The sequence below is a fragment of the Apodemus sylvaticus genome, chromosome 1 (genome assembly GCF_947179515.1).
Source record: "Apodemus sylvaticus chromosome 1, mApoSyl1.1, whole genome shotgun sequence".
In the NCBI taxonomy this organism is placed as follows: domain Eukaryota; kingdom Metazoa; phylum Chordata; class Mammalia; order Rodentia; family Muridae; genus Apodemus; species Apodemus sylvaticus.
The window spans coordinates 66,355,774-66,498,411 of record NC_067472.1 but is presented as its reverse complement, the minus strand read 5'-3'; the positions used below and the strand labels follow the sequence as shown (position 1 = coordinate 66,498,411).

The following is a 142,638-nucleotide window of genomic DNA, read 5'->3' as shown; positions in this document are numbered from 1 at the left end:
TGTTGTTTTGGGACAAGAGTGTCACTGTGCAACCCGGGCTGCCTCGGGTTGAATTCACTATGCTGCCCAGCCTGGCGTATCTCCTGTCCTAACCTCCCATGTGTCAGGAGAAATGACATCAGGATTGTGTCGCTCCAGTGCTCACCTTTGATCGGAGGCTGGCAGGTGCTTGGTCTTTGCCATGTCCAGGGGGCATTGGTGAAGCCTGTGCCCTTAGCAGTTCAGGGTGACATGTTGAAGAGTCACTAGGAAGCCGGAGTTAGGGGAGCCTTCTCCGGTCACTGCTGCTGCCTCTGTCACCACCACCAGGAACAGCTGAAACTCCAGGGTGTGGGATCCTGTGGGCTCTAAGGCTAAAGAGCTTCTGTTCTTTGTTTTTATTTTGTTTTGATTTGTTTTCTGTAGCATTTGAATTAAAACCCTGAGAGGAGAAGAACAGGTTGGATGTAAGCCAGGAAGCAAACCCAAGTGGAAGTGAGATTCAAGATTCACCCTTCTGCACTCCTGCCTACCTTTATCCCAGTGTGAGCCCTACCTCTCTATCTGAGGGCAGGGACAAGGCAGGGCCAGTCCAGGGCAAGGTCAGTAAGGCCTTTCATGAGTCAGTGGAAGCTGCTATCTCCCACTCTCCCCAGGGATTCCATTGCATGACAGGTTTAAAGAGGGGTGGAGGTGACTTTGTAAACTGAGTGTATTTTAACTGTGGCAAAATATGCACATTATAAGATTCAACACCTGGGCCTCTTGAGCAGGGTACAGCTCTGTAGTATTAAGCACATTTACACTTTTAGAAAACCCTTCACAGTCTCATCACCCACCTCTAGGTCTATTTTTGTCTTGCAAGCATAAAGTTCAGGGGCTGAAGAGTCAGCTACGCAGTTAAGAGCCCTTTCTGCTCTTCCAAGCGTTAGAAACAAAGAATAATCCTGATGTCGCACAAAGGGATAAGGTGATTTCTTTTTGATAAAAGGGTGTGCCACCACCCAAAAGGGGCTAGCAAGCACACAGGGGAGGAGCAGGGATTGGTTTCTATTCCACAGCAGGTGGTGGTTGTATTCACAGGCCCTTTGTGTAAACAAACATTCTACCAGGTGGGGGAGGCTTGTAGAATATTGCCCATTGACAGGCTGGCAACCTCTGATAGAATAAAACCTCCTTTCTCACAAGGGGGCCGGAGTACAGTTCCCAGCACCTATGCTTGGGCTTCTTGTAGTGCCTGTAACTCCAGCTCCAGGAGATAGGACGCTGGCTTCTGGCTTCAGTAGAAACCTGCATGTGCAGGCACACAAACACATAAATTAAGAAGTAGCAGAAATCTTAAACAAACAAACAAACACTCTGAAACTTCATCCTCCTTAGATGCCAGCCCTCCACTGACCTCCCAGGCTCCCATCATTTCTAATCTGCTCATTCCGGGGACATCAGAAGTGAGGTCCTAATGTGGACCTTCTTGTGACCAGCTTATCTCACCAAGCATCATTTCTTCAAGACTCATCCACGCTGCACTGTGAGGTGCTGGCATCATTCTGTCGTCTTCTTCTTCTTCTTCTTCTTCTTCTTCTTCTTCTTCTTCTTCGTTTTTTTTCGATTTGGGTTTTTTCAAAACAGGATTTCTCTATTTAACCCTGGCTGTCCTGGAACTCACTCTGTAGACCAGGCTGGCCTCAAACTCGAACGAATTACATAAGTGCTGAGATTACAGGTGTATGCCGCCACCACCACCCGGCCTTCTTTTTAATAAAAAAAAAAATGTTTTTTTATTCATGTGCATGTCTCTGGTGTCAGAAGAGGGCATCAGCTTCCCCAGAGCGTGGGTTGCAGGCAGTTGTGAGCTGCCTGACATGGGTGCTGGGATTTGAACTTATATCCTCTGGAAGAACAAGTGCTCTTAACCAATAAGGCATCTCTCCAGCCTTTAAGGCTGAGAAGGACCATAATCTGTTTGCATTTACCTTCAGCTCATGTGTATGTCTCTCTACATTTTAGCTTGTGTACAGTGTCACTGTGGATGCTGCTATGGGAATAGCTAAGACTGTTTTGATACTGTCTATATTCAGAGTCTACTATAAACATAGTTGCATGACTATATGTATCTATATATCTATCTATGTGTCTATATATGTCTGTCTGTGTCTATCTATCTATCTATCTATCTATTCGTTTTGAAACAGAGTATCACTATGTAGCCCTGGTTAGCCTGGAACTGACTATGGCCTCAAACTCACAGAGAGCTGCCTGCCTCTGCTTCCCAAGTGCTGGGATTACAGGCATGCACCATCACACCCAGCCCTGAGACCTTCTTAAAAAACAAAAACTAAAACAAAATTAACCCCCAAACCAAAACCACTGCATCCTCCCAGAGTGTAGCTGGCCTTCTGTTTGATGTACTGCCATGCCATTCCCATGGTGACTGCCTCAGTTTCCATTCCCACCAGTGGTTGCAGTTTCCATGAAGACTTGCTTTCTGTTTATTCTGTGGGCACCTGGCATCCTGGGGTGTCTCACTGGTTTCGATTGGCTTGTTCCTAGTGGTCACTGACAGAAAGCACCCACTCCTATGCTTTCTGCCATCCCTACACTGGTGTTTCTCTTCTTGACATCTTTTGGGGACACACATCTATCTGCCTCTTCCGGTGGATTTTAAGCTCTTTGAGAAGATCGTACTTGACTGTCCCCTACCCACCCCAGGTGCAGGTAAGGAAGGCTGCAGTTGTCATCCAGGCCTTCTGCATCTTCCAGCAGTTAGAGGAGCTTGGAAGGCAGTGATCAAAGTCAGAGAGAAAGTTAATGCACTTACAGTGCTTTATTAAACCAAGCCTTATTTTTAGGTTTTTTTTGGGGGGAGGCAATAAAATTTACACAGTGGCATCTCTTGGTAGCAACCACCTTTCCTTTTGGGGTTGTGCAAACATGAGGATACAGACCCCAGCCCTGGCACATGCCAAAGAATCCCTATCCCCAAAGCCTTTCCCAGCTCTGTTGCCCGGACAGAAAGAGTCATCTCTCTTTTCTCGGCACATTAGCTCAACCTCTGCACTTCACAAGAACAGACCCACCAGGCTGTGCCTTTGTGTCTGGGCTTTCATGAGCGCCATGTTACTGGGCTGGCCCACTGTGATCTGTGGCAATAATTCTTTCCTCGTTGCTGAATAGCGTTTGTTCCATTGTAGTTATGTCCCCCTTTTAGCCATTCACCTGCCGAGGGACAAGGGCAGCTGCCAGGCTCTGACTCTCATTAAAAAAAAAGTTCTTTCTTGATGTTCTTCCTCCTTCTTCTCCTTCCTCTGTCTAACTGGGATTAAAAGCATATAGCACTCTGCATGGCTTGATATGCTTTTTATAAAAAATTTTGTTTCAGTTTGTTTTTAAACATTTATTTGTGTGCATGTGGGTATGCGTTTGTGCATGTGAGTTTGTGTGTGTGCTTGTGTGTGTGTTTGCGTGAGCACATGCGTATGTGTATGTGTGTGTGCATTTGTGTGTGTATGCATTTGTGTGTGCATGTGTACACATTCGTATGTGTGTGTGTGTGTACGTTTGTGCATTTGTGTGTGCATGTGTGTTTGGGTGTATGTATATGAGCATGTGCTTGTGTGCATGTGTTCGTGTATGTGTATGTGTGTGTGTGTATGTGTGTGTGTGTGCGTTTCTGTGTGTAAGCTGAAGGACAGTTTGCAGGAGTCAGTTATCTTCTCCCATCATGTAGGTTGTAGTAACTGAACTCAGGTCATTAGACTTGGTTGGCAGCAGGTGCCTTTCTTTACCCACTGAGTAATCTTGCTGATCCTAATTGTTTATTTTTCAATCAAATATTTTAGATTAGCATACAAAGAAATGAGTTATACCATGGCTTCTTCATATAGATGTTAAAAGTATACTTTAGTTTTGGTTAGCCTACAAAGAAATGGGTTTCACTGTGTCATTTCCAGACACAGAAACCATGTTTCATTCTTATTTGCCCCTCCCCCCTCCCCTGTCCCCTCCCTCTCAGGTCCACCCCTTCTGCTTCTGTGTCTGGCTTGCTCTCTTACTGGTCCCTCTCCCCACCTTCCTTCCCTTTAGACCTCCCCCTCTCCTCTCACAGTCCCTGTCTACATTCATGACTCAATTTTAGATTTACAGAAAACTACAAAACTTGTCTGAGTTCTGTTCCACTGACCCTCACCTGGTTCCCTGTGGACAGCATCTTGTGTGAACAATCCACACCTATCAGAAGCATGGCATTAAAACGGAACTACCAGCCTGGCCATGTCCTAGCACTCAGGAGGCAGAGGCAAGATTTCTGTGAGTTTGAAGCCAGCATGGCCTACTTACTGAGTTCCAATAGAATCATAGTGAGACTATTATTATTATTAAATTAACAAATAAATATGGACTATCAACCTATCCTTATTCTTTGACCCAGAGTCCCATCCCAGTCCCCTTGTTGTGCCAACAGTATGTCCCCTGACTTGACTCAGCCTTCCTGTTTTCCACGGTCTTGAGGTTTGGAAAGCCATTGACATTATTTGGAGATGTTGTTTGTCAGTGGTGTCATTATCTGAAGGAGGCTGTGAGGGAGGTAGCAGGCCCCATCAGGGACACTGGATCCAAGGTGTTGGTCATCCTGCAGTCCCCGGCAGCTATGCCCCTACCCTGTGTGAGGTGCTCTGTAAGGGGGCAGCTTTTCCTTGCTAATTGTCCAGTGTCACACTGAGCCAGTGCAATCATTGCAACTTCTGCTGACCGGAAAGGTCTACACTTGCATCTCGTGGGTTCTGGCGGGGCGCTCCCAAGGCCACAAGCTCCTTCTTCCCATTTGCAGCCACTAAGTGGAGTTTCGTGGTGAGGAGAGGTGGTTCCCACTCCTTGGAGATGGACCCAGGCAGTTACTTTATGCCAAGGCTAAATTCCAGAGACAACAGCCTTTATTTAGCTCTGCAAATGTCTCTAGCTTCAGCTTTCAGAGACAAGGAAGCCCCTGCAAGCTTTCCACGAGCCTGAGTGTGGTGGTTTGAATAGTATGACCCTCATATTCTCGTGTGTTTGAATGCTTGGCCCATAGGGAGTGGCACTATTCAGAGGTGTGGTCTTGTGGAGTAGGTGTGGCTTTGTTGGAGGAAATGTGTTGCTAGGGCGTGGACTTGGAGGTCACCAAGCGCAAAATTAGGCCTAGTGGCTCACAATTCCTTTTCTGATGCCTGCTGATCCAGGCGTGGAACTTTGTTTGAGTTACCTCTCCAGCACCATGTCTGCCTGCATGCCACCATGTATCCTACCATGACAATAATGAACTAAACCTCTGAACTATAAGCCAGTCCTAGTTGAATCTTTTCCTTTATAAGAGTTGCTGTGTTCTTTAATCCCAGCACTTGGGAGGCAGAGGCAGGTGGATTTCTGATTTCGAGGCCAGCCTGGTCTACAGAGTGAGTTTCAGGACAGGACAGCCAGGACTACACAGAGAAACCCTGTCTCGGAAAAAAAAAAACCAAATCAAAAAAACCAAAAAAAAAAAAGAAAAAAAGAAAAAAGAAAGAAAAAAAAGAAAGAAAAAAAGAAAGAAAGAAAGAAAGAAAGAAAGAAAGAAAAAAAGAAAGAAACAAAGAAACAAAGAAGAAAAAAACCCAAAAGTTGGGTCATGGTGTCTTTTTACAATAAAACCCTAACTAAGTCACTGGGTCAGAAGAGAGGGTCTCACTCAGTAGCCCAGGCTGGCCTTGAGCTAAGCCTTAGCCTCCCATAGTGCTGGGTGGCAGACAAGCACTCACTGTCTTAGCTCTGTGTTCGTGTTCCAAGCCTGATGCCTATCTGCTCTTACTTCTGGAACTTTACTGATCTTTTCTGCCTGAAAGCCTGTGGATTTTTTCTTTAGCTTTGATGTCTCATAGTTTTACTAGATATGTGTTGAAGTCAATAAACTGGATTTAGTTAGAGACCCGGTGAGTCCTTTGAAACTCAGGTGGTTGTTAAAAATCTACGTGGGAAGCTTTCTTGTTATAGCTTTACATTTTATTTATTTATTGTTTGGCTGGTTGGTGAGGTTTTTATTTGTTCAGGTATTTTTGCTGTATATGTGTCAGTGTAGCATGTGGCCAAGGAGGCCAGAAGAGGATGTTGGATCCCCTGGAACTGGAGTTAAAGAAAGTTATGACTCTCCATGTGGGTGCTGTAATAACCTGTGTCCTCTGGAAGAGCAACCAGTGCTCTAAACCTCTGAGACCATTGCCAGTCTTCCCAGTTATAGCTTTAAATATGATCTTTGTTTTACTATTCCGTTTTTATCTGCTCTTTGGCCCCTTTGTTTGTGCCTCTGTCTGGTCTCTGTTTCATCTCCTCTCCTCTTCTATTTTTTCTTTCTTGAGACACGGTCTCATTCTGTAGCCCCGGGTGGCTTGGAATTCACTGTGTGTCCCACCCTGACCTTGAACTCATCATGGATTCTGCACAGTCCACTCTGGTGGCTGAAGATTAAAGACATGAGCCATGTGCTACTTCCTTTTTTTTTTTTTTTTACAATTTCTTTACTGTCTTTTGTTGTTGTCTCTCTTTTCTCCTTTCCTTTCCTTTCCTCTCCTCTCCTCTCCTCTCCACTCCTCTCTACTCCTCTCCCCTCTTTTCTTTTCTCTTGTCTTCTCTTGTCTTCTCTTCTCTTGTCTTCTCTTGTCTTCTCTTCTCTTTTCTTCTCTTCTCTTCTTCTTTTCTTTCCTTTCCTTTCCTTTTCTTTCCTTTCCTTTCCTTTTCTTTTCTTTTCTTTTTTCTCTTCTTTTCTTTTCTCTTCTCTTCTCTTCTCTTCTCTTCTCTTCTCTTCTCTTCTCTTCTCTTTTCTTTTCTTTTCTTTTCTTTTGTCAAGGCCTCTATATGCAGCCCTGACTAGCCTGGAGCTTACTATATGGACCAGGCCTGCTCTGAAGTCAGAGAAATCCTCCTGCCTCTACTTTCCAGATGCTGAGATTAGAAACACATACTACTACACTTGGGCCTTTTACTGTTTTCTTTATGCCATTCTATGTTTTAAGATTCCCTGGCTTATTGATTCTTCAATTCTTCTTATTAAATTTTCATTCAAGTCTATTCTCCCATGAGCATTTCAATAATAATTTTAATTTTAAGATATTTTTTGATATTTCTTCTTCTTCCTCTTCCTCCTCTGTCTCCTCCTCCTCCCTGCCCATCCCCCTACCCCCCCAACCCCCTGTACATTTTGCTTTGTGGTATTTCTTGTTTTACTTTTTGTGGCAATAGCTCATTTAGTCCAAGTTGGCCTTGAATTAACTCATTGTGTAGCTGAGGCTGGCCTTGAACTACTGACCCTCCTGCCTCCACCTCTAGAGAGCTTGGATTATAGATGTGTACCCCCATTCTCAGTTTAACTTTTGAACCGTGGGATTGGGTTTTTGTTTGTTTTGTATGTTTTGTTTTGTTTTTGTTGTTGTCGGTTTTCTTGGCTTTCCTGTACAAGATTGCTGAGTGGCACATTCTGTCAGGTTGATGGAATCCAGGCACTTGAATGATAGCTTTCTACTTATTTTCTCTCTCCTTCTTCCCTAGATCATCCCTTTCCCCTTCCTCTTCCCCTTCCCCCTTCTCTCCCTGTGTAGCCCAAGCTGACCTTGAGCTTGCCTGTTCTCTGAGCTCAGCCTTCTCAGTGTCAGGACTACAACTGCAGATACTATGCCCAGCGACCCTTGCCTCTATAGGCAAATGCTACGGCACTGAGAGACCATCCCAGACCTTGGATTTTTATGGGTGGCTCTGAGGATTGAACCCAGGCTTCAAAAAGGCCACATAAGCTCTCTGCTGCTGAGCTACATCCCCACCCCCACCCTTACCTGTCTTTGAGCCATAAAGTCTGCTTGTCTGCTCTTTTCCCAGGAAGTGGCCTTCTGTGTTCTTTGAGATCCCCGCTCTGACCTCCTCAGCAGCTCACTAGATTCCACTAGCTGGTGGTTCTCACCTGCCTGGGCTGTGTGCTAACGCCTTCCTCTCCTGTCTGTTTCTGGACTGTGTTCTGGGCCTGCTTTTGCATGCCTGGACGGCCCAGGGCTGGAGTGGGCCAGCAGCAGGGATGATGGGGGCTGGGGGCTGCTCCCTTGCCTTTTCCCTCTCATTTGCTTGGCAGCGTTGCTATTTTCTGTCTTTAAGTGTTGATCTGGCTGGGGGTGGGATGGGGTGGCGCACGCCTGTAATCCCAGCACTCTGGAAGGCAGAGACAAGCGGATTTCTGAGTTCGAGGATAGCCTGGTCTACGGAGTGAGTTCCAGGATAGCCAGGGCTATACAGAGAAACCCTGTCTCGAAAAAACCAAATCCAAAAAATCAAAAAAAAAAAGTGTAGCTCTGAGAAGACTTTTTAAGGAGGTGAAGTTACTTGAGTGGTTTAGGGAGTTGGTTAGGGAAGTTAGATCTTTCATGATGAACATTCTCTGTTTGTTTTGTTTGTAACTTTTTATTGATTCTTTATGAATTTTACATCATGCATCTCAATCCCACCCATCTTCCCGTCCCTTGCAACCCTCTCTCCACAAAAGAAAAACTCTTATGGAAGTTGCAGTGCAGCATGGGCCAGGGCCTCACCATAGCCTTAGGTGGCATCGCTGGCCACTCACATCAGGCTGTTCCCCACTACCCTCGAGTCTCCAGTTCTGCCTCTCTTCATTGTGTACACATTCTTCTGCCTCTCTTTCTCCTTCATCTCTCCACCACTTGCTTGCTCATCTTAGTAGAATCCAAGAGTGGTCTCAGGAGTGCTGTGCTCAGTCCATGCCATGTGGCACTGAGGAGGGCTTCTCTCAGGCTTTCTCCCCATCCAGGCACCATGGTGTCGGACCAGGGGTGTCATCTCTCCACCTGGGCCCCTGGCACTAGCCGTGGAGGTTGCCTTCAGACTTGCTTCCTGCCTGGGCCTTGTGTGTGTATGTGGGAGTCTGTTTCAGAGATGATCTGACCATTCTTGTATAAGTCTATGTGCACTTAAGTATTTTTGGGGCAATTCCTCAGTGTAGAACTACTGGACCACAGGATAGGTGTGTGTTTGTGTGTGTGTTTGTGTGTGTGTGTGTGTGTGTGTTGGCTCACCCTTTTAATCCCAACACTCAGGCAGATGGAGGTGGATCTCTGAGTTTGAGGCCAGCCTGGTCTACCAAGTGAGTTCCAAGACAGGCAAGGCTACACAAAGAAACCCCATCTTGAGAAAAAAAAAATAAACTTTTTGTGGAAGGATCTCTGGATCTCACTGATTTTACTAAATTGGTTGACCAGCAAGCCTTGGGATCCTTGTTTTCCTACATCCCAGCCGACTGTTCTAGGGCTAGCCACTGGCACTCGGGCTGTTCCTTCTGCCTCCCCATATGCTCTTCAACAGCTGTGAATGCTGTGTTCTTACCCAGGAAATAGAGAGCAGGACTTTCACAAGAGTCCTTTGGTTTTTTGTTTTGATTTTGTTTTTTGAGACAGCGTTTCACTATGTAGTCTTGGCTATCCTGGAACTCTCTTTGTAGACCAGGCTGGCCTCAAACTCACAGAGATCCACCTGCCTCTGCCTCTCAAGTGCTGGGATTAAAGGCATGTGCCACCAGGTCCAGCTGAGTCTTTTGGTTCTTGGTTAGCAGAGAAACCAGCTCACCACCAAAGGACTCTCGACTCTTCTCAGCATCCTCACAGACAGCCCCCAAGAGGCTGGAACAGGAGTGAAGTGAGCTGTCCCAGTACCTATGATGAATGTCCTCCCCTGGTGACATGCGGAGCACACACGAGGTGGTGCCTTGTGTGGAAAGAGCATCAGCAGCATTTAGGAAGTGATGTGAGGAAATGCAACCTTCCTCCCCCAGTAGTAGAGGGTGCTGGATGCCAGTCATTTTTCCCAGAATGCCTGGCGACTGCAATGGAACCAAAAGGAGGAAGAGATGGTGACAAAGCACAGCCATGGTCCATGTGCCAGCAGAGGCAGCTGGCAGGGTCTGGGCATGGAAGCCGCCTCAAACCTCAGCTTTAATTAATGCCTGCCCGCATGTGTCCTGTCCCTGCCTTACCTTTCTGTTTCTTTCTGATTGACATATTTATTTTAAAGATTTATTTATTGACTGATTGATTGATTTAATGTATATGAGTACATTGTCTCTGTCTTCAGACACAGACAGAAGAGGGCATCAGGTTCTGTTACGGATGGTTGTGAGGCACCATGTGGCTGCTGGGAATTGAATTCAAGACTTAGGGAAGAGCAGTCCGTGCTCTTAACCACTGAGCTATCATCTCTCCAGCCCTCTGATTGACATCTTAAACCTTTTGTTGGAACTTGGGGACGTTGTCAGCAGGAGCCTGGCATTGGTTTTGACTCCTCTCCCACCAAAGGTTGTTTGGCTTCAGTCCAATAATCAGCCTTCCCTCCATGGGAACTATGGGTATCAAACCCCAATTTACTTATCTGGTTCAAAGCCTCAGGAGAAATTTTAGCCTCACCTATACATTGGTATTTGACAGGGAACAATGTCATTCCAAATGAATTTTCAAGGTATTGACGACTCTGGTCTACTTGGCTACTGGTGCAGCCCTTGTCTGTCTGTCTATCTGTCTGTCTGTCTGTTGGTCTGCTCTTACCAGCATTGGCTACAAACTTGCCATATGTTTGGGTGAGGTATCTGTTCCCATGCTATTCAGCTTACAAAGAAGAAAGGTTTATTTTGGTTCAGGGTTGTAGAGGCCATGACTAACTTGTGTGTGTATGTGGGAGGCTAGAGGGCTGTTTCAGATATGGTCTGACCATTCTTGTATAAGTCTGTGTGCACTTAAGTAATTTTGGGGCAATTCCTCAGTGTAGAACTACTGGACCATAGGATAGGTGTGTGTGTGTGTGGTCACTGAGTCAAAGATGGCATTGCATATTATAGCACAGGAGGCTGCTCATCTAGTGGTGGTCAGGAAGGCACTGCAGTCCCAGTGTCCCCTTGAAAGCACACCCTGTAACCGAGCACCCTCTGCTAGGACTTACCTCTTAAAGGTTCTACCACTTTCCAGACTTTCAAACTCATCTTTGGAGAATACTCATTCAAGACAGCAGTGGTGCACACAGCTCAAAGTCTGGCTCCACAGACTAAAATCTGGGCACAGCCTGGCCTTGTTCTCAGTGGGTAGTGGTTTTTGGGCACCTCCTCTTGTCTTGCCGAGTCCTGCCTCCTCAGACACCTTGACCTTCTCCCTGGCTCAGCCTGTGAGGCTTGGATAAGGAAGGTGCTCAGAGCCAGGTGCCCGGAAGTGGTAGATACTGCGTGTCTCTAATGTGCTTGCAGCTTACAGCTTACAAGTTGTCCATGAGCAGGATAAGAGCCTTTGAAATGCACCTCTCTAAAAACCTTGGCATTGAGGGAAGTCCCAGAGGGTGAGTCTGACTGTGGAGAAGGGGTATCTGGCTCTAGAAGGATGTGGGAGGTATGAATCTTCCTGCCCCTGCCATGGGCTTTCAGTGCTTGGAAACATCCTTTCTCCTGAGTGTAAAGGTACAGAAACTGCCTGCCTTGCCTGGCCTGTGTGCTCTGTTCTCACAGTAATGACTGGGCTGAAAAATCTTTGAAAAGAACAAAGCGGTTTTTCCTTAGACTCAACACATAAAACCTCAACTCAGTCTCTGTCTGCTGCTATCTGGGTTGCTAGGTGTCTTGGGTAAACGGCTCGTCAGAGTGGACTGCTGTGCTAAGCAGGACTCACAGGATAGTTTACCAACACAAAATGTGAGAGTAGACTTTTTTTTCCTTGTTGCCCCGAAGGCAAGCTGCCTCTTCAGGGCGTGCAGTGTCTCCTATAGTTCCTGTGACATGGACAAATGTTTCTCATGCCTGCATCATCCACACTGGATTTAGCACACAAGGAGGGTTAATGGAGGTTCAGGAACTTGGTCACAACACGCCTGTAGAGTCAATAGCAGATGAGTGTCCCCAGGTGGTGTGTAGCAGGTGGACATAGGTAGCAGACAGACCCTCTGAGTGTCCCTAGCTGGTGTGTAGCAGGTTGACATAGGTAGCAGACAGACCCTCTGAGTGTCCCCAGCTGGTGTGTAGCAGGTGGACATAGGTAGCAGACAGACCCTCTGAGTGTCCCCAGCTGGTGTGTAGCAGGTGGACATAGGTAGCAAATGGGGAGATCACAAAGCATGTGGAAGCAGAGGCTGAGAGAGCAGAGGGCCTTCTGTCCAGGGGCTGGGCGTGGACTAGGTTAGAGTTAGGTGGCTGGATCAGGGGTGGACCTTCCCACAGGACTGGTTTAAGGTTGGGGGATTAGTACAGGGCAGAGTTTCCCACAGGGTAGGCAGGGGCGAATGCCCTATTTCCATTGCAGTTTTGGAGTGTGCTTCCTACATTCCTAAGTATCTTTGTATAAAAGCAACCAAAGTTCAAGCATGCAGCATATATTCACAAGGTTTTTTCTTTTTCTTTTTCTTTTTTCTTTTTTGGTTTTTCGAGACAGGGTTTCTCTGGGTAGCCCTGGCTGTCATGGAACTCACTCTGTAGACCAGGCTGGCCTTGAACTCAGAAATCCACCTGCCTCTGCCTCCCAAGTGCTGGGATTAAAGGCGTGTGCCACTACTACCCGGCACTCACAAGGTTTCCTTAATGAGAGTTCATTGGTCCCATAGCTTACAGCAGGTTGAGGACACAGTCCCTGGCCTTGAGTCCTTAGGCTATTTTCCTGCAACACACGATTTTGTTTTCTTCTTAAACATTTAAAATTAGGGGCTGGAGAGATAGCCCGGTGATTAAAAGCACTGTCTGCTCTTTCAAAGGACCTGGGTTCAATTCCCAGCACCAACATGGCAGCTTACAACTATCTATAACTCCAGTTCGAGGGAATCGGTTACCTTCACACCAATGTACATGACGTTCAATAAATCATTGAAAATATTTAAAATTATATTTGTTTATTTTTGTGTGGAGTACAGCATATGTGCAGAGGTTAGAGGTCACGTGGGAGTCAGTTCTCTCTAATGTCTAATACTCTAATGTCCCAGGATTGGATTCAGATTTGTATGTTTGGTAGTAGGTACTGTTGCCCCCAGAACTTGTTTTTCTTCATCATTCTTTCAACTATGGTGCCTCTTACATGTATTCTCCTGTCAACTATGCCCTTGGTGGCCTCTAGTTCCACTATAAGTAGATGTTGGATACCAGAGACAGGTGCATCCCAGGCCCAGCATCAGCAGCGTACTCAAACAAGTAGTCTTTAAGAATTCTACTCAGAATGCCCAAATCTGCTCTAAGTCCAGACTCCCACCCTGGCTTCCAGCTCTTTGTTCTGGGTTCTAGGCTCCTTCTGTGGGTTCCAGAGTCCCACCAGGGGTTCCAGGGGTTCCAAACTACCCTCCCATGTTCCAATCATCCACCTTGAAATCCAGACTCTTTGTCCTGGGTTCCATATTCCCACTGTGGGTCCCAGATTCTCACCCAGGGTTCTAGACTCCTAAACTGTGGTTTCCAGCATCCCATTCTGGGTTCCAGACACTTTGTCCTGGGTTCCAGTTTCCCGTTGTGGATTCCAGATTCTCCTCCTTGGGTTCTAGATTCCCATCTAGACTCCCAACTCTTTCTTTCAGATTCCTTCTTTAGTTTCTAGAATCATATTTTTTGGAATTCTATCACCAGTCCCTGACCACAGGCAAAGGCTGTCAGCCTGTATTCCACCAGATTTCTTTCCTCCTCCTTACAAGGATTTGAGACCAGGCTTGTAGTATTTTTGGAAGGGATCCCAGGGATCAGGGATAAGGACTACCGCTTCAGGGAGGGAGGGTAGGCCACCCAAAGGGCATGTGGTGGGGGTACTGTTATTTGGCTCCTACTATTGGATGCATTTCGGATATAATCACCTAGCAACAAAAGCATGTAGAATAAAGCTCACAGTTAACAGCCCCAGAAAGGGGAGGGGAGTGGGGAATGCCCCCTCCTGACCTTACTAGCAGGACATTGCCTATGTATGCCCCATGAAGGAAGCTATTTCTAGAGTGCTGAGCAGGTCCTGGGCCACACCATGGTGGCAGCAAAGCTAGAACCTGGAGTGTGCAGGAATACAGGGCCAAGTGCTCTGCTGTCAGGCCAGGCTTGGACAGAGGATGCCCAGAACATACACAGTCTTTCAGCTGGTACCAGGACTGCTGGCTGAGACCCAGTGCAGAGCACACAGGTGAACTCAGCATTCAGCCAAAGCCAGGGGAGCAGCAGTTACAATATGGCAGCTACTGCTTGTGCATTTTTACTTTGCCTTTCTACAGCCCCACATAAGGTTTCCTCCTCCCTTCCAGTGTGGCAGGAATGTGGGGCCCTCAGTGCTGGGCACTCTGGCTGAAGGCAGCAGCTGTGCCCCATATTAACCCACGTGGAAGTGGCACCATCCTCTCCTCTGCTCCGCCAGCATGAATGCTGTGCATTCTCTGCTATGGTTTGCACGGCATACGCCAATTAGCAGCGAGCATAATGGTGTTGTGTTCACTTTGCATACTGAGTACAAGTCAGAGAGAGGACCTGCAACCAACCCTTCTCTGGGCCAGATCAGTGTTTTGTGGGATCCTTAGTTCTCTTTCCTATGAGTGTGTGCTAGCCCACATCTCTCCTGGGCACTGCTCAGGTCTAGAGGCTCCTGGAGATGAGTATGTGTGCTCTATTGGTATGACTCTGTGTGTGTGTGTGTGTGTGTGTGTGTATTTTAGGTTTCAGAGTCCCAATTGTGAGTCACTGGCCCCTGCTTCCAGACTTGCAGTATCCATTCCTCAGCACAGCACCCAAGGTTCAGAGGGCCTTCAGAGCTGGGCATGGCAGAGGACCAGTGCTGGGCTATCATATCCCAATGCTTTGGGTAGTCCTGATGGATGGTGGCTTTTGACTGGGCAATCAGTCACAGTGTTGACAAAGTAGTGTCAGCTACACACCCATACTGGAACCTTCTTTGGGGTTTGCATATGTGAAAAAAAAGCCTTTCTCCCTTTTAAACTTTGCTTCTTCTCTGGGAGGCCCTGTGCCAGCCCCTCTGTTGCCAGTGCCTGGCGGGCATGGTGGGGACATCACTATGGTGCAAATAGCAGCACTGGCTGTCATCACTTTGTTCTTTAGCTGAGGATAGTTTTGTTTGTATAGAAGCCAAGCTTTGCTGTGTTTCTGTGGATGTGGGAAGGGACTCTGACATGCCAGCCTATACCTATTTCTACATACAGTATTTAACACTGTGACCATGGCCACAGTGAGGGGGCAACCCGGATCATGTATGAAAGCAGAAGTCAGGACTGGAACTCCTACTCCTGCCTTCCAAATTCCACTTCCACAATAACAGGTGATATTGAGCCAGCTCGAGGATGCCCCAGCCTCAAGTCCCACGTTGAAGCCATTAGTTGCATTATGCAGGGCTCCCAAGTGCCCTCAGGAGAATCTAGCAACTGTTAGTTTACACGATTTATAGACTGTTGCAGAGGCCCTTTCCACTCACAGTGGAGGTGGGGGACAGAGTGGTGGCCCAAGCTACCCAGACTGCACGGCCACCCACCACTATCATGAGCTGCAGTGACTCTGGGTAGTCGGGCAGCCAGAGAAAGGGCTTATTTGAACCTTGAGGGATGCTGGGAGGTTACCCTTGTCTTAACCTTTTGGGGTCAGAGTACAGATGCTACTCTAAAAAGTCAATAGAACTGCTCAACCCCTGCTACCTGCTCCTTCACCAGCTCTTATGGTGCTGGGCTTAAATGCCACTGGAATTGGCTCCACCCCAGGGTTCCAGGAGGGAGGGGAGGAAATGGAGGGATAGACAAGGAAGAGAGAAAGGGAGGGGCCAGTTTAGACCTCAGAAATAGGAACCCTGGACTAAAAGCCCAAGAACCACAGGTGCAGCTGCTGGGACCAGTAGCACGTCTCCTTTTCCATCCCAAGTTATTTTCTTACCATTCATAGGCAGGAGTGAGAGGCAAACTCTACTGTAGGAAGCTGTAACTTAGACCAAGCTCAGTGCTCAACCATAGCTGCCCCCCACGCCCCACCAGCCACTTGATAGGAGATCGGATTAAAAACTTTCACTAAGCCCCAAGAGAAACTTACCTGTCACCACCAGCTCTGTGCAGAAGCATTTCAGGGAGATCATGAAGCGCCAGGCCTTTCCTTCCTCACCCTTGAGGTTTGGCTTGAAACTTTCCAATGTGGAGGCAATGGTGAGATGCATCTGGGTGGTACCTTGGTCAGGAGGGACAGTGAGCCACAGGCATGAGGTACCCCAGGTGGGGCATGCAGGAAACAGCATAAAGGTTCTAATAGATATGCAGATGGTAGCATCCATTCATGATGACAAAACACAAACTTTTAGCAAATTCAGAAAGCAGATGGGCTCTTGAACTCAAGGAAAGGAGCCCAGTGGCTCCTGCAGTCAACATGGGAGACCACTGGGAATTTCTCAAGTCAGAGCAGTAAGAGATTCCCTTACTGTTCTCAAGTATTATTGGTACTTCTCCAAGACGACAAAACCTTTACCAACACAGGTAGGAAAATCAAAAGTGGAACTGGGAAGGAAAAAAAAAACCCTGATATCATCTATATGTGATGTCATCTATGCAGAAGACAGGAGTATGGAACAAACTTTCAGAACTTCTTATTACTTTATCAACTTTCGAGTTCAAGGTCAATATCATAAGGATCATTGGCATTCTAGTGAGGGTTCTCTAGAATAGAGCTGATGGAATGTGTGCATGTGCATGTGTGTGTATGTGTGTGTGTATAAATGTATATATGTGTATATGTATATATGTATTTAATGTATATATTTAGAGTTTATTAATTCAGCTTTAAAATGATAATAACAGCTAAATCACACCTGTGTTGCTGCAGTTACTTACTCCTTGAAGCTGAATGCCTCAACAGTCACACAATAGCTGTCTCTCACTGGGGCAACAACTGTTAGACACTCAGTCTACAAGGCAGGTTCCTTGTTCCAGTCTGGTGCCAGGAGCCTGAAAGGTTCCTGAAGATCAACTGACTCCTAATCCATGACGGAAGCTTGGAAACACTGGCTTTGTCCTCAGGGAAGGGCCTGGTGGCAGCAGTAACAGGGAAAATCCACTCAGGAGCAAGAGGGGGGCCAAGGTAACAACAGGGAGGGTGACCCTTCTTTTGACACATTTTTCAACTGGGTTGCTACCAGAGGTGCCACCCACAATCAGGCTGGGTTTTCTCACCCCAATCCAGGCAATTGGGACGGTTCTTCAGGTCAGATTCCCTACTCAGGTGATTCTAATTCGCAGCAAGCTGACATTTAAACCAGCCACAATAGCTGACATTCTCTGCACCATCTTCTTGCTACTTGAAACAGTACATGCCTTCCATATGGTTCTCAAATGTTAGGCATCTGGTTACTTGCATCTGAAGTCAGGTACAACTTTTGGATAGAATTATACAACTTCACTAATATGCTGGTTAGTGTTAATTGTCAGTATGACAGAATCCCAGCATCACTCAGAGGTTGGGCCTCTGGGCATGCATGTGGATAGTTTACACCCATTGAAGTGGGAAGATCTGCCCAATGTGAGCATTGCTTGGGTGGAGATCCTGGACTGAATGAAGAGCAGAGAGGGAGCCATGCATTCATTTATTGATCTCTGTGCCAGATGGTGGATGTGATATGGCTAAGTCTGCCAAGCTCCTGCCACCCTGACCCTTCATGCTGACAAGCTACACCCTTGAACTGTGAGCCAGAATGGACCCTTTCTCCCTTAAGTTACTTTCGTCAGATTTTTAATCACAGCTACATGAAAAGAAACTAAGGCAACACAAGCAGTGTGTGTGTGTGTGTGGGGTGTGTGTGTGTGTGTGTGTGTGTGTGTGTGTTGCTAGGGATCAAACTCAGGGCCTTGTGCAATCTAGAGAGGCACTCTACCACCAAATCACATCCCAACACAACTTTACTGAAAGACATTTAAAAAACCTCCAAATGGAAGGTGAGTGATACTATGATGACGTACAGGAAGACAATGTCACTGAGACATCAGGTTCTTTCCAGTGACCCTTTAACCTCTGGACAGTCCCAAAGTCCAAACAGGATTTCACTGGATATGGCAAGTTGGCTCAGAGACATTAAGTCTGAATAAGAAGGTAGACGATATGAGCTTACCAGACTCCAGGCCTTTGTCCAGCATTAGAGAGGTAATTCTGGTGGCTGTGCAGGTGACAGAGGCCAGCACGCTGTGAGGTGGCTGTAGCCGAGTGAGAGTCACTGGGCTAGCAGACATGGGAAAACCACAGGTGGAATCAAAACTAAAAGTCCTTCCAACGAATTCCTAGAGCACAGGCCATGGAAGTACAGGCCTTTAATCTCAGAAGGCAGAGGCAGGCAGATCTCTGTGAGTTCAAGGCCAGCCTGGTCTACAGAGTGAGCAGAGTGAGGTCCATGACAGCCTCAGTCCATAACAGAGACACACAGAGAAACCTTGTCTCAGAAAACCAAGAAAACAAAACAAAACAAACAAGCAAAAAACCTGACCTCCTAAAGAAGACTTTTTACTTTACAAAGTAAAGATTTCTTAAGCAACAAATATAATAAACATAATGAAACATAGAAGAAAGGGTGAAAAAATGATTAAGGTCTTTGTAGAGAGACTGAGAGAAAAGTTAATGACAATTTCATCAGCAAGAGTTAATAGCCAAGAAAGCCTCATTCAAGGCATCGGAGGAGTGTAACTCCCACAGAGACAGAGGGTGCAGGAGGGACCCTGTGAGCCATGCACACTGAGGCCCGAGCAGCCAGCCAGCAGCTAATGTGGCTCTCACTGCTGGTTAGGGAAAGCAAATCATATTGAGTCAGTGCAGCCAGTGTGGAGCACAGCCAGGCGTGGCTAGGAGGCAGGTTACCACAACTGTACACCTCTTTGGAGACTCCCATGTTTAGCAAAGTCAAGATTCCTGTTCCCCTTTGATAGCCACCCCTCTCTCCAACCTGCACACCTGCTTCAAAGACATCTGAGCAGGTGGGTGTGCGGTCCCTACCAGAGTTTCATGGTAGCACCATTTATAAAAATATGAAAATGGAAACCTCCCAACTCATCGGTAGAGAGGAGGTGGAAAATTCAATGACACATTTTTTTTTTAATCTGTGGGAATACAGTGGAGACAAGGAATATCTACACACCCCAGTGTGGATACACATCACTAGCACAATGCTGGGTGAAAGGCTCTGTGGCGTATGAGATCGCTTCTGCTGCATTTCACAACTCACGAAGCAGTAGCAGGATGGTCATGAATACAGACTTGTGAAGGAAAGCAGAAAGTCACCCATGGGAGAATGGAAGTAGGTCACATGAGTGTAAGGTGTGACCAGGGATGGTACACCAGAGTGGCTGTGAGATGCCGGAGAGGCAGGGGCTAGGAGTCCACTCAGTGATTAGTGGATAGGGAATCAGGAGCTGAAACAGAAGGAAGAGTGGACTTGGGGAGAGGACACATCATGTGGACTGTATGGGTCTGAGATACACTGAGAGGCGGGGGTGGGTGGGAGGGTATAACTGGGCTGCCAGCAGCAGGTAGCAGGTGGCAGGTGGCAGGTGGCTGGTGTAGGAGTCATTGAGTAACTCAAGTTCTAAGGAAAATAGGTAACGGTGACCCCTATAGGGAAGGGAGGACAAGGGCTGCCTGGCAGAGGTCAGTCCAGGGCCACCGAGTGACCAGAGAGATGACACAAGATTCTCTAGGGGGTCACATTTGTCCAGGTGCTGTGACTTAAGTGGCCCTGTTATTTAAAGTTCCAGTCCTGTCTGTTGAGACCACCCTGGGGACTGGGCAACCCTAGGGGCTGAACCACCCTGGGGGCTGAGCCCTGGATCTGACAGCTGGAAAGGCTTCTACAGGAGGTCCAGAAAGGATTGCTAAGGCTGTTTGTTTATTTGTTTTTATTATTTACTGCTTTATTTTCCAAATTCTCTACAATGAGTAGATTTATTTCTTTTTAATTATGTGTGTGCGCATGCACATGAATGTAATTGTAAGCTGCCCAGCATGGGGTACTAGAAACAGAAAACAGGTTCTCTGCACAGTACATGCTTTTGAATGCTGAGCCATCTCCCTAGCCCACAAAGAATTATCTTTTTCAGTTAGGCTGTCACTGTTCAGCCCTGGCTGGCCTTACTTTGTAGTCTGGGCTGATCTCAAACTCTTGGCGATCCATCTGTCTCTGCCTCCTCTTTGAGCAATGAATACATTTTATTTTTATAGTTAGGAAACATATTCTTTAAATCAGCTAGTTGTTACTGACAGGTTATGCCTTAGTGTGGTAGACCCTATGCCTTCTACTCCCACTTAACCTGGGGATTCCAGAAGGATGCTGTCCATTTCTGAGGCCCAGGTAAGGACAGCCTTTGGGGAACATATTTGTCACAGTGACAAATGAATACATCTACTTAACACATTTGTATATGTTGGTTTTAAGATAAAAACAGACTTTTCTGACTAATAATACATATTCATTGTCTTTAAAATGCATGCAATTCAGAAATACAGAATTCAGAATGTCAATTCTTCTATCACTTAGAGGTAAAGCCTCTAAATATATGCGTGTTCAGACTTAAAAGATGTGGGTCCCAGGGATCAGACTCAGGTTTAGGGCTTATTCTGAGCTGTGTCCACAGGCTCTAATTTTTATTTGTCTGTGAATGTTATGTAACTGATGTGAGGAGCCTGTGCAAAGGTATTCATGTACTTATGCAAGCACACATGGGCAAACATGCACACACACACATACACACACATACACGCACACACACGTACACACACTGTGCTTGGTTTTTTTTTCTTTCTTTCTCATCATACTTGGACTCGAGCCTGGGGCACTTCATGTGGTGGATATGTGTATTTATCTAGAGCCCTTTAAAAAAACTTAGCAGCATTATAGGCTGTTTCTGTCTTACCCACTGGCAGACATAGGCACTTGTCAATGGTACCATTTACACATTAGTGTTCCTCACCTTTTGCTGTTGGGGTGGATTCTTTCTCTGCTGTTGGACCTTTAGGTTGCTTTCAGTTTCATGCTTTTGTATTATTGGAAACACTGCTATAATTTTCTTCAAATGAGTCATATGTAGTTCTTAGAGCACTGCATGGCTCAGGTTGTAACTGAGTAGATTGTAAAATTAAACAAAACCTGTGGCTATTCTAATAGTTGCCAGCCCCTGACAAGGAGGGAAGAAGCCATCTCCTGCATGGGTGCTGGGGCTCAGGATGGTCCCTCTCTGTTGGTACTCTGGCTTTATTGTCCATTTTGTGCTATAGCACAGGGGGTGGTTGATATCCTGACCTCAGTCTCCCCATCCTGGTAACACACTGGTTGGTTGTGACGTTGAGGGCAGGTGGCTCAACCTAAGTTCCCTCAGCTGTGGAAGGGCAATGACAGCAGTGATCAGCTGTGGGGCTGCGGTGCCTGGTGGGTGACATGGGACAAGAAGGAGCAGCATCTGCTCAGAGCATTACTGTTGTTGCCACAAACTGGTCATTTATTCCAATGGATCATAACCCCCAGATCCATGCAGACAGCAGATATTAGGCCTCCTGCCTTAGTATGCTACATTCTACTATTATCAGTCTTCTCTGTGGAGTGTGATGCCTGCTGTTTTAAGGACATGACGTTGGGGCCTGACTAGAAGAGGCTAGTGGGAAGAAAGAATGGAACAGGCTAGGGCCCCGAGGGTGGGCCAAGACTGGTGGGAGCAAAGTGGGGATGCAGGGTCTCCGGGTTAGCTCCAAAGAGCCAGGCCTGGATGCCCATATCTAAACTGGATCCAGACTCGGCTATAGACACAGTTTTTTTCCTGGTGGTTAAATCCTGGCAGGGCGGCCAGGGTTACTTTAATTGTTTCTTCCCCAGTTCAACCAAACCAGATGGAGCCAGAGTGCCCTCCTGCTGTTGGGGGATCTCAGGAGACCTCCCCACCCCCCACACTTTCTAAGGAGTGGAGAGTCACTCAGACCACGGTCCTGAGCTTGAGGACACCCGTCCACTTTCGTTATTCAGTGTTCTACCTGTGTGCCCTTCAGAATGAAAATACCCTTCTTAGTGGAAACACATTTGGCTAGTGATCTTACGGTGACATAAAATCCCTATGTGGATTTGGTGTCCCAGAGGAAAGGAGGACAGAATGTGTACAGAAGCAGCTTCTGACAGGAACTGCTGGCGTAGGAGCTGTCCAGCTCTGCCCTCCATGCCTTACCCTGCCGTTATGTGAGGACCTGTCTAGATCCTCTCACAGCGTTTTTCCCTTGGCTGTGTAGCTCAGAGCAGTCAGGATCCCCAGGGGCAGGACCGTGCCAGAGCCTCCCCAGTTGTAATCGTCCTGAACTCTGGGCCTCCACATCCAGCGAGTGAGGCCAGGACACCGAGAGAAGCCTCTGCATCCGGGGAGAGCTCCAGCCATGCTGGCTGCAGGGCTCCACTTAGAAACGGCTGAAGAAATGGTTCCTCCCCCTGGATGGAGTCAGAGCGTGGTAAATTCCATCTGAAAAATAAAAGCAGAGTTCTTTGCTGAGTCATAGAAGCTTCAGAGCTGATTTGCAGAAGCCGGGCAAACAGAGCGAGCCATAGCATCTAAATGAGAGCCGGGCACAGAGCGGAACCCAAGGCTTGAGAATGTAAGTATGTGTTCCGAGTACAGCAAAGGCTTTGTTATTTTCCCACCCGGGCTAGAGCTTGCCTCTCCAGGTTTATTCTGTTTGGATTCTCTGCTGTATTTAGCATGCACACATATGTGCTAAAAGTGAGCAGTGTGGTACCCTGAGTGTGCAGTGAACATGTAAAGGAGGATGCTCCAGTTCTGCTTTTCTATGTACACCCATGTATGTACGTTGGGGGGCGGGGGCTGGGCCTGCTTCTCACATAATGCTCCTTTAAAACATGGCTGTCCATTTGATTGACTGTGCAAATGGAGCCACGTCCCTGGCAGCTGGGATGGGATGGAGGATCTGGGTGATAACTTCGTTTGGTTCCATGGTGACAAAAATCTCATGAGCAGAGCCTCTGGAAACTCTGGGCACAGTGTGGGAGCCTCCACTGCCTTCCCTTTCCCCGGTGAATGGGGTGATGGATTGGGCTTGCCTCTTGTTTCTTTGAGTGGTTTTTGGTTCCAGTCATCACCTTCTGTCTGCCCTCTGATTGGAGGGTGTCTTCTCTTAAGGCTTAGTTAGAAATGTCCCTCAAAGGAGGAATGGATACAGAAAATGTGGTATATTTGCACAATGGAATACTACTCAGCAATTAGAAACAATGAATTCACAAAATTTTTAGGCAAATGGTTTGATCTGGAAAATATCATCCTAAGCAAGGTAACCCAATCACAAAAGAATACACATGGAATGCAATCTCTGATAAGTGGATATTAATTAGCCCAGAAGCCCTGAATACCCAAGGCACAAATCGCATAACAAATGACTCCATGAAGAAGTATGGAGAGGGTCCTGATCCTGGAAAGGATTGATCTAGCATTGAAAGGGAATATAAGGACAGAGGAAAAGGAGGGAGGTGATTGGAGAATGGATGGAGAGAAGAAGGTTTATGGGACATATGGGGAGGGGGGATCTGGGAAAGGGGAAATCATTTGGAATGTAAACAAAGAATATAGAAAATAAAAATATTTTTAAAAAAGACCTAAAAAAAACAAAAACAAAAACAAAACAACAACAACAACAACAACAAAAAGAAATTACTTCCAAGCAGGATACTAGAAGCAGCAGCAGCTTGTATCAAGAGATGTCCTTCTGTTATCCTAAAAAGGAGCCATCATCATTACAGGGTGCCTTAGTCTCTCCAGCTGCTCAGAGAAAACCCAGCATCGGCTGGGACTGTCAGGGCCACAGCGGAAAGATTTGCAAGTAACTGGCAATAACTAAGTTATCCTACTGATACCACGAGGGCATCTGAGCAGCTGTGGACCTACATGAACCGGCTACTTTTACAGGCCATCATGTGTCATTTTGATGTTGGTTTGCTAATGGAGAAGATGTTGCAAACAGGACAGTCTTCCTTATTTGAATCCTAGATCAGAGTTGGAGGTGCAAAACTTCCTGGATTGCAGCCTTTGGTAGAGGAGCACCAGTACACTGTCCTCATCCCCTAGATAGCAGAAAAAGGCTGAGCATCAGGTGATGTGAGGAGCACAGACTGAATCCTCCACCCACACCCCAGCATCCAGCGCTGCTTGCCCTGCCTTGGAAGGATACCTTATCAAACACTTGACCAGATCAAAGGTGGTGGTCTGCTTGCTCTGCACTGGGGTTCCCCTGGAAGACACCAGGAGCTATACCAGGACGGCTACACAGTGCGACAGCTTGAGAACTGTCCTCAAGGCTATCTGCGCTATCGTTCTGCTGGTGTCTTAGGATGTGGGAGCCACGGGGATCATGTCAGCAACACAGAGATCTGGGCAGGCTAGCCTCAGAGGGGCTCAATTCTGTGCCTGGTGGTTCAGGCCAGCTTTGTAAGAATGGGTTCATTGAAGAAGAGGCACTAATCTCTGTTGATATGGGGTAACTTCTGCTTCAGCTGGGCAGATGGGATATTTAACCCAATAAAGGAGAAATCCTGCCCAAGGTTATGTTTTTCCTAGGTTGTGAAATTATTAAAATTCTCTTGGGGCTCAGTGGTTAAGAGCACTGGTTGCTTTTGTAGAGATCCTGAGTTCAATTCACAGAATCCACATGACGTCTCATAACCATCTATGATGTCTGGTGCCCTCTTATGGCATGCAGGTGTACATGCAGATAGAGCACTCATATACATAAAATAAATAAAAATAAATCTTAAAAACAATTTCTCTGGGGCCCAGATATGATGGTGCATCCCTTTAATTTCAGCACTCAGGAGGTAGAGGCAGGTGGATCTCTGAGTTCGAGGCCAGTCTGGTACTTTGAAAGTTATATAGAAAGTTCTGAGCTACCCAGGGCTACACTGTGAGACCCTGTTTGGTATTTTTGTTTGTTTACAAGTTTAAATGCTTTCTGAGCCAAGAGTGGAGATGGGAATATCTTAGTTACTTTTTCTGTTGTTGTAACATTACCCCAACAAAAACATCTATGGGAAGAAAGGTTTACTTTGTCTCACAGTTCAAAGGTCCACTACAGTGGGGAAGTCCCAGCAGTGGGAGCTTCCGGCCCCTGGTCATAATGTGCCTGCAGTAAAGAGGCAGAGGATGGTGAAGGCTTGGGCTCAGCTTGCTGGCTCTGGTTTTTTGTTTTGTTTTTGCTTATTTGTTTGTATGTTTTTACTACAGTATGGGATCCCCTGTCTAGGGGACCATCCTGCTCCACTTAGGTTGGATCTTTCCATTTAAGTTGGCACAAGCAAAAATACTTCCCTTCAAGCAGGCTCAGAGGTTTGTCTCCCAGGTGATTTTCAAGTCTGTCAGGCTGACAATTAACATTAAACCAGCACAGCACACCTGTAACTCTAGCTCTCAGGCGACAAAGGCAAGAGGATGGTTGACAGTTTCCGGCCAGTCTACAAAATGAGAGTGTCTCAAAACAAACATCATCAACCACAAAACCAAATTTCTTATGAGTTTCAGTGAGAGAGTTAAAAATGTAATTTCTTATGCTTATATGTGTGCATGTGCATGTGCACACATGTGTGTGTGGGGGTGTGTGTCCACAGCATAAGTGTGCATTTGGAAGTCAGAGGACACCTTTGAGGAGTAGGTTGCTTCCATCTTTAGGTGGGATTCAGGGATCCAGGTTTGTACAGCAAGTATCTTTACCCACTGAACCATCCTACCAGCCCTGAATCTCTTCTCTTATCAACTTGCCTTCTGGTTGTATCTGGCTTTGACCCCTAGGAATTCTAGGGTTTGAAGTCTCCACTAGAAATCTGTGTGAACACACAACCATGGAACAGCCAAGCCAACAGGGTCTGTGCTGAGAAGGAGCCTGGTGCCCATGTGATGCTCACACTCAGGTCCACACCATCATCTACTCTGCATTAAGCTGAAATCTAGTGTCACCTTGGTTATGGGAGGAGAGTCAGAGGTGGACAGGCCTTCGTGTGCTTCCCTCCCCTCACAGAGCCCCCAATGACCTTCAAGGACCCTTGATGAATTCTCACTGAAAAGAGCTAAGACTGGGACAGTTCCTGAAGTTCAAGGGCGTGTTTAAAGTGGCTTCCCATGATTGCACAGTACTAACCCTGAGTGCTAACCTTAGGTTTCTGTGGTTGGCTTCCGGCAGTGCCAGCTGGCAAATCACACTACAGTTTATTAAAAAGTACTCTTGGCAGTGGCATGGATTTGGTTGCTTTCTCTATGTCTTTGACCTCAGAGCAGGAAGGAAATGACGCCAAGGACAGAGGCCCTATCTGAGATATTAAAGACAGGAGAGCTGGGTTGGAGAGCCAGTCACTGGAACGTTCCCAGGCCATCTCTCCTGTTCATACATCAGCAAGGGTCTTCTCCTGTCTTCCAACCCCCTCCTTCCCGCCTCTCTCCTCGTCTCCCTTCGCCTCCCTCTCTCCGCACACCATTCATAGAGCCTTGCTAAGCAGTCCAGGAGGTTTTGAAACTTGTCATCTCCCTGCCTCTGCTTCCTGAGTGCTGGGATTACAGCATTAATCCAATTTAGATTCCCACAGTATTTTTGTCCTAACTAATATTTTCCTGGTCCAGCATTCTGTAGATGTGACCTGTTTTCATCTTCACATTTACGTTCATCCAGGTAGTCTCTAATAGTCATGCAACGGTGTGTGCATTGTCCTGAAGATGTATACGGTCCCAGCATGATGAAAAGGCTCTGTTTTTGTTAAATCTATAGTAGTTACTCATTTTTATGACAAAGTACCTGGCTAAAGCAGTTAAGGAAAGAAAATGGGTTCGTTTTAGCTTGCGGTTTAAAGAGAGGGTCCGGTCCATCACGGCAGGGAAAGCATAGCAGCATGAGAGGGAGAACCTGGTCATGCTGCATTTGGCCAAGCAGAGAGACAATGGTGGCGAACAGCTGGCGTCTCCTCTTTCCCTTTTTGGATTTGTTTTTTTGGATTTGGTTTTTTCGAGACAGGGTTTCTCTGTATAGCCCTGGCTGTCCTGGAACTCACTCTGTAGACCAGGCTGGCCTCAAACTCAGAAATCCGCCTGCCTCTGCCTCCTAAGTGCTGGGATTACAGGCGTGCGCCACCACTGCCCGGCTTAGTCAGGGTTTCTATTCCTGCATAAACACCATGACCAAGAAGCAAGCTGGGGAGGAAAGGCTTTATTGAGCTTACACTTCTGCATTGCTGTTCACCACCAAAGGAGGTCAGGACTGGAACTCAAGCAGGTCAGGAAGCAGGACCTGATGCAGAGGCCATGGAGGGACGTTTCTTACTGCTTGCTTCTCCTGACTTGCTCAGCTTGTTTTCTTATAGAACCTATAACTACCAGCCCAGGGATGGCACCACCTACAAGGGGCCCTCGTTCCTTGATCACTAATTGAAAAAATGCCTTACAGCTGGTTCTCCTGGAGGTATTTCCTCACCTGAAAGCTTATTTCTCAGTGATAACTCCAGCCTGTGTCAAGTCTACACACAAAACCAGACAGTACACCAACCATCAGAGGTTTTTTTAAGCCTTTCATCATATATCAATGACAACATAGTATGAGGACATTTCTCCTTCCTTCCTTCCTTCCTTCCTTCCTTCCTTCCTTCCTTCCTTCCTTCCTTCCTCCCTCCCTCCCTCCCTCCCTCCCTCCCTCCCTCCCCCTCCCTTCCTTCCTTCCTTCCTTCCTTCCTTCCTTCCTTCTCTTCTCTCTCTTTCTCCCTCTTCCTCTCCCTCCCCCTTTCTCCATCTGTACACCAGTCCTTATGCAAAGCCATACTTCCATGGTTGCTATAGCTTTATTGTAAATTTGAAATCAGGTAGAAAATTTCTAAGCCTAAATTGGCCCTTTGTTTTCCAGAAGTGCTTGGGTAATTTACATGCCTCTTTTCCTACATTTTTATTTAGAAGCAGGTTGTTTCGGACTTTCACCAGGATTCTTCTCAAATCTATATTGTATTTTGGAAAACAATAGCTTAGCCTCATCAAGTTCCTCAGTCCATGAACATGGCTTGTTTCTCTGTGTACTTCAGGGTTCTTTAATTTCCTCTCATGAATGTCTTCCTAGCTCCAAGTACACAAACATTGTAACTGCTTAGTTATATTTATACCTAAGCATTTAATTTTATTTTGGTGCTAAAGTATATGGAATTGTCTTGAGGTAAAATTGTTACTGTAATATAGAAACATAATGGTAAACCAAGTTGATAAACATATTTTATTTTTCTCTTTGACCTTTTATCATTGAAACTTTCCAAACTCACATTTGTGCTCCTGGTAGACTCTTTAGTCTTATGTGTAGATGATCACACCCTGGGAATTACCCAGGAGTCTTTATGTCCATTTAGCATGGCCTTTAGCATTGCCTCCTCCCCCCATGCGACTGGGCAGAAGGAGTAAAAGGGAGCCTTTTGCACTGCTTTCTGTTCTAGAGAAGAGAAAATGGCTCTTCGAATGGGCTGTTAGCTGCAGTCTTTACTACACTTTATTTATTTACTCATTGAGGGGACATGCACACATGCCAAGGTGCACATGAGGAAGGAAGAAGGTAACTCGGCGCTGGGTCTCTCTTCCTGCCATGTGGGTCCCTGAGCTGGAAGTTGGGGAGTGAGGCTTGGGGGCAGGCGCCTTCACCCACCGAGCCACCTTGAAGCACAGCTACAGTTATTAAGTACCCGCCATTTTTCAAGCCGAGGATGGTCTCTTTCATTCTTCATTTGCTGGAATTTATTTTTTGTGGATGTATTTAGAATGTTTTCAGAGACTTCTGCATCTTTTGAGGTGCTTATCTTTTTCAGCATATTAATATAGTGATAAGTGGAATGGATTCATTAGAAAATATTTAGCCAATTCTCCTTATCTTTAGTATGTCTCCATATGATCAAATGATGAAGTTGAATAGCTGGTTTTGTTAAGAGGTTTTTCATCAGTCCTCACGAGGGATATTCTTTTTTCTGGAATATCTTAGCTCTGTGTGTCACGCATGTGCACGCGTGTGTCTTTGTGCATGGATACCTGCAATCACCCTCAGATGGCATTCTTTAGGAGTCACCCACTTTATCTTTTGAGACAAGGTCTTTTGCTGGCCTTGAGCTCACCAGTTAAGTTATATTGTCTGGACAACAAATCTGAGGGATCTGTTGGTCTCTCCCTCCTTCCCCGACACTGAGATTACAACTACACAGCACCATGCCTGGATATTTACATGGGTTCTAGGGATTGAACTCCACATGCCCATGACTGAACCATCCCCTCAGCCTATTGTGGTGTCTGGATATGCTGGTCTTCTGAGATGACTTGGGAAGTGCTCTCTCTCTCTCTCTCTCTCTCTCTCTCTTTTCTGAAGCTGCTAATACAGACTTGATACCACTGCCCTTTGAACCATGGACACATTTCGCCAGCAGATGCCTCTGTGTTGAGGGGTTTCTTTAACACACGAAAAGCTGCTCCAGTTGCCAGTGAGCAGCCTCTTCTGGGGGATTTTAAGGGATTGGTCCTGATGCCCTTGCAATGTCACAGGGCATGGGGAAACATCCCCCTTTCCTCCTAATATTGGTATTGTGTTTCCTTTTTTATTTTTTTAAAGATTTAGTTCTTATTTATATGAGTACACTGTAACTGTCTTCAGACACACACCAGAATAGTGCTTCAGAACCCATTACAGATGGTTGTGAGCCACCATGTGGTTGCTGGTAATTGAACTCAGGACCTCTGGACAAGCAGTCAGTGCTCTAACCACTGAGCAATCTCTCCAGCCCATGTTTCCTCTTTTTATGTCATCCGTTTTAGTAGATGTTTATCAATGTTATTGTATTCTTAAAAAATATTTTGGTTTTATTTTCCTGTTTCCAGATATACTGATTTCTGCCCATGTCTTCCTACATTATTTACTCTTCTTTTTTCTATATTCTTAACAGAGGATATGAGCATGATTAGAGATCTTTTTGTGTTTGTTTCAACATAAGCATTTTTAAAAAGGATTTCTTCTTATTTTATTTAAACTTTGTATGACATGGATTGACTGACTGACTGACCGACTGACTGATTTGTATGTTTGTGTGTGAGTGCAAACAGGCCACATGCCACATGTCACAGTATGCATGTGGAAGTCAGAGGACAACTTGCGGAGACAGTTGTTTCCTTCCACTCTTTGTGTCCCAAAAATTGAATTCAGGTCGCTAGGTTTGGTGGCAAGTTCTTTTACTAACTAAGCCATCTTATCAGCCTTCCAACATAAGAATTTATTTAACTAAAACTGTACAATTAATAAGTAATTTATTGTCACAATGTTTCCTCTTTATTTCTACCCTTTACCCCCCAAAAGACAGGGTTTCTCTGTGTAGCCCTGGCTGTCCTGGAACTCACTCTGTAGACTAGGATGGCCTCGAACTCAGAAATCGACCTGCCTCTGCCTCCCAAATGCTGGGATTAAAGGCGTGCGCCACTACTGCCCAGTTATTTCTACCTTTAATGTGTCCCATAAGACTTGGTAAATTGTGCTTATATTTTTTACTCCGTTCAAAAATATTTTCCAATTTCTTCATTGGTAATCTTTTCGTCTATGAGTTACTTAAAAGTTGTAGTTGTTGTTGTTTAAATTTTAAGCTGATTAACTGGTTGAGGTGGCACACATCTGTAATCCCAGAACATAGGAGGTAGAAGCAGGAAGATCAGGAGCTCAAGGACATCCTTGTCTCTAGAGTGACTTTGGGACCAGCTTGGGCTACATGAGAACTTGTCTCAAACATGTACGCAGCTGATATTTTATACCTTCCTAGTACATATCCCCAATTCAGTTTCTTTTTGGCAGATAATATGCATTGGATCATTTCATTAATTTAATTAATATTTATGTTTGCTTCTTACCCAGCACACTACAGTTTGTAGGTAACTAACAATGCCAGGCCGCGTTGGTTGATAACGTTGGGGTCGTCCACATCCTGACTCATGTTTGTGTACTTATTTCATCTCACTGAGGTTAACTGTGCCACTGTCAGTGTGGATGCAGCTGTTCCTACTGTTTCTGTTAGCCTTTGTCCTAGGTAGTTTTGAAGCTTTGTAGTCTGGAGAATACACAGAATGATTGTATCTCCTTGAAGTGGTTGCTTTATTGTCATAGAGTGCCCTTCCTGGTCTCTGGTCCCCTCCTTGCTCTCAAACCAACCCTTGTCTAACAGGAAAGGAGCTGCTTCAGGGTCTCGCTTGGCTGCATTACTAAGCCTGTTCTTTTCACCAGTCTGTGGCTTAGAGTTGAAATGGGTGTTTTGTTTTGTTTTGGAGTTTTGGGGTTTTTTTTTAAGGATTTATTTTATTTTTACTTGTGTTTGTGTGCCCACATGCACATGTGCTTTTGGGTGTCCTCAGAGTTCAGAGGAGGGTGTTAGATCCCCTGGAGCTGGAGTTACAGGTGATTGTGAGCTGCTCCGCATAGGTACTGGGAATTGAACCTGGGTCCTCTCTGCAAGAACTGTGTGCACTCTTTTTTTTTTTTTTCTTTTTGGTTTGGTTTTTCGAGACAGAGTTTCTCTGTGTAGACCTGGCTGTCCTGGAACGCACTCTGTAGACCAGGCTGGTCTTGAACTCAGAAATCCGCCTGCCTCTGCCTCTCGAGTGCTGGGATTAAAGGTGTGAGCCACCACTGCCCGGCCTGCAGTGTACACTCTTAACCATGGAGCCTTCTCTCAGCTTCTGGTTCTGGTGGCTTTGAGTCTGAGCTACAGCCAAGGAAACCCTTGAACTTTTGACCCTCCTCTTAATCTTTGTTTTGAAGTGAGTTTATTATATATGGCATGAAGCAGATTCTTGCCTTTAAAAAGGTATAGTCTGAAAGTATCTTATGTAGTTATCTTATTTTCTATAAGATTTGGTGATATGCATTGGATTTAACTGTTTCCCTCTTTCTATTTTCTGTCTTTTATTTTGGTTAATTTTTTTATTGGTTATTTTGTTTATTTACATTTTAAATGTTATCCCCCTTCTGGGTCTCTCCTCTAAGACCCCCTTTCCCACACCCTTTCCCCCTGCTTCTATGATGGCGCTCCTCCACCCACCCACCCACTCCTGCCTCACCACCCTAGCATACCCCTACACTGGGGTATCAAGCCTTCACAGGACCAAGGGCCTCTCCTCCTATTGATGCCCAACAAGGCCATCCTCTGCTACATATGTAGCTGGAGCCATGGATCCCTCCATGTGTACACTTTGATTGGTGGTTTAGTTCCTGGGAGCTCTGGGGGGGGGGGGTCTGGCTGGTTGATATTGTTGTTCTTCCTATGTGTCTCCCCCCTCCCCCTAGTATTTTTTAGGATATCGTTCTGACTTTCGGCAGCCATGTCAATCATACCTTTCTCGTTTAGTTTTTAGTGCTTGCCTTAGAGTTTTAAAATCACTGGCTCGCCACAGTCTTTCCTGAACGGCCCCCTTCCTTCGGCTGTTTCATCGTGTGTTTTATGTGTGTCATCATTTCTGCAGTGCCCTGTGGCTGGCTCTACTCTGAGTGACCTGTTCTTTCAAGGGTGAGAAGTTGGAGCAGAGCCTCCCGTGACACCCACCCTCATGCTTGCTATCCTGGGCCGTGTTGGAGATCTGGTCTCTGCTCACCCATTCCTGCCTTCATGGCTTCCTTCAGCATTGCTCGGGTGCAGCTGTGGTGGATGCAGAAAGCCCTTTCGATGTGTGCTTGCCTGGGGGAGTCTCAGTCTCTCCTTTTCACTTTTAGGAACCACTTTAATAATGTACAATGCATGCACCATGCAGTTTTTTAAAAAATGTAAATACAACTCATGAGACTTAACATCTATAAATTAAGAACATTTCCATCAACTCTGACCTCTGAACCCTTTGGCAGTCACACATCACCTCTGCCTGCCCAGTCACAGTGACCACCATTCCATGTCCTGCCCCCATGGCTTCACCCATTCTGGACCGTTCATGTAAATAGAAGCTTAACTGTTGTGCTTCGTGCCTGACTTCTGTCATTGAGAACAGTGTTCCCAAGGCATGCATTGGTTCCCTATTCTTATCTACAAAACCCCATCTGGCCCCCAGCTCCCTGAAGAGCTTAAAGGATCTCAGGGAGCTGAATCCCAGTGACAAATGGAGAGCCTGGACACAAGGCCTTCAGAGCACGGGAGAAAGATCTGAGTAAGAAGAATCCAGATGGAATGCCAGCAACCAGATACGGCTAGCACATGGAGGTCCAGGCCATTGTATGTTATCATTTGTGGAACAATAGCCCATTGTGTGGCTAGACACCATTTTGCTTCTTAGCTAATGATTTGGTGAAGTTCTGGAGTTCCCACCTTTGGACTAAAATGAACAACACTGCTGTGGATGCTCATGTGCAGGCTTTTGATGGACAAGTTTTTCACTCCTTTTAGGTAAATTGAGGCATGGCATTGCTGTTTCTGAAGCAGCTGCAATGCTTCTGTATCTCTACCTGCTGTGTATGAGTCTTTCTACACGCCCTGGCAGCGGCCAGCTCTACCTGCTTGACAAAGGACTCTGTTTTAGGATTTCCATTGCTGTGAAGAGACACCATGACCAAGTCAACCCTTATAAAGGACAACATTTAATTGGGACTGGCTTACAGGTTCTAAGGTTCAGTCCGTTATTATCATGGTGGGAAGCATGGCAGCGTCCAGGTAGGCATGGTGCTGGAAGAGCTGAGAGTTGTGTATCTTGTTCCAAAGGCTAACAGAAGACTGGCTTCCAGACATCTAGGAGAAGGGTCTCAAAGCCCACCTCCACAGAGATACACCTCCTCCAACAAGGTCACACGTATTCCAGCAAGGCCACACCTAATAGTGCCACTCCCTGGGCCAAGCATATTCAACCTACCACAGACTCTGTCTGAAGGATTTCCTTTGTCTAGCCAGTGTTTATTGTTGCCTTCTCCTCCACTGTCTGGTTCCCGGAGCAGTAAGGAACTGACTTTCATACCCTCAGTGGCCCAGGACCCTCCTTCCAGGAGCTTAGGGCTTTTGCAATGTAGGATGTCCAAGGGACAGGCCCTGGGAGGTGAGAAGGGCTTCCTGCTGTCCCCAGCGGCGGCTGGCCTTGCTGTGCATTCCAGCTCTTCTAGTGTCTGAGCTCTGCCTCTCTGGTGGGTGCGTGGATGAACCTCTTAAGAGGAACATGGTCTGGGCACCCAGTGTGCTACCCATATCATTGGCATTTCATCCGGATTCTTCTTACTCAGGTCTTTGTGCTCCGAAGGTCTTGTGTCCATGTTCTCTATTTCTCACTGGGAGTCACCTCCTCCCGCAGAGATCCTTTAAGCTCTTCAGTGGGCTAGAGGATGGATGGGATTTTGTAGATTATGTGCCCTTTCAGGAAGCTATTATTTCGTGATTTCCTAAATCTTAAGCAGAAGCCGTTATTCTCATGATTAATTCAATTCAATTCTCTGTTTCTGTCTCTCTGTCTCTTCTTCTTCTTCTTCTTCTTCTTCTTCTTCTTCTTCTTCTTCTTCTTCTTCTTCTTCTTCTTCTGTCTGTCTGTCTCTGTCTCTCTGTCTCTGTGTGTCTCTCTCCCCCCTCTCTCTGTCTCTCTGTCTCTCTGTCTTTCTCTGTCTCTGTCTCTGTCTCTGTCTCTGTCTCTCTCTCTCTCTCTCTCTCTCTCTCTCTCTCTCAGCTGGAATTGGAACCTATCACCTTATGCGTATTATGTGTATTAAACAAATGATCTACCACTGAACTATATACTCATTTCAATTAGATATTTTTGACACGGAGTTTTGCTATGTTGCTCAGGCTTGCTATGCTCTTGTCTCAGCTCCCCTCTTGAGTTCTGGGGGCGGAAGTGTGCACCATCACACCCAGCTCCCATATAGATGTATATATTTGAAGCAGCATTTCATGTTGACCAGGATGGCCTTGAACTTCTGATCCTTCTGACTCTGTCTTCCAAACATTGGAATTAAAGGTCCATATCAGACTTATGTGGTGCTTGTGTATGCTAAACAATCACTCTACCAACTGTCTTTCTTTTACTGTTTGTTTGGTTTTCTTTGTCTGTTTGTTTATATTTTTACTTATTTTTGTATTAGGGTCTTTCTATGTATCCCTGGCTATTCTAGAACTTGCTCTATAGACCAGGCAGATCACAGATCAAGGGTGTGCACCACCCCTGCCACCACCGCCTGGCTTGTTTATTTTATTTATGTGCAAGCAAGCGTCTGTGTGGGTGAATGTCATACATCTGCGGGTGCCTATAGGGGCCGAAAGAAGAGAGCGTGGAATCCCCTGGATCCTGGTGAACTTCCTCGAATGGGTGTTTGGAACCAAACTCCAGCCCTCTGAAAGCAGCAAATGCTCTTCCCACTGACCCATCTCTCTAGCTGCCTTATCACGATTTTTACATTCAATTTTACTTCTCTTTTCTGTAAACTGTCCCATCTGGAAGTGTGTCTAGTAAGGTGGGGTTCCCCTCCCCCCACTGCTTGTTAACATACTGCAGATACTTCCCAGTGCATTCCTGCAAGCCTGGTCCCCACTGTTAACTGCCTCCTAATTACACTGCTCATCTATAATAACGATACAGAGTGTGGAGACTATTGATCTTTCCTGTGTGAAGCCCTTTCATCTTGTTTCAGCCTGGGAAGGTTCTTCTCTCCAGAGCTTTGATGAATTCTCACTCTCACTCGGTCCTAATAGCGTTCCTGCTTTGATATCTTCCTCCACACTCAGTTCTCTTTAACTCACTTGGAGTTTTGCAATAGGAAAATAATATCAGTGGGGTTATTTTCCTCTCCCATCAGCCAGCCAGCCCTCTCCATTTTATGGACAATGTTCCTTATTTGCCAGTTGTCTAGTGTCTCAGTTAGATTACTTTTGCTGTGATGAAACACCATGACCAAAAGCAACTTAGGAGGAAAGGGTTTATTTCACTCACAGTTCCATAGAACAGTTCATCAGTGACAACAGGAACTCAAGCAGGGCAGGAACCTGGAGGCAGGAGCTGATGCCGAGGCCATGGGTGCTGCTTACTATGTTGCTTATCATGGCTTGCTCAGCCTGCCTTCTTATAGAACCCAGGACTGGCCCAGGGATTTTACCACTCCAGTGGACTGGGCCTTCCCACATCAATCACTAATTAAGAAGATGCCCTACAGCCAGATTTTAGAGAGGCATTTTCTCAGTCAAAGTTCCCTCCTTTCAGACAACTTTAGCTTATGTCAAGTTGACATAAAACTAGCCAACACGGCTAGCATATCTTATGCTTACATAGAAGGTAGGGACTGTTCCAGGACCCTGTGCTCTTTTTCAATTATCTGGGCATTGATGAGTTTCCCCTAACCCCTGAGGTAGCAAATTTGCATTAGTTAGAGTAAATTAATTACCTTTTCTCCTGTTAGAAACCATTGTTTCCTTTATAGGTCTATAGAACCTCCAAAGAGATTGTTTTCTGTTGCTAACCTACATGTTGTGGTTCACGAGCCCCTCCCTGAATCTGAGTATTAACTACAGCAAGCCAAGTTGCCCTTGGCACGATGGCATATGTTCAGCAGGCTGCAGAGTTGGGCAAGCACAGGGCCGGGATAGACCTGAAGGAGTAAGTGCAGGCTTGCATGCAGAAATGACCCAAATGCTGGTCCCAGCCTGCTCTGTTACCTTCCCACCAACCCCTGCATCTTTACACTGGTGGCCTGCTGCCAGAGGGACTGGAAATTGGGGGTGATTTGCAGATGGCTCTGTACAATGCATGATACCACCTACAAGGGACAGTTTGTAGCATCACACACCCCTGCTTCTGCCACTAATGCCTGCACTCATTTTCTATTGCTGTTGTGAACAGTTGCATGTGCTTACAGTTTAAAGCAAGGCAGTGTTAGAGCCCAAAGCTAGCAGATCAGGGTCATCCACGGTGCTAGAGAGCTGCTGTCCTGGAGGTACTGCATCTCTTTCCTCGCTCATTGAGTTAGTACCTGTGGTTTCCGGACTGTTGTTCACATATTTGTCCTGGAACAGTCCCTGCTTTCTGTGTAAGCATAGAATATGCTAACTGTGCTAGCTAGTTTTATATCAGTGTGACAACTGTGGTTTTAGGTCTGAAAGATGTTCATTTAAGCACACATGCCAATAGTTAACTGTGTGCTTCCCATGACAGAATCTGAACTGGCAGATTTGACTATTTATGTACAAATGAGAGTAAAGATGGTATTGTGGGACACTCATAAATGCCACTGATTAAGCTTTTAATTGTCAAGATGCATGTAAGATGGAATTTATCACCACAAATCATAATCATATGAGTCAGTGTATTTACTAGATCCATTTTTCTGTGTTGCTAATCTCCAGGGACTTTTCATCTTGAAAAACTGAAATGTCTCCTGGCCAGTTCTGCAATGCCTTCTCACTCTCTGTCCCTGTGAGGCTGATACTCCAGTACCTCCTGTGAGTGAATTCCCATGCACAATATCTTTTTATGGTGGCTTATTTCACTCAGCATATCTCCAAGCCCATCCATGTTGTGACACGTGCTATCATTTTCCCCTTCTAAGGTTGGGTAACTGTTGTAGTTCATATGAAAACTGTGCTTTATAGGTTCGTTCACATGTTTGAACACTGGGCCCCAGCTGGTAGCTATGATTTGGAAGACTGTGGAAGTAACATAAAGTAGAAGCTTGCTGGAGTCAGTGGGTCAATGGGTCAGTGGGTCAGCAGGAGCAGGCTTTGAGACTTTATTGTTCAGCCATACTCCCTGTCCTCTTTGTGACCATGTACCAGTCACTTCACATGTCTGTGAGGAGACCTTCGCTGCCCAGTATCTCTTCTTAAACATAAATCAGAAGAAACACATTTTTAAGTTGTTTTTGTCACAACACCAAGAAAAGTGACTAATACAGTGACATTCCTGCTCACCTGTTTACCACAATGGCTCATTTGTAGATGGGTTCTCTGATGGCATCCACCTTTGCACTGTTATGAGTAATGTCAATATACATTAGGGTGTGCAAATATCTCTTTGAGATCTTATCTTCAATCCTTCTGAGTGAGTGCCCAGAAGTGGAGTTTCCGGGGTCCATGGCAATTCTATTTTTAATTTTGTAGGAGCTGCCAGACTGCACTCTAAAGCAGTCAGACCATTTACATTGGCATCAGTAATGCACAAGGTGCCAATTCCCCATGTCCTTCCCTGCACTAATTTATTTTTGACAGCAGTCATCCTAATTAGTGGCATCAGGTGACATCTCTTGGTGGTTTTATTTCCAGAGATAATTAGTGACTCTGAGCATCTTCCATGTGCTTGATAACTGTTGACTATCGTCTTTAGAGGAGTATCTGTTCAAATTCTTTACCCACTTAAGTAAGATATGTGTCTTCTCATTGTGCTATGGAAACCACCCACACGCTGTGAATATCAACCTCATGAGGTCTATGACCTGCCAGTATTCTCTCTCCTCCTGTGGGCCTTTTCACTCTTTGATGCATGGAAGGTTTTGGTTCAGTTTAATTTGTCTCATTTTCTCTGCCTTAGTGTCAGAGAACTAATCACTAACTCTAAATGTCATGAAGCTTTCGCCCTGCATTGTCTTTTAAAACAGTGGATTCTCAACCTCCCTAATGCTGCAACCCTTTAATATCATTCCTCATGTTGTGGCAACCCCTCTCCCAACCATGAAATTATTTTGGTTGCTACTTTGTAAGTGTATTTTTGCTACTGTTATGAATCTTAATGTAAATACCTGTGTTTTCTGATGGTGACGCCATGAAAGGGTCATTTGACATCCAAACGGGATCATGACCCACAGTTTAAGAACCCACTGGTCTAGGAGTTTTGTGGGTTTACCTTGAAGACTCAATCTGCTTTAGTTAGTTGTATATGGTGGAGCTAGGGTCCAGACAAATGTACTGTGTTGCACCCGGGTCTGCAGGTACCTTAGTACTGTGAGTTGGGAAGGCTGTCCAGCCTTTGCTGAGTGACGAAGGCACCCTTGTCAAAATACTTTGCTTACGTGCTGCCTGCAGAGACACTAGTGCACAATCAGTGACTGTTTAAAAGCCCACATGCTGGGAGGGTTCCATTTTGTCACATGTATATTGAATCCTATACTACTTAGTTCTTCGTTTAAAGAGTGTATATGTGAGTGTGAGTGAATGTGTGTGTGTGTGTGTGTGTGAATACACATGCATTTATGGAAGCCAGAGGACAACTTTTGGGGTGTGTGTGTGCTCAGTTCTTCCCTTCCACTTTGCCTTGACGCAGAGTCTCTCCTGTTTCTGTTACCATACCATACATTTCAGATTAGCTGCCTGTGATTCTCCTGTATCTGTCCCCCCATGCCCCCCATCTCACCCTGGGATTAGAAACACAGGCAGCTAAATCTAGACTTTGTCATGGGTTCTAGGGATCAAACTGAGGTTTTCAGGCTTGGGTAGCTAGCATCTTTACCAGCTGAGCCATTTCCTGGGACCTGCCACCCAGTGTTTATTATAAGGCTTGGTCATAAGTTTGAAGGGCTTCCTCCTTTGCTCTATGTAACCTAGAGGCATGTGGCAGTACTTGGTTGGGGTCACCTTCTCAGGGACAGCAAGTTTCTGTTTATTTGGTTTTTGTTTTTGAGACAGGGTTTCTCTGGATAGCCCTGCCTGTCCTGGAACTTGCTCTGTAGTCCATGCTGGCCTCCACCTCACTGAGCTCTGCCTGCTTCTGCCTCATGAGAGCTAGGATTAAAGGTGTACCCTACCACTACCTGGCCAGCAAGTCCCATCTGCCTGACTCCTGTGTGGAAGATGCCCACTCTTTGGTATATATGTGGCTAGATGGGGCCACTTGATATCCGGGTCCTTAATCATCTGTGTGGTACTGCTGTGTGATGTAATGCAGTCACAGTCTTCTTCAGAACTGTGGGCAATATTGAGACATCATTATTCTACCCAGCATATATAACATCCCTGTATTTGGACACTATGGCTGAGTGTCCAAACCTAGCCATTTACTCTTTGCCTTAAACTAGTGGGGTTTCTTCTGCTGCAAGAACTGTGTGCCTATGAAATGTTATATTGAAGAAAAAAAAGCTTTATCCAAAATGAGACTATTCCTTGCCTTCCTTGCTGATAAAATACCTGGCTCATGTATTGTAAAGGAAGGATTTATTTTGGCTCAAGGTTTGAGGAAATGCAATTTCATGGTGGGAATGTGTGATGGAGGGAGTCACTCACGTGGCTGTCATTTAGCCTGCCCCCCTCTGACCTGCTGACCAGGAAGAGCAGGGACTTCAGGTCACACCAAGGCAGCTATAACCCTCTGGTCCTGCCCCTGTGATTGCCCCAAGTCCATCAGCTAGACCCACTATACAAAATGTTCCACACCCTAAACAGTACCCACAACTGGGAACTAAGTGTTTAAACACATGAGTTCATGTGGGATATTTCACACTCAGACCAACTCATTGGAGTGCAGATGCACGCCTGGAATCCCAGCACTCCGGAGACTGAAGCAGGCGGATGCCAAGTTCAAAGCCAACCTGGGCTACATAGTGAGTTCTGGGTCAGCCAAGGGTACATGGCAGAACCCCATCTCAAGGGAAACAGAACTAAACATATCTAAAACAAATTGTTCCTGTAGATAAAAAGGCAGGGAACTATGGGAAATGTTTCTATAGGTAAAAAGGCAGAGGTTTTGATTGATAATAACAATGATACTTTCATAGAAAAACTCACTGATACAGGTGTTCTATAACTCTAAGTAGGTTTTTATTGACAACTAAATGAAATGTACTAGTTAATGAAAATAGGCAAAATCAAACTTGAGTGATGAACTTTGCAAGCCCAAGCCCACACTAATAAAGGAAGTGCAGGGTCTTCTAGGGAACCACAGGTCATTTTATTCCTGCCAGAGGCCGGCAGCAGCACTCCCAAGCCAATGGACCCAACCCTGACGCAGTAAATCCTTTTAGATTTATCAGGAATTAGTCTTTGGTGGTTAGTTATTAGGGAATTGTCATCAGAACCAGTGGCAGCCTGCATGGTGTCTATACCCATACATCCTCAACCAAACAGACACGCCAAATACAGGTTCAAAGACTCCCTGTGTGAGGAAGTATCCTTGGCTGTGTGTTTAGAGGCACACTAAGCAAGTCTCCCCTTTTTTATCTGTTAGAAAGCAATTTCAAAGATAAAAGTTTGAGATTCAGGGGCTGGAGAGGTGACCCAGTGGTTAAGAGGCCTCAAGTTTGGTTTCCAGCATCCATGTGAGGTAGTTCTCAATCACCTGAAACTGGTGTTTCAGAGACTGCAGTACCCTCATCTCCCCTCTGTGGGCACCTGCGCACACACTGCACACACACACACACACACACACACACACACACACACACACACACGGCAGGCACACACACACTTAAGAGTATTTTGTTGTTGTTTTTTTTGTTTTTAACTTTGAGATCAGGGTCACACTGTGTCCTCAGCTCTCCTGTCCCAGTTGGGAGCAGCCCTGAGGCTGTTAGCTCCTGGCTTTTTTATCCCCAAGTTCCCATCCCAGTTGTGCTTTATAAATGAGCATTGTTCTTAAAGGATACACATATCCTTTCTAGCTACTTTTAACAAAAAAATAAATACAGAGAACCAACAATCACATTTTCTTCTACATTATATAGGCAAAATACCAATAACAAAAGGGTTTTGTAAAAAGAGGCCTTTCTGGGGTTGTCTTGTGGTTGTGATAAAACAACTGTTCTCAGCTTCATTCAAGACTTTCAAATTGGTCACCACAGGGACACTGCACCCACTTCCTCTGCCTCTAGTCCGGGATGGTGCAGAGCTCTGAAGCTGGGACAGGCAACCCAGGCTGTGAGCTCAGCTGGCACCCAGCCTCTGACTGCTGCTGGTTGCTGCAGCCCACACTGAGCCAGACTGCAGGGACTGAAGAAGATCTAGGGATGAGAATATTTGGGGTCAAAGGAGGCTTGCTGAGCCTGGCCAGGAGTTCACCAGGCCTCTCAGAGCTGTCCTGATGCACTGACAGTCTCTGGCCTCCATCCCTAATTTGGAAGGCACTCCGGCCCTTTCCTGCCCAGCATGAGGAACTCTTTCTGTTTTCTGATTATCTGACAGCCCCCAGACCCACCCTGTGCTCATGGCATGCACAGGCTCTCTGGGAAATGCCTGTCTTGTCCATGTCTTTTCCTATGTGTTGTCCGGCTTTTCCTTATTACTTGTAAGAAGTCTTACATGTATTTTGAACACAGTCATTTGCGTTCTGAGTGTTTTCTTTGACTCAGGCTTTTTCATGATTTGTCTCCAGTTCTTCATTTAGCCTCCCCATTAGGTACCACCTTTCCATGCAGCAGGGGGTACAGGACACAGGGCATCACATGCATCCTAAGAAAGATGGGACAGTGCAAGTCAATACACACGCCCAATGCTTATTTTTTGGTAAAACATAAACTCTCCCTTGAATGGGCAGATCCTCATCTAAACCCAGTAGAACTTCAGGAGAGGTAGGAAGAATTGTCATAACTTCAGATGGGGTCTTCATGAAGGAGGAGGTGTAGGCCTACCTTTATCCATCAGTCTGTCCATTCCTGTCTGTCTGCCAACCCAGCTGCTCACGTCATCGCCATGTTTCCCTATGCTCAGACAGGCTGCTGCTTGTTATGCACAGCCTGGGTGTGAGAAGAAAGGCCCTGAGCTCCCCAGTTTGCCCAGGCACTTTCCTAACTTAGGACCGGGGTGTTCAGGTTCATAATGGCTGTGGTACTCAGTCTTGATTGTGAACTCTGGGATTGGAGTCCCCTGCTTACCCAAGGCCTTCTGCGTCCGTGTGCCATGGCACATGAAGGGGGGGGGGTCACAGGAAGACTAGTGAGAGTTGATTATCTCCTTCTACCAACTGGGTCTCTAGGATCAAACCTGGGTCATAAGGCTTTGTGATAAAAATCTTTACTTACTAATACATGGTTTACATTTATTTACTTATTGTGATGTGTGTAGGCCCACATATGTGTAGCAATCAAAGGGCAACTTGTAGGAGCTGGTTCTCTCCTTCTGCCATGTAGGTCCCAAGGATTAAGTTCAACTTGTCAGGCTCAACAGCAAGCCTTTTCTTTTCTTCTCTTTTCTTCTCTTCTCTTTTCTTTTCTTTCCTTTCCTTTCCATTTCTTTCTTTTCTTCCTTCTTTCCTTTCTTTCTCTCTCTTTCTTTCTTTCTTTTTTCTTTCTTTCTTTCTTCTTTCTTTCTTTCTTTCTTTCTTTCTTTCTTTCTTTCTTTCTTTCTTTCTTTCTTTCTTTCTTTCTTTCTTTCTTTCTTCCTTTCTCTTCCTCCTCCTTCTTCTTCTTCACATTTATTATCCAGACTTCTACAGGATAGTAGTTATCACAGTTGTCTTGCATTTAATTTCTTTGTGTGCATGTGAAGGTCAGAGGATAGCTTGTAGAGTTGGGATTTTCTTCTACCAGGTGAGTTCTACTTGCTATAAAGCAAGTAACTTTATATGTCATCTTTCCAGCTCAGTCAATGCTCATTCTTATGTCTCAAATAAACTAGCCAGGCCAGTTGGATCCACACAGCTCAAGGCTTTGCAACACATCCTGAAGATATCTATTCCCTGGGGTCCAAGAGGTACTCTTTCTTCACACTGGGTGTTGGGCTCTGTGATCATTAATATAACATCTACCTTCCACCTTGAGAAAAACACTGGAGAATTTTAAATCACACTTATTGTGTGCATAAAGTAATGGTTAACTGCAAGCCCACGATTTCTTCTTTGAAAAAGAAGCTACAGCAAGACTGTGTGTCTAGGAAGATGTGGACAATGTGTGTGTTTTCCTTTCTGTTAGTGTGGTCTTTGTACTGTAAAACCAATATAAGAAACACTGGAGAGGAATAGAGGTAACTGACTAGGGGCTTGGTGTCCCAGGAACTCATAGGAGAGAACTCCAGATTCTCCTTTTGCCTCACATATCTCAGATGGTGAGTTGAAGTAACCATCAACTACCAATGGATAGGAAGTACAGCTGAGGGAACAGCCAGATCCCTCCCTCTACCAAGGGGCCAAGGCACAGAACGCTATAGCAGGTGCCTCATGGGTATGCTTGTGGCAACTAAGCTGTACAAACACACCTGGGTTGCTATGGAAGTACAACTTCAATGCAGCATATCCTTCTGAAATGCCGAAAGGAAAGAAAGGAAGGAAGGACGGAAGGAAGGAAGGACGGACGGAAGGAAAGAAGGAAGGAAGGAAGGAAGGAAGGAAGGAAGGAAGGAAGGAAGAACAATGACAATATCAATTTCTCAATTGAGGTTCCCTCTTCTCAGATGTCTCTTCCTTGTGTCAAGTTGACAAAAACTAGCCAGCACAAAAATGGGCTTAAACTAAAAACCTTCCCCAGCTCCTGTCAATCATAACCTTACAGTGGGCGTGACTTTTCTAGCAGGGCTGTGATTGACTCACGTAGACCTTAGATAGAAGCTAAAGCTTTTTCTTATTAGAAGGCTTCCTTTCCTTCTTTCCCTCACTTCCCACAGAATTCAGCCACTTTGTTTTCTGCAAACCTTATTTCTCCTAGGGGGTTATAAATGATCAATATAAGTGATTTTTTTTTGAAATGTGGTTGGAAATGAGGCCATAGCCCAGTCTGGATAATTCTATCTTTCAGCTAACACATGACAGCTGCTATACCTCTTTCCAAGGGCTGCTGTCAGCTCGTCATGCTAAGCACTTCTTCACACGTTCCATCGCACCTGCCGCAAGCTGTCTCATTGAATGTCATAACTGAAGGACAACATGTCAGAAGTCTATCAACCTGGTGACTTTGACAGTACCCAAATAGAATATTTTGTTTTTCTTGTCAAGTTGGCAATATGCTACTTCCTGAAATTTTCTGGAAAAGCAAGACAGTACAGTAAATATTCTTGAAGTTGAATGTGGGACAGAAGGGACAAGGATGTTCCTCGGAAGAATAGTGACTTGGTGCCCAAATCTTGAAGGCTAGAGGAAGGTTCCTTAATTATCCATGAGCCTACCTAATGGCAGCTACAGCAGGTACCTAGATGTGTTCACTCTGTTCTGGGATTCCCAGGGAAGTTAAAGCCATACCACTTAGAGTCAGTGACTTTGGAGATAAGCATCACTTTGGCGGCTGGTTTCCTTTCAGTGCCAAGAAGCCAATACTGAGTTCCTACGAGGAGAGGCCTTCTGCCCAGTTATGCAGAAATGTGCACCACTCTCATTCCAAACATAGGACAAAAGACAGGTATGAGCATTGAGAGGCTTGAGCTGAAGCCTTGTGCTAGGTCTGGCTGGGGCCAGGTGGGGTGGCCCGTTGGAAATGCAGTGGTTGGCATGCTGCCCCGGGGCCACTTCTGTACCTGGTCAGCCCAGGGAGCTGCCACCGTCATCACATGAATCTGCTTCCACTCAGGACCTCTGTTTCTAGCTCCTAGAAAACACAAATGCAGTCAGACTTTGCCTAGACATCCTTCCACGTAGTTCCTGCTCCATGTGTGATGGTGTAGCCCACACCATCACGACTTCTGTGAGGTTCTCTCTAGAGTTGGTGATGTTGCAGCTGCAGAGTTGGGGGTAACTCTGAACTCTGGGATTCAGCATATCTAGTCAGACCTCAGCCCTGCTCTGCTTTGCTCTGCTCTGCTCTGCTCTGCTCTGCTCTGCTCTGCTCTGCTCTGCTCTGCTCTGCTCTGCTCTAAGGTGCTGTGTACCCTCCATTGCCTTCCACCAGAATCCTCTTCCCACAGCATCCAGCTTCCCAGCAGCACCAAGTCCAGTGGTCCAGAGACCCACCTCTTGCATCCATCCATCATGCTGGCTGACTGGCCTCTACTCTGCAAACTCCCTGTTCCACCTGTGGAGGGTGCTTCTTCCTCTGGCTTCCAGGTTGTAGCCTGCTCTTTGGTCACCAGCAGTTGCAATCACACACCAATGGCCAATTGATTTGCTCTCACCCCTCCAAACCCTGAGTGGCAGTTCTGTTTACAGGAAACTAGCTGCAGTAGAGGTGCATCTATTTGACTACCATGGGGCCTTACCTGCTTTGCATTCCTGGAAAGAACTCAGGTGTGGAGTCTGCTGCCATGACCATGGCCCTCTATGGGCAGCAGGGCCGGCTGGATCCCTGCGTGGCTCCCGCTGAATGAAGGAATGCTGGGGGTTTCCTGGAGCTTTCTCTCTCCCCCTAGGTTATCCTCTCAGACCCTAGATTTGGGGGACATGTCACCTGCCTCTCCTCACTTTAGGCTTTCATAGAAATGAATTGTCAGAGTGATAACCTCTTTTCCATAAATAAGGTGACCAGAAAGAACCTGGGTCATTTAAAGACTGCAAGGCTGCCTGTGACAATCCAGATAGACCATGAATTATGAGGCAGGCCAAGGAAGGGACAGTGCTCCAAAGGTCATTGGATGTTGGGGACTTACTCTAACCTCTCCATGTCTTTTAGGTCACACGGTGACATCAGAACACACATCAGGGCTGGATATTAAACAAACCCAAGGGCCAACAGGGACAGAGTAGGGAAGGTAGCCTTCCCCAGATGGGCCTCCAGTGAGCACACTGAGGTTTATTGTGGTTATTAACCCTCATCAGGGGGCACATTTATCAACCATAAACCTCTGTCTGTCTGCTGTATCTCCTCATAGAGAGATTGGCAGAGGTCACCCTAACCCTTCTACCATGGTCCTGGGAAGAAAATTTATTACTTCCTTGGAGGCCCCAAAACAGACCATGGTGGATGGAACTATTAATTTAATGACTTCACCAAAGCAAGCATGAAAAATTCAGTTCTGCTGTGCACTGATGACAGCAAAGCCATGCTTGCCTGGGAGCTGAGGAGCCCTGGGGTAGATGTTAGGCTTTTCCTCAGAATGTCTGTAGCTCCTCTTTATTTACTAATGTTCGAACACACTTTAATGGCCATTTAAGATGCCTAGCATTTAAAAAAAAAGATTTGTTTTATTGTATATGAGTGGATATTTTGGCTGCAAGTATGTCTATGTACCATATCATGCATGATGCCTGCAGAGGTCAGAAGAGGGCGTTGGAGCCCCTGGAATGATTACAGACGATTGTGAGCTACCATATCAGTGTTGGGACTCGAACCTGGCTCCTCTTGAAAAGCTACCAGTGCTCTTAACCTCCAACGTCACCTCTCTAGCTCAATAACCGACACTTTTGTCCACTTTCTTATACATACAAAGCAACTTGCAGATGCTTAGCCAGAGTCACTTAAAGTGGCTGTCCCTTGGCTGTGCATATCTCAGGAGTGCCTAGCTCCCTTCTCTCCTCTTAATCCTCTTTGCTTTTGTGTCTGGGGCTGAACTGATGCAAAGCCAAGGACATCCTTAGTCTCCAGGGCTTTGCATCTCTGGGTTCCGCCTTACAGGAGCTCTGATCATATCGAGGCTGCTATTGCATCCTTGCCCTGCTGCAGCCTGCTGCTGCCTTCTGCCCCCAGTGGTACTTCAGGCAGGCTCTGCCCAATGGTGGCTCTGGATGGCCCTTTTCAGAGCACATGGGCCTACACTGTCTCATCCACATAGCAACTTGGGCTGTGAGCCCTGAGCTTCTGGAAACTTCCCTTGACACACACACCTTGACATTGGTTACCTCTGTGTGGGGCTGGTAACATGGTTTTATCAAGGCAAGACCTACAGGTTCTTTTTCTTTTGTTTTTGTTTGAGAAGGGGGTCACATTTCATAGTCTTGGCTGTCTAATGCTTTGATATCTCAAACTCATAGAAATCCATCTCCTGAATGCTGGGATTAAAGATGTGTGATAATGCACCCAGAAGAGTTTTATTTTAAAATAAATTAAAACAAAAACAACAAAACCTACTGAAGACACTGGGTAAATGTTGGTGTCTTGGAGTGGCCATGGGGGTCCCACAGGGGCCCTGAACCTTGATGTCGGCTGATGAAGCTATGGGAGGTGTGTGTGTGTGTGTGTGTGTGTGTGTGTGTGTGTGTGTATTAAAGCAGGAATCTTATGTAGATGGTTTTGGGCTGTGTCTGATACTATTGGCTGGAAACGGGTACAGAATTGCCATGGTGGGAGGTGGGCAGGAGGGCAGCAGGCTTAGTTGGGCAGGGTATGGAGACCAAGAAGCTGGAGAAAAGACTAGGCCTTGGTCACAGAGGTTGGTGAAGCTACACTAGGGCCTATGCTGTGTCCCCAGCATCCAGGGTAGCTCCCCGTCCCAAGGCCATCAGGGCACTTGAATGCAATCAACCATTTTGCTCAGTCATTTTTGTAAAGATACTGGTGTTTCTAGCCAATAGTATAAGCAGAGTAAAATAAACCCATTTAAGAGACCAGCCAAGGTGGCTCCCAAGCCCTAGATACAGGTGAAGGGCAGACACCTGGGAAGTGTCACAGCAAGTTGCATAGCAGCAGAGAACTCACATTTAAGGCTTCCATTCCCAGGAGGGAAGGGCAGCAGGTAGCTGCCCAGGGTTAAGCCGGGATCTAGCCCTCCAGGGAGTCCTGCCAGGGTTTGTGGGTTTTCCTTGGTGAGCTGGTACCCCACTTCTATGTGAGAGTACAAACAGCTCCTTGAGACCTGTGTGCTCACTTCCCCCCTTCCCTCTGTTCCCCTCCTTTCTCTTTCCCTTCCCCCCTCCTCCCCATCTCTTCACTCCTCCCCTCCCCTACCCCCTGAGGTTCCTGGATGAAGTTTGTGAATCCCTGGATTGACCCTGGGTTGTAGCCTCTATTCCACCAACTTTTCTTAGCTCATGGTCTACACTTACTGTTGCTGCCATGGGTCTCACACCCACATTTGAAACTCTAGGCTTAGAGTTGCACAGCACATTCTTTGTAAAGGAACAAAGGATTAGCATGTCCAGTGCACGGAGTCCCTGTCTGAGGATGGCTGCACAGTGGGAGATGCCTCTGTGACCAGACTTGGTTCTCAGCAAATATAGTCAGGACAGCATCTTGGATGAGAGTGGACAAGGAGTCAGCTATGCCCCTGTCCCAACACCAAGGCCCTGACCTCTAGGCTGAAGTCCCATGGCTGAGGGGCCACTGTGGCATCTGGCCATGTACAGTCTGTTCACCATGGGTGTGCTTTTTCTTCAGGTGACTGAGAAAATGTAGCGGAGGCCGCCTGTCAAGAGCTCGGTGTGGATACCCTGGCCCAGACGGAGCAGCTGCCCCTGGGTGTCTTCTTGGCCATCCAGCCTCACCATGTCAAAGAAGGGTGCAGGCAGCCGGGCCAAGGGGGACAAAGCAGAGACACTCGCTGCGTTACAGGCTGCCAACGAGGAGCTGCGAGCCAAGCTCACGGACATCCAGATCGAGCTGCAGCAGGAGAAGAGCAAGGTGGGCGCTTAAGCCTCTACCCCTGGTCCCTTGCCCTGAACTCCTGCCCCAGGACCCCTTCCCCAGGCTCCCTGCCCCAGGTCCCCCATCATAGACCCCCATCCCAGGTCTCCTGCCGTAAGATCCTTCTCCAAGCCTCTTGCCCAAAGCTCCTGCCCCTGGAGCCAAATGATCCTATCGAAAGGAGGATGTGACCAGGTCTCTGCAGAGGTCCTTTATCCCAGCAGGTATCTCTGGGGAAGAGAATGTCAGGTGGAGAGACTTGGGAGTTCGAAATCCACTGGGAGTGAACACAGGGACACCTGACCAATGGGGCATCCCTCCCACAGAGGGTGAATGACATGGGTCCTTGTCAAACAGCACAGTCCTGGGGCCAATGCTGAGTTTGCCTTGAGGTGTTCCTAGTGGACTTGAACTGAACAGAATAAGTTGGTGTGAGCACATATAAATTCAGGGTTCAACAACTGCTTTGTGAGGCCAGCACTGGCTGTGCATTGAAAACTAAACTACCCTCTGTAGGTGTGCTGAGAGCCCCTTACTGTGGCAGGACTGCATCTGTGACCACACTCATAGCCCTGGGAATTTTGCTTGTCCTCAAAGCATTTCAAAGATAGGGTGAGTGACTTGTTAGGGACCCAGCAGTAGCAATGCCTTCTGTTCTCCTGTAACAACATAAATCTCTTTCATATAAAGAATGCTATGCCGTGGAGATCAGCAAACAGAACATTTCTGTCACATCCTCAGACACTCCATCACCAAGCCCACTGCAGCCGTACCACGTGTGTTTTATGTGCAGTTTGTTAAAGCACAGTCATCTCACAACATCCTGAGGGTACCTTCACCTGCTTATAGAAAGCATTTCAGCTGCTGCCGAGCTCCAGCAGTTCGGTCACTCATCTGGAACCATGTGTACCAGGAATTTCAAAGATCATGTACTTACAAGATTGACAGCAATAAGAAGGTACCCCTGGTTGTGTGGACACAGAGTCCACTGCAGGGTCAGGTAGCTGCAGAAGGAGATCCCAGAAGCCAGATGTGCTCAGAGTCCTCAAATGCTGACTAGTGGGAACATGTGACATGGGGACTCGCATTCCTGGCATCTTGTCTGGCTCCTTTTCCAGGTCTCACTTGGGCTTTGCCTCTTCCCTTTACAACCCACTCACTAAATGAAGACACGCATCAGAGGTAACCTTCAAGTCTCCCTGAAATGTAGCTTCTCTCAGCAACTAGAAACTAGACTGTAGGCGGCTGTCAGGAATCCATGTGGTTCTCACGGCCCTCCTACTTACCACTCAGCTGAGGACGATTTGCCTAAATCACCATATTAGTTATTTTCCCTGTTGCTGTCACAAATACCTGACAAGAACAACTAGAGGAAGGAAGTGCTTTTGGCTCACAGTTTGAAGGCGCAGTCCATCATGGTGGGGAAGGCATGGCGGCAGGAGCTTGAGGCAGCTGCTCCCACTGCGTCCATGGTCAGAGAGCAGAGTGATGACTGCTGACTCGCAACTCACTTTTTTTCTTATTCATGCCAGGACCCCAACACAAAATAATGCCACCTGATTTTAGGATGGATCTTCTGACTTTAACTAACTCAGTCTAGAAACTCTTTCACAAGGTTTGTCTCTTATGGGAGTCTAGATCTTGCCAAGTTAACAATGTTAACACCACAGTCGTGGTCAACTAGGAAGTAAACTATGAAATTGAGGATTAAAGTCATTAACAGTTTCAGTTCTTAGTCTTTCTGGAGTCTGTCCTCTGGAGGTGTCAAAATAAGATCATAATTCCAACTACAAAACAGAACTAGTTATAGAATTGGTAGCCATGTCTAGTTTTCAAGAGATTCTAGATATTTCTGAAGCTTCTGGTGGATAAGGAACACTAATAGTTGGCCAGGGGACTCTTCCTGGATAGATAAACTTGTCATACACATCCAAGTGTGTCTGGAAGTAACACATAGCCCCTTGAGCCACCTCTAATCCCGCTGGGTCAGGTGGTCTCCATCCTTCACTGGTGATCAGGGCAGCTAGATCTGTGTTCTGTGTTGGGACTCACACTGGAAAAGGTACTGACTACTCCCTGGCAGAGCCTGGCCTTTACCACCCTAAGGGAAGACCCAGATTCAGGCCCACTGACAAAAGGGCACAGGTATTCGTTCCATTGAATAATGCAATCTCGATTTGGACCTAGCAACCAAATCTGCAGCTTCCGAGTATCTCAGCTATGGTCCTGGCCTAGTGCCTGGTGCAGGCTCCTTTCTCTGTCTGCAGAGTCTTAGTGCTCTGATGCTCTGCAACAGCAATTTCTAACTCTGCAATGCCCAGGGTCAAGTGTGGAAGGAAGCCAGCAACTGCAGCAGCTAGAAGCTAAGCACCTCAACTCCATGAGCAGCTGACTTCTTGAGGACTGAGTGTATTAAGGCTTGTCTGTGGAGGGCACCAATCAAACAGGAATCTTCTCCAGCTCCCACAGTGGGGCTGGGTAGTTCAATGATGGTCGTTTGCTGTCTGCACACTGGGGAAGTCGAGAACCTGAAGGGGTATTAAGCCAGGTCCCTCCCTCGGCAGTCCTAATGCTGCACGGAAAGCCCGAAGTTCCTTGGGATGCCACTGGCATTTAGACTATGTAGGAAGGTCCAAGTAGCTGGTTGCTGAGGTCACTAGAGATTGGCAGCCACAGGGATAAACACGCTCACTCAGAAGGGAAGGAAAGCAGGCAGACAGCACTGCTTTGCCTCAGCCCTCTCTGTATTTGGACTGTGTAGTGGTTTGAGCCCTCAGAGGTTCATAGATTTAAATGCTTGGTCGCATGGGAGTGGCACTATTTGAAAGGATTAAGAGGTGGGTCCTTGTTGGAGGAAGTGTGTCACTAGAGATGAGCTTTGAGGTTCCAAGGGCCCAAGATAGGCCCAGTGGCTCTGCTCATCCTGCTGCCTGCGGATGCAGATGTAGATCATGGAGATCAGCTCCTTCTCCAGCACCATGTCTGTCTGCACACCACTGTGCTCCCTGCCCTGTTGACAATGGGCTCTGAAAGTGTAAGCAAGCCCAAATTGAATGCTTTTCTTTTAGATATGAGTTGCTAAGGTCATGGTGTCTCTTTGCACCAATAGAACACTGGGTAAAACAGATTGCCTGATGAGATGTGCCACATTGTCTGTTTGTTTATTTGTTTGTTTGTTTTAAAGGCATAGTTTCATTATATAGACTAGGCTGGTGGCTGCCTATGCTTTCCAAATGCTGGGATTAAGGGGGTGAGCCACCACACCAGGCCACCACTGTTTTTTATTGTTTTTGTTTTTGTTTTTGAAACAGAGTATCTCTGTGTAACAGCCCTGGCTGTCCTGAAATTTGCTTTGAAGATCAGGCTAGCTTCAAACTCACAGAGATCTGCCTGCCTCTGCATCCCAAATGTTGCGCTTAAAGGAATGTACCACCTCTTCCAGGTTTGAATAGTAGTTTTTAAAATTAAATCTTCTAATGTACTACAGTCCAACAATATAGTCATTTGATACTTACATGCTGAGAGATGATGTAGGAACATATTATCTTAGTTAGGGCTTCCACTTCTGTGAACAGACACTGTGACCAAGACAACTTTTATAAAGGACAACATTTAATTGGGGCTGGCTTACAGGTACAGAGAGCTTCAGTCCATTATCATCAAGGTAGGAGGCATGGCAGCATCCAAGCAGACATGATGCTGGAGGAGCTGAGAGTTTTAAATCTTGTTCCAAAGACAAACAGGAGAAGGCTGGCTTCCAGGCAGCTAGAAGGAAGGTCTCTCAAAGCCAACTCCCACAGTGAGATACTTCCTCCAACAAGGTCGCACCTTCTAATAGTAGCATTCCCTGGGCCAAGCATATTCAAACCATCACACGTATTAAAAGTCTTTTCCCCCATAATGAAGTCATTATGTGTCTACATGAGCAGAAACTATGTACAATAAAAACTCTGTAACCTACAATATGTTTGCCTTCTAGCTAAGCCCCAGTGTTTTAGGCATTGTTGTCTGAAAATGGCTGGTGTACTATTATTCCTTAGGAAAAATCTGCTTCTATTCATGACAGATGCAACTTACATTTTTTAACATTTCCTATAATCTAAGATACAGAGGGCAGAATGCACACTGTCAGATAGTACAAAACACCAGGGGGATACTATGGAGGCTGGGGAAGCAGAGGGAGCAGTTGGGAGGGTAGAGAGGATGGCAGCCAGTTCTTTGTGCCCTGGCTGGACGGACCATCTTAGAGCTGTGTGTATCCTGGTGAGCATGCAGGCAGGGCAGTCCCCAGGTTTTGGCCTAAGTTGGTGAGAGAAATCTGGGTGAGGAGTTTGTAGGGGGATCCAGAGCTGTGGTTTGGCAGGTACCCGAGAGACTTGCCAAGATAGCCAAGTGGAGGCTCTTGGCTGGGCAGCTGAGCACCCTTCGGGGAGCACTGGCCTTGAGTGGGTGTGGGACTCACCAGATATTAGGGAATTTCAACTTGAGAATATATAGGAATAAAGAGACCCAGTGCCAAATGTGGAGCCTCCAGGCGGTTGGCAGTGAAGGAAGATAAACAGGAAGGAAGCCCTGTGGCACTGGCCTAGTGCTGGAACTTTCTCCTGGTCTTCGTTATTAAGTTATATGACTGATAAGCACATAAATCGAGCCTTTCCTCTGCTGATTGTGCACAGTCATGGGTGATCTGTGTTTTTGTCTGCACAGTCCCAGGTGGCTGTATTTTCCCAGCACTTGATGCCAATGTCTTGAACTTAAATAGAGGGAACGTGCTAGTGTTTCCCTGGGGGCACCATGACCATACTATTCTGGGTATTAATGGTTCTACGCTCATGGAATGGGAAAAATATTCCCATAAGGAGCTTTGGAGGTAGCTGCGGCTCAAAGAATAGGATTCTCCTTATTGCCCATAGCCACGGCTCTTTTCTGATGGAGCAAGCAGGGCAGCCTTGTTCTGCACATGTATTAGACAAGCCCACACCCTCACCTATCTGGGTCTAATCCCCTCTGTTCTTCATCACCTGACTCTCTCTACAGCCCTGACTGGTTTTCTCATCTCCCCCAGTCCGCATGATAAAACAGCCGAGAGAGAGAGAGAGAGAGAGAGAGAGAGAGAGAGAGAGAGAGAGAGAGAGAGAGAGAAAGAGAGAGAGAGAGAGAGAGAGAGAGAGAGAGAGAGAGAGAGAGAATTCTTTGGGTCTCTAAATTAGATGCTACATTGTAGCTAGGTTTTTTTTCTTGTAATAAAAAAAACTTATGTAAAATGGGTGTTTGGTCCATATGTATGTCTGTATCACATGCATAAGTAGTGCTCTTAGAAGTCATGGAGGAATCGATGGATGTGAGCTGCCATGTGGGTTCTGGGAACTGAACTCCAGTCCTCTGGAAGAGTGACCTGTGCTCTTAACCGCTGAGCCATTGCTCCAGCCACATGACTAGGTTTTGAGGCTGTGACATTCACACCTTTTTGTGTGTTGTCATTAGCATGACCTAAAGTAAGAAATGTGCCTAGCTTGTGATCTCAACGCCACATGCCACACACACCTAGTCTCAAAGCACTTGTCACCTAAATTCATTGTCCATCACTGGTCTTGACCTGATTCCAGAAAACCACTAATCCAGCCCAGAGGATGGTAGACAATGACCAGACGCTCCAGAGAGCTTTTTCCAAGGAACACAAATGAAAGCAAATGTTTATATGCCACATTGTTTTAATGTGTCACTAGTGCTCAGGTTCCCTGGGTGGGTGGTTGGGGTTGACACCCTTTGAAGCTGCTGAAGGCAGTGGAGCAGGTCCCCTGCTCTGCAAGTGACTCCCTAGCAGTACCAGAACGGGAAGGATGCGGCTGCGGTTTCCTTACAGTACTTCCTGGGAGTGTAGGAGAAGAGTCAGAGATGAACGTAAATGTGTAGGATACTTACTTAGCTCATGAGAGTGAAACAGTACACAGCCGCCTCATTATCCAGGCCTGGGGAACAGCTAAGGAGAGCAGGGTACGTGTACACGGTGTGCTGCTTTAGGGCTCGGGAACCTCACGGGGAAAGAATGGTTGCTGACGAGGAACCAGTTACTGTATGGTTGCCTAGGAAGCACAGACAGGATGGCTGTGCAGATTTCTCATGAACCTGTTTGTTGAGAAGAACCCTTACCTGTGCCAAGGTCATGGAGACACTTTCCCATGCCTCCTCCTACAAGTTCAGTTTTGATTGTGTGTATATGTGCTGTACATGCATGTGTGCGTGTGTAGGGGCACGTATGTGGGTGTATGTATGTATACCTGTTCACATGTATGTGCAGGACCAAGGTTGACACCACGTATCTTTCCCAATCACCCTCTGCCTTAGCTATTGAGACTCTCTCTTGAACCCAGAGTTCACCGATGAGGTTAATCTAGGTATCAAGCCTGATCCTTGCTTTGGGGAATCCCAAGCATCGAGGGTGGCTTGCCATGGCTGCCCTACATGTTTGTGGCTTCTGGGTATCCAGCCTCTGGTCCTCTGGTTTTTGTAGCAAGTTCTAAACTGACTGAGTGATCTCTCTGGCCTCTTTTCTAGAAATCCTCTATTTTGCCGCTGACATTTTCAAAGCTCTCCTAGAGTTGAGTTTTGTGCCTCACGCAAGTAGTGAGTCTTCCATTTGTGTGTGGATAAGACATACTACCATATTTTTGTTAGGGGTATTTCGAGACAAGGTTTCTCTGTATAATCATCTTGACTGTGCTGAAACTCACTTTGTACATTAGGCTGGCCTTGAACTCACAGAAATCTGCCTGCCTCTGACTCCTGAGGACTGGGATTAAAGGCATGCACAGCTTCATATTTACTTATTTTTTAAAAAAGTTATTTATTTTACTTTGAGTGTGTTATAACTACATAATCCTCCTTTCTTTTAATATAATATATACTATTTATTTATATAATAAAATACAATATATAATATATAACATTAAATTATAATTATAAAACTCACTACCCACATATTTAATTTTCAAAGGCTGTAACACAGAGCATGGAGGGCACCCATATATGATCTCAGCACTCGGGATGGGGAAGCAGGAAGATAGCAAGTCCTAGGCCAGCCTACAACACCTAGCAAGATCCTGATTATAAGGAAATGGCCTTCTACCCTGCACTGTAGCAATGTTTATAACCCGCAGACAGCACTGGTGTGTGAGTATTTACAGGGGCAACAGTGTGGACTGCATCTTTTGCCTTCCACGTCCCGTGACTCTGCAGTCCAACTTTGCTTTGACAACACAGTAGTGACCTAGGCTTGTGTCTGGGCCTCTGTTTTGTTTTTTCTGCTTATCCTCTTGCCTCTGACATCACTCCAGGGAAGATCATCTAGACTTAGCTACTACTCTCAGGAGAAGCTCCACTCAGCCATTAGCTGGACCAGCCCGTCATTGCAGCCAGGGGTCTGTTCACCCTGTGTCTGCCCGAGGCCAGTTCTGTTCCTAACTCCTCCAAGACTGGACTTGATTCTATAGTGGGTATGTTATTTTATTTTGTTCTTTCTTTTAAAAGCTGCTTTAAGTCTTCTTGGGTCTTTGTATTTCCATACAAATTGTAGAACCTACTTGTTAATTTCTGTTTTCATAAGAACCCCGTGGGTTGAGTTGCATTGAATTTATCAGTCAGTCTGGGGAAAGCTGGCTTGTTTATAATATCGAGTGTTTGGGTTTATGAACAGAACTGATTCTGGTTTTCCCCCTTTTAAATTTCTAACAGGCTGTAGTTTTCAATGCAGAGGTCCTAAGGGTCATTCTTAGCATGTGTTCGCAAACATTTGCCCTCCCGATAAATGGTACAGTCTAGCACTTTCTTCCCTAATGACATAGAAATCGAGCTGATTTGTTCACATTTGAACTTCTTGTCCCTCTTAGCATTCATTCAACTGATCTTTAAAAGCACACACTTTGTCAGGATGTGGGGGAGCCACAAGTGAGGGAGACGCTCCTAGTGGGAAGACATGCCCCTGCCAGGCAGATGTGTGACGTTAGCAGTGGTGCTCCAACCCAACAGGCAGTTCTTACATACACCACATGCCAATCTGTCCAAATAAGAGCCATCAACTAATCACAGAACCCTGCTCTGAATCATCCCAAAGCCTGGCTGGGGATGCTCTGGGACTGCTGTAATGAGCAAGGGTCACCTAAGGACAACACACACACACACACACACACACACCAGGGTGACCAGAGAGACAACTGAACTCCAAAACTAATAGCCAGACAAAGGCCTCAGCAAAACCCACCTGTCCAGGGCAAAGCTTTGCATGACAGCTCTTTTTATTATCTTCCAACCATCTCTGGTTAAATTAAAATAGATGGGCCATGGGTGCGGACGTGGCAGATGGGCTCAGTTGTGTGTGTTCTGTTTGGTGTCTGCTCTTACAAAGGAATTAGTTCTTGGAGAATTGGCTTGGAGAGATGACCTTGATTCTTGAACACTCATAATTGAAGGCTAGCAGACTATTTTCATAAAAAATATTCAGAGAACGTGTTCTTTTCCAGCAAAAAGTGACTAGTTAAGCATCACCTTGAGTTAAGGGGTAGGGATGCACCCTGTTATCTGTCTAATTTAAAACCTCAAAACCTTCAAGCTGTCTGCAGGGTGCAGCATTATTGTTTAATATTATTTGAGAGCTATAAATGCTTTTGTCACAAGGATGTTGATGGCTGTTGCATCTATAAACAACTGAGATGTGGATTCCTGGGGGAGCAGGACTGTTGCATCTATAAACAACTGAGATGTGGACTCCTGGGGGAGCAGGACTGTTGCATCTATAAACAACTGAGATGTGGACTCCTGGGGAGGGGGGCGGCACCTCCCTCAGATGGGAAGTGGTCATCTTTATTTTATTTTATTTTATTTTATTTTATTTTATTTTATTTTATTTACATTGCAAATGATTTCCCCTTTTCTGGGTCCCCACTCCCCGCAAGTCCCATAAGCCCTCTTCCGTCCCCCTATTCTTCCATCCACCCCTTCCCACTTCCCTGTTCTGGAATTCCCCTATACTCTTGCACTGAGTCTTTCCAGAACCAGGAGCCACTCCTCCATTCTTTTTGGACATCATTTAATTTGTGGATTATGTCCTGGGTATTCAAAGTTTCTAGACTAATATCCACTTATCAGTGAGTGCATACCATGATTGATCTTTTGAGACTGGGTTACCTCACTTAGTATGATGTTCTCCAACTCCATCCATTTGTCTAAGAATTTCATGAATTCATTGTTTCTAATGGCTGAATAGTACTCCATTGTGTAAACATACCACATTTTTTGTATCCATTCCTCCGTTGAAGGACACCTAGGTTCTTTCCAGCTTCTGGCTACTACAAATAGGGCTACTATGAACGTAGTTGAGCATGTGTCCTTATTGCATGCTGAAGAATCCTCTGGATATACGCCCAGTAGTGGTATAACAGGGTCCTCAGGAAGTGACTTGCCCAGTTTTCTGAGGAACCGCCAGACAGAACCCAGAGAGCCAAATAACCCCATTAAAAAGTGGTGTATGGAGCTAAACAAAGAATTTTCACATGAAGAACTTCAGAGAACTGAGAAACACCCTAAGAAATGTTCAACACCATTAATCATTAGGGAAATGCAAATCAAAACAACCCTGAGATTTCACCTCACACCAGTCAGAATGGCTAAGGTCAAAAACTCAGGAGACAGCAGGTGTTAGCGAGGATGTGGAGAAAGAGGAACACTCCTCCACTGCTGGTGGGATTGCAAGATGGTGCAACCACTTTGGAAATCAGTCTGGGAAGTGGTCTTCTTAAGTGAGTCCCAGCACCGTGTCTGACACAAGACCTCTGCAGCCTGCACTGCACTTTTGGTTCAGTAATCCATTGTTCTGAGTAGCATCTGGTCCAGCCTTCCAGTATGCTGCCTCTCAAGATAGCTGTTTGTTACTTGAACCACATACTGCTTAGGAGACATTTTTTTTAGACTTATTTTTATGTGCACGAGTGTTTTGCCTGCATACACGTATGTACACCTTGTGCATGTAGTGCCCATGGATATCAATAAGATGTCAGATACCCTGGAACTAAAGTTATAGATAGTTGTGAGCCACCATATAAGTACTGGGAACCTGGATCCTCTGGAAAAATAACCAGTGCTCTTAACCACTGAGCAATCTCTCCACCCCTTAAGGAGACCTTTCTTAGGTGAGCAAGCTTCAGCCTCCACTTCAAGTAAAAGGAAGCATAAGGTATATCAGTCCACAGTATGAGGCAGAGGCTGAGGCTGATAGCTGATCAATCCTAAGGGCACCAGCCTGGACTTTTGTTCTGAAAAGTACTTGGTTGGTTATTTCCTACCTTTAAGTGAGGCGGGATTCTCCCAAGGCTGTAAGTTTCAGGGAGACAAATGGAACCACTGCTGTACTGTCCTTGAATTTACCTGAAAGGAAGTGTGTAAGAATTGGTAGGAAATGGGCAAACTGGACAGTAGGTAGAATTATTTCAAATAGATACGAGCACACACTATGAAGTTATCAGATAAAATAGATGATTGGATTGGATTAGAAAGACCAGAAACTGACCTGAGTTCCATCAAGGAGCTGATTTTGTAACCAGGAAATGATAGGAGAGGTGAAGTGTGGTGGCCATGTTTGGTGCATAATCTCAGGAAAGGTTTGGCTTCTGTTACTGGCTGAGGCTCACCCACTTGGCTACAAGGGACAACTCACGGTATATTGCAGTCTGATGGACCACCAAGCCAGGTCAAAGCAACTATACACAGAGGTCCCTTTGGACCAAATTTTCTGTTTAAGTGTTCTGTGGCAATTGTGTTATTCCTGGGCTTGTACTGCCACAGCCTTCAGTATCTGTAAACAGAAGAAGACTGTGGATGGGCTGGAAAGATGCTCAGTGGTTAAGAGCACTTACTGCTCTTGCAGAGGAGTTCGGTTTCCACCACCCATGTCAGGTGGCTCACAGAAATCCAGTGTCTTCTTTTGGAATCTGCAAATACTCACACACAGATACATACATGCATGCACGCACACGTACATAAATAATGTTTTTAAGTAAAAAGATAGTCTAGGTGTTCAACAGTAAGAGAACAAGCTAGTAAACATATGATGGAACCTTAGGACATTGTTTCGATTTCTAAAATGAAAGCATTTTTCATGTGAGTTTTCTATAGCTGTTTATAGTGATTGGAGGGAGGAAAGGGACTCACACAGCAAACTATCACCAAGTTTATTCCCGAGAAGGGCAATTTAGGACCGTCTATTACCAGATAGGGTGGGACTTGATCTTCATGGCAAAGCCTGTGTCCCTGGGCTTCCTGACACTCCCTCAGCTGCCACCAAGTCACTGAGGGGCTTGTAGACTCCAAGTCTCTGCATCCTCTGCAGTTTATACCCCAGGAAGGAAGAGGTGAGGCTCATGGTTGTGGTCTACCTGGTGATGAGCCAGCTTCCTAGCTAGGAATGCTGGGATGCTGAGCTGACCTGAGCCTGGACCTACAGGCCCACAAGGATGAGAAAACCAGCAACAACAGATGCATGGGGAGAGGTGGTCCTACATGTAGCATGGAAATAGGTTGTTATACATGTAAAGCACCAAGGGAGCCTGACAGGCAAGAGGCTCTGCTGTGGGAGCCAAGCATCTTTTAGAAGGGAATTTTTTTTTTCGAGTACATATGGTGGTAACTGTCTGTAATACTGGCACTCAGGAAGCTGAGGCAGGGGGCTAGCCTAGTCTATATGTACATACAAACACACATATGTAAAATATAAAAAAACAAAAGGGCACCAGGAATACCTCCAGTTTTCCAGCTTACTCCAGGGAGCCACGAAGACAAACCCCTGAAATCACAGGTGAGAAGCTCAGCTCTGTGGCATTGGTCATTTGGAAAATTTCCAGTGAGCTCTTGCCTCACTCCCTGGAGTGTAGTGAGGAGGTAGTTGCATGGCTTGTAGCTACTGGCTCATTGTGGAGAAGTGAGAAGGAAGAAAATTCAGAGCACTCAGTGGTGTGGGACACAACTCTCCAGGGGGAAATGCCGGGATGAGGTGGGAGTGCAGATGTCACATGACCATTGGAGAATCTCAGATCATATCCAGATGCAATAGAGAGAGGAAGGGAAGAAGAAGTCCTTACAAATAGTGAAAACACGTCACAGAACTCAAACTGACTCTCACGCAGAAGGGACCGTGAAGGTTATTTACAACGGACTTGAAAGACATCAAGAAAGCTGTCCAAGACAGGACATAAATCCAGGTTAGAAAAACATGTAATTGATGTGGCAAGACTCATGAATTAGAAACAAAACTTTAGAAGTATAGATATAGAAGGAGCATGAACGTATGAGCCCAACAAATAATACTTTGTGTGAAATGGAAGGAGAGACAGAGAAAAAAAAAAGAAACAAAATGGGTGAACACCGAAGATGAGCAGTTACCCTAACACAAGGACATTAGGGGTCCTTGCAGATGAAGGAGACACAATTCAGAGTACAGAAACATGCCACTTAGGACGCTTTAAAAGGAAGCTAGGGACTGCTGAGGTGGCTCAGAGGTAAGGGCATGTGTCCCCTGCCCAAAGCTAACTAACTAACTAGCTAACTAACTAACTAATGCAATTTTAAATTAAGTATAAATTTTGGTATGTGCATGTTTATATGTATATGAGTTTATATGTACCGCATATGAACAAGAGCCAGTGGAGCCAGTGGGAGACCAGAGAGGGTATTGGAGCCTCCTGGAACTGGAGTTGCAGGCAGTTAGTTATGAGCCTCAATATGGGTGCTAGGACTCTAGCCTGGGGCCTCTGCAAGAGTACTGAGTTCATTTATCTTTTGAGACACAAAAAAGGTTTTAAAAAGGAAACTGTTTATTGAAAGAGTGTTCTGAACCCAAGACCCAGAGCAGCAACCCCGGAGAGTACACTAGCAACATGAGAGAAATCGCGGTGCCAACGTACTCTGTGCGCAGGGGAGAGGAGACAGAAGTGTGATCGTGGGTCAGCTGAGAGCAACTGTGAACAGAGAGGAGGATGGGCAGCAAGCATAAGGTCAAGGGTCAGTGTCTGGTAAAGCCTGCATCCAGCTGCAGAGTGGACATCATGCAGGAATTCAGGTGGCATCGTTCCTACAGCTGCCCATAAGGACAGTGATACTTCCCTAAGGAAGTAGACAGAGACACCAACCAGTCCATGAACACGGGACCCAGAGCCTCTCAGTGAGTTAGACCCACATTGAAGGTGAAGGCATAGAAGCCACACACGACCTGTGCTTAGGGCAACCTGCCAGGCTCAATCTGTATAGATCCATTGGGAATTATGAAGTATTTTGAGATTTAGAAAATCCTTTGAGATTCCTTACCAGGGGGTTGGGGGAGGGGCGGCAACAAATGAAAGTATGAAAGGACAGCAGGTTAGAATGGCTGCGGAACTGTCCAGGCAGTTAGGATGCAACCACACGGTGGGGGTAGGGGCATATGGAGAGTGCAAGGCCACCATCCACTCATGGTTATCACACTCAGCGGGTCAGTACCAAAACCACTGTGTCCCGGAGCCATTGACTGTTTAATGTGAGTGCGGGGAATGGGTGATGACATCACCTCCTGATTGCTTGAGAACAAAAAATGCTCTGTGAAAGAACAGAGATTCGGCTGTGGGCGGGGCACCAGACAGAAGCTTTGTGGTCCGCATTTTGAATTTAATGTTGATGTGAACTTGCAAGATGTATGTGCATGTAATAATACATTTTACATCTATAGCTATATCTATCATCTTATCTATATCATCTATATCTATTTACATACATATGTATACACATAGGCTATGACTTGTACCTGGAAAATACCCTTCTAACAGTGACCTATCCAGAAGGAATGAAGAGTCCTAGGCCACGGCTGAGAACTTGAAATATTCTCTGACCATGAAAAGCAATCAGAGCATCTAGAGATACATGGAACAATCTTGGACTACACCACACCCCGTACCCTGAGCAGCTACGAGGGTCTCAACAAGAGGATTCAAGAGCCTCCTGAAGAGGAGTTTGCTGGCCTTAAATGTGAACGACACTCCAAGTCTCAATGAGGATGCGATTTGCAAAGAAATGGAGCCCATCAAGTATGCTCGAATCCACACGCTTCTCAGGAAACAGTTAGCTGGTACCCTAAGGTTGGCAGGGAGCCAGTTTATTATCTCACAACTGAGTAATTAGAGGAATGAATCAATTATTTATTTAGCTTTCCACCACAACCAAACAGCAGCTAAAGGAAGGACCCCCAACTTCTAGTGAAGAAACCCCCCTCCCATTGCACTGTTCAGATCTTGCTGGAAGGCCAGAAGCATCAGCAAGAAAACAAAACCCATGCATGAGAATCCAGGGGCAGCCCCTGCCCCTCTGGCCCTGGCCGGCTTCTGTGGCTGCTCTGTGTCTGAGAAGGCTTTAGCATTTCTTACAGCAGCTGTCATCCCTGTGCCATCTCAGCCGCTCAGAGGCCTCTGTGAGAGTCAAGTGGCTCTGACAGACTTGGCTATACTGAGAGACACCTGCATCACTAAAGCACACCTCTGCGCATGTCTGGGAGGGTATCCAGAGCCAGGTGGCATGAGGATCACCAGCTAAGAAATAAAGAACCATTCTCAATGTGGATAGCACTGCCCGCTAGTCTTTGGGGGCCAGAGGAGCAAAAGTGGGAGGCAGAAGGTGGCCAGTGTCGGCTCCTGGCCACCGTGAGGTCATTCACTTTGCTCTCCCTCCTGTCTCTTCCCAGATACGATGCTCTTCCTCCCCACACACAGGCCCAGAAGCAGTGGAGCCGAGTGACCATGGACTAAACCCCTGACACTGTGAGCTAAGATAATCCTTCCTCCCCAGCATGTCTGTCTTTAGCCAGCCTCCCAAAATTCCAAGAGAGCTAGCTACCTCATGTTGAGCCTTGAGTCTGCCTAGCAGCATTTCTCCAGGGCACAGAAGAGTCTCCCAGGATCCTCCAGGATCTAACTCTTGCCGAACATCCAAGACTGACCCTGGATGTATCCCATTCTGCCACAGGCTTTGTTGGAAGCTAGTGGCCCAGCCTGGGGGCACTGTGTGTACTTTGGGAGGGGCAGAGAGGAACAATCTTCTGGTGGTTGGCTGGACTTTAGCCAATCCTTCCACACTTGGGGGACAGGTAGAGTCTTTGGTCCATGACCAAGTCTCAGGCCCTGGGCAGGAGTAGCTGGAGGCAGGGGTATCTTGTCTCCACCAGCCTAAAGGTGGGATGCAGTCTTGCCAAACCTCAGGCTGTTGGGCCCACACTGTTCTCGACCCCCAATAATCTGCTCTGCGACACAGGATGTGCTCATTTTCCTTTTGGTCATTCCCATTTGGAAAGTCTTCATAAGGTCTGAGTATTTATCTGCTGAGAGAACAGAGCCCGGCTCTATGTCCATAAGTACTGGTGTTGGTTCCGGTGTACCATGTCCCACTTGGGACTCAATGTACCCCTCAGGGTCTAACCCACAGGGAGACTAGCTATCCCTACACACACACACACACACACACACACACACACACACACACACTATTCTTCACTCCTTCCTTCGAACATATAGAGTGTTCTCTGTTTCACATGTGACTCACAGAGGAAGAGAAAGACTTTCTTCAATTAATTCAGAAACACTTTGTGGTTGCTCATGCCTGTAATCTTACCACATTTGGGAGGTTGAAGCAGAAAGATTTCTGTGAGTTCAAGACTTGTTTGGAACACAATGTGAGCTCTGGGCCAATTTCAGCTACAAAGTGAGACCCTATTCCCCAAAACTGAAACCACACAGACCCTGTTTTATTTATTTATTTTTTCTTTTTCCGTATCTGGGACGCCATTAAGACTGGAAGCAGAGGCGAGTCACATTAAGTTGAGTTGGCAGCTGCCTGTTTCCTCTACTTTCCAGTAATGCTCTGTTCATCAGTCAGGATTCCAAACTGTTGTCCTGTGTGTACAAGGGATAGTCAGGGACCTGCTGGACTTTAAGAGGACAATAGGCCCGCCCCGCCAGCCCTGGGGGCCAGCTGTGAGAGTCAGCGTCACATGTCTGTCTATGGGGAAGCATCAGCAAACAGGCCCTAAAAGTTGCTTCTGTTGGGGAAGGGTGGAAGGGAGGGAAGGGCAGCCAGAGGCAAATAAATCAGGAACAGTTTGGATTTTAAATGTGCTCCCAAACCATGAGTTAAAGGATTTGTTCCAAGATTATAGCACTAGTTAAGTATAGAGGAGCCTTTAGGAAGTAGACTTGGACTGGGGAGACAGCTGGGTAGGTAAATGCTTGCTAGATGTACTTGGGGGCAGAGTGGGTAGCTTCGCTGATGATTTGGTGGTGGTGGTAAGGAAAGTGAAGATGGCTCCAGCAAGATTCTCCCCCAAGAATATAAGGAGAAGAAATGGAAGCCGAGGGGCATGCAAGGATTAAGCAGATATCCAGCCCAGGAAGGAGTCACTACGGTTGGCTGCTATAGAAAAGTGGCATATGGAGTATATCAGTTATATCACAGCTGATGGCCCCACTGTGGGAAGGAGACACTTGAAGGCAATCAGGACCTGGAAAGTTCAGCAGAGGGGGAGGACTGTCTCAGGGACCTGGCAGCAAGCCCGTGGCTCCCCAGAGCGTCTCTGAGACTCATAGAGGCACTGTCTTCCAGAAGCAGGTATGAGGAATACGCATCCCCACTGTGAGCAGGAAGTCGATCCGAACACCAGCAGCCTGGGAGAGGGGATGTTCTTCCACAGGAGCAGGCTGCTCCTTCACCAGGCAGTGGGACACATGAGGCTGCGACGCCATTCCTGTATCCTGCTGGGGCACTATTTACTGCTCCTCGAGAAGGGCTTAGAAAGTCAGGAGAGCCATCCAGCCCAAGGCAGGCTGCAGGTCCCTCTGGGGTGCAGATGGTGGGTATACCTCTTAGTGTCACCAAGGAAACTAGGCCTTGGAGATCTCAGTGTCAGGACCAGAAAGAAAGTGTGCTTGGGGATCAGTGTATGTGGGTGCCTGGAGTCCGGGGAAGTAACAGGAAAGGAAAGGGGTGGGTGCCCTCCACAGTGAGTGGTCAGAGAGGTGTAGGCTATAGAGCTGGGGCAGTCTCTGGTGTGGAAGCAGCTCAGCAGGACCTGTGGGGCTCACGGAGGGATGCACACTCAAATGCTACCAGGAGGGCAGACCTTTGTGAGCATAATTGCTCTGTGGACCACAGGCGAGTTCTTGGGTTCTCCATCACAGACAGGCAGGGCATGTGGAAATTTTAGTAGTGGGGTGACTACTTGGACAGAGCCCCAAACATTTGGGGTGAACGGGAAGCGTGTGGACCCAGTATTTCCAAAACCTAGATACTAGGTGTCATCTAGACAGCCAGCCTGGCTGCTAAGAGACGTCTTTATTTGCAAAGGATGCCATAGAAGGTAAGTGCAGCAGGTTGTGTGTGGAAACGGGACCTGGAGGGAACACAAAACTCTTTACAGGCACAGAGCTGCCAGTGCCCCTCCACCATCCATCGGGAAGCCTCTCTTGCTGTCCTGCTGAGCTTCTACCTAGAGGGGCCAGGAGCAGATTCCCGTGGGCAGGGAATGTCCACGCCCCCTCTTCTGCTATAGTGAGTGCCGGGCCGTGTATGCTGCAGATCACCGTGCATATCCATGTCCTCCACCAAGTAGGATCACTTATTTTAATTGACAGTTAAAATAACGCCTAAGTTTGCAGGAAAGCAATTCTTTAAGTGCGCAGGCGTATTTCAGCCGGTGCAGGCGTGTTCCAGCCGGCGCAGGTAGTTCCGGTCTCCGACAACCTCAATCTCGCCTGTCTTTCAGGTCAGCAAAGTCGAGCGGGAGAAGAGCCAGGAGCTGAAGCAGGTGCGTGAGCACGAGCAGCGCAAGCACGCCGTCCTGGTCACGGAGCTCAAGACCAAGCTGCACGAGGAGAAGATGAAGGAGCTGCAGGCCGTGCGGGAGGCACTGCTGCGGCAGCACGAGGCCGAGCTGCTGAGGGTCATCAAGATTAAGGACAACGAGAACCAGCGGCTGCAGGCCCTGCTCAACACCCTGCGGGATGGCGCGCCCGACAAAGTGAAGACCGTGCTCCTGTGTGAGGCCAAGGAGGAGGCCAAGAAGGGCTTCGAGGTGGAGAAGGTCAAGATGCAGCAAGAGATCTCAGAGCTCAAGGGGGCCAAGAAGCAGGTGGAGGAGGCACTGACCATGGTCATCCAGGCCGACAAGATCAAAGCGGCGGAGATCAGGAGTGTCTACCATCTGCACCAGGAAGAAATCACCCGGATCAAGAAGGAGTGTGAGCGCGAGATTCGCAGGCTGGTACGTGGCTGGGGAGCCGGCGGGAGGGTGGGCGGCAGGGCGCAACTCACACCCGCCATATTAGTTCTGAAGATTCCAGTGGTGCAGGGATGCAGAGCCAGGTACCCACAGGTAGGTAAGATCCCACCTACCCCTCGATCATAGCTAGCAGTGCTCCTGGATCTCTGCTTAGAACACAACAAATTTTCAAGTCAGAATTCCTGTCTTTCCCCAAGAGGCTGTGGAGGTAGCGGGTGGTAGGCCCGGGGCAGCAGCTGGGAGCTTACATTTCAAGCCACATGCAAGAAACTGGAAGAGGGCACTGGGGGCTGTGGGAGTGGAGGCTTTAGGAACCTCAAACCCGCCCCCAGTGACAAACCTCCTCCAACAAGGCCACACCTCCTTAAAGATTTATTTATTTATTGTATGTAGGTACACTGTAGCTGTCTTTAGACACCAGAAGAGGGCATCAGATCTCTTTACGATGGTTGTGAGCCACCATGTGGGTACCGGGATTTGAACTCAGGACCTCTGGAAGAGGAGTCAGTACTCTTAACCGCTGAGCCATCTCTCTGGCCCCCAAGGCCACACCTTCTAATACTCCCCAAGAAGCCACACAGGGGATCAAATATTAAAATGCCAGAGAGTTATGAGGGACATCTCATCCAAACTGCCCCAGGATCCAGGTACCCCAGGCACTGAGGTACTTTGCAGTAGGATGCAGCCATCTTTCCAGTTGTGGTCCCCAGGGAGTCATCCTTCCTCCACTTCCCTGGGTTTCTGGTGTCCAGAGGCATGCTACAGTCCATCACTTCATGGAATTTCAGGAGACGCCAGAAAGAAGAATCTGGACATTGGGAAGGAACCTTGTGTTTACCATGATAAACAGAGAGTGCCCACCCTATTCCTAGCTTGGACGCCCAACCCCTTTCCAGAATGTTCCTTGCTCCAATAGCCCTACCACTCTCTATCTGTCCAGACCTGTTTGTCATCATTGCCTTCCATGGCCCCAGGATAAGACCTGAGACCCCACATGATGTAATGTGACATTGTGTGGCTCTGGGCAAGGGAGGAAGCTGCCATTGGGCTGCTGGAAAGCTGTGCTCTGCCTGCTCCACTGGCCCCTTCTTTTGTCTTGCTTACAGTTAGTGTCTGCAGCAGAGGAAGGCAACCTTACTTCTCCACAAAGCTTGTCACTGAAAACAGCTGTGTTCTGTAGTCCCTTCCCACTCTGTTTTGGGTCCCCAGAGTCAAATACTGTGACTCTGCCAGCTAGTGTCCCTGAACTTTATCCCAGACTGTCGCGGCTTGGTCTGAGTCTTCACCTCAGTCTATGTGGCCTTCTCTCTCCTGTACGAAATGCCTCCCTCTCAAAGGGCTGTGCCTTCCTTGCTCCTCATCTGCGTCACCATAGTGGACTAGGTACATCTCAGCAGGAAACATCCTCCGAGAAGCCCCTGAGGAAAACTGGAGGAGGCTGACAAGAGGAGTCCCAGGTGGGATGGGTAATCCCTAGCTCTGACCACTGGGGCTCCAGACCCAGAGGGAAGGGCAGCACTGCAGCCCAGGAGAACATCAGGGACAGGATCTAGTTACTGTCAACTCCCAACCCAACAGAGTAAGGAGCACATGTCCAAACCACTTACCTCCCACTGACATAGATCAGAGGCCAACATGGGGGATCAGGTGAGACCATTGCAGGGGTCAGAATCCTCCCCCACCCCACGCGCAGGGTAGAAATTGAGTCTTAGGCCTCACATATGCTAGGCAAGCATGCTACAGTCACTACCCAGCCCTCCATCTTTTGGGTTACTGAGCCTGACAGGAGGGTAGAGAGAAGATGTAGGGGCAGAGCGAGCATCCTGTGTATAGCTCTATCTTGGGTAGGTGGAGGATACACAGTCCCATCTCTGCTGCTAGGAGTCACACACCTGTGGTCCACAGAGTCACCCAGGCGTCATCCCAATTGTGTCACGTAGCTCACACACCTGCGTGTATTCTTTTGAGTTGTTTTGTTTGCTTAGTTTTCTAAGCGGCTGCGTCACTAATGCTGCGCACATGTCCAGCAGACCGGGAAACCTCTCAACACATCAAAATTGGAATTTCAACCACTTGCCTTTGAGGTACATCCTTTAAGTACCGCATCTGCTCCTGTCTCTTCACCCAGCTAAACAGGACACAGACCAGTAATTCTGGACTTTTCCTCATTGCTTGAATACCTTCCCTCTCCTCTGCCCTGTTCCCTGCCAGCCCTACTTTCTCCTAGAGCTCAGGACACCTCTGAAATGTCACTGTGTGGATAACACAGACACTTCTTCATCTCCATCAGGCAGACAGGAGCTCTCTCTAATTGTCCTTCAGCTGGGGAAGTCTGCTGTGAGTGTCTAAATCCCCTTCCTGCATCTCCTCTTCCTTCCCATGTCTGCTCATCAGAAGTTGGTCCTTTCCTTTCATACTGAATTTATTATTTTCCTCCCAACATTAACTTTCTGTTCTATTTTCTAGAAAATGCCCTCGATTTCCCTGTTTGTTTTGGTCATTCTGTCAAAGAAGCCCACTCTCTGAAGTAAACCCTTCGATTCCCTCTCTTTCAGTCACAGGTTAGCAGGGGCTCTTCTCTGAGAATGTTCTACATTCAAAGGTTCAGCTTCTTCATGGTCTGCGCCATTACAGAGCCTCTTTTCACTCCTGCTGCGACTGTTGAGCAATTTTCTTAGCCTCTCCTTTACAGCCCAGCTGGGGAAATACATGGTGTGTGTGTGTGTGTGTGTGTGTGTGTGTGTGTGTGTGTGTGTGTGCTCACACATGATACCTGTAGATCTAAAGTGAACTTTCAAAAGTTACATGAGTTGGGGTGGAACATTTTCTTCTTTTCTTTCCAAAGAGGGATTCCAGTCACTCTAGTTGGAGAAAGAAAAACCAAGGCATCTGGAAGGAAAGGAAGAATTCAATCTTTTATTGATTGTAGGTGAAATGACTTTGTGCATAAAATATCCTAATAAATACACAAAAATAGGACTGAAGGTATAGCTTAGTGCTGGAGCCTTGCTTCATGTGCTCTAGGTCCTGGGGTTTGGTTTTATCCCCAGAGCACACTCAACTGAAGAGGAAACACACCAGACCCTACACAGGCTCCCAGCTGTACCTCACACACAGGAAATGCCAGTAGTATTCTCCAAGGTAATCATTCTCTCCACAGAGCCATGAAATATCCAAAATACACACAAGGTACCCCTCTCCACGAGATCACACAGTCCCCCAAAGACCCTGGAATTATAGTGAAAAGACAGTGAGGAAGTGGTTTTGCCTGTTTCAAAGCCTCTCAGGGTTTTTCTCTATAGAATTCTCAATCAGTCTGAAGAATATCCTTTATCTGCCACTGAAGACTTGCACACCCTGTTGACAGAGCAGGTACTTCCCTCTTGAGATCATGCCCAGCAGTTCAAGAGCTCTGTTTCCTTTCATCTGATTCCATCCAACACTGAAAGGCCTCGGGCTCACTTTCCATCTGCTGCAGTACTCACTACTGCCACCAGGTGTCACTCTTGAAGACTGTTGGATAGGAGCTTTCTTCTGGCCCTTGACCACCCATAGCCATTGGAGGTGCAGCTCATCTCTTCCGTAGGATTCTTCCTGAATCCACCCTCAGCCACACTGCTTCCAGAGACCAGTCATGGATAAATTGTGTTGAGCAAATAACATAATGAAAAACCCAAAGAACAGGCTGGACCCTGTGGCCAGGAGGCTCTAGAGCAAGTCAGTGTCACGCTAGGCCAAGCCACTGTTACCTATGAGCTAGGCTCAAGGCTCTGAGTTCAGAACCATCTCTTCTTGTGATACTGTCCAGTGGGGACCTCCTTATTGATGGAGGCCTCAGGATTACGTGTATTATCCCACTCGATCTGTAGCTCATAAGAGAACACTCAGCTAGCTGTCTGAAACCCAAATGTCAATTTGGCCTGACTCTCTAGACTTCACGGTGCAGAAGTGTCTGAGGCAAGTGTCAAACTTAAAAACAAATTGTTGTGTACTGGGAAGCTCTCACTAGCAGGGCAGAGGCTCAGGTGCTACAGCTTGGGGAGAAGAGGGCAAGAGCTTGGCATGGGCAAAGAGCCAGAGGCTCTTTTCTGAGGATATCAGAGATAGAAGCTTTCTGGAGCAGAAGCTAAAGCAGGGCAGAACAAAAAAGCAGGGAGGGGAGTTGCTCACAGGCAGCCTCACCCCAGGGACTGGGGACAGGACTGAGAACGGTTCTGGATCAGAGAAGTGGCAGAGTCCTTGAGTTCCAGGGCAGAGCCAGTCTGTCTGTGTATACAGAGGTTGGCTGGTCCTTTGACCTAGAGATTGGGCAATGGCTTCCTTGGGCCCAGCAGGCCAGAGAAAGCTCATTCCTAAGTCCCAAGCAAGGCAAGAGAAGCTGGGAGTCTCGGGACCTTTCCCACAGAAGAAGCCTGGCTGCAGTTACATTTGGAAACATTTCTCAGTCTGTGTTCCTTACACCATTTGGCAGAAACTCATTTCTTCATCTGGCATGCTGCTAGCATGGAGCCTTAGACCAATGTGGTATGGATAAAGGCCAAGGACTCCAGGTCAGCAGTGATGGTGCTAAAGGGATCCATGGGCCTTGGGAGCTCCTTATAGACTGATATCACCCCTTCATGTGTCATCTGTGCTAGAGTATTTGAACAGGGGCTGTGACCCCAAGAAGAGATGCCACACCAGTCAGCGGACAGGACTACAACCAGGGCTGCTGTGGGACACAGGCCTGAGAATTCTGCTGAAGTCCAGGCCCTGGGGATAGAACACAGTGGACCGGGATCCCCTATCCAGATGTTCTGGGAGAGCTGAGCTGGGGAAGGGAAATGAGAAGGCTCTGGGCCCATCTCAGAGCCCCCAGAGCAGACACCATAATCTTAAGTTCTGTCTCTCTGTCCTGGCCAGTGGCATTGTCTGACTGTAACTCAAGTCTGTTTGATATAGTGCTTATAAGAGGTGCTCAGCTGATGGAGTCTGATCTGGGGCTAGGCTGAGCCACACCGGCCAGCAGAGCCAGCAGAGCTAGGGCCTTAAATGGTGGAGTAGGATATGGCCTGGTAGAACTCAGGAGCCTCAGAGAGAGACTGGTGGAAAGAAGAAGACAGAAAAGGAAGCATGGCCAAGATGCCACCAGTAAACATCCGAGACACATCTGTCCTGAGCAGCGCAGGGCAGGGCTTGGGAGACAGCAAGGGCTTTGGGACTCCTACGTGGTTTCTAAAGTGAAGACGGATGACTACCACCCCACATTCCTGTCTCCTCACTTTGTCTCAGTGTGGGGGAGGGAGGAGTCACAGCTGTCTGTCCATCCCTGCCCTGCATGGGTGTTCAAGTCAGACCTTCTCTGGCAATAGGTGGGTCCTGTACAGTTCTCTTGGCTTCATCTGTGCACATCCTACTCAGTGGCTCTGGGCAAGTGGATCCCTGGTGTCTTTCTTGGCCAAATTTTCGATAATGTCATAGTGAAATGGAATGAGTGGGAAATCTCATGCACAGAGGTTCGGGAACAATCTTCAAAGGCTCACTGTGGTCTCAGATAGGGACGACTGTCACCTTCCATTCCTGCCTTTCTCAGAGTCTCCAGCCCATGATACCCCGAAGGCAGGGCTGTGCTAATAAGCACTGGAGTGTTTGTGTAGGTTGCCATTGAGTCTGGAAGAGCTCTGCAGTACAAGCACAGAGTGCATTTTCTAAAATACAACCTCGGGCTGTTATTAAAAACTCTATAAAATAGAGGAATTACAGACAGAAAGCAATTTCCTCTCCCCATAAAAGTCTGTGGTTTACAGTTTTGGCTCCTTCTGCCCAGCCATCAGAGCTGTTAGCTAATGTGGTGTGCTAATATATAGCTCTAATGAAAACCCTATAAAGAAAGCTATAAAAGTGAGACCAATCCCCAAAGCACTGGGTGCATGGTAGAGGACTGCGCCTCGCCTTGAATTTCTATGATTTTTGTTTCAGTGAGGACATGTGTCTCAGGCATTGAGGCACTCTTCTCAAATGGAGCAGACAGTCACTAGTTCTCTTAGAAAACAATGCCACTGTCTGGAAAGACAGCTTAGTGGTTAAGAGCACTGGTTACTCTTGCAGAGGCCCTGGGTTCGATTCTCAGCACCCACAGGATGGTTCACAGCTATCCCTAACATACCGCTTCCAGGGGGATCTGTGCTCAGACACACATGCAAACAAAACACTCACACATAATATAAAACAAAACAATGCCATCAACGACAATAGTAGCTTTCCCAAGTCCCTGCTCTCTGGCAGTGCTTTGGGGTTTGCCAGAAGTCCATGAATTCCAATTTAAGCCACCGCAACCCGGTTGCCAAACTCACAGCTGATTTGTCAAACTTCTGGGAAACACATCCCAGCAGTCACTGTTGTGCAAGGCAAGATACAATTCACATCTGTCCACTGAAGATCTTAGCCACAGATATCCTCTGAAGGTCTGTGCCGCAGATGTTCATTGAAGATGCTTTTTTGAGCATATTTAGGCAAACCAAGAGTCCTCAAACGCTCCAATGCCCAGACAGACTAGATCCAGGCATAGCTGGGGTTGAATGCTTGGCATGTGTACTTATTTTTTCCATCCATCTTGTTTGGACTGAGAGAGAACTGTTATGCGGGAAAGCCACAAATCCAGAGGACAGTACAGTGACTGCAGCTTGTTGTCTGAGTGTCTTAAGCCACTATTGACTTAAGGGACCAAGTACCTGAAACCCTTCCCAGAGATGCCTTCCCACACACTCTTGCTGGTCTCGCCACCCTGGGAACCATACCAGCATGTTCCCTGGGGATCTGGCAGTGTGTTATCCATTCTTCTTGGAGGAGTTCAAACTGTATTGGGTTTGGGCTTTCACATCCCCATCATGTCCTTGAGTGGCCTCATGTTCTGGCTTCTCCTGCCATCTGTGAGGCCAAAGGGAGTGCTGGCCATATAAAAGCCAGTACCAAGTTCAGAGCCCTCGGCTGACCAACACGGGTGAACCCACTTTCTACCTCTAGAGAGCAGAACCCCCTGCCACATTGTACCCATAGCCAGCACCACAGCGGGATCACAGTAGAGGGAGCAATCTCACCATCCTCATAACCATGGGCACACTATCTACTGTAAAGCTTCTGCTCGCACACATTGACTGTTTGAAACTGGAGAATGTCATTTTCCTGATTTCAATAACTTCTCTCCGTGTTCTGCTAGTACACCAAGTCTCTTCAGTGTGGCTGCTCCAGACACCAGCAGCATTGCTGGGTGTGCTCTGCTCCTAACATAAAGGAGATGCAATCCATTCATTCTTGTAATGTGCAGTTTGTGTCCTGCTTATAAATCCTTTACCTACCCTGAGGTCAGGCAAACATTCCCGTGCTGTCATCAGACACCATACTGTCTTGTACAGTCCATGTGATGTCTGCTTTTGTAAAGCACACCCGAACACCCTTCCTGAAGACATACCAGGAACCTTCTCTGTGGCTTCCAGACAATGTAGATAACTGAGAATCAGGGGCAGGGGTGAGGGAGTGGCAAAAATCAGGAGGAATCAGCTGGTACCCAGCAAGCAGGCTCCAGCATGATTCTGGATCTCTATCTGGGAAGGGATTCCCAAGGCAGTGTATCTACACCGATTCTGCGGCAGAGCACTTGGGTACTGGAGAGGATGTGTAGTGGCATGTGGCATCTGGAAGCTGCCTCCAACATGTAGGAGACATAGAAGCATAGATGGCCTGTCCCTCCAGGTTTAGTGGGACATGCACTGAACCCCCTCAGCCCAGACTCACAGGAGTGTTGCTCCCCAGATGTGGGGAGGTAGTGTGAATGTAAAAGAAGGTAGCCTGCCCTCTGGATGCTAAAGCTAAATGGCAGGAAGCAGGGGAGAGGCAGCATTGGCCTAGGAGCCCCAGTCTCCAGCCTGCAGTGACACAAGGCACACTTGGTTAGCACTCACTCACAGAAAGGGAGTGATGTTTGTCGGCACCAGTATATACGTGGGCAAGAACCTTGTGCTATCTGCTAAGGTGTCCTGGGCCACCTCACTCTCTATGGTTCAGTACAGACAGTAGTGTCTGGGATGAGTGAGGGACCATCCAGCAAGGCAGAACATCCCAATCTGGGCTGGGTCTGACATATTTCAGATCTATGCTCTCCTCTCGTGGAAGCCTGCAGGTCTATCCCAGCATGATTAGGAGACAGAATCCCAGGTTCAGCTGAGTGAGAAAACCACACTCTTGGAAGACCCCATCACCAATCCCTACATGGGTATCCGGGGCCTAATAACCTCAAGGACAGGGCTGCCTTCACTCAAACCAGATGCTCAGGCAGCCAGGCACCCAGACAGCCGTCTCATGCTTGCACAGAGGCTCTCCTGTTCTGATTTCCAGAGGCAAATATCAATAAATGGCTGAGTGAGAACCTAGCCTCTGAACCTAGCTGCTTTCATCCGAGTTTATTTTACCAGCCCGGCCCTTCTGTTTCCCTGATCTGTGCTGTCCTGTCAGCACTGTGGTGTGCACCACTGAACAGGAACTGAGGCAGCAAGGATTTCTTTTATCTTGTTCTGCCTATGGCTTGCCTGGAATTTGTGGTCTGGGCTAATTAGATATCCCTCTGAGTTTCCAGCTAACTTCCATGAGTGGCTGGCTTATTAGTAGTTTTAAACTTTAAAAACAAGCAAAGGCTGCTTCTTTGGGGTTGTAAGATGGTACAACCACTTTGGAAATCAGTCTGGCGGTTCCTCAGAAAACTGGACATGACACTTCTGGAGGACCCTGCTATACCTCTCCTGGGCATATACCCAGAGGATTCCCCAGCATGCAGTAAGGACACATGCTCCATTATGTTCATAGCAGCCTTATTTATAATAGCCAGAAGCTGGAAAGAACTCAGATGTCCCTCAATGGAGTAATGGATACAGAAAATGTGGTATATTTACACTATGGAATACTACTCAGCTATTAAAAACAATGAATTCATGAATTTTTTTAGGCAAATGGTTGGATCTGGAAAATATCATCCTAAGTGAGGTAACCCATTCACAAAAGAATACACATGGAATACAATTTCTGATAAGTGGATATTAATTTGTCCAGAAGCTCTGAATACACAAGGCACAATTAGCATAAGAAATTACTCCCATGAAGAAGTAAGGAGAGGGTCCTGATCCTGGAAAGGATTGATTGGAGGGGAGTACCAGGACAGAGAAAAAGGAGAGAGGTGATTGGAGAATGGGTGGAGAGAAGAAGGTTTATGGGACATATGGGGTGGGGGGAACTGGGAAAGGGGAAATCATTTGGAATGTAAACAAGGAATATAGAAAATAAAAATATATAATAAAAAAGGAAAGGCAAGGAAAAAAACAAAGCATTATAATACAGCATATTTTAATAGAGTAATAAACAAGAAATGGGAAATTTAGATTGATCTTATGTGAGCTAGAAGAATAAAGATGATGCAAGGATGATTCTAAATAATGCCTAGGAACCACCCATGTTGATTTGGCTCATGTTATTTTCCAACATATATGATCTACTGACACTTGCTGTACTCTAGTTTGATTAAGGGTTGGCTTGGGAGAGTTCAGAACCTGAATTATGTAGAAACAACAAATATCACTTTACTTTCTAAAACTTTGACTGGCTTTTGCCAATTGAAACTTATTCTATAAAGTCCATAATTATGCTATGAGAAAATGACCTCTTGAAATTTCCCCTTTGCCTTATCTTGTAAGTACACTTCAGAACTGGAAAAATAAGATAAAAATACTTTATTACAAATCTTAGAGGTAAAATGTCATTAAGACAACGTGACTTATCAGCATACTGTGAGTATATCAGTGAATGGTACATTGCGAATTGTAATCTGTCATACATTTAGACACTTGGGAATTATTTTTCTCAAATCATTTCATTGCTAAGAGAATTAGTCATTATATAAGGACACCTTTTCTCCTTCATATAGTTTGAGACATGGTTTTCCTTGGTAGGCTAGGCTTCCTTGGAACTCACCATGTAGCTTTGGCAGCCTCAAATTTAGGATGAGATTGCTACTTCATCTTCTCCAGTGTTGTGGTTACAGGCATGGCCCATCACAGGCATCAGCTTTTTAATGTGTAATATTCAGTATTCCTTCTATTTGCGTCAAATACTGCCACTTCTCACCCTCCCATAATGATTGCATTTTCTTTCATCCCATTTTCTTAAATTTCTCAGATGATCTCATTTGAATTGGATATTAATGCCTTTGACATTTTAATATTTGTGTGCATTTGTTTTAATTAATGGAAATAGGCACTAATGCAGGGAACATCCCTGGTCTATTTTAAATGCATTTCAATATTGTAAAAAAAAAAAAAAGGAAATCTGTTTTGAATTGAACTGTTCCCCTCAATAAGGCCCTGTTACAAACCTAGTGCTCATTATGAGATACTTACAGCTCCCAGGTTCCTCCTATGTAGGGTCAGCCTCAGGCAGAGCACATACCTGCTTGGGCAGCTCTAGTAAAAGACCCAGGATACAGGTAGCATCCATGTCTAAAAGGGCTTCTTGCTGCCATAATTAGGATATGCACACATCACAGCGCCCTTTGGGGAAGGTGGGAAGGCCACCACTAGCCCAACAATGTCCAGTGGCAGTGGCAGACTAGATATGATGGACGTTACCTTCTGCTTGTCCAGCTGCCCCTACCCTACCCTGAAAGGCTTACCTTGCAGCAAGGTTCACGGGAAGCACGTGTGTCCTGGAAATGCATGGCTGTGCTGTGTTCAGCTTTTGGCTGTACTTTAGAGCCAAGACCACCTCCTATGTATTCTAAAAAAAAACAAGAATTTGGTCCACCATACCCTCAGTGGCAGGTGTAGATAGGTCAGGATGATTCTCTGCTTTGCCCATGGTACTGCAGGAAGCAAGATCTGAAGGTCTTTCAAACCTGCCCCCATGATGCCCAATGTCACGGACAATGTGTACAGCATGGGATGGAGGTTTCTTGCTGGGCCACCCTGGCTGGCAGTGTAGGAACACACATTACCTAAGGCCTCTGGAAGGAACCTTTCACTGGGGCCAGCCCAGGGTGAGCCAGTTGGATTTGGGTGGTCTAGGGCTGGGTTTTGTACATCGCAGGGGATCTAGCTCTCACCCAGAATGTCTGCTTTTGCTTTTGGTCCCAGAGCCCAAGATGCCCCCTGGTGGGGCTAGCATCACAGGGATGTTTTTCTCTGAATGCCACTCTGCCTGTTTCTATGGTAACTGCAGATCTGTACCCTGCCTGCGCATGTGATTGTGTTCTGTTCTCCTTGTAGATGGAGGAGATAAGATTTAAAGACAGAGCAGTCTTCGTGCTGGAAAGAGAGTTAGGGGTTCAAGCCGGGCATGCCCAGAGACTGCAGCTCCAGAAAGAGGCTCTAGATGAGCAGCTTTCCCAGGCCAAAGAGGCTGAGCGGCACCCAGGCAGCCCCAGACGGGAACTTCCTTATGCAAGCGGTGCAGGAGACGCCTCAGATCACTCAGGAAGCCCTGTAAGCAACCCCAGGTCTCCTCTCAGCCAGCCGCGAGTCCCAGACACATAGATCCATGTAGCTGTATGACCCAATACAGCACCTCCATGGGGAGCCCAGACCCTATATCCAGCCAGACCCTCCTGTCCCAGACTCTGTATAGTCAGCCCTTGCTTTCTTGGCTCTGGCCAGGAGGCTGATACACTGTCCTCCTTCATTGTCTGCCCAGCAGAAGCAGTGATCTTGTTACTTCCTGGTTCCAGGTTGCTAAAGGTCACTTGCCAGTTATGCCCTGCCCTTGGTTGGTGGGGAGGATCACTCCAAGCATGAGCTGCCTCCCTCCCCTTCCCTTCCATCCTCCTGTGCACGAGCTCCAGCTCTCCTTCACCCATGTCCCTGGCTTGGCTCCTCTTAGGGCCACCATCACCAGTCACTGCCATCTGCTTTTCCTATGTCCATGACACTTTCTGCTCCTTCTCAGGCTAACCTTGTGGGGGTAGCCAGCGACTGCACAGCTGTGAGCACATTCATCTTATCACTGCTCCTCATTCTGATTCTCTGTGGTGGTCTGCAGTACCCTGGGAGACCCTCAGTCTTTGGTCCCCAGCCTCTCCTGCACCTGTTGAATGAGGAATTTGACCCATGTCCAGTACCTTCCTGGACATCTTTTTTCTTTGATTCAGGGACAAAAGTTGGAGCTGATCTAGCCTTGGGCCGTTGACTTTGGAGAATATCACTTATGAGCATATTGCAAATGGCTTCACTGAGTTCAAACTAATCCCCTGCCTGCCTATGTTCTGGACAGACCACTGCATTAACTCCAGATGCCAAATATGCATTAGAAAGTTTTCATTAATTTTTGAAAAACATTCCTGTGGTTCCAAAAGTGAGTTTTAGAAACTCGATTTGAGGGAGCAGCTTTAGGAAGTCTAGAAGGGATGTCTTTTCCTGTGCTCATCCTTTGAGAATGACTTGCTACTTGGCAAGGCAGGCCTGTCTGGAAGGCACAGCTGGGCAGCGGCCGAGAGGAAGCATGGAGCTGGTCCTCACCCACACTCGGGCTCCCACACTTGCACACCCTCACCCTCCACATTTGCATATTGCAGACATCTTTGCTTTCCCATCTTGCTGTGTGCAGTGCATGTGCTCCGGGCCAGGCCCCTCTGCCAGGAGGGTCCCCCGCCAACAGCCATTGGGAAGCAAAGGCAATCACAAGGCAGGAGTGCGTCGGTCTCCGGTTGGGTTGGGGTTTGCAAAGGCTTGCATCTGGGAACAGTTATTTGCAGTTGGTTTTTGTTTTAGGAACAGCAGTTGGACGAAAAGGACGCCAGGCGCTTCCAACTTAAAATCGCCGAGTTAAGCGCCATCATCCGGAAGCTAGAAGACCGCAACGCCTTGCTGTCTGAAGAAAGGAATGAGCTGGTAAGTGGCCGGTAAGGGGGCTTCGCATTCCACAGGTTAGGATTGCAGCCTGGGGAGAGGTGGGAGTGTCCATATCTGAATTCCGTATGAAAATGAGGAGTGGTGGTGTCAAGGGCCAGCCTTTCCTTCTTGCCGTGTTACAATAGAGCTTTATTAACAAAAACAGGTGGGGAGCCGTATCACACCCCTGCTGACTTACCAGTAAGCAGCGCACTGGCCCTGTCCTGCTGGCCTTCACCTTCCTGTCCATCTGCAGATGAGCTGAGATACCTCCCCTGAGATACCTCTGACTCACCTAGGTGTCTGTCAAGTGGGCAGAGAGCAGTGACCTGCCGGGACTCCGCCTGCAGCTTGGGCCCAACTTTCCATTTCATGCCAGACCTACAAGTTCTGCACCTATAGGTTCTGACTCTATGGGCCTCACATCTACAGATTCTGTACCTACAGATTCTGTATCCATGAATCTGTTGCCTACATATTCTGCATCTACAGTTATGTATCGACAGGTTCCATACCTATAGGTTTTGTGTGTGACCCTGAGTCCAGACACGGATCAAAAATACTTTTTGAAAATTGCGTCCATCCTGCATCATAAGTCTCTCTCTCTCTTCTCTCTCTCTCTCTCTCTCTCTCTCTCTCTCTCACACACACACACACACACACACACATACACACACACACACACATACACACACACACACACACACTGTGTGTGTGTGTATGTGCGTGTGATTTTTGTTTCCTAAACAGTATCTTCCATCAACTGGCTATATTTCCTCTGTGAGCAAATTATTATAAACAACCCTACAATGTACAACACACCAGGAATGTGGTAGGTTCCATGCAAATACCATGCCACTCTATACAAGGAACTTGAACACCTGCACCTGCATTGTGGGTCTTCAGCCTATCCACCCCCACCCAGCCACAGTGCTCTGACTGGCCAGTTTGCTTTGTATAAAGACCTGTCAGCTCTGTATCACTTCAAAGTTCACATTATGGAATAAATACTGTTTCAGCTAAAGCGGCTGAGAGAAGCTGAAAGTCAGTACAAGCCATTGCTGGACAAGAACAAGCGTCTAACTCGGAAAAATGAAGACTTGTCTCACACTCTGCGGCGCATAGAAAGCAAGTTGAAATTTGTCACTCAGGAGAACATAGAGATGGTAAGCACGTGATAGGTCTGCAGAAACAGCCACCTGCACACAGCGAGGCAACATCTCCTCTCCTCTGTATTCCCTTAATGCCAGAGGCTCTGTCAAGCAAGCTTATAGCCCTGAAAGTCCTATGCACAAGGTAGCGAGAGACCCCGAGCATAGAAGGACAGGACTTTCAGGTCGGGTATCAGGGTAAACTCCATTCTTGCCTCTGCCACTAAGCCAGAGTGCAGAGTGGTCAGTGCTGTTCACTGTTCCTTCTTACCCTGAAAGTCTGTTCCACGCCTAAGTCGAACAGTCCTTGCCCACACCAAGGGAGCCTGAACTGTCATTCAGCTGGTAGGGAGGCCCTCAGTTCTCACCATCCAGGTCAGTCACTGTACCCATGATGCTTGATGTTTCAGAGGCAGAGAGCCGGGATCATCCGGAGACCCAGCTCCTTAAATGACCTTGATCAAAGTCAAGATGAGAGAGAGATTGACTTCCTAAAGCTCCAGATCGTGGAGCAGCAGAACCTCATTGACGAGCTTTCTAAGGTGAGAGCTACACTTCCCTGCTGCCCTGTGCCCTCTGGAGCCATGCCCTCTGCTGCCCTGTGCCCCCTGGAGCCACGCCCTCTGCTCTCTTCTGCACCCACTGGAGCTGCCCTCCCCTGACTCCCTGTGCCCCTACAGAGCAGTACCCCTGCTCACTACACATCCTCTGCTTCCACGCCCTCTGTCTGCACCCCACCCCTAGCCCCCACATGCCCTCTCTTGTCACACACCTCAATCTGCTGCACAGCTTCCACTCTCCTGCTGTGTTCCCTGCCTCAGCTCTCTATGGTAGAAATGGGGGCAAAGGAGAGCAGGGATGCATTTGTGGGGTCTCCTCAGGTGCTTCGATCATAGTCACTACTTAAAAGGACCTTCTGTAAATGGCTTCCTGCCCCAGAGTCTCCTAAAACTGTGGACTTCAGAGCCCAAGGCCAGCAAGCACTGCCCATGTTGGTAACAAACCACTGTAGCCATATATCTTAAGAGCATGCTATCTATGCTCTCTAAGTTCTAGAGGCCAAGGACACAGGTCCAAAGTTAAAGGGTGGATGGCCGCACTCTCTGGTAAGGCCATTTGTTCCCCTGGGCAGCCTTTGTGGACTCCAGTGCTCCCTGTTGTGGGCCTAGCTTTCCTCTCAGGACCACTGCGGCTTCCTTCTCTTCTGTTCGAATAGTCTCCTCTTCCATTTCTCCTAGGGAAGATTACCACTGGTGTAGAGTCCATCCTAATCTAGTACGGTCTTATCACAGCATTTTACTTAGATATACCTTCCAAGACCCTATTTTGAAAGCAGGTTCCATTCACAGGTTTGGTGGACAGAGACCTGAACACCTTTGGTGGGGATACCATGTCTGTGTTTCCATCTCTCTGTCCTTGTGCCAGCCCCCACATCCCAGGATGGGTTCATACGTAATGCTTCACAAAACCCTGTCTCAGAGAACCTTCTTCCTGCTGAATTCCTGGTTGAGTTCATGATGAGGCTGGTTCAAAAAGAGGCGCCTCTAGTCACCCTGTGTCTTTGGAAGGCAGCATCAGGGCACTGGCACAGACGTCTGTCTCTGGCCTGTCTTACAATGACCGAACCTGCCCTCCATTAAACTACACAGGAAGACCCCTCTCCCAACTCCCCAGACTATGGTGGTCGCCCCAGACTATGGTGGTCGCCCCAGACTATGGCCTTCACAGTCCCTGCTGGGGACCTCTGTCCTTTTCTCATTCAATCTCGACAATGATGTTTGACGAGAGAAATGGGACAGGGTTGAGTTCCTGATTGGTGGCAGTTTCTGAAAGTCCTTTTTCTCCTGCTCTGAGTAACAGGACACCCACTGTGAACACCCCTGGTACTCTGTAAGGTTCAGGGAAAAGAAGACGGAGTGTTAGGGCCCAAACCTCCCTCTGGGGAGTGAGTGCCTGGGCCTTAGGCCTCTACCAGCCATGTTACTCTGAGCTTAGAGTTCAGAGATTCTGGGGGCCATTCTCTCTGGCCTCTGCACTGTCCATGGTGTGACATAGTATTTTCTCCCCCTAGACCCTGGAGACAGCAGGCTATGTGAAGAGTGTGTTGGTAAGCACCGACTGGCACCACCTTGCTTGTTGCATGTTCCCCTTGCCCCGTGTAGCTACACAGACCCATTCTGTGCCATGGGCCTTATAGACTAGACACACCAGCTGTAGCAGTCTTGGGTGGGGCTTCTTACAGTACTCCATGGCCGGGCTCGCAGTGGTGCCTGGTCATTCCTGGTCATACTGGAACAACTGCCCCAGGCGACACAACACCAGCTCCAATGGTTTTTTTCTGTTTGCTTCTGAATGGCCAGAACCAAGAGGCTGCCTTTACCACCCCAACCAATTTCTCCCAATTGGCAGAAACAGGCTCTATTGCCGTAGCTGTTTCCCCTTGCCAGTGACAGAAAAAAACACAAAGACACAGAGCAGCTTCCCAACAGTGAAACAGTGTCTCAGGAACTACCTCTCCATAAGCAAGGGGCACTTCTCATGGAGCAGAGGGGCCTGGACCACCCGCTCTCCTTCAGTGTCCAGTTTTCCACAAGCCCAGGGTCCACAAACAAACGATTGCTAGTGTGCATGAGCTCCTTAACAAGCCATCGTGCCGCAGCCCACCGTCTGCACTGTTTAGGTGCGAGCTTAAACCTGTGCGCTTGCCAGACACCTGCTCGGCTGCTCAAAGAGACCTCTCCACCTGACTTTTGCAGGAGCGTGATAAGCTGTTGAGATATCGGAAACAAAGAAAGAAAATGGCCAAACTCCCCAAGGTAAAAGAAGTGGAGGGCTCGGGCTTAAACGAAAGCGTCTGAAGACCGTGTAAGAGGAATGGATCCCTTCCTTTGCACATGGAAAGAAGTTTTTATTAAAAGCGACACTCTGAAATAATCCACATAAGATGCGGCAAATCCTCTTTATCCTTTTAAATTTTGTCAACCGAGATCAGGCCAGCATTACCCAGGAGGGAGAAAGGACTGTTAAACTTCAGGTTGTGGAGCCGTAGTTGGGAGCATCAAATTCAAGTGGTCTTGGAAGTGTGTTTCATGGGTTTTGTTCTGTTTTGTTTGTGACTATTTATTTTTTTATAAATTTCACTCATTCTTTAAGAAGTTCATACAATGTATTTATATAATATATTTTGATCATATCAACCCTCTACCCTCCTCCAACTCCTTCCCCATCCTTCCCCTCATCCACAGACCACACTGATAGACTCAGTAGGTTATACAAAGGCCCCCCTGTCTTTGCAGCTCAAACCCCAAGGTGGTGTTAGGTTCAGTGTCAGAAATGCTGCCGATTTGGTAAAATGTGAGAAAGAAACTCAAGCTCTAACTTGAGAGTAGAGGGTGGTCTCACACTTGGGAGTATGGGCAGTGAGACTGTTTCCCTCAGTTGATCTTCAGTGAGTTGCTAAGGTCACTGGTCAGCGTGTACCCCTGTGGTCTGTACAGCCAGCTGGACTCAACAGTCAGGGCATTGGACACACCTGGGACCTGTTCTACCGAGACAACCCCACCCCATTCTCAGTGTTTGAGAGGCATGAAGGTCAGGTCCAGGTCAGAATGTAGGTCAGAGTCAAAAGGCCTGGAGGATGGGCCTGGGGCCAGGCAGCAAGCACCAGAGAGTGATGGGAACTGTCCAGGGAAAAGTGGGAACAGGAAGAGCTGGTGGGGCTTCAACACGGACATTCTTGCAGTCCCAGAAAGTGGGGCAGCAGGGGGTGAAGGTGGAATGTGTGAGGGTGACCTTCAGAGAAGGGCAATGTGACAGACCAGGTCACCAGTGTGGTTTCAGTTCAGTTATCAGAAACCAGAGGGGCTGAGATAAAATTGCCTCAGGTTTGTGTATATTTTGCTTGCCTTGTGTCTGCACATTTCTACAGGAAAGCTTGGGAAAGACTTGGGCACAGGAAACGCCTGCCTCAGAGTGGCTGGGGCTCAGGGAAATAGTTCTGAAAGCACAGGTCTCCACTAAGCAAGTATTTGGTAGTCATTCAACCAGAAATGTGAGGTAGCGGTCAGCTACAGGAGAAAAGCAGACAGCACAGCTACATGGGAGGAAGATGTGTGTCACCCAGGAAGGGACTTGAGGAAAGGGGATAGAAAAAGTGGTCTTTGGAGGCATCTGGTAGTCCTAGGTTCCTGGTACAAGCCCCTCTGAAAAGTTCTGGAAGAGGGATCAAGAGAGAGACCCAAGGTGACAATGGCCATCAGTGATGCAGAATTAGTCGAGGAAGGAAGGGATCCTGGATGTGGCTGAAAGAAGATGGGGGGGGGGGGAACTTCTGGACTTTGTAATACTCCTAAAACCTCATGAACACAGCTTAGGACTTTGAAGGAAGAGCTTCTCAAGCTAGCCAGCAGAGGACCCAGTTTTGCCTGGATTCTAGTCCGATCTGTCAGCAGAGACGTGCAGTTGCAGGGCAAATGCACGGCCGACTGGAGCTCATCATTCACCCTCTGCGAATTCAGCAGGCATGAGGGTCAGGTCCAGGGACCACTTCTCCATCCTCCTTCCATGATAGCCAAGCTGGTTAGTAAGGCCCATACCTCTGGGCCTTCATGTGGGCCTGTGTGAGACTGGCCTCAGTCCTTCTTGAAGGACAGCAGCAAACAGAAGGGTCTGAATTGCATTGGAGCTGCCCAGTGGTGGGGGGACAGTTTCTCAGCTGTGACCACACACCTGAGTAACAGGGAAAGGAGGCAGAAAGAGGTGTTAGGGCTGCCAGCCATGCCCAGCTGGGCTTGCACTAATGCATTGCATTTGGGTCAGAAGCCGGTTGTCGTGGAGACCTTCTTTGGATATGATGAAGAAGCTTCCCTGGAGTCCGATGGTTCTTCCATTTCTTACCAAACTGACAGGACGGATCAGACCCCGTGCACCCCTGAAGATGACCTAGAAGAGGTAATCTGGGTCTCCCATAGAGTTCTTTAACAAGCCAGTCCTTAGGGGTCAGTGAAGCAGAGTCAAGTGGGACAAGAAATAGGGTGGAGGTCTCATGTGAGGTGGGCCTTCTGGTCTACCCCCGGCAGTCCTCCCATTTGCACAGTGACAAACACCATTTACATTGCTTGGGCATGTGGCTCCTGAGGGTCACTCCTTGCCTGTAGTGTCTGCTCTTGAGTCTTCTCTCCATGGAGCTTGAGTCCCTTATGAGGGGTGTGGAGGGCTCCCCAGTCACTTCAAAGGCTTCCCAGAAATTTCCAAACCTCCAAACAGGAGGCCAGCACCATTTCGGGGCCCATCAGGGCATCAGTGTATTGAGAGGAGCCTTTAGCATATTAAAACAGTCTAGTATCCTGTCTGGCTAGCCCTTCCCACCAGAACAATGGCCAAGTCAAGTCCACAACCACCTCAGCTCCCAGGCATGAAAATGAAGATTTGTCTTAGTGAGGACTACTCCAGCTACTATGGACAGGAAGTGGTAGTTCACAGCCTTGACCAGACACTGAGATGCAGGAGTATGGCCCAAAGACTTTGGACTTGCTTAGAAATCTAGGCTATCATAGTACTTCCACTACATATCATCGTTGGGGAACTAGTGGTCAGGGAGGAAAGATGGATTCAGTCACTATAGCCTGCTCTCCAAACTGAGGGACAGCAGGACTCCAAGCTGACATCAGACCCACTTGGTTCTGCTCTCTAGCTATGGTAGCATGTGCCAGTGCTGCTAGAAGCACACATCCATGGATGATTCTGCTGATGTGAGCCTGGAGTAAATAGTCTTGGCACAGGTCTGGGGAGTGCTGCACTGCCAGGCACTGCACTCCTCGCAAAGCCCCGGGCACTACTCAGGACACGTTTCTGCCAGCAGAATGGGCACGGGTGGGGTGGGGGGGTGGGGGGGTAGTCTCCTCTATCATAAAGAGTTTCAATGGAACTCTTGGTTACTGGCTACCAACCAATGAGGCTTACCTTCATCATGGCTAATTCAGCTACACCATGCCCCACCTCCCTAGGACCCTAGGGTTACCTCCCAGGAAAGCTTCCTTCTTCATAGCTCAGGATCCTGAGTCTTACTCCTCCCCACAGGCTGCAGAGACATCCTGGAATACTTCTTAGATTATTCACTATACCTCACTGGGAAGAGTGGAGCCTGGCTGTTTGGGGGTGCTACTGTGTGGGGCCCAGGTTAATGCTATGTCTCTCTTTGCACATGTGGTACCCATGTGCTTCTCTAGGGCATGGCCAAGGAAGAGACTGAGCTGAGGTTCCGGCAGCTGACCATGGAGTACCAGGCATTGCAGCGAGCCTATGCCTTGCTGCAGGAACAAGTCGGAGGGACCCTGGATGCAGAACGAGAAGTTAAGGTCTAAATGACTTCTACTCTGCGACGTTCCAGCTCCCACTCAGCTCCTCCCCATTTGTTCCTAAGGCCCTCCAGGCACACTCTACCTGCCTAAACTGTTGAGCTAAGCTCCTTTATTCCACAGTTACTGGGTCCTGGGTATTGGCACTGAAGCCATAAAAAGCTAATGCTATGGAGCCTGAGGCTGGGTCTGTGTGAGCTAGGGGTGAGGCCGGCATGGATGGTGGAAGTGCAGACATGGGCAAGGGTCCTTGTCTCTACCAAAGGCTGTAACTGGCACACACATAGCCCAAGTCTTTTAAGATGACACTACCTTTACAGACTCTGAAAGCACACTCATGCTAAGGACAGTGTGGAAGTTTGGGTTTGTAAGCAAAAGAGCTGCAAGGCTCCTGTCTGCTTCTCTGGACATGACCCATCTGTCAGCACCATCCAGGCAACACTGACCAGTAAGGCTGAGAGTGTAGGTGGGGGCTCTCTGCTGGATATTTGGAAGCAGTGAGAGCACCAAGCCTTAGAAAGGGACACAGGAAAGGGGGTCCTTTTCACTGCTTTCCAGGGGCAGCTGCTTTAAGAACAGCGGCTGGTGAAGTATGGAGACAGGCCTCTTCCTGGGGAAGTGGGGCTCTTCTGATCAGGCAGCTGCGAGGTCTTGGTTCTGGTTGGCCACAATCTCCCTATTCACTCTGCAGGGAAAGAGGCAATTTGGCAACTTAGGGTTTTGGAGAAAAAAAAAAAAAAACAACAACACAACTACTTGTCGATGAGCTGAACCGAGGCATGGTACTCTGCAGCCTGCATCTTTGAGTATCTCTGTCTGTCTGGGCTGTTAGAGAAAGTTTGATGTATTCTTCGTCCTATCCTACAGACCCGTGAGCAGCTGCAAGCAGAAATACAGAGAGCACAGACACGGGTGGAGGACCTGGAGAAGGCTCTGGCTGAGCAAGGGCAGGTGAGTTCTGGTTGCTTGTAGCACTAGGATCCTATATCAGTGCTAGGGAGTCCTGGGAGAGGCATGGTCCTCATGATTCCCAGGTTTCCTGTTCAAGAACGGAGTAGGTAAGCACGTGCCTATATAGGAAGTGCTTACTGTATACTACAAAGCTGAGCAGGTATAGTATGCTTCACAGTTTCTAATATCTGGAAGGAATTCCCTAGCAAGCTGCAAGCAAAGCAAGAATCTACCAACGTACAGAACAAAGCTACTTCTTGGCTTGTCCACTGTTGTCCTGAGCCAGGGCTAGAACCTTAGGTCCTACATACTCTCACCATAGACATCAAAGGAGAAATTCTAAGCTACTCCTAGCTTAGCCCCCGCCCTGGGTTTCTGGGGACCCATCATTTCCCTGGAATCAAATGGCTCAAGGTATTTGTTACCACTCCTCATACCAGAACACTACTACTAGATTCCCCATGGAGGAATCTGTCCCTTGGTCTTTGTCTAGCTCCAATACCAAGTGTTTCCCAATGTGTTAACTGCTAGTTGGGCAAGCAGGAAAACATTCCATGACCAGTGTCCTAGAATTCAGTGCCATAGAACTAACCGTCTCTTGACACACAGAACCACTCCATTCCCTGGCCACCGTGCATTGATAGTGTTCAGACCATACCATGAACAGCCTTCACAGACCAAGGGGTCGTGTTGGGCCAGTCATCACAGTTAAGGTGTCCCAGTCAGCTGCTGTTCTGTGTGTGTGTGTGTGTGTGTGTGTGTGTGTGTGTTAAAAGAAGAAAAGTGACCAGGGAAAGGATCAGAACACCATGTCCCAAGACCCCATGTCTAATTCAGGAGTGATCTCCAATTGATAATCACTTGCAAAGAAAAATTAGTTGGCTCCCACAGAGTCTCACTGGGCATAAAAACCACTCTTAAGGGCAAGCCTCATTCCCAGCTGTAGATGGCCAACACAAAACAAACCCAATGTTATTTTGTTGTTGTTGTCTTAGGATGCTTTGTATGTTCTTTCCTTTTTCTTTTTCTTTTAACCTTACAGGTCTTTTACTTGTCTGTTGTGATGTCTGGTTTTGTGTATTTTTTAGGATTTCTGTGTATGCAAATGTGTATGTGTTTCTACATCTATATGTCTTCATGTGCCTTTTTTGGCTCTTACTTTTTCTGTATGTTTGTATTGTCCTGTTTTGGTTTGTTTATTTTATTATTATTTCTTTTTTGAAACCTGTTTGTTTTATAATAAGAGAAAGGAAGGACGTGGATTTGAGTGTGTGGTAAAGTGGGGAGGAGAAAAGTTTGGAGGAGAAACTCTAATCTGAGTATAATGTATGAAAATATTTTATATATATATAAATCACCATGTCTTTCATCTCGAGACCTAACCATACCTCCACAGGGGCCTTTGTAGGGAGAGTCTTCTCAATGAAGTCCAGTTTCTAAGGCACCTTGCTTTCTTCCCAACACAGGTCCAAACTTAAGAATGGTGGTAGAGGGTAAGGGAGATGTACTGAGTACACTGGATTTCCTCCCAAGTCAGACCTGGAGGCTTTGTCAGGAGGTATCCACAGAACACAAGCCTGCAATCTGCCCAAGTGTCATCCTAAGTGTAAAGTGACCAGGGATCCACCCTGCATGTGCCACATACTCCCTCTTGTCTGAGTCCTCGCAAGTCAGCACTCCCTGCACGTGTGACATTTACACTTCATAGAGTTCCTGGTTCAGGAACCCTGGCCTGGGATGCTATCCACGTAGTGGAACAGAGCACTAGGAAGAGGTCCTTTTGATAGAGGGCTACCTGTACCTGTCCAAGACTCTTAGATAGAATGGACACTGCATAAAGGTATCCCTTACCATTCTCTGCCCACAGGCGGTCACTTCAGAAGCAGGTGCTGGTGCTTGGTTCTGCCCAGTCCTGGTTTGGAGGTAGCCCTGCAGTGTTCTCTTGCAGTATATTCATGTCTGCATTTCAATTCCATTTTCAAGGATATGAAGTGGATTGAAGAAAAGCAAGCACTGTATCGACGGAATCAGGAACTTGTAGAAAAGGTATGGCCTGCCCCCCAGCTGTGCATGCATCTGGCAAGATGCCTTTGTGCTCACAGAGTATGTGGTAGACTTTGTGGGCTGGTAGTAGGCTTGAGCACAAGTTCCAGGCCATTCTGTGGTTCACCCTGGAGCAGCCCAAGCCATTCCACTTCCTGTGGAAAGATCTAGTGATGACTGGATTGACTCACCTACAGGATGTCCACATTACTGGTCTCCGTATTAGAACAGGCTTATAGGTCTCTAAGTTCAGTTCAGGGAGATCTGGATATAGCTGTCTGCTCTACAGTGTACATCTATCTTCAGGAAGTTGCTGAGGGTGCGAACCATGAACAGCAGATACTGCACTAACCTTTGGTTCTTGTCTTGTTTGGTGATGCCAGCGATCAAACCCAGGGCCTTATGCATGCTAGGAATGTGCCTGGACACTTAACACTGAACTACATGCCAGCCCTGTGTGTTCACTCTCAGGAAGACATCTGGCTCACTCATTACTAGTGCTATTACATTACACATGAATTATCCACATCAAATCTGGAATGTGGCCAGGTAACCACATACGCATTCATTCTTCCTCTGGGCCTTAGACCAGCCTGAGCTCCGGCAATTGCACGGGGACAACTTGTCCTCAATAGCTTCCTTCCTACTCCATTCTTGTGGAGCCTGTTTCCCTGGGCAGCCCTGTTGTACCGTGCAAGCACCCTTTTCTTGCAGAAGCCAATGGTTGTCCAGAAAGCTAGTCTGTGTTCTCTTGAGAGAATCAGATGCTCTCTCACCTCGTCCACTTCCTATTCTTCAGATAAAACAAATGGAGACAGAGGAAGCTCGGCTGAAGCATGACGTCCAGGACGCAAAGGACCAGAATGAGCTACTGGAATTCAGGATCCTGGAGCTTGAGGTAGGGTAGGCTGGGGTCACCCAAGTGGGTCGGCCACAGGGCCATGAGCTGGGCTCCTCTTCTCAAACCTCTCAACTCTCGTGAGTCTATGAATAGAAACCCAAAGACCACATGGCAAAGAAGAGGCCATATGGGGTCAACTGTAGCTTCCAGGAAGGGTGGGGCAGATAAAGGGGAAGACACAACAAACAGAAAGCCCAGGACAGCTTCTAGACCTGTGACCTCAGCAAAGCATCGTGCCCTCCCCCCCCCCCAGTGCTCAGGCCCTGGTGCAGCCCATCAGATATCCATTCTTGTTTGTAGAAGTCTCTTAGTGGGGCAGAGGTACCATGCAGGGGTCAGGTGACCTTCAACTTTTCCCTGATGACTGTAGTCTGTAACCTCTGCTGTGATGGAGGAGGAGAGACAGAGATCCTTGGGAGAAGGTCAAACTGGGCTTGGGGGCCATGTTCCTGTGAGAACAGATGGGCAGTGTGGCTCACTACAGCTAGGGAAGTTGCTGCCTCCTTGATGGACGTTCCTACACCGTCCTGTGTCCTCAGTCTCAGGCAAGTTAGCAGAACCCTGTTGGACACACAAGTCCAGATGGACCCACACCTCAGAGTCCTCCCACCCACCTTCCTTGGCACTGGAAGGTCATGAGTCTAATTGTCTGTCCTCCATGAGTCCTGGGCCTCTGTGTGTGTCCTCTGTATAAGGTCCATGAGCAATGCCAGTTGCCTCATCCAGTGCTGCTGTTGCCAGTCCCGTGGGTTGCTCTACCAGAGGTCTATCCTTTAAGCCTTCTCAAAGTCCCTGGTGCTTGGGAATGGATGAACAAGTGAACTCTGGGACCACATGGGCAGGACTCCATATAGCCAGCATCCTACCACTTGGGGCAGCAAGTACACAGGGACAATCTTCTGGGCAAGACCAGGAGGTTGCTGCCCAAGGATTCCACTACAGTTGAGTTTGACCTTGACTCTTCAGGGGATGGTCTTAGTCAGTGCTCCCCTGACCCCAGCACTGGGAAGGGGAGGAGACAAGATGAGAACAGCCCACAGTTGCCATGCCCAGCCTTCTGTTCTTTGTCTCAGGAAAGGGAGAGGAAGTCACCAGCCATCAACTTCCACCATACACCATTTGTGGATGGGAAGAGCCCCCTGCAGGTGTATTGTGAGGCTGAAGGTGTAACGGTAAGACTCTCTCCACCTTCATCTTCTGTGGTCTACCCAGCTGCCACTCACATCTCATCCTGTCCCTCTGTTTGCCTCCTAGGACATCCTGGTCACAGAGCTGATGAAGAAGCTGGATATCCTGGGGGATAACGCCGTAAGTGTATGTTGCTCTCCTGACTTGTGCATGCCTCTTCATGCTGACCACCCCAGCTCAGCCCTCAGCCCAGGGGCCCCTTGAACCCATTTCAATTCTATCATAGGCTCCACCAGACAGAGACCTCTCCTGAGGTGAAGAGCCTGCTTAGAATGGCCCCTGCATTTGGGGAAAGTTTAAATTTGGCTCATTGCTTCTAAAGCCCTGGGGCCCAGTCTTCTAGTTCTTGCTACTTCGGGTCATGTCTGCTTAGTTTGAGGGTACTCTTTGTATCATAGCACTTCTGTGACCACAGGGTGCTTTTTTGGGGGAAGTGTTGCTCTTAGGCAACTCAGGATCATTGGGATTCTCAATTCCTTGATTTGAGGACAGAAGCAGAGTCCATCTATAGGTAATCTCTAAATCTCATTTGGAGAAAAGTTTCAATTTCTACAGCAAACTCCTGAAAAGACTATTAATTACCAAGTGGACAAAGTAGGTACAACCCTCCATAACACCTCCTACCCTTCCTCTCTTCCTTCCTTCCTTCCTCCCTTCCTTCCCTCCTTCCTTCCTTCCTTCCTTTCTTCCTTCCTTCCTTCCATTAATCTATCTTTTCATCCATCTTCTGCCTACCATCCTCCACCCATCCACCTTTTATCCATAATCTATCCATCCTCATATATCCTTCTTTACCATCTATCCATCCATCTATCCATCTATCCATCCATCACCCATCCATCCATCTATCCATCTCAATACATCCTTCTGTCCTGTTTATCAAGTATCCATCCATCCATTTTAATCCTCTCATCCATCCATAATTAGTCTTCCTTCCCTCCCTCCTCCCTCCACCTTCTCCCTTCTTTTCTCCATTCTCCATCTATTCATCTATCTATCTCTCTTCCACACACTATCACATACTTGTTGATCTCTCCCACTTCTCCTGTGTGAAGTTTGGTGTTGACAGGAACCTTTCTCTTTATCTGCCCATTTCCTGGGAAGCAGTGAGTGGCAGAATAGGGAGAAGCTCCTTCATGGAGTTTCCTGATGACTGTGTCCACTCTTGATGGCTCTATTATATGAATGATGGCAAAACCCAGTTCCATAGCAGGGATAACTATAGGACATTGTGCCCTAGGGTCTAACCTTAGGTGTAAGTTCTGTTATGGATTCTAACTTCTGGTTTCCAACTAGAGAAACTGAGGCCTCAGAAAGTTACAGAGCTGATATAATGGCAGCTAAGGTAATGGTCCCACCCAAATTGAAGCCAATACTCTTCTTTACCCCAGTAGTTGCTTATTTAAAAGTACCACTAGCATGATTGCCCTAGGATCATCAAACAGCCTCCAAGGTCACTCTCAGACCAGCAGGGCAGAGAAGGATGGCAATTGGAGGGAATATGGCCAGATATCACACTTAGGAGACCCCAGAAGTTTCTACCAATGGAGGAAGTTCTAACTACATTTGTCATGATACAACACTGTACTGTGAAGGGACTCTGAGCTTGTGAGTATTGTCTAGAAGGATTTGGTGGCCCTGCTAGTGAAGAACCAAGTGACTGTCACCTTTATAGTCAGAGCACATGATGCCATGGCTGCCATCATCAGACCCAATCCAGGAGCATTTCCTACTGGCTTCCGTTCCTCAGAAGCCAGGATACCAGGGGCAGAATGGAGAAACCAGCGGGGCTAGAATGGAATCCCACCTTTCATGGCAGATGATATACAGCTCAAGCTGCTACAGTCACCCCCCTGTCACCCAGAGAAGAGAGGGCTGTAGATTGATCAAACAGGGTTCTGACAAAGCAGGGCATTAAGGACAAGAAGACCTCCAGGGGCCAGAGGGTCAGACTGCATACCCAAAAATGTACCAGCCTGATTTGATACATCCAAATAGATCCCTTCAATCACCTTAAAGCTACTTTGTTCAGCCTCCCCAACATTCGTGTTCCTGCCCAACAGACAAAACTAAGGCCATCCAGCCCTTAGGGGAGCAAGCTTCTCGAAGCCTCTAAAGGCTTCTAGAGCATGGGGAGTGAAGAGGATGAGGGATGAGGAGAAGCAAGGGAGAGGAGGAGCAGAGGGATGAGGAAGCGTGTGAGGAAGAAGAGCAGGGATGGAGGACTAAAGAACACTGAGGCCCAGCCCTGGGAGATGAGGCTGCCATCTTGCCCATCCCAGAGAGTGCTGCCACCTGCCTACTTCCTGCCAGAGTGGTCACCTGTGAGGAACCTCACTCTGACTTGGGGGTTGGGGGAGGGGAAGAGACACCCAGAGCCTTTATGGAGTCCATCTTCTAGGAGGGAAGAGCTAGTTTCCTGAGTGACCCAGTCAGGGAAATTCTAGGGGTAGAGACGGGCTCCTCTCTTCTAGCCTTAGCTGGCCATGCCTCCTGCTTTTCTTGGTCCATCTCTCATAGGGGAGGGGGAGCCAGATCCAGTGTGCTGGCAGCCTTCCTCTGAGTGTGTGTGTGGCTGACCACATCCAGACAGAGGACCCCAAAGCCAGACAAATCCTGCTGATTAGGACCACCTAGAGGCCCTTTAGGAATAAAGCATGAATACAGCAAAAGGCAAAATAAACACTCCACAGAAACTGGGATCATTTCACAGCTATGGATACTTGATCTTCAGCATGGCTATGTGTTCGCAGTGCTGTCTTTAAGACTGGCACAGGGCAAGCCAGAGAAACACGTGACTCCCAAGATGTAGTTCAGGCCTGCTTGCTGGTAAAGCTGCCCCAGTAGCTGATTCACTTAGACTGAGGATGTTCTGACAGTGAGGGTTGATATGATCAGTGCCCCAGAGTCGACAAAGTGGGGGCAAACGGCATCAGAGATCCAGAAGGATGACAGAGTAAAAGTATCTTTTAGCTATAGCTCCAACCCACATCCATTCACCACCCACCACTACCCCACCCACACCCCTAACTCTGACAGTTCTGACTCTGTTCTGCTTTTGTGCACAGAATCTGACCAATGAGGAGCAAGTGGTTGTCATTCAAGCCAGGACAGTCCTGACCTTGGCAGAAAAGGTAACAGGGAATTTGTGGATATCTGGGAGAGGGCCAGGCTCCTGTAGGTAGATAGTTTCCCTGGGAGGAGGGCCTTCAGGAAGGGGCTTGGTCCCCAAGGGCTTTCTTGTCTGTCTAGGGAAAATGGCCCAGATAGGTCAAACAGCACTGCCATATACCTCTACAAAGGGAAGATTCAAATACTGGTTCAAAAACCTCTGCCTCCACCTTCTCCCACAGACACTTTTCCAATGTAGACTCCCACCTCCACCCCCTCCCTGAGGTTGAAAGCTGGCTTGAACCTGTAAAACTGATGGTGTTCTTTTGTTCCCTTGGTATCTAATTCTCTTTGGCCTCCCTGCCTCGTCCTGGTTCTGTCTCCAGCCTAGACTTGCTTAGCAGGCAACCCTTCCTCAGCCCTCCGGCTATGCAGGAAAAGGGGATTCCAGCAAACCAAGAGTTTGGGAAACAGGCCACCCAATCTCTCCAGGCATACTTCTAAGATGTACCTGCTCCCAAAATCAACTGTCCCTTCTTTCCCAGGGAAATTGGGAGTGACATGCTTTCTGAATGTCAGATGGAATGGGTGCTGGGTCCTGGATCAGGCTGGTGCCTGGAGCCCGCAATGCCAGCTCAATTCTAACTCCTGTTTCATGGCCAGGCCTCCCTCAATCTTATTCTAGGCCTTCTCCTTGGTGTTGGGTATGTTTTGGGGGGGGTGACATTGATATTCACAGGGGAAGAGCTCACTGTCACCTGTCCACTGTGTTTGTGCCTAGTGGCTCCAGAGGATTGAAGAGACTGAGGCAGCGCTACAGCGGAAAATGGTAGATCTGGAGAGCGAGAAGGTCAGTGGAATCTCCCCAAGTACCCCTGAAGCTGATGTTACCATGTCTGAATGTCCGAGGCCAAGGCCTGGCCCTCTGTGTTTCAGGAGCTGTTCAGTAAGCAGAAGGGCTACCTGGATGAGGAGCTGGATTACAGGAAGCAGGCCTTGGACCAAGCCCACAAGGTAAGAACAGTGGCAGACATCTGTCTGCTTATCCACCCTAGTGAACATCTCAGAGACTGTGTGGCCAGGCTCAAAACCTTTAGGTGGCACCAAGACTCTGTGAGGTCACTCTCTGCCAGTCTGAGTTCAGAGGACATGTTGCTGCTCCTTCAGTAAATACTTCTGGAGTGCAAGCAGAAGAGGACTCATGGGTATAAGAGTGTGGGCACACTGAAAACCAGGAGGTACATTACATTAGTAATATATCAACTAAATTAATTAGTTGATATAGCAATTAACAAGAGCACAGTGAATTCAAGAGTTAACTGTAGACAGCTGAATGTTCATGTGTAGGAAACACAATTCCACTGAAGACCTTCCCTTTGTTCATCTGAAACTCGGAGAAATACAAGTTTGACCCATGGCATATATCTGGTCATCCTCTGGGGAGTCAACCTAAAGGGAATAACCCATTTAAAAATAACAATGAAAGCCCCAAAATTCTTTGTGATTACCTATGTTAGTCTGTATTATGTTGCTATTAAAAAAATACTTGAGATCAGGTAATGTGTAAAGAAGACATGTTCTGGAGTCTCAAAGTCCAAAGTCGGGTAACTACATCTTCTGGGCTCAGGTGAGGAATCGGCTTATATTCCAACATGGTAAGAGTATCTGGGGAAAGGAGAGATCACAGCCAGGCAGCCAGTGAGAGGGATTTGGAGGTCAGGGTTGCTTTCTACTTCTGAGTCCCAGAGAAACACGCTGATTCCTTCTAAGGACAGTACCCTGATGACTAAATGGTCTCCATAGGCTCTTAAACGTTCCACTTCCTTAGTACATTTTGCTTACAACCAAGGTCCCAGCACAAACCCTCAGAGACACACTCAAACCACTTCCAGACCAGGCAGCACTTGCCTCCATTCTCATAAGCCAGTTCTTGCTGGCATCTGCTTGTAAACCTGAGTTCCACTGGAAGATTTGTTAACCTTTCTGTTCCAAGAAGGGCATTGAACTCACCCAAGTGTTGAATCATAGTTGGTAAAACAGGGACATTTAATGCTCAGCTGCCAACACTTCCTAGGGGAACCAAAGTCCACATACCCTTTCTAGGAGTTAGTTCCACTTGTATAGGATAGTTATCTTGAGGGCTTTGTCGTGTCCAATTGAGAGTCCTTAGAGCCACAGAGAGGCACAGATGGCAGTAGCTCAGGAAGAGCATCTAGTGGTCTGAGGAGTGGCTGAGGGCAGGTACAGGAGTTGGATCATGAGGGTTCTGAGATTGGCCTTCTTGGTCACTCACTAGCAGGAAGCTCTGAGGCTGGTGGCTTTGCCCCTCATGGCCAGTGAGGACAATCATTTCTTCCTCCTGCACCTGTTAGGAGAATCAAAGACCAATTCTGATCTGAATCCAACAGATTGCTAGGATGTCTATACAGGTTGTCATCTACTTCCTGTTACCTCCTGAGCAACTCAAGTTCTGCTAGAGTTTGTATCTATAGCTGTCTGCTCATCAGGAGAGTATATGGGTCTCCTATGTCTGTGGTGAATAGAGATCCCTTTTTAGGTTGAACACTGAGCTTGTGAGCTAGGTTCCCATGATGGAAGCTGCCTCCCCAGGATCGTTACCATCACACCCCTGTCACTACACATACATCTGACCCCCTGCTATATGGGGTTTGGGGGAGGACACTGCCAGAGAGCACTCAGTCCCTGGTCAGATATACGGAATAGTATTGCCTCCAAACACTACCTGGGTAGCCAACCCAGGGGGCAGTCCTCAAGCCTCTGAGGAAAACTGTTTGGCTACTTGAAGTATAGAGGAGAGCTGACTGGTGTGACTCAATTCAAGTTGGGAGTTGCTATGGGGATAATGATGCTGACAGCAAGCATAATGGTGATGGTGATGATGATGGTGGTGGCAGTGATAGGGGTGATCGTGGGGAGGGTGACAGTGATGGTGGTTATGATGGTGGGGAGGGTGATAGGGGTGATTGTGCTGATGGCGGTGACTATGATAATGGTTGTAATGGTAGCAGTGGTGCTGGCAGTGATGTTAATGGTAGGAATAGTGATATGATGGTGATGGTAGCAATGGTGTCGTGGTGATGATGCTCGTGGTGATAGAGGTGATGGTGCTCATGGTGATAGAGGTGATGGTACTAATGCTGACCAATGGTAATGGAGGTGGTAGTGTGGTGACAATGACAATGACAATGACAATGGTAATGATGACAATGGCTGCCAGTTTCGGTGCCATCCTAGCTTTTAAAAAAACTTGTTGTTCAAACAAGACTCTTCATTGTACCACAAATCTGTATTATATTTCATTTTGTCTCTCATGGGGTGGCACAGAATGATCCTATGGCGATCTTAAGTGAGCAACCGCCTGGAGGACTTTGAGGTTACTGCCACATTGTCTTCTCCCCAGGGTTGCAGATGGCTGCCTGTCCGATGGTGGTGACATTTACTCCAGCGCCATTGCTAGTTAAGGCAATAAGCAGGCTATGGGCTAACCAAAGGCAGAGACAGTCCCTCTGGTGGTTACAGCACACCCCATGGTCTGTAAACAAAGTCCAGAATAAAGTTCTCACTAGCAGGAGTATGTGAAGCCTCCACAATGTTCTTTCTAAGCCACATGTAATCACACTTGTTTTAAAAGGATGGTGTTCAGGGCTTGTGTCTGACCTTCATCAATGGAGTTATTGCCTAAAATCCATGGGGCTGTGGGTCACATCCATGACACTAGTGATATCGTGGGGTCTGATTCCCCTAAAGTTCCCTTTTCTCTGAGCAGCAGCTGATGCAGGAACATAAGCACACTGGAGGACCAGGACATCAGCAGGGAGTCCTGGATGGTGTTTGTCCCCAGTTCTTCTAGTGGGCATATCTCCTCCCCAGCCGGGACCCTGCTGAGACGCAGGGCTGTCCGCTCTGGAGATGGTGGGCCCACTCCTGAGAAAGGGGAGGGCTGATGCCTGTCTCCTGTCCCCAGCACATCCTGGAGCTGGAAGCCATGTTGTATGATGCCCTGCAGCAGGAGGCCGGGGCCAAAGTGGCTGAGCTGCTGTCCGAAGAAGAGCGTGAGAAGCTCAAGGTGGCCGTGGAGCAGTGGAAGCGCCAGGTCATGAGCGAGCTTCGAGAGCGTGATGCACAGATCCTGAGGGAGCGCATGGAACTGCTGCAGATGGCGCAGCAGGTGCTGGGAGCGGGGCGGGAACAGAGGGCCGGGTGGGCTTCCCACAGGGCCAGCAGCTGTGTCCTCCAATGACCACATGCTTGTATATTCAGTCCAAAACCCTCCCTAACTAACTCGTCTGGCCTAAGCCTTTGAAAGGCAGCTCTCCATGGACTCCCTGCCTTCTTGTCTTTCACACCATACTGTCCCCTAATGGTCAGTGTTGCCTGTGGACAGCAGCTAACTAACCATTACTCAGCCCTGCAATTTATGATGCTCACACAGCCTCTGTCTGTATGGAGTTGGCCTGAGAGCAGATTCCATGGGCAGAGCCCATGCCAGACTGTCCTAAACCCAAAAGAGCTTGGATAAACCACCAGACTGGATGCTACTTTCCCATGATGGTCAGTAGGCCTCTGACAGGGCTTATCAACCACTTGGATGTGCCTGTAGCTCCATTGCTCATGAATCCACCATGGGTCCCTTTGGGCTCCTGTGTAAATCAGGGAGAGAAAGGTCACCTCATCCTCTCTCCATCAATGGACTGTCATTGGCACTGAGCTGGTTCCAAGGCCCCAGATGTCAGACTCAGAAGAAAGGGTCTTCTGGTTGGCAGTTCTGACAGATGGTTGCCTGATGCTCTGTCTAACAGCCCTGGGAAGGACAGCATGCTAATTCCTTGTCCTTCCACTCAAATGCTATAGCTTCTGACCTGACCAACTCAGAGGACACAGGTTCCATCGCAGAAGTGGGGAAGGACTCTCATTTTCTTTGGATAGATGTGGGACCATAAAGCACCACTTAGACCCACACAGACGCAGCTTGGTGGGCTATTGTCCATAAAATAAGTGAGGGGAAATCTTGACCCTTTTATAATTGATACTCCCAGTCCTCTGATTACTGAATACCTTCCTTCTTTTAATGTTGCAGAGAATTAAAGAGTTAGAAGAGAGAATAGAAACCCAGAAGAGGCAAATAAAGGAGCTGGAAGAAAAGGTAAAACAAATGAATGGGTAAAGGTGCAGCTGGGATTGCCTGACATCACGTTACAAGAACCCAAGCTCAGGCCTCTGAGCTGAGGCCTGGCCTGCAAAGTGACCCATGCAAAGCAGAGTGGAGACAAACAAAAGGGAGCCTGTTGGGCCAGAGCTGTGGGTACACTAGGCCAGAGCCAGGAGCCCCTCACACAGCCTCACCAAGTAGCCTTTGCACAGCCTCAGCTTCCCCTCTGGACCTAGATGTTGAACCAGTGACCTGGGGTCCTGTTCCATGCTGCTACCTTGTGTGGTACAGAAGGATTGAACCTTCCAGGTTCTTCACGCTTGGCTGTCTAAAGATAATTCCTGAAACATAAGCCGTGATCCCCAAGAGCTGCTCTTAGGGAACAGGGACATTTTGTCCCTGATCCCCAGACAATGTCTCCAGTACCAGAGACACTAGGGTGCCTGCTCGAATACTTTCTCCAGACCCTGTGTCTGTAGCCTGGGTACAGGGCCTTTATTCACTGGTATGAACAGACTCAATGCTCCTCAGACCAAGTTGAAAAGTGTGTGCCTAGAGAACCTTGGCCCTTGCAGGTTGCCATGCCTTCATTTTAGGGCAGCTCCATATCCTCTGTGATTTAGGGCAGGTTCCAAAGTTTCTGGAGTCAGATGATTTCTTGAGTCTTGTAATTGTTTCTTCCAGTGGGACAGATCCCATCCAAGTGACCAGCAGTTTGTCAGCATAAGACATGGCTTATGGGACCTACCTGGTGACTTTATTCCTTCTGGGAGAATAGGAAGTAGTACTTGGCAGGACAGCCTCTAGACCACCTCTTCATCAGTCTTAGCCGGAGCCTGGCCTTTTCAGCCAACCCATCCTGCCTCAACAAAGATCGCCATCTGTGGGGCATTTGTTGCCACTGCAACAGTAGACTTCATATAAATTCACAGTCTACCATGAGAGAGGGCTCCAGAGTAGAGCAGGGCATAGGCTGTGAAAGAAGGTACCAACAGGGACTGCCTACAAACTACAGGCCACTTGGGCTAACACTAGGCACCCAACAAGGTTGGGAAGGGACATGGTCTTCTGTTCACCTGAGTTTCTAACATTATAATTTCTGACCTGACAGTCTTACATGACATTGATCCTACCAAAGGTAGAGTCCTGGAGAAAGTCTTCCACTCTGTTTAGAGAGAAGTGGCAAGTTGGGGACTGCTAGGTCGCTCATTGCTGGGCTAGCATGCTAGCTACTCTATGGGCTACTTGCCCATCAAATAAATGCAAATCCCTAAGGTGACACAGTAGTCCCCAGACTATATATATATACTTGTTTCATTTTGTAACTTAGCCATGGACTCATGTTTGAATTAACAGCAAAGCAATGTTAGGTTTGGTGTCTGGGCTTTCAAATTTAACTAAATGCCTGAATATAATTGCTCAATTTTCTTCAACTTGTTCTGGCCTCATCCACAACCCAACCAATTCTTCAAGTGTCAAATCTATTCAGGATGTCAGCATATTTTGCTGTTTCTAAAGAGACTACTATCAAGCGATGGTACTTTGTATGTGCTGGGTACTAGGACTGTCCTGTTCCGATGTCATCTTCAGCTCAGTGACTCTTCAGAGACTCCTGGCCCCAAGAAGCTCAGCTTGCAGAGCCTTGGGTTGGTGCCTAGTTCCCCACCATCATCTGGGTTAGCATTGTCACCCTAAGCTTGGGGTTTTCATGAAGCCTCTTACACCTACCCTGTCCCGGCTGGCCACGCCCCTCACTATAGCATCGTGGCTCATTTCTTTCCAGACAAGCTAAAACTCTTTCTTTTTCTTTCTCTCCTGTGTTTTCCACCCCCTTTCCTTTTCAGTTTTTATTTTTGTTCTTGTTTTTCTCCCTAGCTTTCATTCTCTGGTCATAGCTGTTCTTGGCATACTGAACTGGTGAGTACATCAGAGACTGGCACTTCCTGGTGAAGGTCCCGCTCCTTTTTATGGGAGACACTGGTGCACCCTGCTGCCCAGGCAGCTGTCTGCTTCCCCTCAGGAAAGCAGAAAGGCTACTCCTGGGTCTTCCAGAAGCTCCTTGAAAAGCTACCCACCCTTCAGAAAACAGAAGCCCTTCTCCAGGCACTGGGCCCACGAGAGGGTATAAAGCACTCTCATGACCAGCACCCAGTGCTGCTCAGTGCCCCCTAGGCAGCAGAAGGTGGTTTTGTAATTTTTTGGTGTTCCCAAGTGACTGGGTCACCAACAATCATGGAAATGGTATGAATGTAGTAGAGCCACTGCTCCGGCTGCACACAGAGGTCACACTTGGTCACCTCTCTCTGCTCAAGTGTATTATGTCACACTTGGGACATAATAACACCATTCATCACAGGGCCCGGGCCCTGCTATCCACAGGGTGCAGAGAGATCTTTCTCAGGGGAAATGCCATCTCCCTTCCTCCACTAAGTCCTGTGCTTATGTGTGTGTCTCTCCATTTTTTTTCTAGCCCTCTGCGAAGGCTGACCTTTGTCCTCTAATGGGTCCAGAGAGCAGCAGGTGCCAGAGAAAGCATGGGAAATTGCATTTCAACACTGAAGACTTGGGAGTGTTTAGGCTCTGTGCCCCGCCTTGTGGAGGATGAGGGCAAAAGCACTGTGACCTGCAGCCACTGTCCACTGGGGGGTGAGCCAGGACTAGAACTGGTCTTGCTGACTAGCGCTTCTCTAGGAGAGGTCTAGCTTTGGCTGCTGCTGACTTTGAGCCCAGAGAGTAGGCCCTACCCCATTCACAGCAATGTGTATTGTTCCCTGCTATGCAGGGGTAAGAATTGCTCCTGTGCTGGAGCCCACACTGGACACGCCCCTTGTTCCCATAGTGACCATCAGTACGCCTGGAAGAAGATCTCAGAACTGCCCAGACTTGCCCCTAATGGCAAGATGAAGGCTGCAGTCTCGGTGGTGACCCTGGGTGTCACACTGTAGTCATTCACTGTGGTCCTGAGCACTTGCTGCTGGACAGATCCGGTGCCCAACTGTGTCCTGTTATACTGGCGTCTCTGTGAGGACAGATGACCTCCCACTGGCCTCCTCTCCTACTCCCAGATACAAAGGCTAGAATCCTATCCCCAGCTGCTGGCCAGGAGCACAGTGAAAAGATCAGAGAAGAGGCCAGGAAGCACATGGGATGAGTATGCAGAGGCCCGGCCTTGAAGAGTGTGGATCAAAGCACAGCCAAAACACGATGGAGCTGTGGCCCTCCTAGCCTGGCAGATCCTCAGCAGGTGGGCCTAGCCTGAGAACCTCAGGTGGCAAGGGCAAGTGATGAAGGAAGCTGAAGATGGCCTCGTCTGCAGTCTGTGCACAAAAAGAAATGGTCCTGAAGAGACAGCAAAGGCATGATGCACCTAAGGTTCCATGAGCCTCAGAAGGCAGCCACCGTACAGTAGCCTACAGGTAAGTGGCAACATCTGTTCACTGGGGACAGTCTTCCTTCGTGCACTAGTTGAAGCCTATTATTTTAACTTGATTTTGAGATATGAACAAGGTCTCCCCTGCCAGAGGAGCCTGAGAGGCTATGTGGGTCAGTGGGCAATACACTGGGGGCCTCCCGTATCCATTTCTAGATGTAGCCCACAGATATAGGCTCCTCACTGTCCCTGTTCCTGCTAACTCAGATGCCAGCGCTCTCTGAGGAAGCTACCGCACTCCAGCCCCACCCTGCTGCTAGCAAAACTGAGACAGAAGCTTTCTGCTTCATCTGTGGTCAGACCCCTCACATAGTGGGAGCTTCCCTGTCCCCAGTACAATGGTGAACTCAAATGAACACAGGGCACCCTCCTCCCCATCCCTACAGACTGGAAGCTCATCCCTGTGATACAAAGGGCTCCACCCGGCCCAGTTCCCACTGCAGATGGCAGAAGCAGCGACAATGTGGGCAAAACCAATCCACTACACACATAACACAGATTGAGCCCAGCACCTGGCACATTAGAGAAAACTTCTCTACTCTTGAGCTATGCACCTAAGGGTCCATGAGCCTCAGAAGGTAGCCACCGTACAATGGCCTACCTGTACCTAACCTTATTTATTTATTTATTTATTTATTTATTTATTTATTTATTTATTGGTTTTTGGAGACAGGGTTTCTCTGTGTAGCCCTGGCTGACCTGGAACTCACTCTGTAGACCAGGCTGCCCTCGAACTCAGAAATCAACCTGCCTCTGCCTCCCGAGTGCTGGGATTAAAGGCGAATGCCACCACTGCCCGGCTATCCCTAACCCTTTTTACCTTTTATTTTCTATCAGTGCTCCATTAAGTTGCCCAGAACTCACTCTGAACCCCAGGGGTGGACATTGTAATCCTGCTGACTCAACCTTCTGATTAGCCAGGATGACAGCCCTAGCTATACTGTGTTTTTTAGCAGATTCTATGACAAGATGATCTGTTGACTCCAGGCCCTGTGGCAAATCAAAAGAGCTTGGTCCCCGCTGGGCCACAGCAAAACCATTGTGAGGAGGAGGTGGCGGAGGAAAAGACTTCCCAGAGACACTCTGAGGCTCCCTGGGGATTGGGAAGACACTGTCTGGGCGTGTGTATCTCTTGGGACACAGGGGTCTGCTGCGGTGTGTTTCAGCTTCCTCTGAGGGGTGGAGCTTGCCCAGGGAGGAAGGGCCCAGAAATTCCAAGTCCTCACGCACAGGGCTACCTACAGTTTGCAGTGAATTGTTTGGCTCCAGTAATGGCCTGTTCAGCAGAGGCGTCCATCCCACCACCTAAGAATGTCAGTGGTCCTGGTGAGGCCACCTGCCTTGCCACTGAGAAAGCAGAGCCTAGAACTTACCAGGGAACATGACGGGGCCTATTGGTGAGCATAGGGGACAGAAGTTTATGAAGGGACAGAAGTTTATGAAGGCAGGGGTGGGAGCTTAGAGAATGTCATATATGGAGACCCAGCACCTGCTCCAGAGTGGTAGGGGCTAGCCCCCTTTTCTTCTACAGTAAGAGAACTGCTGTGTTGCCATTTCTCCTGTGCACATGATTCTCCTCATGAACGCTCGTGTGTTGGCCCTGTGTCCATCTCCTCCACATGTCTTTCCGCTCTGGGAGGCCCTGTAGGCTGAGTCCTCTAAGATGAGCCTTTCTTCCATGATCTGAGTCACTAAACAAGGGTGTCGGTGGCTCAGGAAGACTAGCATGCCCAAGGCTTTTGCGTGGCATGGTGAGCCACTCAGCAAGATGCTCTTCCCACCAAGCCTCTTCCCAAGCTATGGGCATTTCTTAGGGTGGGGCTGTGCAGGAGAATTCCCAGAGACAGCCTTGTTCTGGAAAGATGCATGTGTATAAAAACAGCATGAGATTGTGAGACCTGTTTGTTCAGCAGGTGGTACGTACTCATCTTTTAAGTCACATTCGGATGCATATTCTTACGAGCAGGTCTTACATCATTCTCTGGACTCCAGTGTGGGCCAGGCCCCCTATGTAGGACACAGTGTGACCTCTGTGCTCTCTGGTGTCTATAGGCGCATACAGAAAGCTGACACAAAGGCTTGGTCTAGAAGGGAGCAGGAGACTGCCTGGCTCAGCACTACAGGAAATGCCAACATGAGCCACACGGGGGCACTCCAACCGAGCAAACTGTGTGACTAAGTAACAGGCAGCAGATGCTCAGGCCGTCTAAGTCCTTGCTGTGTGTCTTTTGTACTAAAAGGTCTGTGGTGGGTGTTTGTTCGTTTGTTTGTTTGCCTTCTACTCACTTGGACAGAACAATCCCAAATCCTTACATTATCTGTCCTTAAAGGTTATTGATAGCTGGATGAAGGACTGTATAGACATAGGTCTGCTCAATGCCATCTTCCTTTATTATTATTATTATTATTATTATTATTATTATTATTATTATTATTATTAGATATATTCTTTGTTCACATTTCAAATGTTGTCCCCCTTTCCTGGTTCCCCACCCCGGAAAGTCTCATAACCTATCTCCCCTCCCCCTGTTCCTCAATCAACCCTCTCCCGCTTCCCTGTCCCAGCATTCCCCCACACTGCAGCATTGAGCCTTCCCCCAGACCAGGGAACCTCTCCTCCCTTTGATGTCCAACAAGGACATCCTCTGCTCCCTATGCACCTGGAGCCATGGGTAATTTCATGTGCACTCTCTGGCTGTTGGTTTTGTCCCTGGGAGCTCTGCGAGTACTGGGTGGCTCATATTGTTGTTCCTCCTATGGTGCTGCAAACCTCTTCAGCTCCTTGAGACCTTTCTCTATCTCCTCCATTGAGGACCCGGTGCTCAGTTCAATGGCTGCCTGAGAGTGCCCCCCTCTGTATTTGCCATGCACTAGCAGGGCCTCCCAGGTGACACCTATATCTGGCTCTGGTCAGCAAGCACTTGTAGGCATCCACGATAGTGTCTGGGTTTTGTAGCTGTATATGGGATGGGCCCCTAGGTGGGGTAGTGTCTGGATGGTCTTTCCCTGCAATGCCATCTTCCTATGGAGGCAACCCCAAGTTCCTGGAAAGGCCTCTAGTTGACAGAATATGCCTGTCCCCATTGGCTGCAACCATTCCTACACTTGTTCTCAGGTGGACCTCTGGGATGTGCAGTTACTGCACCTTAAATCCAGACAGTTCCCACATGAAGGATATATTAGAATTTCTATGCTGTGATAAACACCATGACTAGAAGCAGTGTGGGAAGAAAGGGTTGATTGTATGCACTGTCTATCATCCAAGGAAGTCAGGGCATGAACTTAAGCAGAGCAGAAACCTGGAGGCAGAAACGGATGTAGAGGCCATGGAGGAGTGGACGTTTAGTCCTCCCAGACTGGCCAGCCTTCCTTTCTTTTCCCCTCCTCTTCTTCCTTTCTTTTTTGTTTGCTTGTTTTTCATGTGCATGCGCGTTTTATTGACATGTTTGCATGTGAACAAAGCCCATGTCTGATGCTATCAGTGCCAGGGATACTGGATCACTAGAACTGGAGTAATGGATGGTTGTGAGCCACCGTGAGGTTGTTGGGACTCTGTGTCCTCTGGTGTGCTCTTTTTTTTTTTTTAAACAGAGCTGAGGACCCAACCCAGGGCCTTGCACTTGCTAGGCAAGCGCTCTACCACTGAGCTAAATCCTCAACCCCCTCTGGTGTGCTCTTAACCACTGAGCCATCTCTCCCACTCCCAGCCTACTTTCTTTTATACCTGCCGATGGTGGCAGCATCTACCATGATCTCTGCCCTTCCATATCAGTGGCTAATTTAAGGAAATGCCTCACAGGCTTGCCTACAGGCCAGGTTTATGGAGGCATTTTCTCAGTTGTGGTTTCCTCTTCTTAAATAACTCTAGCTTGGGTCAAACTGGCAAGAAAACAGAACCAGGTCCCCAATGGTAGAGCTAGAGAAGGAGCTTGCAGCCCCATAGGAGGAACAGCAATATGAACCAACCAGTTACCCCAGAGTCTCAGGGACTTAAGCACCAACCAGAGAGCACACATGGAGGGACCCATGGCTCCAGCCATATATATAGCAGAGGATGGCCTTGTTGGACAACAAAGGGAGGAGAGGCCCTTGGACCTGTGAAGGCTTGATGCCCCAGTGTAGGGGAATGCCAGGACAGGGAAGCAGGAGTGCGTAGGTTGGTGAGTAGGGGGAGGGGGATGGGATAGGGGGTTTTCGGAGGGGAAACTAGGAAAGGGGATAGCATTTGAAATGTAAATAAAGCAAATAACTATTGATGAAACAAAAAAGAAAAAGAAAACAGAACCAGGATAGGAAGGGAAAACTGTGGGGGGGGGTGGAGGGGGAGGGCAGATGAGGGTGCTGGGAGCATGGCAAGCTGGTCCTCACAGATGCTTCTCCTCATCTGGACAGTAATAGACATAGACAATGTGTTAGTTATTTTTACACTTCTCCATTATTATTTATGTCTATCTTTCCATCTACCATCTATCATTGCTATTATAACGCCTGCCATGAGTTTATGATCACACCCCCAGATTTGGACCAATAATGCCAGAGCTGCTCTAACCTCGCTCTTTCCCCTTTCCAACCTCCTGCTTTGGCAGTGGCGGGGCATGTGGCTCTTACTCTGCATCACATTTGTTTATTGCTCAGTTCTGTATATCTGTCACCTCAGAATCACTAAGTCACAAGTTCACAACCGAGAATGCAGCACTGCATACAGCCTGGTCATCCTTGATCTTACAGTATCCACACAAAATGTTTTTCCCCAAAATAAGTGTATTTGTCAGGGTTGCTACTGCTGTGGTAAAACCATAACTAAAGCATTTAGGGAAGAAAAGGTTTATCTTTACTTGCACTTCCATGTCAGTTCATCATCAAAGAAAATCAAGACCAGAACTCAAACAGGGCAGGACCTTGGAGGCCAGGGCAGATGCAGAGGCCATGGAGGAGTTCCACTGGCTGGCTTCTTCCTCATGGCTTGCTCAGCCGGCTTTCTTACAGAACCCTGGACTACCAGTCCAGGGCTGGTACCACCCACAATGGACTGGGCCCTCTTTCAAAATACACTAAGAAAACTCCCCCACGGGCTTGCCTATAGCCTGATCTTATAAAGGCATTCTCCAAATTAAGGCCCCCTCCTCTTTGATGATTCTAGCTTGTGTCAAGTTGCCATAAAACTAGTGAGCTCTACCACCCTTGTCAACTTGACAAACACATCCCAGTAAGCCACAGCCTTTCGTTTATCCCCAAGAGCACACATTGAAATAAGCATCACAATGTAAAATGTTTAGTAAACTTTAAAAGTCCCACAATCTTTACAAACTCAAACACTTTAAATTTCAGTCTCTTTTAAAATTCAAAATCTCCCCACAAGTTCAAAGTCAACTGTGGGCTCCAGTGAAATACTTTCTTACTTCAAGAGGGAAGAAACAGGGTACCATCACAATCAACACCAATCAAAACCAAACTCCAACTGTGTATATGACTCAATGTCCAGTGTCCAGTGTCTGGGCTGCTCGAGGGGCTTGCTCAGTTCTCTGCCTCTGCCCTCCCCAGAACATACAGTACGTCTTCTAGACCCAGGCCAGCTCCACTCCATCACTGCTGCTATTGGTAGTGGTCTCCCCACAGAGCTGGCACCTCCAAAATTACTGGGGACTCTGCTGCACTTGGGTTGTACTTTCACCAGTAGCCTCTCCTGGGCTCTTTATTGGTGCCAAGCCTCAACTTTTTTTCATGACCCCTCAATCCTGGGGCTTCAAATGCTACTGCGGCTGTGCCATAAACAGTGGCCTTCCCTGACCTCTCACAGTGCTAGCCTCAGTGCTCTACATGACCCCTTCATGCCTTCAAAACCAGTACAACCTATTTGACTTTTCACAGTATCAAGTTTGGCTGCCAGTGCAAGGTACAACATTGGCTGCCTCTGGAATACAGCTTCTGTGGGCTGACTCCAGGAAACACTCCCCAGAAGATTTCATGTCAAGGATGCTGGACTTCTTAGTCACTGCTAATTGCTCAGCTCCAGGTAATGAGCATCAACTATCCAACAAAGCAAAAGTTTCACGTCGGTGGTGCTTGTCTTAGGGTTCTATTGCTGCAAAGAGACACCATGACCAAGACAGCTCTTACAAGGTTCAATATTTAATGAGGGCTGGCTTACAGTTTTAGAGGTTCCGTCCATTATCATCATGGAAGCATGGCACTGTCTAGGCAAACATGGTGCTGAAGAAGGAGCCCAGAGTTCTGCATCTTGATCCACTGCAGCCAGAAGAGACTGATTCTGGCCAGACTAATGTGTATATATGAGACCTTAAAGCCCACCCCCATAGTGACATAGCTCCCTTCAAAGGGATCATACCTACTCTATCAAAGACACATCTCCCAATAGAGTGTGTAGCTCTTAAACTTCCCCTGGCACTTCACAAGCCAGGTCTTCCTCATCTGCAGTTTTTTTCAAAACTCTTTTCTTCCAGTCTCCTACAGAACAGCTCACCATGCTTTGAACACCCAAAGACCTTCCTAGCCCAACATTCCAAAGTCCTTCCACAATCCTCCTCAAAATAATATGGTCAGGTCTGTCACAGAAGTACCCCACTCTCCAAGTACCAATTCTGTCTTAGGGTCACCATGGCTGTTATGAACACCATAACCAAAGCAATTGGAGAAGAAATCATTTATTTGGCTTGAACTTCCATATCACTATTGTTCATCATCAAAGGAAGTCAGGACAGGAACTTAAACATGCCAGGCACTTGGAGTCTGGAGCTGATGGAGAGGCCATGGAGGGTTTTGGCTTGCTCATCATGGCTTGCTCAGCTTGCTTTCTTATAGAACACAGGACCACCATCCCAGGAATGGAACTATCTATAATGGGCTGGGCCATCCACCATGGATTACTAGAAAATATCCTACAGGCTTGCCACAGTACGATCTTATAAAGGCATTTTCTCAATTGATACTCCCTCCTTTTTGATGCCTATAGCTTGTATCAAGTTGACATAAAACCAGCCAGCACAATAATGCAGGAGTCTCTCTCCCTCTGCCTCTCCCAGGGCAGTTATACTCTGTCCCTAATGCTTGGGATCCTTTGTGACAGCTTGTATTCTCTTTATCTTACAATCTGATTTTTTAAAGTTCTACATGTAATAGTGTTTACTGTTTGTGATGTGCAGTAAGCATTCTTTGGATTTTGATACACGCATGACACATTGCCCACCACCATCTTGACAGACAGACAGCCCTACTCTTTACCATTTTATTATTAATCTCCTCTGCACATCCGGGTAGCCCTTGTCTATTTCCTCCCTTAAGCTTTGCCAAGTCAAGTCATATAAATAGAACTACATAATCTGAAACTTTAGGGTCTGGCTTTCCTCTGAATCATTTTGTAGCTGACTAGTACATTCCTTTTTATATAGAAGCATCTCCAGCTGAAGGCCATCAGGGCTGCTTCCATTTTGGGGCAATTATGAGCAGAGCCACCATAGTGCTTGTGTGCATGCTTTAATGAGTGGGAGCCTTTGTTCTTCTTGGGACGATATTTAGGGCAGAACTTCTGTATTGCCTGGTAGTGCTATGTTTAATTTTATAGGAAACTGTTCGGTGCTGCTGTGCACTGAACAGTCTGTATTCTCACTGGCAGTAGAGCAGTTAATCTGGGGCTTTGCATGGTTACTTTTGTACTACCCTATTTCGGTTGTAGTTTGCATTTTCTGTAATGACAAATAGTATTTGGTATCTTTTTTGTGTTGATTTTCCATCCACATATTTTCTTTGGCAGTGTTTCTCTTCATATTCTTTTACCTATTTTTGATATGGGCTGCTGGCAAGCCCCAGGTTCAATTAGAGACCCTTCTTCAACATATAAAGTAGATAGTGATGAAGAACCAGATGTTAATCTCTGTGTGCACACACACGTGTGCCCACACACATACAGACATGTATGCACACACACTAACTCAGGCATCCATGTATGTGTATGTGTAAGTGTATGTGTAAGTGTATGCATGTGTATACGTGTGTATATTTGTGTGTGTGTGTGTGTGTGTGTGTGTGTATGTATATCTCAGCTTTTTTAGCAGTGAACTCTCTGGTGTTTGGGGGGGGGGGGAGAAAACATTGCCTTGTCCTAAGCTGCAGATGTTTTCTTCCTTGTTTCCTTCTTTTTTGTTTTGTTTTGTTTTGTTTTTCGAGACAGGGTTTCTCTGTATAGCCCTGGCTGTCCTAGAACTCACTCTGTAGACCAGGTTGGCCTCAAACTCAGAAATCCACCTGCCTCTGCCTCCCAAGTGCTGGAATTAAAGGCGTGTGCCACCACTGCCCGGCATCCTTGTTTCCATCTAAAATGTCTGTGATTCCTTTTGTGTTGGAGGCCCTGTGAAAGTAGAAGTTCAGTTTTCAGAGATGGCCTTGTCCCCTGAACCCCTTATAAGCCCTTCCTGATCAGCCCTTCTGCTAAGCTGGAGTAAGCCTGCATATATGATGGTCCATGCATCTCGGCTGGAGTGACCCTGTTCTACCATGGGGAAGCAGACAGGATAAGGCTGCTGGTGGCATCTTCCTTACTGGCCCAAACAAACTGTCTGGTCCCATTTGACCCTGGGGGCTGGGGGTGGGTCTTCAGGGACTGTTCCTTCCAGCTCAGGGTCTGGAAGCTCACAGAGTATGAGATTAACTGTCAGCAGCCTCAGATTTACAGCTCTTCTCGAAGCCTGCACCCGAATGCCAATGAGCAGCCCCTCTCCTGAGCACAGTCACGGGCTGTATTTCAGGGCTCTGTGGCTCAGGCAGGCCAGAAGGGATGGTGTTGATATTAAATCTAAGGATAAACAGCTCTTCTCAGAATATACCCACAGTCCATGAGCATTGTGCACACATAGAATTTTACACACACACACACACACACACACACACACACATTTATGTATTTCTTTATTTTAACTCAAAGAATAAATCTTCTTACTGGCTTTGTATATATAATTTAAAAATACAAGGGCACAGTAGTTTAGCAATGGTTCCCTAAATGTAGACACTGAGGGGACATTGTCCCTTCCTGGGGCAGTTATTACACATAGAAAGGCCCCCTCTGGCCTTTGATAAGCATCTAGTCCATGTCTTGCACTAAAGGGCAGGCTGTTAGGCTGGTCACCCTGCTACCAGGGCCCACCACACAATAGCCACAGGATCTAAATCAGTACTTAGTATTGGGGTCTTTCATATTCATGACCTCTGTGGAGCTATTACACACAACCAACACCCAGCTCTGATATATGGCCCAGCTGGCCATCCCAGGCCTGGCCCTTCCCCCACAGAGCTTTGCAGAGGACTCTTGTGTTACTATTAGGATAGCTTTCATTGGTTCTTAAGTCTTTATTAAGGACCCAGTGGGCGTGCGTTTTGCACTTTATAGCATTGTGCTGAAATTCACCCAGGAGCATCCTCAGATGGAGGTGACTCTTTCCCAGTAGGATGTTACCTCTTACCTGGTGGACCTGTGTGCTGTTTACCTGTAAGTGGTGCTTCTTAAGTGTTTTGGGGGAGTCCCCTGGTGTGGTGTGTGTGTGTGTGTGTGTGTGTGTGTGTGTGTGTGTGTGTGAGTGACAGAGAGAGAGAGAGGGAGAGGGAAAGGGAGGGAGAGGGAGAGGGAGAGAGAGAGAGAGAGAGAGAGAGAGAGAGAGAGAGAGAGAGAGGTGGTGTTATTGTTGCTATTGTTGCTGTTGTTGTTTCTGGGTACTTACTGAGGAATGAAGATGCTTCTGGGTCAAGTGACATCAGTGTCTATCTCTGGGACCCCTTTTGCAGTTTGTCCTGTCTGCAATGCTTTTATTTTCACTCTGCCTTTAAAATCTTTGCTTGTCTTGGCAAAGACATTTCTCAAACGTTCCTGGGTATGTTGCACTAAAATCTCAGACCAGACTGGAACAACTGCTGGGAAATAGAAGGTGTCCCCTCCCCCTCACTGCTCCATTGTCTAATTCACACCGCTACCCCCACTGCAGGGAGATTTTTTGCCTGTGGGACAGCTGCCGCCCATCTATAACATGGCCATCTTGGTCTGTGCAATAATGGATCCTTTCATAGTACGACTGGGAGGTCATTAATAAAGAGATGTCACTGCTGGAGAGGTTAGTGTCAGAAACATAAGCGGGATACCCCCACTGTCAGCTGAGAGCAGCTGCCTGCAGCCAAGACAGAAGAACCCAAGAACCAATAGGAAGCAGGCGAAAAGTGCCCACACCTGCCTGTGCCTTGGAGGGTTGCAGGGATATGTGCTTATGCATCTGATTACATGTGTGCACCTGCATGTAAGTGCCTGTGCATTTGGGTGTGTGTGTGTGTGTGCGCGCACACACACACACACACACACACACGCACCCACCCATTGGATTAGTTGTATATAGTCAGGCAAAAGAAGACTGAGGAGTGAGCTCAGTGTCAAGTCAGGAGCATAGGCAGAGCCTTGGGTAGCATAAAGCCTTAGCCTATCTGTTCACCATGAATGAGGTCCTGGGTGTGTCTAGCCTGTTCTCACCCATAAAATTACTCCTTGCTTTTACCCAGGATTGGCCTCTCACTTTCAACAGTCCTCTAAGAGCTGAGGTGGGGGCCCCTGGGTAAGAACAGGTCAGTGCTTCATGTCTCTGGACTGAGATGATATCTTAGTCAGGGTTTCTATTTCTGCACAAACAGCATGACCAAGAAGCAGGATGGGGAGGAAAGGATTTATTCAGCTTACACTTCCACATTGCTGTTCATCACAAAAGGAAGTCAGGACTGGAACTCAAGTAGGTCAGGAAGCAGGAGCTGATGCAGAGGCCATGAAGGGATGTTACTTACTGGCTTGCTTCCTCTGCCTTGCTCAGCTTGCTTTCTTATATAACCCAAGACTACCAGCCCAGGGATGGCACCACCCACAAGGGGCCCTCCCCCCTGATCATTAATTGAGAAAATGCCTTACAGCTGGATCTCATGGAGGCATTTCCTCACCTGAAGCTCCTTTCTCTGTGATAACTCCAGCCTGTGTCACGTTGACACACAAAATCAGCCAGTACAGATGACAAGGTAGGAGGAGGACTGTGGTGCTTGTGGTCACAGCACTGTGCTGTCCCATGCTCCCCAGAACTCAGGAACTGCAGCACTTGGGCTGTGCTCCAATCCTTTAGGCAAGACCATTGTGCTCCCTGGTGCGATAAATTGAGCTCAGGACACAGCACATTTCCACAACACAAACCCTCCTTCCTGCCTGGGGTGGGGCCCAGAGGATTCTCTTTAGGTTCTAGTCAATGTGGGCTTCCTGCTCTTGCTCTGGGGGTCGCACCCATAAGAGTCTTGGCTCTCTAGACTTGACATCAGCCCTTTGCTGCCTCCATCTGCAGAGGGCCTGGAGTCTTCTATAAACAAAGAAGCCAGGAAAACTCGGCGGCTGCTCCTAAGGCCGGAAGGATCACAGAGCAACTGAGAAACAGCAGACAGAAACCAGTGGTGGCTCCAGAGATGCCGGGGCTCCACGCTACATGCTCCCCTTTCTCACAAGCATGGGAAGGGAGTATCTAGAGGTCTTCACATGCTCTCCTTCATGAGCCTCTGGCCCCAAGCATTAGACAAGATCACAGTGCACCCCATTGTGTTGAAGTGAGCCTAGAGCACAGCACATTTCCACAGCACAAATCCCCCTTCCTGCCTGATGCTGGGTTTCCTTGTTTGCTTCCAACCTCTGCTTGCCTCCTCCTCCTCTTCCTCCTCCTCTTCCTCCTCCTCCTCTTCCTCCTCCTCCTCCTCATACCTGGGGTGTAGTACTCTATAGCAGTAACTCGCCCTCGCTCTGTTCCACGGGGGCCTCTCCAAGAGGATGGGACAAAAGAGAGATCGCTACAGGTTCCATGTGCTGAACTCTGGGTAGGAGCAATGGAGCTCTGTTCCACCCGGGCCTCTCCAAGAGGTTCCACATGGTGAACTTTGGATAGGAGCAATGGAAATGTGAGCTCTTCTGTGTCTCAGGATGTGGTCTAGCCTTCTCTCAGAACAGGGCCTTGCTTGCTTGCTCTCTGGGGAGTGAGCTAGGTTGGTAGATTGAGCCTAGGGATGTCAGGCTCCTGGGCTCCCACCTAAGTGTCACTTAGAATCTCAAATTGAGTCCTCAAAGCATTGGGATCCCAGAGTCTCCTTGGAGACTGTCACAACTGTCTCCTTGGAGCATCTGACCTTGCTTGATTGGGAGGATGGCCGTGACCCCAGGGTGAGCATGGTCCTCTAGAGAAACAAGTCACTGAAGACACACAGCCACATACACAGAACAGGCTGATTGCAGAGACTGGCTCATGTGACCCTGGGAGACTGAGACACACCTCTCCGATCTGCTGCTTTCAAGCTGGAGTCCCAGGAGGAGGGGCTGAGAGGTCTGAGCTCTGTTCCCAGCCCTGCAGTAGCAATTTGGACATTTCAAAGGAAGAATGAGTTTCAAAGGGAGCTTGAGCCAGGGATCAAGCTGAGCCCCTGCTCAGGAAAAGTCGGGGAAGTGACTTACAAAGCAGTCAGAGGCCAGGCCTGTGCAGGATCAGCAGCTGTGCCCGCCAGCTGGCAGACATCAAAGCAAGGAGACCTGAGACCACCCCAGCCCCCATTCCATTTCAGATGGGAGGTGCTTGGGGCTTTGCAGAAGCTTCTGAACCAGAGAGAGCCATAGACACAGTTGTCAATGACTCTGGGAAGCTCCAGATGGAGGCCAGGTATGGCTGAGCCATCAGTGCCCTTCTCAGGAGGCCGGTGAGGGCCTGGGTGGACCTGAAGCTGAGAGACTTTGGAAGCCAGAGACTGAGGGGGCTGGGGGCAGCTGGGCCCATCTGCTAGCCTAGGGGTTTAGATAGAGCGGCTGAGGGAAAGAAGCCGTTAAGTCACGGTCTCATCGGGTTGCTTATTTCTTGATATTACCCCAGATCACAGTGTTGGGAAAGAAGGCTTGGGCTCCAAATAGCTTTGGTATTGCTGCTTGGTTCTGTCTGGCTTGAACATGTTTGGCTGATGGGACTGAACAGAGGTTATTAGAAAAATTCTGTTTTTAGCCCATCCCTTTGTGTCTTGAGGCCCATTACTCTGGGAGCCCCGGAGAACAGTGTTTGGGGTCTGCAGGGTCCCAACCTTTCCGGTAGGCTCCACAGATAGGAGCTTTTTTGTCTCTGCACCCTAACTGAGGCTGTGGGCCCCCAGCCTTTTCCAGTGTTACCATCTGTAGCAGTTGATTTTGATCCAAGCTGCACTCCTGGGGACCCGGGGAAGGTGTTCATCTCCTGTGCCAACAGCTTGCTGTTCTCAACAGCTGAGAGCCTGTGGAAACTCTCAGTGTAAACACAGGCGGCAGGGCGGCTCCCCGGCTCTGTTTTGACATAAATCAGCACGCTGTTTCCCATCCATATGCCAGGGCCATCTCATGTGCTACCCATGGGTGTTGCTTCCACCGTTCCAAAAGCCTCAGTCCTCATTGCTGCTGGCTATACTCCACACTGCAAGTGTTGAGGTGGGGCCATCAGCCCAGTCCCAGTCCAGTCCTCATCCCCACCCACTCTACTCATTCAGTTCTACACGCTGAGCCTTTGTGTTACCAATTCACAGTGAATCTCCAGCTTCACTGCAACCCTATACTGAAGCTTCATTAATTTCTCGCTCGCTGCTGGCCTTTAAACATGCCACACTGCCATGAGGCAGGGAGTGGCCTCACAGTCTCTAATTGAAGCAGCTTGGAGCTGGCAGGAGATTCCCCCCCTCTGTACCCAGTACCTCCTCTACATGCTACTCACTCAGTTCCTATCCTGTCGCTTGTCTTTGAACTGTGAGCTCTTGAGGAGACAAGCAGCCATCTGAGCCTCATTCCTTACCATGGAGTCCTCAGTCTGGCCGCTGACACACCCAGAGAAACACTTGAAAGGGCAAATGACTATGCTAATGATGGCTAAGGACCATGTTCTATCTGATCCACTCCCAAGTGGCCAAGGAAATAGAGAATTCCAGGGTTGCCAAGGTCCCTCCATGCTGAGCATCTCACTAGGAGTCACAGGAGTGGCTGAGTTATCACAGCTTTGTCATCAGCTCCACGGCTCCACCAACACAAGAGAGTGTGATACACAGGCCAGGTCGTAGGGTCCTGAGCAGCTTTCTGTGTTCTTCTTTTCTTTTGAGGTGTCTGTGGCGTACACTCTCCACAGAAGGGAAACAAAAGTGCATCTGTGCAGCACTTCTGCTGGAGAAAGTCCCCTTAAGATGCATAGTTCCAGGCTTTTGAGGGGTTTGATTGGTTGGGTACCCCACCCCAGTCCACGAAGTCTCAGACCTGGGAAGGCAGGCCTGCTGTAGTCTGATCCTTTGTGTGGTCCAAGCAGGTAGAGTCTTGTTTCAGAAGTTGTTTTCCTAACTCCAGGTTGTGGGCAGGGGAGTAACTTCAGGCTTCCCGACTACAGAGGCACCCGTGAGTGAGGTTTGGAGGTCTGAGCTAGCACCAGTAAAGCAGTTGCACAGGACATTGAGGATCCTCATGGGACACAAGACCAAGCACTCAAGACGGTTCCACTCTGGCTTACCCTGTGCCCAGCATGGCTCCAGTCTGATCAAAAACTTGACCTGAAACTGAACTAGTGGCCAGAAAGGGGATAAATGGAGGGAGAATATGTTTTCAGAGTCTTGGACTTGGGGGTGGGGAAGAAGGGATTTTGTAGGACGAGAACCATAGGGCCAAAATGATGTCCCTGAGTATATGTGTGTGTTTACACAATATGCACATTATATGGATGTAGGTATGCATACATTGTGTGTGGTACAGTCATGGGTGAGAGAAAGGCAGTCATTCTAGAAACTGTGCATGTGTATATGGATGTACATGATATGCCTGTGTATTTATATGAATGTTTTGTATGCATGTGTGTGTTCTACTGTATACAGATATGCACAAATGTACATGTATGTTTAGTGTGCCAGTGTAAGGCACATGGTCATGGGTGAGGACAGAAAGTGTGTGTGTGTGTGTGTCTGTTAGCATGCATGTACCTACACATGCAATCACAGATGGAGGCAGAGCGCCACCCACCTGCACACAGTGGCACTGAAGAAAGTGTGTGAGCAAAGCAAGGAAGCTGCTGGCTTAGAAGAGTGACAGAGAGGACCGCCCCAGGCAATCGGATGCCCTTGTCTCCCTTCAACTTAGGGCGTAGCTATTTTAGGGTTCTGCAAATTATTTTCAATAGATTTTGCTTCTACTTGTCATGTGTGTAGTTCATACCCTGGACAGTTGATCACATAATTCATAGAGTCAGTACATGGGGTAGGAGGGCTGATGGATGTGAGGTAAGGGCTGATGGGTGTGAGGTAAGGGCTGAAGGGTGTGAGGTAAGGGCTGAAGGGTGTGAGGTAAGGGCTGATGGGTGTGAGGTAAGGGCTGATGGGTGTGAAGTAAGGTCTGATGGGTGTGTGGTAAGGGCTGAAGGGTGTGTGGTAAGGGCCTTGGGTGGGAAGCTTAGAGTGTAGACCATCAGAGCCTCAGGCCTCAAGTGTTGCCTGGGCATTCTCCCTTTTCCCCCTTGGAGCTTTGACTTTCTGCCTTAAAAATAAAAGGCCTAGAATTGAAATAGTCTCCTTCCCCCATTTTAATGTTCTAAAATTAGATGGTTCTGTGACAACTTATCTAGAAGTGAATCCGGTTGAAGGCAGAGAGTAATATGTTATTATAATGACAGCATGGGATTCTGACTAAATGTGTGCAGTAGTTAGCATATACATAATGTGACTGCTTATTTTAATTCTTTAAAATTCTTTAACCTTTACTATTTTAATTTTTTATGTGTATGTGTGTACATCTGCTTGTTTATCTGTGAAGAATGTGCATGCTGTGCCAGCGAAGGCCAGAAGAGGGCGTGGGATACCGTGGAACTGGCATCACATTCCTGGGGGGGCAGTTCTAGGAATCAAATCTAGGTTTTCTGGTAGAGCGGCCAGTACTTGGAACCACTGAGCCATTTTGCAGCTCCTAAGTTTTTACTCTGTAAGGTGATATCCTCTGAGGTAGATGTTAGCATCTGTGGTCTTGGGTCTTCCCCACCAACCACATTGGTGCTGATCAGCTTGAAAGGAACTTTAGCAGCTCCTTTGGTGTCTAGAAACATTAAAAAGTTTTAAGGTAATAAGAGAATGTTAGAAGCTAGCAGAAGCCCCTCCCCCCATTTTTTAAGCTCAGAGAAGAAGAGCAAGTTGAGGAGAAACTGGCAGTCTCTAGGGACAATCGAGGAAGGTTCCGATAGACTCTACGATGAGGAGTGTAGACTAACATGTGTGGTGCAGTCTCCTTGGAGGGTGTCTGCTTATATGTGGCTCCATATGTGCCATTGGTGCAGGATCCCCAAAGCCAGCACCTCCAGAATAGGATGCTGTTGCCTGCATGAAGAGCCCGTCTGGATGTAGCCCTCATGCTCGGTGTTCCTCCTGACTCTGCCCTTTGTGTCTCCACATTGTGAACACTCCTGGTGTCTGTCTGTGTGTGTGTGTGTGTGTGTGTGTGTGTGTGTGTGCATGTATTGTGTGTGTAGAGTATGTTACACTAAAGCCCTTGTTTCTATTCCCTTTTTCAGAAAGAAAACAGTGCAGCCTTGAGGATGTTGAAATGAGGTTTCCATTGTGCTAGATGGTACATCCAGCATCCAGGAAAGCCTTCCCTCGTATGGACCAGACTGCATCCTGGTTGGAGGAGGCTCTTCTGTCCTCACCACATCCCTGCTAGTCTAAGATAGTCAACTTCTGTGCTGAAGTCAGGAGGGCATGTGTGTGCATGTGTGTTCATGTGTGTGCTTGCTCAACGAAAGTCAGTGCCCGGACTAGAGCCCTTTCAAAGCACCTAGAAGCTGTCACACCGGATAGTCAGATATGCAGTCAGGTGTGATCATTGCATCCAGCACCATATATTATGGAGCTCAGTCGCCAGGAGGAAGAAATGAGAGTGCTGTCTGAAAGTATTAGGTTCATTTTATATTTGGGTCAGGAAAAAAATGTTCCACTGTGGTGCAGATGACCAAGTAGTTATGGACCCCTAGGTCAAAATCAGAGAAAAGCTTACATGATTGGACACATGGGCCTTTTCCTTAAGTGGCTCCGGGATCTCTGCTGGGAAATGCACTAAGTGCTCTTGGTCCTTCCTATTGGCCATTCTTGCCCAGTCATCGCTTCTCTAGCTGAGCCTGATGTTGGGTTTGGTCTGAAATGTTCAGTTCTTAATGCATGGTCTCGTCTTATTTAGATGACTTCCTTCCGTTGGCCCATTTGCTGTACCCATCACTGAATGGCAGCAATAGGCTGTATCAGCAATGCTGCCACAGATCGGTAGGTGAGAGAAACCACTGCATCAGTGACCGAGGGACTTTACAATGCAGGCATCTCAAGGCTGTGTCAGGTCTATGCTGCTCCCTGCCCACCAGCACTCCTGGCCCAGCTCCAGGTGAACTTGCAAGAGATCAGTAGCTCATTTGGAACAAAGAGCTGGACTGGAAACTCACCCCCACCTCACACCCCTTCAGTTCTGTCTGATCATGGGTCTGCATGTCATGTGCGTGTCTGGAATACTTCATAATACCCACTGACACTCTAAATTACAGAACTTTGTTGCTTTTAAGAAAGGCAATATAAGGAAGAGAAGCATGTAAATAAGTACCAATGCTCATTAAGTCGTTACTGTTTATGTGTAAAGTATATGTACATAGAAAGGAAAATGGCTCAGTGAATGTTAGATAAAATCCCACAAGCCAAACTACATTTTCACCCAGCTGTATTCCCAAAAGCACATGCTTACCTGGAAGGCTGTTCCTCTCTTTAGATCTCATCATTTTAATTCATATGTCATAAGCACCTTCTTGTCACCTGATCCCAAAGTAGGATCTGTAGTCGGGGTGGGGATGTGGGTAGGGGAGTGAATGTGAGCCTCTGTCACCAATTCTTGCTGCCAATGAGCACCTGATGAGCTCAAGCACTTCAAAAGTAAGGTGCATTTTCTAAATCCAAGACTGAATCTTTTGTCCCAAATGCTGGGTTGGACAGGATTCCCTCCCACGTTTGAGCTCCTGCTGCTATCTCCTAAAACAGGGCATCCGTGTGTCATGGCACTGCCCTGGTGAAGCAAGAAGAGGGACCCTGACACCGCCCCCCAGGGACTCCAACTGTGCCACTGAGGTACGGGCCTCTGCTTCATATTGCATGAAGTTGTCAGCCCGCTCACTCTGTGTGCACGACACGGGACAGCATAAGCATTTTCGTTTGTCTAAACTAGAAATCCACGTAAACTGCAGAGTCCTTTGTGAGCAGCCGTGTGGTGTCTACTTTGTTTCCATGGTCTAGCGTTCTGTTGCTGAAGGCCTATGGCTGTGAAGGAAGTCTTTGCCCTTGCAGACTCTGTAGCCTTCAGGAAACCTGAGTGCCTTATGCAGCTTGTGAACACTGACCAGGAGTCAGGAGGGAGGGTGGAGCGTGGCTCTGAGGCACACTGAGAGCTGATCAGCTCCTGCCATCACTCCGTCTTTGAACCCTGAAGGTGGGTTGTGTGTTAAAACACGGTGATGGATCTAAGTTTAGGCTCAGGAAAATCATATTGTGAATATATGTATCAAAGCATATATTTATTGTTATCTTTTCTAAAAAGCTTTACTGTAAACTTATGCAAAAAGGAGCAGAACTTGGCTTCTCATGGCAAAGTGCCAGGCAGTATTTGTGTCTGATGAAGCAATCCTTAACATGCCCCCCTCTCAACACGTGACCTTTCTGTTCAGTGCTAAACAGTATTCCCAGGCTTAAACTAGGTTTGTATCGTGGTCAATTATAAATTTTACACATATTTTTGTATTGTGGTTCCTATAATATATACCAGAGAATTTTTACTTATTTGTAAAATATTGTACAGTTTTAATAAACTTGTTTTAAATCCTACCTAGTTCAAGGTGTCTTCTTGAGTGTTATTAAAGTGTGAATTTATTATCTGTCTTAGCCTTTCTTGCCTTCAACATTTGGATCTTGTGCCCACTGGGGAGGGAAGCCCACACCTTACCTGCAGCCTTATCCAGAGGCATTTAAAAACCATTGGAAGGACAGCCCTTCAGTCAAAAGCCTCTGGCAGTCACTAGCTGAAGATGGCTACCTGGAAGGTCTCTTTCAGTGACTTCATCCAGTATGTAAATAGAGAAGAATTCAAGTAGCTTAGGAAAGGAAAAAAAAAAAAACGTTGGCACCTTAGTAAGAACAGTTGGCTATATCCATTGCAGAAGCTCTCATACGGTTGAGGAGCTGAAGTTTTACAGGTGCACTTGAGGGAGGAGGAGTCCAGGGCAGGTGAGAAGAAAGGCAATGGTCTAGGCTCACTGCCAAGCCCATGCCCCAGCAGAGTGTCACAGCAACTCATTGTCCAGGAGCATGTTCTAAAGGCCTGGCTGGGTGGACGATGTGAAGGCGGGGTCCTTTGTTTAAAATCCTACCATCACTGTAGATTTCACAATGATGACAATGAATGTCCCCTGACTTGCTGGGGTTAAGGGGTGTGTCTGAAAGCACCTCTGACATGTCCCGAATTCTTAACCTCGGCTTTAGAGTAGGCTCTCCTTGCTGGTCCTTAGACCCTCTTCTTACGTCATGGCCTAGCACGGATGGTCCCATTGCACCTGGAGTAGACAACAGCTTCACAACTCTTACCCTGCCTTCGGAGGGTCAGACAGAAGTTGTGTCCTGAGGGCAAGTCACCAGGGGTTCTTTAGGACAGTTGGTGCCTCTGGCCTGACCCAACGCTTTCAGCACCCTCTTTATGGACAGCATCAGTTCAGAACCTTGTGTGGGCTCCAAGGGGGAGGGAGGCCAAGAGGCTGCAGTGCCGCCAAATTCCACCTGCAGAGTTCATGCTAGGGGTTGGGGTCACCTGGCTGCAAATGTCCCACTCCCACCATGCTGGCCGGCCCTACCTGTCTACGAGACCTCTGGCAGGGCTTAAGCTTGGAGTTTTCTTCTGCTGTGTGGAGGATGTCTTGGAAAATAAGAGCTCTCAGTGGATGCACCACCTGTCAGATGGAGAGGTCCTCAGGTTGGCAAGCTACACCAGGAACCACAGGGCTCCCAAAGAGCCAAGCCAATGCAACCTGTCCCTGGGGGCTGCCCAACATGGACCTCAGCTGGTAAAGGGAGCAGGACTCAGGCTTGGCACATGTAGGTAGCCCTGAGACCAGGAGTGAGCTGTCCATTCCGCCTAGATTTCTCTAGGTGGAACCTCAGTCTACCTCAGTCTCCCCTGGCAGTGCCCACTCCAACCCTTTTATTTCTGGCTTGGCTGTTTCTCTCTGCCACTTCAACTTGTCCTCCCCCTCTGACCCAAGACTGGTGTGACCTGCCAAGGAACAGTCTGGCCTGGGCATCACCCCTCCCTAGTTCCGCGGTCACACCAGGTTATCGGAACCATTCCTTGAATACATATGGATTTTGCCAGAGATGCTAGGCTAGATTCTGGTTCCTGCAGCTCCTCCACCCAGATGTGAGAATTAGGTTTGAACCCTGGAGCCTGGAGTACCTTGGGCCACCACAGACCAAGGCTAGGAGGGGCCAGGCTGAATAGGCACCTCTTCTCCTGTCCTTCCTGACTGCAACTTCATACATGTTGGTCCTGACAGGTCGTAACCCATCTCCACTCAGCGCAGGCAGACCGGGGTGCAGTGGTCTCAATCTGTGACCTCCAGGGTGCTCGTGGGAAAGGGTGGGAGAGAGGGAGGAAAGAGAAAAGGGGATGGGAAAGATTTTGAGCAAGCAAGCAGAAACGGGAGCAGGGGGGAGGGGCCCGGATGCAAATTAAGGTCGGTGGGCGGGGCGTTGATGCAAATAAGCTAATCGGAGCCCGGAGCCGGGCTAGCTCACTCTCGGGCTTCCTAAGCTCCGCGCGTGTCCCCGCCGGCGCGTCCACGCCCGCGAAGCCCCTACCGAGGAGGACACCCAGCCTGCCCGTGGATCAGGATGTCCTTCCAAGGCAAGAAGAGCATTCCCCGGATAACGGTGAGTCGGGCCCCCGCCCCCGCTGCGTCTGCGCCCCTTGCCCACGGCGGGAGTGGCTTGGCTTGCACGCTCAACGGACGACCCTACCGGCCCTGTGCTGAGTCCCACACTTGCTCCAGTCCGCAGCCCGGCGCCAGTCTTTTCCGCCCTCTCCTTCGCGCGCCGGCCAGCAGTGGAGAGAGCTCTCCAGGCCGCGCGGAACCCATTGCGCAGTCGGCGCACAGGCCCGCGGCCCCGCCAGCTCTCCGGAGTCGGGTGATCCGCTTGGAGAGGCCGGGTGCGCGAGCGGCCTGTTAGCCAGAGCATAGGTGGCCGACCTCCTGCTGGGTCTGGCGTGGGGCCGATGGGGTTCCAGTGGACATTGCCTGGAGCACTGTCTTCAGGATGCCGGGCAGACACAACCTTTGTCGGCCCTGGGGCCTCAAGGCACTCAGACCGGACGTCCGAAGCAGTTCCCAGAGCAGCCTGTGGCCGCCTACCCCCTGGGCGCGCTGCTTTCGTGTGTGTCTCTAGCGCTTTGTCCGAGACAAAGCGATTTAGCCCTGGCTACTAGATCTGGTGTCCCTGGAGGCCCCAAGCCCCTGACAGAAGCCAGGTTCGGAGACTCCGTGGAGAGGTGAGTACTAACTGACCACTGAAACCAATATCCCTACAGAGCCTCCTTTTAGAACAGACCTCCCCAACACAGACAAGCAGAAAGTAGGAGGTCAGCGTGTCCACCCTGTTGGCCAGAAAACAAAGCCTTCCCACTGGGGCAGCCGGAAGCCTGGGGGAAGAAAGGAGGGCTCCTAGGATCAGCTGGACCAGGTCGCAGCCTCCAGGAGGTCTTTAAAAAGCTCTAGACTTGTTCTAATCATAAGAGCTCTGGAGTCTAATCAGGCTGTTGGGGAGGTCAGCTCCCTAGTCTTCTTTGGGGGGAGTCCTCTTCTATCAGAGGGACCAAAAGTATTTCCTGACTCTTGACTGCCTACTGTTCCTAGGGGTCCAGGCCTGAAGAAAAAGTCCCATCAGCCAGCTGGCAGTGGGTAGAGATGGTGGTAGCAGTCTCCTGCCTAGCCAAGCAGTGTGCATGAAAAAAGGAGAGCGCTTACTGGAACTCCCATTCAACTAGATGGCATATATCACAGCATTGCTTGCTCCCCCAAATCGAGGGGATCCCAGAATGCAATTTCTGGCGCCTGAAAACCGGAGCCTAAATAAGGACCCCAGAACTCAAGATTTCTGGCTCAGAGATTCCTCCTAAGGGCTGAGTTTTCCTAGGATTTTCTGAGGATGGCTAGGCTGAGAGAGGAAGGCGAGGGGTGTGGTCCAGAGTGCCAGCCCTGCAAAGTGGGTGGCTGTAGTAGGCTCCATGTGGATACTAAGGCTTCATGAGGGTAGTCAGTGAGCACTAGGTAGAGTCAACAAGCTACTTCCACAGTGGGCCAATGGTAAGTCCATTCAGCTTTGTGGGCCACACCATGTCTGTCCTGCCTGAGCAGGACATCATCCTGGGCAGGGTGATGTCATGAAGGACCTGAATGAACCTATGAACTTCATCTGTAGATGATGTAATGTGGCTTTCACAAAATGTTTACAAGTCATTGTTTTCATGTTTTTCCCCCAACCGTTATATAGCAGGCAGAGGGCTGGGTGGTGTAGACTGGAGCTTAGTGGCCAGGCTTTTGGAAGACTGGGTGGTAATGACAGAACAGGAGAGTCCTGAGAATTCAGCCCAACACTCGGCAGTTGGTCAAAACAGCGAAGGATACAAAGGGCTCCCTGTTGTCCTTGTAGGCCGATAAGGCTCTGCCTGGCACCCTCTCAGCTGGTTCTCCTGGCCTCAGGCTGGCGTATAACAGAGATGAAGCTGGCCTGGAGGTCTGACTTGGCTGCCACATAGGCCACAGGAATTTGGGGCATGTGGCCAGGTTTCCTTGTTTGATGCGGAGTGGCTTCCCTGGAAGAGTTGGGGCTCATAATGGGTTCCCTGACTAGTTCACAGGAAGAGTTGGGGCTCATAATGGGTAGGAATGGTAGGAAAGGGGCAGCCGCAGGTTTTTTTTTCTGCATCTGCCCCTCCATTCCTTGTGTGTCCTCACTGTTTGCCACCAAAGCTAGGTCACTGACTCTGAGGTCCGTGCAAGAGTTCCATTTCCAAGTTCCCCTTTCAGCCTGACTCCTCCCTCCGGGTTGGTTTTCGAAGTGTCTGTCCTATGGATCCTAAGCATTGGAACCAATCAGTTTGATTCTCAACCTCTATTTTGCTGAGGTTATCCCACAAGGAGCTTGTCTTACCCACAAACCCTTTCTTCGCCCATTTGGGTGTCTTCACACTGCATCAGAGCCTGTAGCCACCTGATCCTCCCACCCCATTCTTCATGTGCATGGGCTTTCTGACAGTTCTGCCCATCATGCACATGTCAGTAACAATGACCATGCCTCTCAGCTTCCCTGAACAACATAGGAAGCCATTCAAGCAGCCATCTTGCTTCTCTTTTCCATATCACAACTGGATTTCTTTCCGACAACCCAGGTCATCTCTGTATCAATTGCTAATCAAATGCTAATCAAATGCTCCTGGCCCCAGTGGCATCCCTTGGACTCTGAAACCTGTATATCTCAACCTGTAAGCCCAACTCTAACGCCTGGTCTTCCTCCTGCTTCCCCCATTTACTGTAGCCCAATCCAAGCTCTTTCCTGCCTCAGGACATTTGTATAGCCACTTCCTAGCCTGGAACAATCCTTTACTTCTGCCTCACCATACTGGTCTCCAGTACTAGTTCCCCAGAGAAGCCTGGCGGTACTCAAGGAGGCAGCCTGGATTCCTCTCATAGTTCTATGGCCTGTGCCTTGGTAGAGTCGTGTTGCCTCCATCTATCTATACCAAGGCTGTAACCTCTGGACTCAAGGCTAAGATGTCTGGCTCCTAGCCCCATCATGGGCCTGCAGCATTCTGGTGGAACAGCCCAGTTCTGTTGTTGCCCATCTACCTTTGTCAAATCAGATGGAAGAGGAGCATCCGGGTACTTATTCAGAACTGGGAGGTCGCCAGCCCTTCCCTCAGGCCAGATTCTTTATTTTCCCCTGTGATGGTCAAAAGGAAGGTCCGAACGTAGCAGCGGCTTCGCCCACCATACTTTCGCCAACACAGCTTTGCTCTGGCATTCTCATTAGCCCCTGGCCTTCAGCACCTGCAGAACAGTTAGTGCCACGGCTGTGTCAGACCCTGTTCTGAGGACCCTGCTCTGGAGTACTATCGACACACCTTTGAGCTGGTTCTTGTGGCTTATAAAATGCGTCAAAACATTTCAGTCTAAGGCATCTCCTTTAGCGCCCATTGTTTTGTCTCCCTCGCAGAGCGACCGTCTTCTCATCAAAGGTGGGAAGATTGTGAATGATGACCAGTCCTTTCATGCTGATCTGTATGTGGAAGATGGTCTGATTAAGTAAGTCTCTACCTAGAGGTATTTGTAGATCTGCGTACGTGTTAATGTTGGTTACCTGGTACTCAAGTGTCTGCTTTGGGATGGAAAGCATGCAGATACCTCCCCCTTGCCAAAACCCTGTCCCTGGGAACAGTCCTTGGGATGAGATAGTCTGGCTGGATAATCATAAGACCTTGAGAAACACAACGGGTCCAGCGTCCGTGTATCTTTGTTATCACAGCCTTTCGTACACGCCTGGGCTCCTGGAGATGAACGGTAAATACTGAGTTGCTCACTTCTCTGCTTTATGTGCAGAGGAGCTCTAGCACTGGTCAGTCCAGGGGCTCCAGTGGAGGGCAGGAGGAAGCCATCTTGGCACAGCACTGGGCCCTCTGCACTGCTCTCCCGAGCTAGCGTGAGTTTTATTCTCTGGCATCTGGGCAGACAGGTAGCCATCTGGCCTGCCTTTTTCTCATAGGCAAGATTCCAAACCCTGACTTCTTAAAGCCACTGCCGTGGAGCTTGTTTGAGTTCTAACTACAGCTCTGTATGAACAGTGATGACTCTTTTTGTTGCTTTCAGACAAATTGGAGAAAATCTCATTGTCCCTGGGGGCATCAAAACCATCGATGCTCATGGCCTGATGGTACTGCCTGGGGGGATTGATGTTCACACCCGGCTGCAGATGCCTGTGCTGGGCATGACCCCAGCTGATGATTTCTGCCAGGGCACCAAGGCGGCCCTCGCGGGCGGGACCACGATGATACGTGAGTGTGCAGGCCGCTTGCCAGATAGTCACAAAGCCTTGAATAACACAATGGCTCCAGCTTCCGTGTGTATCTTGTGTTATCACAACACTTAGTATGAGGCCGGGTTTCTGTAGATGCTGGGACAGTCATGGCCCATCTCTTTATTGCACGAGGTGGTTTTTCTCAGTTCTGTCTCTCTGTATGCCTCCATCTAAAACATGCTGGGCACACCCTGGCCATTTCCACATCTCTTTCTGGGCCAGTTGCCTTGGCTCGTTGGCTCGTTCTAGGATGCTCATAGGCTCTGGATAAATAGAAGTATGCCCACTTACTCCCCCTAGGGAACTGGAAGCTGGCCAGGAACTGGGATTTGGAAATTCCAGTGTTCTGGACCAGAAGAGTTGTGGCCAAACCCTGCCTTTGAAATCTGGTTGCAGTCCGTTCTTGCCTGTGTCAAGAATTGAGGCTATGATTTTCGAGACAGGACATTTATACTTCCATGTTTGAGCTCTCTCTGCACATCTCTGTATTTGGCCTCATTATTCCGCCCCACATACTCATGCTATATGCCTTCAAGATAGGAGGAAAGGGTTCATCTCTAAGGTCAGAGGATAAAGGATTCACCACACAAGTTTCTTTGTGTACCTGCTACACAGTAAATACTATCACTACTGCTACCAAGGGGGGTAGAGTTCTAGGGGGTCCGGGCACTTCACAACAACACTCAGCCATTGCTACATCCACAGCCTGATTTGGTTCACACTATCACAGACTGAAGGAAGGCTAGCAGCAAGGTGGCCACCACAGGCTCCTGCATGTGGTAGCCCAAGTGAGCTTGCGCGGCTCCTCTGTGACACCACCTGTTCATGAGGTGTCTCTGGAAACACAAATGGGATATACTTAAGGCTGAAGCATAGACTCCATGAGCCCACTCCTGGCTGGTGATCTGAGTGATGGACAAATTGCGAGTGTGGCCCGGAGATGAGACAGCCATTAGTTCCTGAGGTGCACCGTTTGGTTTGGAAGTCCCTCTTAGTTCTCTCCCGGCACATCCCAGGATTGACCAGTGAGCAGTGTTTGGTCCTTAGAGTAGGAAGGATCCAGCACAGTGGCCACATACAGGAGTGATTTGGAACTATTTGGGCCTTGTAGAGTCAGTGAGACCATGGAAACTGACTCAGTAGAAAGTTTTCTAGAAGCCTTCAGGTCCACAGGGCCAGCACTGTGGACAGCTGGAAACCCTGACCATCACTGCTGCTCCCCCCAGGGATCCAAGGTCTGCTGGAAGTGGGGTGGCTTGACCTTGGGCTCCCCTCTTGGTGCTCTCCTCAGAGAGACTGGAGGGATGTGGCTGACTGGAAGGAAAAGGGAAGGTAGCAAGACAGGACCTCCTGCAGCTATATCTGTCTCCAATCCCACTCTGGTCTCCAGAATGTAAACCCAAATCCCCCTGGTAGACAACAGTGGGACATCTTGGCCAGACTGGGGGGTGGTGGCTGGCTAACTGTGCTGTCCCCAACAGTGGACCATGTGTTTCCTGATGCTGGTGTGAGCCTGCTGGCTGCCTATGAGCAGTGGCGGGAGCGAGCGGACAGTGCGGCCTGCTGTGACTACTCCCTACATGTGGACATTCCCCGCTGGCACGAGAGCACCAAAGAGGAGCTGGAGGCCCTAGTCAGGGACAAAGGTGGGCAGCAGTGAGGGGTGGCAGTACCTGGGGGTCGCAGTGTCTGTGGGCAGACCATGGGGTCCCTTCTAGAAACCATGTGATTTGCTGCAGTCTGCTAGTCTGATCACAAGGTGGAGATTTAGGAATTGAGTTGGAGAAGAGTCATCCAAAGTCAATTCTGCTTTCAAAGACTCTGGACAAGGAGGTCCTGTGCCGTGAACACATCCCATAATTGGACTTCCTATGGAAACTGCAGAGACCATGCTGTCCTTGGCTCTCTGGTTTTGTTTGTTTGGAGAGATGCTTGGATGACAGAGATGCATCCACTTTCCCGTCACTTGGCTTTTCTCTTAACAGGTTGCTTAACTTCTGTATTGAAACTGACTCACCTGTAGGTAAAGACTAGCTCCATTCTACACAAAGTCCTAAAGCTAAAGCCACACCAGAGTTTATTAGTGGGCTGACAAACAGAGTTATTGTCCTGGAGGCCTGCCTTCCACGGAGTTCCATGTGGTGTCTGTAGCTCACAGATGAGTAGGGCTTCCTGACTATAGAACCCTTGATATTTACAAGGGACACTGCTGTCTTTCTGCTGTGGACCCAAGGCCATCTCCTCGGGTTCCAGTGTTCAGAGAATGATAGTCGTCACGCTGATGTCCTTTGGAGCATAGGGATCCACTCTCCTCCACTTGGGTGCAGTGGAGTGCTCTCTAGTTGGCAGTTAAGAGTCTCTGCAGCCTCATGTGTCTGAACCAGGTGTCTGCAGCGCTCCCTCGGGCTATCAAGATTGACTCCTAATCAGAAATTGACATCACATGCAGGTCATTGCCTGGGAGTATGGCACAAGATGGCCCCATTTTCTCCAAGGTGCCCCACATTATTTCTATCTAGCAAGGGTATAGGGCCCTGCACTGAGTGGGCTTGGGGCTGCCTTCAGGACCCGATGGACCCTCATCAGTCCTGGTCCTGGGAAGTCCTGGGCAGATTCTGCCCAGGAGTTGGGAAGGCTCACCCTTGCTCTTGATTGGACTTCAATATTGTGGCCATCAGCCCCTCCCTCCCTTCCTCCTATGTGTCTGAGGTCCCAGCCCTGAGACTCGCCTGCCCCTCTCAGAGTGTCAGGAACATGCGCTGTGAGTGGTGGTGTGGTGAAGCAGGACTCAGGACCTGTAGGCAGGTGACATGCCAGATGGACCGAGAGCGCTCCCCCAGCACGCCAGGCCTGGCTGCTTCTCCTAAAGAGAAAGGATGGGGCTCGGGCAGCAAGCCTGATTACGCTGCTCTGTGCCGTGAGGGAGTTGAGATCTGCCTGACAGGTGGTGCTGGTGATCGTAGGTATATTCATCTCCGTGTACCTACTGGGTAGGCAAAGCATCCCAAGCTTGGGGTGTTGAGCAGCAGTGAGGGCTGAGACATAGCCAACTCTATCATGTGACGTGGCTTCTTGATGGAGGAGGTTTGCCTGAAGGATGCTATGCCAGCCAGCACAGCTTCTGTGGGAGAATGCCACCGTCTCTGGGCTCCTCTCCCGGTGACTGATCCTCTCTAGCCTCTCTTCTAGGTGTCAACTCCTTCCTGGTCTTCATGGCATATAAGGACAGGTGCCAGTGTACTGACGGTCAGGTGAGAGCAGGTTCAGAGGGAACAAGTAAGTGGGCTGTCTTGGGCTGTTGCTGGAGAGACAACCCTACAAGCACGGAACTCTGTCTCCACAGATATATGAGATCTTCAGCCTCATCCGGGACCTGGGAGCTGTGGCCCAGGTGCACGCAGAAAATGGGGACATCGTGGAGGAGGTGTGAGAGGCTATGCTGCCCACAGGGTTGATTGGGTGGGTCAAGGTGACACCTAGTATGTGGGCCCCCAGTGGGCAAACAAATCTAGGTGGAGACAATATGAGACCTGTGACCTCTGTGACCCTTGGATGGGAGCAAGATTCCTAAGGAGAGAGGGGAATGTTAAGTCAAAGGTCAAACAGTCTGTGAGTTAGGGAGCTGTAATTCCTACAACCAAACCACAGCTGGGGAGTTAGGAAGAACATAGGGTTTTTTTCCCCCATGATGGTCACAGAGCTCACCAAAGTACCCTATCCAGTCAGTCCTTTGGGAGAATGCAGTATGACACCCAGGGTCAGGATCGGGTAAGAGAGACTGCTGTCTGTCAAGAGCCTGCACCTTGGGCTAGCCTTCCCCAGGTCTACTCTGCTATGGGTTCTTCATGGTTGTTCTGTTCTGGGAGGTCCAGGAGCCCAGGACTGGGCTCGAGGTACGGGGCTTGTCAGCCAGGTACTTCACATCCAGGGCTTGGGATCCTTGGGGCTGGAGCAAAGCATCCTATTGGTCATTTAGGAGCAGAAGCGCCTGCTGGAGCAAGGCATCACTGGTCCTGAGGGCCATGTGCTCAGCCACCCAGAAGAGGTAAGTCTGCCCTGCTGAGCATACCATCCTCCCACCCCGCCCCCCAGCACTGTGCTAAGTTGGCCCTGCTTCACGGTCTCTGCTCATTTTCTCCTCATCTTGGGGGGCTTGGTGCAATGACCCTCTGCCTACCTGAATCATCTCAACCACTTCTCACCCCGCAGCCCTTACCTGAGGCAAGAAGGCAGTGCACTTGGGCCCTGAGAATTGTGTGGGTCAACCCAGATTCTAGACACTGAGGCCTCAGCTGGGCCTTTGCTCCAACAGGGATGCCTCCAGTGCCTACAGTCTCATAGGTGATCTTGGGTGTCCCAGAATCTACCTGGTCAGGAAATCTCGGGGCTTACTGCGTTCTGATTGGCCTCTCCCTTCACCATCTTCAGGTAGAGGCCGAGGCTGTGTTCAGAGCAGTCACCATTGCCAAGCAGGCCAACTGCCCACTCTACGTCACCAAGGTGATGAGCAAGGGAGCAGCTGACATGGTCGCCCAAGCCAAGCGCAGGGGTGAGTGCCAGGCCTGAGCTCTGCTGACAATTGAGGACCTCCAGGTAGGAAGGAGAGAAAACCCAATGGAAAAGCAGGCCTCGTCATGGGACACCTGCTTATGTTAGCCCCAGCGATAAAGGCTCAAGGGAAGTTTAGGAGCCCTGTGACCCCATGAAGGATGAGGCTGGACCCAGCCTTGTTAGAGTAATAGCTGTCTACTAGGGGTTCTTAGGAAACCGACTCACCAGGTTTCGTCCCCAGGGGACCCAGGGCAGAATTATGAGTATGTGTCTGAGAGGGGCTCTCAATTCCATAGAAGGGCTCACCTTCGTATTTGTTATGGGTCAGGAGCCGGGGTACACATCCTGAGAGCCGAGGGGCTCCGTGCCCATAGCACTCAGACTATCTAGGGGCAGACACCTACGTCCTAGCGGGTCCATATGGTTGGCAGAGGCTAGGCTGTGTATAGATCCAGAAAGGCTGTGAGTTCAGAGGGCCAGGGAAGCCCCCGCAGTCACCAGGGCACTGGAGAGGGCCAGGATTGGAACATAAGACCAAGGCCTGAACTAAAAGAGGAAGCATGCTCAAGAACAATGGAAGATTTAGTATCCATTCCCCTACCCGGGCTCATAATGAGAACTCGTTTTCTAACCCTGCTTGATACTGTGGAGTCCCTGAGGTGTAAGTGGAGGTAAATAGGGACAAGGTGGGGTTTTTACCCCCAAGATTGGCACAGAAACTCACTGTGTTTTCAAGGGAGAGGATTACTCCCCTTCACCACCTCCTGGAGCTTCACCATCTTCTCCCAAGAAGCTACTCTGCAGCTGGAACAGTCCCCACCCAACTCTGAGCCTGGTGCTTTCCCATTCACTTAAAGGAACAGCCTCAGCCTAGTTCACAGATCTGGCACAGGGCCTCTCTGAGTCTGAAGTGCCAGGCTTAATTAGTCAAGTTCTATTCTGTGGCCCTGCTGGAGGGCCCAGCAGCCTGACTTCTAGCAGAGGTTGTAGGTATGGAAAGGACCTGTTTCTCAGCCACCACACCTCCCCAAGAGCCACCCCACAGGGCCGGCGACTAGCTAGGCACCTCAGAAGAGAGGACACGCTTTCCCTGGCGGTGGAAGTGAGCGCAGAGGATCAGGAGAAGTGTGAGAGCTGTGCTGTGCTCTGGCTCATAGTGGGCACAGGTTAATGGCGTCCTGCCACAACCCTTGCTCATTTTAGGGGTGGTCGTCTTTGGGGAACCTATCACTGCCAGCCTGGGCACTGATGGCTCACACTACTGGAGCAAGAACTGGGCCAAGGCTGCGGCTTTTGTCACTTCACCCCCCATCAACCCGGACCCTACTACTGCAGACCACCTCACCTCTCTGCTGTCCAGGTGAGCACTCAGTCCTCCGAAGCTCGGGGCAGCCTGTGGTCTCCCAGCCTGCGCTTCCTCCAGAGGACCCCCCCGCCCACCAAGGAATCCCAGGCTTCTACAGCAAAGCTAACAGGGGAACTGCTGGGCTCTCTGGTCCCAGCTGGGGTTCCCCATCCCTACACTGCCTTGCACTTGGCCCCTCACGATTCTGTCCATGCCCTCCACATTATTCCCACATTGCTCACTTTCTCCATTCTGTCCCTAAGTGCCAGCTTAGGTCTCCTCCATAGCCTTAGCTGGGTGTCTAGGAAGCCGGAGCTGACCCAGCTGTGGTCAGTTCCAAAGGGCCAGCCCCTGGCCCTCTCTGACCCTGGCTTGTTCCCAGCGGGGACCTCCAGGTGACAGGCAGTGCACACTGCACCTTCACTACTGCCCAGAAGGCTGTTGGCAAAGATAACTTCACGCTGATTCCTGAGGGCATCAACGGTATAGAAGAGCGCATGTCTGTGGTCTGGGAGAAATGTGTGGTAAGTCTAGGCCTGGGGAGATGCGGTTGAGGCAAGGGCTGTCAGTAGCATGCTGCAGGAGGAGTCCTCCACCAGAAGTGCTTGTGTGAGAGACACCAGCCTTATCTCCCAAGCCTTAGCTTAGCAGTGATGGCACCTAGACACCTAGTCCTCAGGACAAGACTATCACACTTATGGGTTCCCTACCATGGAGATTAATGATATATCCATCACCCTGCATACCATAAATATGTAATTGTTATATGTTAATGAAGAACTATAAATTTTTAAAAGGGATTTATTTATAGCCAGGCAAAGTGATGCAGGCCTGTAGTTCCAGCACTCTGGAAGCTAAGGCAGGAATATTTAGAGTTTAAAGTCATCAGTCTGAGCTATACAGCGGAATCTTGTTAGGAAAAAAGGAAGGAAAAAAGGAATGAAGGGAGAAGGGAGGGAGGGAGAGAGGGAAGGAGAGAGGGGGAGGAAGGCAGGCATGTACACAGGTACATATTTAGAGGGCATGTCTCTTTTCTCTGTATCCTGACCCCCATTTTGAGTCCCTCCCTCTGCCATGCCTGCAAACCAGGGAGACTCTCACAGTGTCTTAAGGGACAACTCGTGTTGGTGTCAAAGTATTCACAAAGGTATCTAGAAATGGGGGTTGTGTCCATAGGAGCAGACTACCTGGTCACCGTCATTAGTGCCCCTGTCTGGGTGGGCATTTGTACTACTGGGTTATTGCCCTGGTGAGGTCATGGCTGGAACTCTTCCTGAACTTGGGATATCCCATGGCATCTAGCAGCCCACTTACCCTCAGATGACCCTCTTCCTTCTCAGGCTTCAGGGAAAATGGACGAGAATGAGTTTGTCGCCGTAACCAGCACAAATGCTGCCAAAATCTTCAATTTTTACCCCAGGAAGGGGCGTGTGGCTGTGGGCTCTGATGCTGACCTGGTCATCTGGAACCCCAGGGCCACAAAAGTCATCTCTGCCAAGAGCCACAACCTGGTGAGGATGCCCCCCTCCTTAGCCAGACCTGGCTGGACCTGCTTCCCAGGGGCGTTACCAGGATAGGCGGCAGGCGTCTACCCTCAGTGCGGCTCTTGGTAGCTTTGACCTGTCCAGCACCTCACGTAGTCGGTGTCTTGTCTGCTGTCCTCATGCACATGTCCCTGAGTCTATCGACCAATCCTACAAATCAGGAGACTGAGGCAGAGGGTCCCACACCTGCCTAGGCAAGGACGGGTCCTCCTCACCCTCAGCCCCTCCCCACAACACACTCTGCTTCCTTTGACTTCATAAGAATCTCGTGACTGAGGGGGGGGAGTGCTGGGTTGGTTGAGGGGTAATTCCTTCTGTGTGTCACTTGTCTGTCTTAGTTGCAAGTGTTTCTGGGTGGAGTCTTGGCACAGCACATGCAGGTTACCTGTAGTGCTGGCCAGCCTTGGGGTCAGGGCTGAAGGGTTCTGCACCTGTGGGCCTCTCCTTAGAATGTAGAGTACAACATCTTTGAAGGACTGGAGTGCCGAGGAGTGCCCACCGTGGTCATAAGTCAGGGCAGAGTGGTGCTGGAGGAGGGAAACCTGCTTGTCACGCCAGGGGCTGGCCGCTTCATTCCCCGGAAGACGTTCCCGGACTTTGTCTATAAGAGGATAAAGGCTCGCAACAGGGTAAGAGGCTGACCTGAGGTGACAGGACATCAAATGGGTGGCAGGCGTGGAGTTCCCAGTGCATAGTCAGTGAGTTCTTGTGTGCAGTTCTGCCTCCTGCCTGATGTGGATTTGGAAGGCATAGTGGAAGCGACTCACTTGCCTGAGGCCTACTAATCATTGCCTATTATAGGGGAAGTGAACAGGAGGCCCTTAGCAGTCCCGGTTCCTCCTGTACCTCTTGTGCCCAACGCCAACTTACTTAGTAGTAGTGGTATATATATATATAAACTCACTTATAACCACCTCCCTCAGTACATTACCATGAAGATGCTGATGTGGTCCAGAGCACACCACCTGTACTCCAGTCCCACCCTCTCTGAGGGGTAAAGTAGGAACTGAGACTCTAGAAGGAGCCGGTACTGAATAGTTCTGTGTGAGACAGGCCTAGTCCCATGTGCAGAGGTGATGTGGTGATGGAAACCGGTTCATTCCTGAGTTGCTGTCACCTGAGAGGTCATGGCACCCCCTTTCCCTTGCCAATGGGATCTAGTCAGAGCCTTGTGGGCTGGTTCAGACCAGACTGTCAAGTAGGCCCAGCAACCTGGAGGGAGATGCTAGGCAGGAGCAGAAGCCCATCAGCTTCTCTCTTTGGGTCACTGGTGTATGCTGGAGTCCTAGGAAATGCCTCTGGTTTCAGGAACCCTTCTCTGGCCAGCCGGGGCCCAGAACCTCATCCCAAAGCTGCCTCCTGGTCACAGTTGGGATCTGGGTCTCCATCCAGTTCCAGATGAGGCTGATTTGCTCTTACATAGCCTTCTCTGCACATATTTTGTGGCAGAGGTTCTCTCTCTCTCTCTCTCTCTCTCTTGTGTGTGTGTGTGTGTGTGTGTGTGTGCAGACTGATATGGAGGGAGAACACTGAGGAAGGTGTGTATTAAGCTGTGTATGATCCTTTATTTCAGGGGAACATGGGATTACTGAGCAGAGCCAAGTTGGGGTACAGAGTGGACAGGCTGGGTACTACCCTTCATCAACTCAACTAGCTAAAACTCCAGCTCTCTTGACCTCACAGCTAGCAGAGATCCATGGTGTGCCTCGAGGCCTGTACGACGGGCCCGTGCATGAAGTGATGTTACCCGCCAAGTCAGGGAGCGGCACACCAGCCCGTGCATCCTGTCCAGGCAAGATCTCAGTACCACCTGTGCGCAACCTGCACCAGTCGGGGTTCAGCCTATCTGGTGAGTTGGGTCTGGGCATGGGGTCAGAGGCTATTCTGCCAGGTCCAGCCTGTTCCCAGAGAGTCCTAAGCACAGCTGAAGACTTGAACACAGGGCAGATTCCAGGATGGGCCAGTGTGGGCACTGTAGGGTAGGGGCCACTGACCTTGGTGAGGAGCAATGAGGTATGCACCCCTGCTGTGGAAGCCCATTTCTGTCCTAGCCTTTGCCCTTGGGGTGCTGCTGAGATGAGCCTGCACCTTGAATCAAGCAAGCTGGGAAGACATGTCAGCCCAGGACTACACACAGAATGCCCAGCGTCCATGGGAAGAGAGGTGTCACCTCTGTGGGGACCCACAGCTTTCTCAGCCCCACTAGCTCCAGAATCACTGGGGAAGTGTGAGACATGGGTCTGAGCTGCATCCTTAGCACTGGGGGACACACTAGAGTGTACCTGCCATGTTGATCAACAGAGTTGGCTTTTACAAGCTGAGGGGCTTCTCTGGCCCCCTCTTACCTACCAAGGCAGACCCTGCCCACTACTTTCCCCACCTTTGAGTGGGGGCTACATCGCCATATTACCTTACTTCTCTCGTCTTCCTGCTTGGGAGTTGATAACAGTTCCTGGTCCCTTGGTGATGTGGGATAAGGGGCAGTCTTTCAGAATGCAAGATCATCTTGAAGACGGGGCAAGCACCTGCCACCAGAAAGATCCACACGGGGACCAAGGAGGGCAGGCTTCCTGGAGAGTTGCCTTTGCCTTCCTGTCAGTACAGATTATAGAGTTCCACTGGCATTTGCGCCATTGGTCATTTGCATTGCCTTAGGGATGAGCAGGCTTCCTGGCCATCTGCCCTGTCAGTCAGCCATGGCTTTGGGGAGAGAACCAACCATGTATACACATTGCCTGAGGTTAGGTAGATAGGCTCTGTGGTCCTGGTTTAATGGGTGCAGCCAGCTGTGTCTGACTTCCCTTTTGGATGGAAGGAGAGCCCATACCACTCCCCTTCAACCTCCTATCACACTTGTCCTTTCTCCAGGCTCTCAGGCTGACGATCACATTGCCAGACGTACAGCTCAGAAGATCATGGCACCCCCCGGAGGACGCTCCAACATCACTTCTCTTTCCTAGACGTGGGGTCTGGCAAGCTGGTGCTGTCCCCACTGGCAGGGTGTGGGGTCTACTCAGTTCAGTTAGCTCCTTCCTTTGTAGATCGTTATTGTAAAAGGTGCTCAGCCTTGCCCTCCCCCTCCCCACAAGCTCTCTCTCGGGAGTCCCAGCCCCCACCTGAGGTACCCCCCTCCAGAGGGCTGAACCCAGAGAGATTTCACTGCCAGAGTGAGAGGATCAGGCATGGCAGTGAGCAGGTGCCTCTTGCTCCCCCCACCCTAGCCTTACCTTGAAGGCCCTCCATGGGAGCTCTCCGCCTCCAGCTGGTGAGCTTTCCGGGGTCTTGGTGTAGGCAGGGTGGGTGTTTGCTGCTGCCACCCCCTAAGAAATCACTGCCCTGTGGAAGCCCCCAAGCTTCCACCAGTTCCATGTTGCTAAGGTGCAGCTACCCCTTGGGGGCCTGTCCCCCTGACTTCCCTGGTGTAGGGAGGAGAGCAGGCGAGCGGAGCCTCCGCCTTGCGGAGCTGCTGTGACTTCAGGGATCCACCAGTTACTCAGTGCAGGGGAGCTCCCTCCCACACAGACACTTCCAAGGACCAAACCTGAGCTCCTATAGCAGCCCCTCTAGGGAGTTGGATGATCCCTTAGCTAAGACACTTTCCTTTTCCTACAAAGTGTGTTTCCATAGGTTTATTAGAGTAGCGGATTTGTACTGTGAGGAAATCATAGCCAGGGATCTGCATGCTGCTGTACCAGATGCTGGCCACCGGCTGGCCAAGCCTGACACGAGTCAGGTCAATAAAAGAAGTCTGGGTTAGAAGCTGCCTGTGTGTTGCCAGCCAGACCTCCCTCTCCCTCACAAGCATTTACACAGGGACCAGAGAGCCCCCGCCACTCCTGCCACCTCTGCCCAGCTGCCTGCTATCTAGCAGTGTGGTCTCTGTCTGCTCTGAGCCGTGGGTGTGGCTGGACCTGAATGGTGGAGAGGGCTCTTCCTCTTAAGGTTTTTGGCTATGGCTCATGGCCAGATGGTCAGTAGGAGGACACCCATGCTCTGACTGGCCAGCTCAAACCACCTCCACTGGAATGGGCTAGTTAATGGCAGACCATGAAGCATGCCCTGCAGGTGTGCTGCAGTATGGTATGGAGGACAGCCCTGAAGACCAGTGCAGCTGCTCATAGCCAGGCCCCAGCCCCGGAAGGAAAGCACCTAGGCAGTTCCAATAGTGCCTTCCTAGTGGTGGAAATCCCGGGCTAGCCTACTAGCCTTAGGTCTTCTCATGGTGGTGGTCTTAGTTCTTTATCTCAGGCAAGGGATCCCCAAACTGCTTGTCCCTTCTCCCAACATCTGTTCTCAGCAGCAGGAGCATTGCCATGGAAACCAATGCACTGTCAGCATCCAGGATCTTCATCATTTCTTTGGTCCTAGCAGCAACTTCGTTGAAGGCCCTGCCACCTTTGGGGGTCAGGGGGTGGGGACTTCCTCTGGGCCACATATACAGTCAGTAAGGCTTCCGAGTGGATTTCATTTTGTTTGGGAGACACAGTCTTATGATGGAGCCTTGGCTGGTCTGAATGGAGCTTACTGTGTAGACCCAGCTGACCTCGAACTCAAGACATCCGCCTGCCCCCCAAGTGCTGGTATTAAAGGTGTACTTCCATATCCAGCAAAACTTTAGGTTTGAATCCTGGGCTTTAGCTGGCTGCTGCACTCTGTGATAGTGTCTCTCTACTTTCCCCAGCGAGAAGAGGGGTGTCAAAGGGGCCGAGATGTAATTACATCCCTGTCAGAATCAGAAGGGAGAGCGTGCTTTCATGGCAGCCACCCATTACACATTTATACCAAACCCCAAATTATCCTGAGGTACCCCTGACCTGGCTAGGTTTTCACTCAGAACATAGCTACCTGAAGGGGTTACAAGGAGTGGCGGTGCCTTGGTGCACCCCCCTGTACATCTTAGGCTTCTCTGGAAGCCCCATAGTTAGTCACTCCCACTGAGGGGCAGGGCAGGCAGGGGTTAGAGCTGCCCACTCTGTCCTGGGGTCTTTAGCTCAGTTCCCAGCATAGCCAGCTCTTCAGATACGGTGGTTACTTGTTGATTCCATAGCCTGGCCAGGCAGGAGAGCAGCATGCACTGCGTTGACTGGAACTACAAACCCAGATACTCTGTAAGGTTAACCAGGGTAGCTTCTGTCTTGGGAAG

At 48.3% G+C, this 142,638-nt stretch overlaps 2 protein-coding genes across 17 annotated transcripts; both read left to right on the top strand.

Annotated features, from left to right (window-relative positions):
• Positions 1-49,162: 49,162 nt before the first annotated feature.
• Jakmip3 (Janus kinase and microtubule interacting protein 3) lies at positions 49,163-103,299 on the top strand. 16 transcript variants are annotated; one of them, XM_052174303.1, is made up of 21 exons: positions 49,163-49,297; positions 67,119-67,616; positions 78,917-79,132; positions 80,423-80,533; positions 81,553-81,699; positions 82,095-82,226; positions 83,756-83,791; positions 84,441-84,500; positions 86,506-86,634; positions 87,912-88,040; positions 88,908-88,991; positions 90,975-91,037; positions 91,834-91,932; positions 93,009-93,107; positions 93,190-93,243; positions 96,192-96,257; positions 97,016-97,084; positions 97,171-97,248; positions 100,220-100,423; positions 101,333-101,398; positions 103,249-103,299. In XM_052174303.1, the coding sequence occupies exons 1-21, from the start codon at positions 49,163-49,165 to the stop codon at positions 103,297-103,299; spliced, it is 2,526 nt and encodes an 841-aa protein (XP_052030263.1). The 16 variants fall into 16 exon arrangements, with proteins under 16 accessions (XP_052030263.1, XP_052030256.1, XP_052030270.1 ...); XM_052174296.1 differs by having other exon boundaries at positions 80,420-80,533; positions 87,912-88,034; positions 93,190-93,249; XM_052174310.1 differs by having other exon boundaries at positions 80,420-80,533; positions 93,190-93,249; positions 100,262-100,423.
• A 22,420-nt stretch (positions 103,300-125,719) lies between these two features.
• Positions 125,720-141,232, top strand: Dpysl4 (dihydropyrimidinase like 4). Its single transcript, XM_052196322.1, has 14 exons — positions 125,720-125,858; positions 129,198-129,286; positions 129,848-130,032; positions 131,537-131,701; positions 133,245-133,306; positions 133,399-133,479; positions 134,032-134,100; positions 134,484-134,604; positions 135,810-135,966; positions 136,334-136,475; positions 137,292-137,462; positions 137,945-138,124; positions 139,179-139,344; positions 140,364-141,232. Exons 1-14 carry the CDS (start codon positions 125,820-125,822, stop codon positions 140,453-140,455), a joined length of 1,719 nt encoding a protein of 572 aa, XP_052052282.1. The 5' UTR covers positions 125,720-125,819; the 3' UTR covers positions 140,456-141,232.
• Positions 141,233-142,638: the final 1,406 nt, after the last annotated feature.

Bases quoted from the DNA above. Each gene is read 5' to 3' on its own strand.
- Dpysl4 (XM_052196322.1), top strand. From the start codon at position 125,820: ATGTCCTTCCAAGGCAAGAAGAGCATTCCCCGGATAACG. The intron at 125,859-129,197 runs GTGAGTCGGGCC...TCTCCCTCGCAG, and splicing joins AGAGCATTCCCCGGATAACG to AGCGACCGTCTTCTCATCAA. The intron at 139,345-140,363 runs GTGAGTTGGGTC...TCCTTTCTCCAG, and splicing joins GTCGGGGTTCAGCCTATCTG to GCTCTCAGGCTGACGATCAC.
- Jakmip3 (XM_052174266.1), top strand. From the start codon at position 49,163: ATGTCAAAGAAGGGTGCAGGCAGCCGGGCCAAGGGGGACAAAGCAGAG. The intron at 93,250-96,191 runs GTATGTTGCTCT...TTTTGTGCACAG, and splicing joins TGGGGGATAACGCCGTAAGT to AATCTGACCAATGAGGAGCA. The intron at 97,085-97,170 runs GTCAGTGGAATC...TCTGTGTTTCAG, and splicing joins TAGATCTGGAGAGCGAGAAG to GAGCTGTTCAGTAAGCAGAA.